Source organism: Zingiber officinale, chromosome 5B (genome assembly GCF_018446385.1).
Source record: "Zingiber officinale cultivar Zhangliang chromosome 5B, Zo_v1.1, whole genome shotgun sequence".
Taxonomy (NCBI): Eukaryota; Viridiplantae; Streptophyta; class Magnoliopsida; order Zingiberales; family Zingiberaceae; genus Zingiber; species Zingiber officinale.
Window position 1 is genome coordinate 109,743,810 of NC_055995.1, and position 144,179 is coordinate 109,887,988.

General features: G+C 37.8%; 3 protein-coding genes across 6 annotated transcripts in view; 1 reads left to right on the forward strand and 2 right to left on the reverse strand.

The window, feature by feature from the left end:
- Positions 1 to 16,052: 16,052 nt before the first annotated feature.
- LOC121985333 (phosphatidylinositol-glycan biosynthesis class F protein-like) lies at positions 16,053 to 19,151 on the forward strand. Its single transcript, XM_042538712.1, has 8 exons — positions 16,053 to 16,375; positions 16,463 to 16,525; positions 16,628 to 16,670; positions 17,662 to 17,716; positions 17,893 to 17,941; positions 18,475 to 18,542; positions 18,658 to 18,766; positions 18,917 to 19,151. Exons 1-8 carry the CDS (start codon positions 16,229 to 16,231, stop codon positions 19,028 to 19,030), a joined length of 648 nt encoding a protein of 215 aa, XP_042394646.1. The 5' UTR covers positions 16,053 to 16,228; the 3' UTR covers positions 19,031 to 19,151.
- An 18,787-nt stretch (positions 19,152 to 37,938) lies between these two features.
- Positions 37,939 to 102,264, reverse strand: LOC121985334. The gene is made up of 24 exons (XM_042538713.1): positions 101,868 to 102,264; positions 101,239 to 101,348; positions 97,524 to 97,689; positions 97,331 to 97,431; positions 97,144 to 97,216; positions 96,897 to 97,032; positions 80,132 to 80,292; positions 79,889 to 80,013; positions 79,694 to 79,793; positions 65,736 to 65,832; positions 64,746 to 64,797; positions 64,259 to 64,360; positions 64,030 to 64,176; positions 63,758 to 63,929; positions 63,440 to 63,688; positions 63,173 to 63,327; positions 52,850 to 52,978; positions 52,639 to 52,756; positions 44,373 to 44,568; positions 44,089 to 44,200; positions 43,859 to 44,013; positions 39,440 to 40,811; positions 39,163 to 39,357; positions 37,939 to 38,627 (listed from the first exon to the last, which is right to left on the reverse strand). The coding sequence occupies exons 1-24, from the start codon at positions 101,998 to 102,000 to the stop codon at positions 38,157 to 38,159; spliced, it is 4,827 nt and encodes a 1,608-aa protein (XP_042394647.1). The 5' UTR covers positions 102,001 to 102,264; the 3' UTR covers positions 37,939 to 38,156.
- A 41,661-nt stretch (positions 102,265 to 143,925) lies between these two features.
- LOC121985335 (WD repeat-containing protein 25-like) overlaps positions 143,926 to 144,179 on the reverse strand; it is an 11,785-nt gene continuing 11,531 nt past the window's right edge. For all 4 annotated transcript variants that reach the window (XM_042538716.1, XM_042538718.1, XM_042538714.1 and 1 more), the window contains one exon: positions 143,926 to 144,179. This exon is cut by the window's right edge and continues 331 nt beyond it. In XM_042538716.1, coding sequence (XP_042394650.1) covers positions 144,139 to 144,179 — 41 coding nt within the window. In that variant the 3' untranslated portion in view covers positions 143,926 to 144,138.

Here is a 144,179-nt window from a genome sequence, read left to right on the forward strand (position 1 = left end):
CAACGGCAAGAAAAAACTGCTAAGGGAAAAAACAGCGAGGGAAAAATTCAAAAAAATGCACGTAGATAAAAACATGTCGTAAACTTTAGAAAAGCGCAAATAGACAACGGTTTTAAAAACCATTGTCGTAGCCTTTAAAAAAAGTTGTCGTAGTCTAAAAAAAGTGCAAATAGACAACGGTTTTAAAAACCATTACTTAAAAAATGCTGTCGTAGCCTTGCAAATATTGCTTTTTTCTCTCTAATTACTTAATAAGGATACACACATGCATTACTTAAGATAAATAAACACAAAAAGAGATGAATGCAATTATTTGCTTGATTCACAACCCTCAGGTTGCTACGTCCAAGACCTATGCATAAAAGCACTTGTCCACTATCCTTCTCTTCGGTAAGGTGTTGGAGGTGGATAATCCTCTTACAACAGGTGAGTACAATAATTAAAGAGCAAAAGGAAAATGTAGGATCGAGATGTGCTAGAAGAGGAGTGAATAACGCTCGTGGCTTCTTCACGTTCGTTTAAAACTTTCGAGAGATAAGTAGCAGAATAAAGACAAAAAGAAAGAAAGAGACAACACTAACACACCAAGAGTTACTTGGTTTGGAGTCTGTGGCGACTCATACTCCAAGGCCCGCATGTGAGAGTGCTTTTGATGGGAAAATATTAATCAAACCGATGATTACAAGAATAATTACAATTTTAGTACAAGCAATTTGAATAACAACAATACCAATGACTTGGAGAATCAAATATAAGCACAGTCATCATCGGAGCAGCTTTTGGGTGTCAAGGAGATTTTTTTTTAGTAGCACGCAGAAGCGAAAGTTGTTCGGAATGTTGTGTTTAAGGTTCTAGTCGAATCCTCCTTTTATAGCCCATTTCGGGCACCTAGAACCTCCCCCAGGCACCCCCATAGAGCTAACATGGCGTGCTCTCATCGAAACTCGATCAACAAAAATTATCCATCTCTAGGCGCTCAGACCACCCCGAGGGACCTAGACCACCCTCGGGCGCTCAGACCGTGAAGTAGGTTCGCCAATCATTTTGTTCCAGCTCGCTATAAAGATTGACTTTCAACCGTCCGGGCACCTAGAGATATTCCAAGCGCTCAGATCGTGAGGGCTCCTAGCCAGGCATCTTGCTCCAAGCGAAGGCATCTTGGGCGCCCGGACCACCATTTTCTGCCAACTTCTTTTTCTACAAAACAAGGTTAGTTCAAGCAAATAATATTTAAAGAATGACAAGTTTTGACAGCTTTCAGATTGTTCGGTCCTGACTTTAAGTTTAGCTAAAACTCTATGTCAGACCGATGCCTATTGTTACCTCTTTAGGGAGCGTGTTCTCACCTACTTCTCTCAGGAGAAATTACCTTTTGTCAGACTGGTTCTCTAGACTGTCTGGACTTTTGCTCAGCGTTCAAAACTTCAAGTCTTCATGCTGAACGTTCGATCCACGACCCGTCCAGTCTTCCACCTGGTGTTCCCGACCCCCAAGATTTTCACCTAAAGTCCTCGACTCTAGGATTTCGCCTAAAGTCCTCGATCCGCCAAGACTTTACCTAGTATTGCGGACCAAGACTTCATTGTCTAACTGTAGCTAGGACTTTCCACCTGCCTAACCACATCTAGAACTTTCCTTTGTCTAAGATCACTTAGGACTTTCTTGCACACTTAGTCACACTTGTTAGATCACAAGATAACTTAACTTTGAACTTTTTTGTCATTATCAAAACACAAATTTGATCGTCTGGTGCTCCCTGCACCAACAGAAAATACATTAAATGTAATTAGAACTTTGATCGTGGTTGTGTGGTTATTCTATAGATGAGTTCTTCACCTTCTTTTATAGACTCTAGTCAAGTGTTGACATGACACGTTTGGTCAACTAGAAAGACCTTATCGGTTGATCGGAAATTGATGATGTGGTAGGTTGATCTCATCCATGAGACAATCTCCTCTCATCATGTTACTGATGTGACATCGTTCCAGTCGCTTGAATACCATATTGGTTGACTAGAACTCAGTCAACTTCGGATAACTATTATGGATCATTCGTCATATGTCATCCAGTCGCCTAATCTCACACTTTGGTTGCCTAATCCCTCTTACATTGGATCTATATTGTTGGTGTTGATACAATAAATACCAATGGTCAAACTTAGGTTTTAATGAATGACAAATAGATTAAAGTTAGATGTTGTGTTATATAACCTTGTTACCAAGTGTGTAAGAATTAATGGGTCTGGAGGACCTGACACCAAGTTGAAATCCAATTAGGTTTGAGGATCTGATAACTGACACAAAGTCTAAATAGAGCAAGGTGTGACCTGATATCTGGCAGGAAGTCTAGTTGGGTCTGCTGGACCTAACAATTGGCCGAAGTCCAGTTAGATTTATGGACCTGACAAATGGTAGGAAGACCTGCTAGGTCAAGAGATAAGTCAAGTGACTGCAAATGATAAGTAAAGGTAAGCAACTGTAGAAGAGATCCAGTGAGGACATATACGAAGTTGAGGGAATAATAGACGTTGATCTGACCTAGGATTTCAGTGAAACTCAAAGTCAGGATCGGACAGTCCAGAGACTGCCAAATATATTACTGCTCTAATTTCCATGTGTATTGCTTATTGTGCTAATATTATGTTGTGGAAATTAAAGTTCTAAGTTGGCTGGAAAAAGGGGCTCTTGGCGTCTGGGAAGGATCTGAACGCCTGGACCCCTAGACTAGGTCTAGGTCCTTGGATTTGCTTGAACCCAAGGAGGTGCCCAACTGAGGTGGCAAATGCTAATAAGCAGGTACACATTAGAATCCAAGCGTCCGGACAGGTCCAAGTGCACGAAGATAGATAAATCTTCAAAAATAGACTTTCGTTGAGGTGCAGCCACGTCAGTAATCCAGCTTCTCGAAGGTGGTCCGGGTACTCAGAGGTGGTTTAGGCGCCCGGAAGAGGATAAATCAAAGGAGTCCCGTTGGCTGCCTTTCCGTATCATCCTTCTCGTTCACTTGCGTCTTCTATCAAGGTTATGCTGCTTTGATGCTCCTCATCTCTCCGGTCTGCCCATACCTCTCTTCATAGTACTCTATTAATTTTGAGCCATCAAATATCTATGTGTTCTTCTAAGTCCCAGCACAATTAGATATGCATATTAGTAATAAAAGTAAGGCATAACTTAAGCGTTTGAAACACGATAGAGGGGGGAGGGGGGGTCAATATCACTTGTAAAATTATTATTTTAAAACCTTTTCTTTTTGAGAGAAAATGCATCGAAAATAAGAAATAAACATAGCAAGAACACAAGTCAATTTTTTTTTACTTAGTTTATAGTCCTCTAGACTGCTACTCCAAAGCCCACGATCTGATCGTGGATCGCTTAGGAGTGGACAAATACTAACTTTCTCCTTTCCAAACAATGTTTCAGAGGTGGAGAAACCTCTTACAAATGTAAGGTACAGTAACACTTTATTGTCCTTTAGAAATGAATGCACATAAAACAAAGCAACTAATGTACCAACTACAAAGAAAGATTGAAGTGGAGCATTGGTTGTCGGAGTCACAGTGGTGTAGAGACATTTCTTTTGCATGAGATGAGGGCTGGAGAGCGTATGAGTTGATGATGTGATGCCTCTGCTCAAAGTTCCTTTTTTAAGTATTGTTCGGTCGACCGATTCCATAGTTCAATCAACCTAATCCATATCTACTTTTTGGTCGATTAGTGCATAGGTTTGATCGATCGAACCCTGTCCACGTTGAATCCTCGCAACTTATCTTCTAACACGTCAACAACTTGACTCTTATCCTCAGCTATGTCATTTGATACGTCAAAACATAGATGCTTATCTCGTGCAATCGCCATGTTAGAATCCCTAAGATCATCTCCAACCACATCAACTTCTCCAAAGCTTAATCCTCAGGGGAATGAACCTCGTAGGAATCAACCCTTGTCCAATGAAGTAACTCTACTATCCGAGTGGGGGCATTAATATGTCAAAGAGTAGGAATAGGTCCAAACCATATTAAAATAATTTATTTGCATTAATATTATTATTTTAGTTTCTTCTAGCTACATATGTATCTCTCTTATTTAGGATTTGTATTTGAGTTGTTTTTATTTTTTTAGATTTATGATTATTCACCCTCCCCTTCTAATCATGTTGATCTTATATTATTTATCATGTTTTACCAACTATAATCCATAATATGCTAATAATTCTTGTGTCGTATAGGAGCCGTAGAGTCCTAGTTTAGGCCGGGCAAGTCTTGGACAAGAGGATAAGCCTCTTGAACAATAGATCTCGGAGATGTGTATTTCCTTAAAAATTTGGCTGGTATATTTAGAATCACCTACATGATAAGGACAGACACAACAAGATATCTATCCAAGCAGAGAGATCCAATAAAAAGGGACTAAGCTGATAATAAGAAGATCGAACTCGACAATTCTATATGATAAATAGAACTGTTTGATTCTTGCTTATTCTAAAGAAATGTAATTAGGTAATCCATAGAATAAGGTTTGATCCGGCGGTCAGATAGGGCCCTCGCTCGGCAGAGGGTTTAGGCCACGTGTGACGTCAAAGTCAACAGTCAAGATAAAAGTCAACAGTCATCACCTCAGCTCGGCTCGGGTCCGAGCTCCCGACACCCGGCGGGTGTCTAGCACGGCTTAATAGCAGGGGACGAGGGCTGAGCGATTTTCGTTTCGGCCGAGCGGGAACCATGGTCATCGAGGTTCTCTCGTTTGCCCGAGCAGCGCCAAGGCCGCCGTATGATTGGTTGAGCAGATGTCCCGCTCGACCAACCGCGACGTCAGCCGAACGGTTCTTCCGACCGGCTTAGGACAAGACAAAAGGGGCAGGTAACTCTCTTCCTCAAGACAAGCGTCGCTGACAGGCAGTATGGTCGGTGGCCGGATCAGACAGAGAATCATACGATGGAAGTTTTCACTATCACGTCAGTGATATGCTTGTACTATTGAGGTATGACGTCAGACGCACTTTTCTGACACACTCATTACAAGTATGTTTTGATAAGCGTGCATGTCTCGGTAAGTGTGTGCACTCCTTCAGGGAGCCCTATATAAGGACCCACAGACTCCAACAGAGGTATGCACAATTCATCACTAAAGCTATAGTTCTCGTCACTCTCTTTCGATTTCTTACCGCCGGGAGCTGACTTGAGCGTCGGAGGGCCGCCGCCGGGAACCCCTTCTCGGCTCGATTTTGTGCTTACAGGTCCTCGCCGGAGGTCTACGTCACTCAGAGGGCCACACGGAGTCAACGAGAGCACCACATCCCTAGCAACCATCAACTTAGCACTCAAACAACATCAAATTGACATCGTCTGTGGGAAAGCATCTGAATCCAAGTCTAGTAGAAGATGGAGGAAGCTAAAAGACCTCACACCGTGAAGCTCTCTCAAGAAGAGCTCGATGCGCTCATCAAGCCACGGGCGGCAAAAATCGTGGAGCAGCAGCACAAAAGGCATTAGCCGAACGAATGACGCAGCAAGCGACATCGGCGTTGGGAGGTCGAGCAGAGCATGAAGACCGACCAGAGCAACTCTCCATATGGTGACAAAACAAAGGCCCGGCCGGTACTCAAGCAAAAGCTCTGCCCGCCCCGATACCATTCCATAGGGCACTATTCCAGACGCCCTCAAAAATTGCACAAGCTCATCAAGACCAAGGATCTTCGTCAGATGAAGCTCCAGCTCGGGATGCAAGGAAGGGGAAAGCTCCCCAAGCCGATTTGTAGCCCGAGCGGATCAACCGCCAATTCTATGAAGTAATTTTGCAGGATCCGCTACCCAGGCATTATGCTCATTTGGCGATCGGAGAGTATAATGGATCAACGGACCCAGACGACCACTTGGGCAAGTTTGACAATGCAGCAACTCTTCATCAATGCACGGATGGAGTCAAATGCAGGGTCTTCCTCACAACGCTATCAGGCTCGGCACAATGCTGGTTCCGGAGGCTACCGGACGGATCGATCAAAAGCTTCAAGGACTTCCGAACGACCTTCCTCCACCACTTCGCTAGCAGCCGACGTTATCAGAAGACAAGTGTCAGCCTGTTTTCTATGAAGCAAGAGCCGAGAGAGACCCTTCGAGCCTATATTCAACGCTTCAACCAGGCTGCAATGGGCATCCCCACGGTCTCCTCCGAAACCATGATGCATGCCTTCACCCAAGGGCTTACCGACGGTGACTTCTTCCGCTCGCTCATCCGGAAACCACCTCGTGATTATGATCATATGCTGAAGAAGGCAAGCGAGTATATCAATGTGGAGGAGGCCCAGGCGCCCCGAAGGAAGGAGGCTCCGACCAAGCCTGTTGCGCCCACTAAGCGAAGGCCGCCTGTTAATCAACCACCCAGAGGACCCCGAGCCGAAGGGATAAGGCCCCATCAAGAAGCCAAGCCACACGTCGTTCAGCATATGGCTTCCGAGTGACTAAAGCCGAGGGGAAAGGTATGGACTTCCATGTTTTGTTCTTTCCACTAGTATGCCAGCCACAACACACGAGACTGTCGGGGGTTCGCCGCGGGCGTCCAGCCAGCCCCGAGGAACTATCGTCGCCGATCGCCCTTGCCCGAGCAGTGGCACCCAGATACCGGCCGGTGATCGGTTAGACGGTCGCCCGATCGGAAGCACCATCGTTCACCCAGGAGTGGTGATCGACCCCGGGCCTCTCACGAGCGAGCTAGGCCCTCCACTCGGGAAGAAGAAAACAGGAGCAACGCCGCTCGATGGGAGATCAACATCATAGCGGGAGGGGTGACCGGCGGGGACTCTAATCAAACCCGCAAGTCACACGCCCGGTGGCTGGAGATCCATGCCATCGGGTGCAGCAAGGAGAAGGCGAGCGAGCCCGAGATCAGTTTCGATCCCAAGGATCTCGAGGGAATTGAAGTGTCGCATGACGATGCCCTCATCATCCGAGCGGTAATAATGAATTATATTATTCATCGCATCTTCATTAACACAGGGAGTTCGGTCAACATCATCTTCCAGAAGACGTTCGACCAACTCCAGATCGACTGCGCTGGGCTGCTGCAAATGACAACCCCCCTGTACGGGTTCACGAGCAACGAGGTCCAACTGCTCGACCAGATCAAATTGGCCGTGTCACTCGGAGAGGAGCCCCTTCGGAGGATGAGAGTAACTAACTTCATTGTAGTGGAGACCCTCTCTGCATATAATGTCATTTTGAGCCGACCGACCCTCAATGAGTTCCGTGCAGTCGTCTCAACTTTTTGCCAGAAGATCAAATTCCCGGTCAAGGATCGAGTAGGAGAAGTGAAGGGGGACCAGCTGACGGCTCGGCAATGCTACGTTGAGATGGTCAGGACGGAAGCTAGGTCTGCCCGGAAGACCCCGTGAATTGAGGTAAACGTCATAACTGAGAAGCCCCCTGCTTTTGTTTATGAAGAAAAGGAGGAAGTGCAGATACATCCTTGCCGACCAGAGGCGACGACTTTCATAGCATCTGATCTCGGAGCTGATCAGAAAGTCGAGCTGATCAGCTGCCTCCAGCAGAACCATGATGTCTTCGTGTGGTCAACACACGAGCTGCCTGACATCTCCCCCAACATCGCGTAGCATGAGCTTCATGTCCACTCAGATGCCCGACCAGTAAAACAAAGAAAGAGAGATTTCAGTGCCGAGCAGAATCAGATTATCCGGGCGGAGGTCGAGAAGCTGCTGGAGGCCGCCCACATACGGGAGGTCTAATTCCTGAGCTGGTTAGCAAACGTAGTACTCGCCTCCAAGCCGAACAACAAGTGGAGGGTCTGCATCGACTTTCGGGACTTGAACAAAGCGTGCCCGAATGACTTCTATCCCCTGCCCAGAATCGATCAGATGGTGGGCTCAACCGCTGGGTGCGAGCTGATATGCATGCTGGATGCATACCAAGGATACTATCAGGTGTCGCTCGCCCCGGGAGGATCAGGAGAAGGTGAGCTTCATCACGGCGGACGACACCTATTGCTACAACGTAATGTCATTCGGACTGAAAAATGCAGGAGCTACCTACCAGCAGCTCATGAACAAGGTGTTCAGGAGGCAGATCGGTCGCAATATGGAGGTATATGTCGACGATATCCTAATTAAATACCTCTGAGCTACTGATCTTTGTGCAGATATCAAGGAGACCTGTCAAACCCTCCGAACGTATGGAATCAAGCTGAATCCCCAGAAGTATCTGTTCGGCGCGAAGAGCGGGCGTTTCTTGGGATATATAGTCACAGAGCGGGGGATTGAGACCAACCCCAGCAAAGTAAAGACACTCCAAGATATGTTGCCTCCGAGAAATCTGAAAGAAGCCCAACGTCTTACCGGACGGATAACAGCTTTATCGAGGTTCATCTCAAAATCGACCGACCGGAGCTTGCTCCTTTTCAAAATCCTACGCCAAGCCACAAAGTTTCAATGGGACGAAGAATGTGATCCGGCGTTCGAGGAACTCAAGTCTTATCTCAATTCTTTGCCTGTGCTCGCCAAGCCGGTTGCTGGTGAGCCCCTAAGGATTTACCTATCCTCTACCGAGCATGCGGTCGGCTCAGCTCTTGTGAGGTCGAACGGTAAGGAACAACCTGTATACTTCTTGAGTCATATATTAAAAGACGCTGAGTCTCGCTACACCAGTCTCGAAAAGCTCGCATTTGCGTTAATACTAGCCGCTCGGAGGCTTCGCCCATACTTCCTCACGCACACTATCATAGTAAGGACCAATAGTCCTTTGGGACGAGTTCTCCTCAACCCAGAAGCATCCGGACGGTTGATCAAGTAGACAACAGAGCTTAGCGAATTCGACATCCAGTATCAACCCTGAACGGCTATTAAGGCTCAATCTTTGGCAGATTTCATCACCGAAGTGCAAAACCCCGAGCCTGAGGCCACGTGGAGGATATATGTGGACAGGTCGTCCACTCGGTGAGGAGGTGGAATTGGTGTACTGCTAGTTTCTCCTCGGGCCGAACGAATGCATCTGGTCGTCCGGCTAGACTATCGGGCCACCAATAATGAGGCCGAGTATGAGGCCCTCATAGCTGACTTACAGGTCGCTCGGTATGTGGGAGCAGTCAAGGTTTTGATCCACTCATATTCTCAGCTAGCCGCTCAGCAACTTGCCGGAAACTTTGAGATAAGCAACCCAAGGCTCAGACTCTACGCCGAGGCATTTGAGAGGTTAAAGGGCAATTTCGAGGAAGTAATCATACAGAAGATTCCCCGATCAGAAAATCAAGTTGCTGATGATTTAGCCAAGCTCACCAGTTCCATATCACCAGTCATCATTCAGTAACCGGTCGAACATGTAGCCCTAGTAGCTCACGTAGAGAGAATGGAAGGGCTCACCTTTCCCCATGACTGGCGGATGACCATAACAGAGTTCTTGAAGTCCGGGGCCACACCTTCCGATCGGGAGGATGCGCATCTGCTTCGAAGAAGGGCTGGTTGTTTTGTCCTGATCGGAGAACAACTTTACAAGAAAGCATTCTCCAGGCCTTTACTTAAGTGCGTCGGTCCGGAAGATGTCGACTATTTACTACAAGAGGTGCATCAAGGGCCCTGTGGAGGACATTCGGGCGGCCACTCATTAGCAAGAAAGGTCCTTTTAGCCGGGTACTTTTGGTCGACACTCTAGGAAGACGTCGCTTGGATAGTCAGCATGTGCCTGTCTTGCCAAAAATACCATAGCTTCTCGCATCGACCGACGGCAGAGATGAAGGCCTCCACCGTGTCCTGCCCATTCGACCAATGGGGCATGAACATCATAGGGTCGTTTCCAATGGCACCCGGGCAGCGAAAATTCTTATGGTGGCGGTGGACTATTTCTCCAAGTGGGCTAAGGTTGAGCCGTTAGCGAAAATAACAGAACAGATGGTCAGAAAGTTCATCTACAGCATATTATCTGTCGGTTCGGCATTCCTCGTCGGCTCATTTCGGACAACGGGAGGCAATTCTCAGGTTAGCAACTAAAGGAATGGTGTGAGGGGTACGACATCCAACAGACCTTCACCTTTATAGCATACCCGCAGAGTAACGGGCAAGCCGAGGTAGCGAATCAGGAAATCTTATGGATTCTTCGAGCTCGGCTCGATCATGAAGGGGGAAACTGGGTGGACGAGCTGCCAGGTGTATTGTGGTTGATTCGCACAACGCCTAAGGAAGGGACGGGGGTCATCCCATTCCACTTGGTATATGGAGGAGAAGCCGTCGTCCCGGTCGAAGTCGGAATAGAGTCCGACCAGATCCGACGCTACAACGAGGACAATGCCGAACGGAGGCAATTGGAGCTAGACATGGTGGACGAGACGCGAACCAAGGCAGCTGTCCAGTTGATGGCGTATCGACAAAGAATGAAACAGAACTACAACAGACGAGTGGTACCCAAATCATTTCAGGTCGGCGACTTCGTTTGGAAGAAAGTCAAGCTGGTCGACGACGTCACCAAGCTGGACGCCCCATGGGCTGGACCATTCAAGGTTGTGGAAAAGCTCCGCTCGGGGGCATATTATCTGGAAGACGAGAACTGGCGGCGACTAGAGCACCCGTGGAGTGCTAACCACCTGCAGCCATACCGAGTTGGATGAAAAGTGCGATAATGTAACTAATATCCTGTACCTTTGCATTCTCTTGCACCTTTTCATTACAGGTTGAAAACCAAAAGCGCAATGTTCACTGAATTTATCGTCGAACGACCAGTCCTTAAGACCTCACCAAACCGTCGAGCGATGACATTAAACCCCAGGGTCGGAGCGACAACCATAAATACCCCACCTTGAAGACCGTCGAGCGACGACGCTAAACCCCAGAGTTGACATGACAACTATAAATACCCCGCCTTGAAGACCGTCGAGCGGCGACGTTAAACCCAAGGATCGGAGCGGCGACCATAAATACCCCGCTTGAAGACCGTCGAGCGACGACGTTAAAGCCCAGGGTTGAAGCGACGATCATAAATACCCCGCTTGAAGACCGTCGAGTGGCGACGTTAAATCCCAAGGTCGAAGCGGCGACCATAATACCCCGCCTTGAAGACCGTTGAGCGGCGACGTTAAACCCCAGAGTCGACGCGGCGACTATAAATACCCCGTCTTGAAGAACGTCGAGCGGCGACGTTAAACACCAGGGTCGGAGCGGCGACCATAAATACCCCGCCTTAAAGACCGTCAAGCGACGACGTTAAACCCCAAGGGCGGAGCGACGACCATAAATACCCCGCCTTGAAGACCGTCGAGCAGCGACGTTAATCCCCAGGGTTGGAGCGGCGACCATAAATACCCCGCCTTAAAGACCGTCGAGCGACGACGTTAAACCCCAAGGGCGGAGCGACGACCATAAATATCCCGCCTTGAAGACCGTCGAGCAGCGACGTTAAACCCCAGGGTCGGAGCGGCGACCATAAATACCCCACCTTGAAGACCGCCGAGCGGCGACGTTAAACCCCAGAGTCGACGCGACAATTATAAAACCCCGCCATGAATCGTTTAAATCAAACATAAACTCGGGCCCTCCAAACGGGAGGGGGTAATCCTAAAACTTGAAAGTCGAGCGGCTGATCAACGACCAAAAGATAAAAGCGCTCACGAATATAGTAGCGATCGGAGGATCAAGAAGCCTGTTCAGGCATACATAACAAAGGAACAAACACGGGGCCGAAAGAGGAAAGTTCATTAGTCAAAATACGCCGAATGGGAAGTACATATCATCGGCTTCATTCCAGATAATCAAAGACCTCATCGGGCACCGTGGCGAGGAGCCTGACACGGTCTTGGACAAGGATGTTGAAGTCTTCAAGGAGGTTGCCCTTGGTCTTCAAATGATCGACTGTGGCAGTGACGGCCAACTCGAACGTATGGACAAACCAATCACAGGCCTTCTTTACAAATTCTTCTGAGCGGATATACTTCTGCCTCATGGTAGCGAATCGACCCCGCTCGGCGCCCTGATATTCCTTTAAGGCAGCATGGGAGGCCTCGAGAGCAGTTTGAGAGGTTTTTAACTCCTCTCGCAGAGCGGTCACTTCAACCGAGCATCCATTCCGCTCGGCGTTGAGTAAATTGGTCAGCTCCTTGACTTTTAGCTCCAGGGCCCGAGCCTCGACTTTCTTCGCATCCAGGTCGGATATGGCCTTAAGCTTTCTGGTGGTGGCCAGATCGATCTTGCGATCATAAGATTTGACCTTATTTTCCAGCTGCTCCACCATGCTCTACCGATCGGATGAGGTCTTCCGCTCGTCCTCCAGGAGTCTCTGGGTCTGGGCTAGATCCTCCTGCAGCTCGGCGTATGAGGGTCCCTGAGCGGGAGCTCCTCTAGAGAGTTTGAGCTTCTTGAGCTCATCTTCCAAAAATGCCAGGCGGTGGCACACCGCCACGCTCTCCACCCAGTACTACAAGAAGTCAAGGACATATTAATGCTGAATGGAAGTAAGATATGGATAAGCAAAGGGGAGAACTTACTCCTGTAGTGTATGGCAGATGGCTGTTGCCGAGTAGCCCTAGGGGCACGGTCGCAACCTGAGTGCGAGCATCCTCCCAAACCTTGGTCAGTGACCTGCGAATAACTATTTGGTGTTCAGAAGTTGTGGGATAATCGGCAGGCGAAAGGAGCTCCTCAGTCGGGAGGTGCAAGAGGGCCCTTATGAATCGCCGACCGCTCGGGGTCGACTGAGCGGAGGCCGACGGACCAGAGGAGTGGCTGGTCGGCGTAGACTGGATTCCTGATCGTCGAATTCTCTTGCGGGTTGGGGGCAGGACTCTGATGGGCTGAACGACGATCAAGTCGGATGGTAGTTCGCATTTCGAGGGGGTTTGATCAGAGGAGATCACTTCCACCATGCTTGGAACAACTGCAGAAGAAGGGGCGCCCACTTGTTCGGGAGCGCCGACGGCCGGATCAGCTGACCGAGAGGGGGCGTCCGATCTGTGACGCTTGCGGGTGGCCAAGGTTTCTTCATCACCTTCCGACGATGAGCCCCCCTCTCGGACAGTGGGGTGCGTCTTTGAAGGGGCATCCGCCACCTCTTTACCTTTGGCCCGAGCGCCAGATCCCTCACCAATAGTTTGCACCTCTTCGCTTTCGCCCTCATGTGAGCCGACTGGCGCAATGCCGAGCCGCTCCATTTCCTTGGCCGCGGCTGCCTCGGCCTCAGCGGCCTTGAGCTTCATCAAGCCGATCGCTACCGACTTCATTAGGACGTTAGCTGCAAAAGAAAAAGGGTAAATCAGTTAGACCCAAAGAAAGTGGTAAAGTGAAATTTCTTACCTATGCCGCCCGGGAGGCTCGTTCGGATCGGGCTCAACCCGAACAAAACGCCCTTAGGCAGCAGCTTGTGGATATTGAATTTCAAACCGGCTAGTAGGTTGGCCACATGGAGGTACTCCGGCCGGGTCCTGTATGTCGTCAGCTCGGGTGGAAGCGGAACGACATTCTGCCATTGGGTTCGAAAGCGGGGTCGCTCGGGAAGACGCAGGTAGAAAAAATATTCCTTCCAATGTTTATTAGAGGATGACATCTTATCGAAGAAAACCAAGCCGATCCGAGATTGAAAAAGAAAAGTGACAACTTCGGACTGTTTAGGATAGTAGAAATAGTGGAAGATCTGGGGCCTAAGGGGAATGTTATGCACTCGGAACAGGACCACTACCCCACACAACAAACGGAAAGAGTTGGGGACCAGTTGGGTGAGCGGGATGCGGAAGTACTCGCAAACTGCAATAAAGAATGAATGGATAGGAAAGAGCAGGCCGACAACAAATTGGCCTCGGAAAAAACACACTGTGCCGACTGGCGGTGTATGAGGCCGGTCGGACGGTTCAGCTAGAATGATTTCGTGGTCGGATGGGATGTCGAAAGCATTGATCAAGCTCGCCGCGTCGTCTTCGTCGAACCTGGTCTCCATGGTGGTGTACCAGAGACCAGGGGCGGGATCGACCGATTGAGGAGAGCTTGCCATGATCGAGAAAGAAAAAAACGGTGTCTGAGGAAAAGGTCACCGGGGAAATTGAGGAACAGGGTCGACGCGGAACATCGGAAAACGCGAGAGAACAAAAAGGAAAGAAGGAAGCTTACGAGAAAAGGGAAGTTGAAGATCACCGGAGCACTTGACGCAGAATTGCCGGAGCACGCGAGGAAGCAGCAGCAGCAATAAGACAGAGGTCGGCGTACCTGGCTTATAAAGGGCGAGCTCGTCTAAGCGGAGTCGTCCAATCTAGGTCACAGAGACCAACGCGCGCATCCGACCATTGATTTTGAACGACCGCCTGTCATGTCACTGCAGACCCTTCGATCGCAGGGCAATGGCGGCGGTGATACGTGGCATCCGCTCATTGGGCGCATTTAATGAGCGTCATAACCCGCGTGCTCAGCCTTAATGGCAAGGATTTGCACCAATTTTGAGGCAATTTGGATGATGTCAGCTTTGACCATCTGCGGACTAGGATGCGAAACAGTAAAAGTAGCAAGTGCTAGCATGTGAAGTGTGTCGCTTGGCATAGGGGAGCGCGGTTTGGGATGTTCGCCACTTTTGAATGAGCCGATCGAAGCATCGTTCAGCGCCCTGGCTGATCGACTGACTGGGCACTAGGCTACTTGTCCAGTCAGTCGGACTTTCAGCCTCTTTCGACTAGACTTGAGGGGGAGGCAGGTGATCCGGCGGTAAGATAGGGCCCCCGCCCGACAGAGGGTCTTAGGCCACGTGTGATGTCAAAGTCAACAGTCAAGGTAAAAGTCAACGGTCATCACCTCAGCTCGGCTCGCGTTTGAGCTCCCGACGCCCAACGGGTGACTAGCACGGCTTAACAGTAGGGGACGAGGGCTGAGCGGTTTTCGTCTCGGCCGAGCGGGAACCATGGTCATCAAGGTTCTCCCGTTCGCCCAGGCAGCGCCGGGGCTGCCGTATGATTGGCTAAGCAGATGTCCCGCTCAACCGACCGTGACGTCAGCCGAACGGTTCTTCCGTCCGACTTGGGACAAGACAAAAGGGGCAGGCAACTCTCTTCCTCGAGACAAGCGTCGCTGACAGGCAGCATGGTCGGCGGTCGAATCAGACAGTGAATCGTACGACGGAAGTTTCCACTGTCACGTCAGGGATATGCTCGTACTATTGAGGTATGGCTTCAGACGCGCTTTTCTGACACACTTATTACAGGTATGCTTTGAGAAGTGTGCACGTCTCGATAAGCGTTCACGCACCTTCAGAGAGCCCTATATAAGAACTCCCAGACTCCAACGGAGGTATGCACGATTCATCACTGTAGCTACAGTTCTCGTCACTCTCTTTCGATTTCTTGCCACCGGGAGTTGACTTGAGCGTCGGAGGGCCGCCGTCGGGAACCCCTTCCCGACTCGGTTTTGTGCTTGCAGGTCCTCGCCGAAAGTCTACGTCACTCAGAGGGTCACACGGAGTCAACAAGAACGTCACATCCCTAGCGACCATCGACTCAGCACTCGGACAGTATCAAAGTTGATTGCTCCTCGTTTTATTAACTTTTGATGGAATGTCGACATGTTAAACTAATATTGGGATGTATACTTATAAATTACAAAATTTAGGATGTAATCTATTAAGATTATAATTAATATTCTTATTTAAATTGAACATGTGAGATTATGCTTGATCATATTAGATTGCCCTTGGACATTCAAACCTATTATGATAGCACTTAAGAGAACAACTAACAGAATCAAATTTCAATACAAATGAATATTCTAGAGGTTAGTGCGTGACTGCGCGATTACCTGTTTTGGATTGAAGGTAAGTTACAGGCAACTTGATATTGCAAATTTTGATGTTAAAGTTATTAACAAATATAATGCTTGTGAATAAGCTCTATGATAAAAAAAAACTTGATTATATTCGTTCTATAATATAAAATATAAATAGATGATCAAATTTAAACATGTATACTCTTAAACAATAAATATAAAGTTATTTGTTATAGTTTCTAAATTTTAATTCTGATTTTAGTTTTAAGTTTTTATGGTCTGCAAAAAATAAATATAAATCTAAAAAATTATGAGGATCAGAGTTCGGCGAAATTTTTAATAAATAAATTTTAACAATTCAGGAAGAGTTCGCCACTGCTCCTCGTTCGCTTGTCAATTGCCGAAACCCCTCCTTACCCTTCGCAACGGAGGGCCGCCGCCAAACGTGGTTGCTTGAAGATCCGTGGAATTGACAAGGAGAAGGAGAGAGAGATCTTGACAAAGGAGATTCGGAATGGACAATGGCGAGATCGCGGTCTCGAAGGCCTTGGCCCTGCATCTTCTCTGCACCCTCGGGTTGGCCGCTGGCTTTTTCGCTGCTGGAATCGCCTACAATCTCAGCCTTGTCACCGATCCGGCCCAAACCCTAAGTTTTCTTCTCGTTCGTCTCAGATTCCTTCTCTACTTCTACTCTGCTTCTGCTCGGCTATTCTATCCAGATTTATGATTGTTTTTCTTTGTTTAGCAGGTGTTTGAAACCCCTATTGTAGTAGCAAGTTATAGTTTTGTTCGACGAGATCACGACCGCCCGGTAATCTAGTTCCCTTCTGATATTCACTACTCATTTTTTTTTCTTGAATTCACCTCAAGGCTGTATTCTCTCTCTCTCTTTTTTTTCGTTGAGGAGTAACAGTATTGGGAGGCTGTTTCGATGGCATTGTTTGGACTACCTGTCGGTAAGCTAAGCACTTTAGCATTTCTATACTTCCAAAGGAATATTACTTTTCATGGTTGTGAATGTTGTTCGTTAGTTCTTCCCTAGTTCTGGTCACACCTGCTTAAGCACTTCTGGTGTTTTAATTTTGTAGCTCTGTGTATTCAATATTTTTTTGTGTCTTCTTGTTCGGTTTCATATTTGTCGTTGCTCTAATAGTTTGTAGAAATAATGCATACTACCTCCTTGGTCCTCTATAACTCCATGAGTCGATCAATTTGGAAGGTGTATGTGATGCAGGGTGCCATTACTGTTTACATAAATTTGCATCTTTTCATCCTCTTGTTTGATTTCCTTGGTATGATTTGACTACATAAGGGTGGCTGCTATAAACACTAATCCATTAATTCACTATCTTAGTTGGAAACCTTTTAAGTAAATATAAATAGCTATCAGTAAAGCTACCACAGACATTTATATTTTGCAAAGATGACATTGCAGTTCAGCTAGAAGTTAGACTGTAGATTTAGCTTCATGTAATTAGTAGAATTAGCATTTCAACAGACTCTGAGTTATTTTCTTGAAGCTATACAAGAGAACACTTAATTAGTAGAATGTTGCCTCAGAAATAAACTTTCATCACTGTTTCCGATTGCTCTGTTTCAAGCTCCCAATAATGATGCCATGACAATAGAGTGATCTAGCAGTAATCATTTTCTCTCATAGTACGAGTCTTGCTCTACCTCATTATGATTTTGTTGAAATCCCTCCTGAGTGTGTTGGTTTAGTAGCTAAAACATTCCTAATATTCGTTCATTTGTAACTTTCCATTGTTATGGGCAAAACAGTGCATTTGATTTGGTTCATATCCAAGGGATTTGGCTTATAAATTGGTTTATAACTTATTGATAACATCTTACAAATAATTTAGTGATCTTTTTTTCCCCATTTTATTTCTTTAAAGATTGTAGTCTCTTTCACCTTTTACATGTCATTTGGCTTATACTTGTCAGGAGCTTTATTAAATGCACTTGGAGCAATTGTTCTCGGCGCACCTGTTGGCCCTAAGTATGTCTATCATTGTACTTTACTTGCAATGAGAAAATGCTCTTTTCAGTACAAGCAAATGTAGAAGGTCTGAAACAGACAATAAAAAAAGTTCAACTTTCTTTAGCTTCTACCTTTCTGATACGAGGCAAGACAATTTGATTGTTTAAACAGTGAACAATTTGTATCTTACACAGGTATTGGATAAGCACCATCTACTGGTCATGTCTCATGTCATTGTTTACTGTAAGTAATAATGAGTAATATTTCTCATTTTCTTGTCAAAGTTGGAAGACCAAATGGGCTGAAGAAATTTGCATTCCCATTCTTCTTGCCTGAATTTTATATGTAAGCTTGTTTTGATTCATTGTAATAGATAGATTGATTTATGTATTTCCTTTTTCCCGTTTTATTTTTACTTGAATTCTATTCAAAATATGCCTCATGATGATTTTACAATGTTTTCATGATCCTCTTGTCATTCCTCTTTGTTGTTAAGTGTCTTAGTTCAGGTCAAATTTAATTAGTGTTTGTAGCTCAATTCTGCTTAATCTGCTAGAATTTTCTTAGTTGGTTCCAATGACTGCTAACTAAGCTTGAAAAAGAATAAACCAGGAGAAGCATGAAAAAGGATTGCTTTAGAATTTGTGCACATCCACTACTCATCTGGTTGAGAAATTATGGAAATTCTTTGACCAAAGATTAGTACCAAATTAGTCTATAAAACGAGAGCATAACAATGTGCCTAGCTGTTGTGTACTTACCATCACTCTTATCAGTTTGTACCTGCAGTCTGTGTTTTTGGATGGTCAAGGATGGACTGGCAGCGCATTATAGCTAATTCCAAGTAGGTTGTCTGTTTTGCTTCAATTTTATTCACAATTATTTCTCCATTGTTGTCATTGATTTGCTCTGAAGTACTCGATGGTTTCAACACTTGAATGTAATTTCATTTCTTACAGACCAAAGCAAGCAACTGATTGCCTGGTTTCTTTACCAGCTCAAGGAGCTATTGTTGGTGCATGGCTTGGAGCTTGGCCTATGCCACTTGACTGGGAAATGCCATGGCAGGTTATTGCTCCTTGACACTCTTTTACTTCTTTAAGTGATAAACAAACTTGTTATTCAAATCTTCTAGTTTGTCCAACTACTCGGAAGCAACAATGTACAACCTCCTGAACCTACTCTCAGAGGATGTAATTTTAAGTTTTATGTATGTAGGAATGGCCAATCTGCGTTACATATGGAGCAATTGCTGGCTACATAGTTGGTATGATACTGTCCACAGTGTTTGTCCATGTAATGAAAAATCATCCACATGTCAAGGATGACTAATGATGATCATATGTAAATTTTGTTGGGAGTTTGTGTTAGTTTCCCAGTTCTCGGATCTTGACTATGCAACTATAGCATCATTAATATTCTACACAAATCATTCCAGTTTTTATTTTGTTAAGTCTTCTAATGTAGATGAGTAGTTGTTTTGTTTGCCTCTCTCCGTTGTTATGGGTCAGATTTAAGTCTTACTCGAAGGGTAGTTAGTTCAGGGATAGGTGAAGTATTATACTATGCTGAATAAGTTGTACTTTGGAAATAAATCTAAATTTAGCTAGCTTTAATAATTCACTAAGCATGTTGGATGTACAATGATGACCTGGTCACATGGAACTCTATCCTTAGCAGAGGCAACTTGATACATATGAAAAAAAAAACAAGAGAGGCAGTGGCAACAACGAAGGTCGTGGATTCATAACCAAACATGCTACACTGTTGCCAACATTGTATTCTAGGCTATAATTTGTGGATCGTTCTTAGCTTTGACTCATTCCTAATAATCTTTACGTCTCTCTAGACGCCCGCTCGTCATCCAGCATGCTCATCCCCTCTAAGCCTATTAAGAAGACAATTCCATTCAACTTCCAGCCAATGAAATTCCTTTCACGACGGTCTATTCTACTCGACTTTCCCAATTGATGTTCGAGTCAGTTCAAGTGATTAGTATATTGTTTGATCGGCTGTGATTTTCTGAAACTATGCCTTGATTTATCTGTGAAACACGCACTGCTACTGTCATATTGTTTGCTCACATTTCGGTTGATGTGCTTGGCTGGTATAAATTAAAACTTTTTTTTTCACATGGAATAATAATACGCTGATTTGGCTGCTATACTCAAAATTCACTGGAAATTCAGACTCATAATCTTGGAGTGTTGCATGGAGTCATGAGGCATGTATATATCACTGTCTACTCGAACTTCATTTGAGCAGCAAGGTGTTGTCCACAGCCTAACTTGGTCCAACATGACTTGGTAATGTTTGGCACAAAGTCTATTCTAAACTATATATGAGTATGAGCTGTGCGACGCTCTTGCATCCTATGGCTATGTCAAACACGAACGAATTCAAGTCAAGGGAGGAGAATAGGCTTGCTGACTAACTGACTCGATTAGCTAGCTCTCTAGGAGACTAGACGACACAAGAGGTCCGTCCCAGGTTGAGTTACACAAATTGAGATGATTCATGTGGTAAAAGATACTTCGCTCGTCCCTAGCGCTCTTGTCAATTCGTCCTTGGATCAACACGGAAGAGATAAATCACGGATGATTATTAGCCATCAGTACAAGTGATCAATGCATGAGGAAAAGCTTACTTAAATATAAGTTTTGATCTCAATACCTCATGTCCAAAATCATTTGATTAAGATAACTCAGGATATAGAGAAAGTTGATTGAAGGACGAAAATCTTGACATATTTCCAAAAGGACCGACACCCACATTTAGGATAAGCAGTTGCGTCATAGAGCCGCTCATTTTAACATAAAGGATCAAGCGTTCCTTTGCCGGACTGCTACTACAATGCTTAGGGCCAAGAGAAGTTGACTACGTACTGAAGAAGATACATGAAGGGTCTTGTAGCAGTCATCTTAGTGGAAAGGCCTTTACTCAGAAGGCTCTCCTATCTGGGTATTTTTTTTTATTGATCATGGAGTAAGGTGCACGATAGATGGTGAAAGTGTAGAGTTGCCAGCGACATCATCCTCGGAAGAATAGACCAACAAAGTCCATGAAGGTGATGGTTGACTATCCTAGCTTAAAAGTTCTGGATGGTTTCTATTGATTATTTTTCTAAATAGATAAAAGTTGAGCTGCTCGTGCGTATAATGAAGGAAGTGGTCATGAAATTTCTATAGTAGAACATTATTTGTAGATTGAGGATCCTATGGCGCAACTAGCCATTGATACAGTTTTGGGGCCGGAACCGGAAGATAAAAGTTTGACGTCAAGAGTTAAAGATCCAATAGATCTTCACCACTGTAGCCTACTCACAAAAAAATTAGCAAGATGAAGTTACTAATAGACATAGATTGAAGACAAAGCTGAACACATTGGAGGAATGGAGGGACTTAGATAGACAAGTTGCCTAGTGTGCTCTGGTCCTTCTGAACAACGCATCATACAACTATAAGTACCCGGATAAGTTTTGATATGATCAACTAGGTTAAATTAGATCATGTTGTATTAGATCCTTATGTCTAAATATGCAGAAACTTAGAAACACAAGAAGTTGAGTGGAAGACGCAGCTAGGGAGAAGGATGACATGGGAAGCGAGCCGACGGACTTGGTGCATTCGAAGGACAAGGTGTTGCAGAAGAGTACATTGGCAGACGAGAAGGACGCGTGCGACACTTTTGAGGTACAAGCAACCGGAGCAGAAGACTGCTCGAGGAGACAAGGCCGAAGTTGGGTTTAGGTGAGCTCAACTTTAAATGGCCAGAGAATTACCCAATTGATCGGAGTCGAAGCCGAACAAAGTCAACTCTGAGTTGACCTTGTCCAAGTGCCTAAACCAAGTCCACGGAGAGAGAGTCCGGGCACTCAGACCACCTTGGTGTCGAACAAGCGCCTTGTCGTAGCGTCGTTGCTACATATCACTTTCAGTTCCACGTTAGTAGCACTTCGGGCATTCGGACTGGTCCAGTCATCCAGAGAAGGATGAATATTTATCATCGTATCGTTGAGTAACTGTTGCAAGCAGATAAGGTGCATAGTTGGGGGCGCTCGAATCGAGTTCCGATGTCCGGAGATATCACGTCAGCAAAACGGCTAGTTCGACTAGTAGACTATAAATAGAGTTCTGGTCCTCTTCATTTAGAATAACACTTTCTGTACTTCAAATCTATTATTCTACTTTTCGTAGTTGTGCTTTTAACGCTTGTACGAGGCATCTTCACCTCCGAGGGTTCATGCATAGAAAGAGATCTTAGTGAGCTGACATTGTCTTAGACTAACTATCTTCTGATTGCTAACGAAGTAAATTTGATTGTCTCGTATTTCTTTTTTATGCATTTCAGCTTTCATTTATTAAGTGTTTATCTAACTTAATTCCAAAAATCGAGAAAGTGTATACTTATAATTTTAGATAATTCACCCTCTCTTGTCAATTGCACCAGGAACTTACAACAACTACAGGAGAAATATCATTTAGCATGTTCTATGGATCCAAAGCAGTCCTACTTGTAGAGATAGGAGTTAAGACAACCTTGGTGTTGGCTTACATCTTGACGTTTAATGAAACCCTTAAAGCCGAGGAGCTGGACTTGGTGGAAGAAAAACGAGCGACAACCTTCTCCTGGTTGGATAAGTATCAAAGTCAAATTTATCAAGTGTACAATCGAAAGGTAGTCCCCTAACCATTCCAAGTAGGGGACTTGATCTTGAAGAAAGTTCAGCTTGAAGGTAGCATGGGCAAACTAGATCCTAATTGGGAAGAACCATTCATGTGATTAGGAGACTTAGCACAAGTGCTTATTACTTGAGGGATGCCCTTATGTTTGTTCGGCAGCAGAAGGAGAAGGGGAAAGAATCAGAAGAAGAAAGAAAGGATTTAGGGGTTTTAAACCAAATTTGTTTTTATTTATTAATTAGTTCTCAGAAATTTATTATTTTTCAATTTAACGCTTAAAATTTTTAATTTTTTGCAATTGAGCCCAAAAGTATCTGAAAACGTGTTTCATCCGTGTCCTAGTTGTGTCCTTGCCGTATCCGATTGTTCAATCTTTTAAAAGGAATGGCATGGTTTTTTCCGTATCTGACATACGTATTTGTGTGTCATGTCCATGTCCGTGTCGAGTATGTGTCCGACACTTTTAAAAATTTTTTTGGAGTATCAGTGCTACATAGGTTCAGCACTTCAACTAAGACATGCATTTTCTATGCCAAGGGAGGAGGCTGTTAGGATCTTCGGATGGCTAGAGAGGGGGGGGGGGGGGGGGGGGGGGGAAAAGCCCCCCCTAAAAGTTTAAGGAATTTCTTCCTACAAATCGTTAGCGCAGCGGAAATATGCAAACGAAAATATAATACAAGAAAAAGAAAGACAAGCACCACTAACACCAGTATGTACGAGGTTCGGGGATAACTTGCCCCTACTCCTCGGCGTGTCCGTAAGGTGGACGATTCCTTGATCTTTCGGTAGATCACACCCCGGATAGATTCCGGCTAAAGATTTCCTCCTTCTCGGTGGAGTAACCTCTCCACAAAGTCTCTGGAGATATGTAAATGAAGCACAAGACTTACAATGATCAGTGGATAGAAAGAATGAAGAATATGCTCACAGCCACACGAAGACGACAGTAAAAGCAGAGCGCAAGAAGGAAAACAGCTTCTCAGCCAAGAGCTCAAAAAACATTAGCACTTGCTTGATCGACCGACCGTTTTATCTCTTCATCCTTCTTCTTATGCCTCTGCTTTTCCACTGTGTTCAGCCTGTATCGAATCGCTGTCAACCTGCACCGAATCGCTGCTGCAAGCTAAGGCGTCGCCAATCACTCTTCCTTCTCATCTGGTTCTCTGAACTCACACCAATAGAACCCATGTTCTTCGCAGGTGTCTCTAAGCTCGAACCAATAAGCAGGAGTCAAGCTGACTGCCAACTGATCGCAGCCAGATCGCAGCCAGTAAACGTTGATGCTCCAATTGCACCATTTGCAACGAAACACAATAGAAAGAACACTTTGTCTTATTTTCCTGATGGAGTTTAATTTGAATTTAAGCATTGGTATGATACCTGCAACCTGCAAATTAAAAAGCTCATAGCAGATGGTTAAATCAGACGAATCAGAAGTTACAGAGAAATAGCAGAAACCACAGACATTATCGTGGATCGGTCAACAGACCGATCCACATCCTTTTTGACCGATCAGGCCATAGCCTGATCGGTCCAGGAAGGGTCTGATCGGTCTGTGGACCGATCAGGCTATTGGTGGATCGGTCCACAGACCGATCCCCCTATCCTTTCTCCCGAACTCCGTTGCCTCCTGATCGGTCTACAGACCGATTAGTAATTCTCGGTGAGTTCACAGAGAGTTACTGATCGGTCTGGTGACCGATCAGATAATCATAGTATCACTGGATCGGTCAACAGACCGATCCAATGCCTATGTAGGTTTAGAGCTTCCCAACCCTAAACCCTAAAGCCTTCCTGGTCTAGAGAACGAGCTACCGAGCCCTCTCTGACCTAGTCCGGAGAACGAGCTACCGAGCCCTCTCCGACTTCCACGTCCGGTCCAGAGAACGAGCTACCGAGCCCTCTCTGACCTAGTCCGGAGAACGAGCTACCGAGCCCTCTCCGACTTCGTCCGGTCCAGAGAACGAGCTACCGAGCCCTCTCTGACCTAGTCCTGAGAACGAGCTACCGAGCCCTCTCCGACTTCGTGTGGTCCAAAGAACGAGCTACCGAGCCCTCTCTGACCTAGTCCGGAGAACGAGCTACCGAGCCCTCTCCGACTTCATGTGGTCCAGAGAACGAGCTACCGAGCCCTCTCTGACCTAGTCCGGAGAACGAGCTTCCGAGCCCTCTCCGACTTCGTGTGCCAAGTTTCCATACTTGGACTTTTCCCTCCCACCTGATCAACCTTGATCAGAAATCAATCTGAGTTTAATTAATATCTGATACAAACTTAAATCAGTGTCAACATCAAAACAATAGCCAGGTCAGACTGTATCAACAGAGGCATCCTCCCCAGCCAACGAACACCCAACAGACTTGAATTGGGAGGTGCAAGTGTCGAAGCCCAACTTAAAGAAACGGTACATATGGGCCTCGACTTTTTCGTTGCCTTCCTTCATTGCTCTTCTACCACGACACGCCTAGCCACTTCACCCTGGAGCTCATCTACGGTTTGCTCCAACTTGCCCGAACGACACGGTGAATCTTTAAACTCGCAGGCCTGTAGCACTTGCTGAATGGTGGCCTTCACTACTGTTGCCTTTGCCGCCTTGGTCTCTACTGGTTTGGCAGGTGTTAACATTGCCTCAACCTCTCTGAGGGCGGCCCTTTCTCTGGCTCAAGTGGCCTCTAGCTCCCACATGGCCAAGTCCAATTGTTCCTGCTGGACACCCACCTTCCTGATTAGGTCATGGACTTAATCAATTGACACTTGTGACTCCAGTTGCATGACCTTTGAATGGTTGGCTGTTTGGATATTATAGCCCTCTTGCATTCTCTCCAATTGCTCCCACAGGTCGACCAAGCTCTAAGAGTAGTTGGATTAGTTTTAGAACCAAGGGAAAAGAGGAAGTTACCTAAGTAGTGCCTTGGCTAATGTAGTCAGACAGCCAAGGCCATCTCATGCAGTGAAGTCATTATTGTTCTTCTTGTTGATCTAAATGCATGAAATATAGAAATATAAAATCTGTAAAACTCACAGTACATCTTCTATACTTCGTTATTAATGCATAAAAATTGATAAATTTTTGATATATTAATATCTAATACAAATTGTTATATTATAATCATATTCTTATATCACTTGAAGAAAAACGTCAAAAATAAGGCACATATTGAAGCCCCTATTGTTAATGCATACATTGTGGATGAAGTAATAACTTTTACATCATATTATTTTGAGTCTCACGTTCAGACCAAAAGACGGAGATCGAGATGAAATGATGAAGGTCCTATTAATCCCAATTTGAACTCATTCTCAATTATTAACTATCTTGGTTGACCAAGTGGACCATGTAAGCAGAGATACGTAACTGATCAAGAATAACAGGTAGTCAAGTCATATGTTTTACCTAATTATCCACATGTATCGTCATATTTCAAGTTAGTATATATTTTCTATTTTTTTCTTATGTCATAAATTATTTGTGTTATAATTTAATTTTTTATGATAGAATTTCTCAAAACATATATTCTAAAATGCTGACACTAGAGTTTGATCGCTTCTGCGATCAAGAATTTGCACCATGATTTAAATCATATGTAATTAGTTTTACATAAATTTAGTTTACACATATCTTAACTTTTAAATGAATAACATATTCATTTAAGTTTAGGTTTAAGCTAATCAAGCTCACCTTAAACAAAAAATGTTATTCCATCTGTCATGGGGTCCAAAAGCAATGGTATGCACTTGACCAACATATTTCATAAATGGATATAATTATCATACTCAGGAATATGGAAAAAGGAAGACTATAATGAATAGTGGGGTATGTGCTTAATCATCCAATGATGGAGGTACAAATAATGATTTTTATGATTTGCCGGATAAAATTATAGAGCTAGAATACCTTAGCCCAAAAATGTGAGTTATCTTATTTATGTGTCGTTGGTTTGACCTTATTAGAGGGATAAAGGTGCATCAACGGTATAATTTGGTTGAAATAAATCATAAAAGATTGTATAAGATATATGAACCATTTGTTTTAGCACAACAAATGATTCAAATTTTCTATGCTTCATATCCTAGTTTAAACATGATAAAATTGATTGGTGGGTTGTTTGTAAAATGAAAGCACTGAAAAAAAAAATTGAGCAACGTTGGGAGAACATTGCATATCAATAAGAGGAAGTTGCAAATATATTTCAGACTGAGGAATATATTATTCCAACGTTATGAGATGAGTAGTCATAAACTTATGCCAATGAATTTCATGATAATGATGATGATGAGGAGGAGAAGGAGGAGGATAACGATGACGACGACGACGAGGATAAGGATGATTTTTGACATGTAGGATAAGTTTTTTTATGATTAAATTTAATTTTAATCTATAAATTTATAAAATTTATAGCTCAATTAGTTGTTTATATATTATCTCATTATTAAATTTATATATTCTATCTATTTAGATTGTGTATTTTTTCCTATAGATAAGTAGAGATGACATTATGGTTGCAGATTCTTGCACTCTCAAATATTCATTATGCATATTGTATGTTTTTTTATGTTCTTCATTAAGCGTCAAGTTTTTATTTGCTTTATTTTAATTTTGATTTTTGGTTGGAAGTTTTGACAAGGTGGTCATAGATGATAGTGGTCTAGCATTGGCCAAACTAATTCATCATCTACTAGCATGGTACCTATGCCCCCCTCGGTAGGACCTTCACATGGCTAGTCATCGGCAGGACCTTCACATGGCCAGTCACCGGCAGGACCTTCACATGACCATTTGTCAATAGGGCCTTCACATGGCCAGCCATCAATAGGACCTTCCCATTCACCTTTCCCACTCCATTTGCCGGCAAGACCTTCCCATTCACCTTTGCCACATCAGTTGTCAATACCTAATAGACACTCATCTGCTGAGATTATTGACACTCGATAGCATATAGTCCCTTTAGAAGACTTGTAAGTATTAAAAATATTATTATTTTTCAACTAACTTAATTATTTAATGTTGTGTATTTGTAACTTTATGATAAGTTCAAAAATTTTGTAAATGTCATTCATGAGATTAATCAAATAGTGAATAACTATTGGAGAGGAGATTCAATGTCACACTCAAGCACTCCAGGACCCACAAAAGAATTCTAGTGGTCCGAGTTTAAGGTATGATCAATAAATTTTATATATGAAACAATTAAATAAATATATAATCGATTTTTTTTTTTCATTTTTAGCTGTCATTCACTTGAGACCCTTATCAAGAGATGGAAATTATAAGAATTTTTGTTTAAAAAATGTGGCAGCCACATTCGGTATATATTGAATCATGCAAAGAATAGTGGAAAAAGCCAGCCTTGATCATGTCGAATAATTGGAGTAAGATCTCCAATTATTGGCAAACCGATGAGAGTAAAAAAGGAGTCGAGAACAAAATAAATCAAACATATAATTTTAGAGAGTCATCTGCAACATATCTGGGAGAATCTGCAAATATCGAGCAATATTCATGCATATTGGAAAATTTTTAACTTTAAAACTATTTTTAATCTATTTTAGACTATTACATTATTTCTAACCATATTATTTTTAGTCCAAGGAATTGGGAAAGAAGTCAGATTTTATAGACACTTTCGTTCGAACTTTTCAAAAAAGATAAAACTTGGAGTGGAGACAGATCTAGAACTATTAAAGTTTGAGTTAATATTTAATCTTAATTTGTAACTTAATTTTTATTAGTTTTGTACTTGATCTAATTAAAATTTTAATTTTTCATATGAGAGATATGATCAACTATCGCTATTACAGAGAAGTCTAGGTGATGGCGATGATAATGCCCTATCTGAGCCGTCTATTAATAATAATTTGGAGTTATGACTAGAGGTCTCTGGGGGAGTCAAAGGGGAAAGGATATTCAGTATGACTTCTATGAGCAAAACCCATAATGTTCCTTGTAGATCTTTTTCTTCTTTTACTCCACCAATAGTAACGACACATATCCACGACTTAACTGAAAAAGTTAGTAATTTAAAAGACATAATACATGAAAGGGATTGATAAATTCAAGAAATACAACAACAAAACTCACAAAGGGATTAGGAAATAATAGCAATGCGTCAACAACCGGAATTTATTATGAAACACTTTCAGTAGTTTAGCTCTGGTCCATGTTATATTCCTCCCGATACTAGTGATGATGCTGACGATGACAACGATAATACATGAATGTTTATAATTAGTATTTTGTTTTTTTATTTTATTGAATTTGTAAAATTTTTATTTTTTATAGTTTTGATTAGTATTGTTATTTTTGTTTCAAACGAGTTGGTGAGACTAAAATTGGAAATCCATATAAAAATAAGTCTTTACATATTTATTTTTGTGTTAGTTTATATAATTTTCTTTTTATTAAAATTTATACTTTTTATTTATTTATTTTCTAATGCAGGTAAAAGAAGAAGGTTGGAATGAGAAGGATCTCTTGAGTACTAGATTATCTTTTATCCTATCTTTCCCCTGGTTTTGTAATATTGTGATATGAGATTGTTGGACATTATATGTATGTTGTAACTTGATTGTATTTATTTTTATTGTTGTATTGTTAACTATCGTAACTTGGTTAGTTGTTAGTTGTAAGTTGTATTGAACTTGGTCGATGAAACATATTATTAGTTAGTTGTATTTGGATATATGGAACATGTTTGGATATATTGTTGACGATGAATATGTTTGGTTTATGTTATTGTTGTGTTTGTATTCATTTTTATTGTATTTGTGTGACAATTCAGTTTTAAGTTTTGTTGTATTAAGTGTAATTTATATATGGTAAATACCAAAATAGAAAAATTGCTAGTAATTTTTTTCACTTTTGCGATGAATTTTGTGAAGAAAAAGAGTCCGTTGCAAATCTATCATAATATATTGTTTCATCAAACCTTTGCAACGAAAATCAAAATTCATCACAATTTGCAAAGAATTCTGAATTCGTTACAAATCTACAATGAATTCTGAATTCGTTGCAAATTTGCGACGAATTCTTATTTCGTTGCAGATTTACAACGAATTCTAAATTCGTTGCAAATCTGCAATGAATTCAGAATTTTTTTGTAGATTTGCAACGAAATTCTGAAATTGTTGTAAATTTGCAACGAAAGTCAAAATTCGTCGCAATTTGCAACTAATTCATATTTTGTCATAGATTTGTGATGAATTCAAAATTCATTGCAAATTGCGATGAATTTTGATTTTTGTTGTAAATTTGCAACGAATTTTAAATTTTGTCACAAAAACCTAATTTTCAACAGTAGGGAAGTTTGCGACAAATATATATATTTTTAGCAAAATCAGTGACGAATTTTCAATTTTTTGTCGCTGATTTACAATGAATTATTTTTTTTGTCGTAAATGCATTTTGCAGTGATTTTTTTTTTAATTTGTAGCAAAATTCATCCCTAAATGATGGATTATTTTTGTACTGCATCTCAATTTTAGTTTAACATGTCAATATTCCATCAAAAGTTGTTGAAATGATGAGCAAAACTATATAGGAATTTATTATCATGCACAACATGTTTGGACGCCCCGATGATCAGAGGCACCTCCCCACCCCACATGAGAGGCGCCCATGCGCATTGTGCAAGGTGAGCGATGTGCGTTGACGCCTCTCACATGGGGAGCCACCTCCGATATATATATATATCAAAATTCCGTAGTTCTACATTTTATATTATCATGTAGGATTAGTCCCATTCTGATGGACCTCTTTGATCCTAAATAGTCAACTTTTTTTTCAAGCAAATACACATCTCAGAGGACTATTGTTTAAGCAAATTATCCTCTAATCCGACTTGCATTAAAATAGGACACCAATGCTGCTATGGACATAGTATCTGGTAGTATATTATAGGTTATGGTTGCTAAGACAGGCTAAATGATGTAGGATTAATATTTTTTTTTAAAGTTGATACGGAGTATCCAGTTTACACCCATAAATTTTGGGGATGATCGATTCGACTTCACAGAAGTTTTTCACAGGTCATCAGGATAAATCAGGAAGTACTCATAGTAGACGGTTATTAGTTCGGCTCTTAGGTCAACAATGATAAACTCAGTTAGTCTCATTAACTAGTCCTGGGGGTGACCAGTCTAACTCTACAGAAGTTTTTCACCGGCTATCAAGGTAAATCGAGAAGCACGTACGACGAGTAGCCCAGGAGTCCAACATCCTTTGGTTGTGCACCTCATTTGGAGAAATTTTTTTTTACAAATATAATATAGTTAGGAATCAAATCGTGAGTATCTGGATGATAAACTAGATGTCCTCCTGTGATACCATAGTTCTGGGGACAACTCTTAAGTTAAAAAATGAGACTAGAAATGCAGGATGAATAACCATATGAAAACAAAAACAACTTGAATACAAACCTTAAATAAGAGAGTTGGATAAGTAGAGGAAAATAAAATAATAACATTAATGCAATCAAATTGTTTTAATTTGGCTTGGACCTAGACCTACTACAGCATATTGTCTTCTCATGTGAGTCAATTCTCGAAAATCCACTAATTTGTTCTCTTTTAAGAGGTAGAGATATCTCGTATTCTTTTACAACGATAAATATAATTATATGTGAAAGAAAAAATTGTAGAAAAACGAAAACTTGCAAGAGCTTAAAGATAGAAATCTTAAGCACTTGTGGTAAAAAATGGTTCGCTCATCCCAGTGTCTCCATCAACTCGTCTCTAGGTCAACATATAAATCTTAAGCACTTGAAGTTTTAACAAGAGTATAAAGACTACAAAATTAATAAGAGAGAGGATTTTGAGCAATATAATTGTTGCTAAATTTGCCGTGAAAGAGCTCCCCTTGCTCCTCTATTAGTATGATACATAGTCTAATTTTTAGTTAGTATTTTTTTTTAAATTAGTTGCAATTTTATTAATGTTACATCTTTGTTCTATTAGAATTTAAGACTAGCTTCACAATCATGTTGAAGCATACGAATTGTTCGTATTTAAGTTATGGTTTGCTTATCTTTGTTTCTTTGAAGGTTGATTATGAATAGCTTGACATTAGAAACTTGGATACTTGAGATGTGACATAGTTTGAGTTGATCTTGTTAGTACCCTAAGGTAGTTTTGATATATTCAAACAAGTTAGGTTAGTTCCTATTATGTTTAACTCTCTGTCTAAGTGTGCAAGAACTTAGGAGCACAGGAAATCGAGCGAAAAACCCAGCTAGCGAGAAGGACGGTACGGGAAAGAGCCGACGGGCTCGGTGCGTCTGAGGGGCGATGTGCTGCGGAATAGTATACTGGCGGACGACAAGGGAGCGTGCGGTGTTTCCAAGGGACAAAAAGCCAGGAGCGGAAGATTGCTCGAGGAGCAAAAGACATAGCTAGCGAGAAGGTCAGCACGGGAGAGAGCCGACGGGCTCGGTACATCCGAGGGACGAAGCTGTGGAAGAGTACGCTGGCGGACGAGAAGGAAGCATGCAACAATTCCGAGGGACGAGAAGCCAGAGCGAAAGATTGCTCGATAAGAAGGTCGAAAGTTAGGTTCGGTTGAGCCTTATTCCGGATGGCCGAAATCACCCAAGCGAGTAGAGCTGGAGCGGAAGACCCGGACCGAGGCGAGCCAAACCGAAGAAGGAGGCCCTAACCAAAAGTCAGCAAAAGGCTGACTTCTGATGCCCGGGGTGCCCGGAGCAGGTCGGGGCGCCCGGACCAGTTCGGGGAGCCCGGAACCATTATAGGCGCCCGAAACCCGATTTTCATTCAAATCTACGTGGCTTTTGACCGTTGCATTGTGGATAGATTTCTTTCCCATTCCAGGCACCTGGAACACTTCCAGGCGCCCCGAGCAAGGCTATATAAACAACCCTGCTCCCAAAAGCTAAGAACAGAACAAGAAACTGTGAAACAACACTTGTACGCTTTTAGTTTTCTGTTTAGCTCTCTGATTCTGTGTTGTCATTGCTGTAAAGAGGTTTCTCCGTCTGAAGGAGAAATTAGTGCGCTTTACTTCCTTGGATTAACAACCTCCCTGGTTGTAACCAAGTAAATTCTCAGTGCCTTGTCTTTTAGTTTCTTTATTATACTTATGCAAGTGTTAGATTTATAAAGATGTAAATCCGAGAAAGGACTTTTTGTTTGTTTTTGTGCAAAGGCTATTCACCCCCCCCCCCCTCTAGTCGGCCGCCAAGGGTCCTAACAAGTGGTATCAGAGTCAGGACGCTTCAGGAGGATTAACCGCCAAACGAATCTCACGAGATGGACGGACCGAGCATCTACCCACCAGTATTCAAGGCGGAGTTCACTTTTTGGAGATGTCGAATGGAGGTTTATTATAAAACTGATTTTAATATGTATCTAACAATTGAGTATGGTTTTGATATGCCCAAAAGCGAAGAAGGAAAAGAACTTGAGAAGTATTGATGGACTGAAGAGCAGCGCAACGACTTCATGGATAACAGTAAGGCTAAGTTTCACCTTCTGAGCATTCTGCCTGCCCAAGATGTTGACAGAATCGGAAATTACAAGAATGCAAAAGAACTTTGGGAAAAGTTCTTAAAGCTTTACAAAGAACCAAAAGTAGCTGAATCCAACTTCTCGATGAACTCTGTGTCGTTATCAAAAGCAGAAAACGAGGAAATTGCCAAAACTGCTCTCATAGCCGAGTACCTACTCGATGATAAAGAAAGTTCTTCAGAAATGAGTATTGAGAGCATCAATAAAGGGGAAGCAACGTCGGAGGAAAGCAGCTCAACGGGGGGAGAATCTAAAGTCGACAAGGTAAGTCAGGTACGGTCTCTACCTCCTGACCAAATGTTTATGTTGGTGCAATATCCTTCAGGTCAAGGGTGACCTGGTTAACCAAGCTGAGTCTTGGTTAGGGTTTAGATGTTTGACAATAAGATATTGATTGAAGAAGAGTCAAGTAGGTCAAGGTTGACTGGATACTTGACTGGGAAGTCCTAACTGGCAAGTTAGGCAGATGGAAGTCCTAGTGAGTGAAGCTAGGCAGAAGGAAATCCTGGTGAGTGAAGCCAGGTGAAAGTCCTAGTGAGTGAAGCTAGGCAGAAGGAAATCCTGGTGAGTGAAGCCAGGTGAAAGTCCTAGTAAGTGAAGCTAGGCAGAAGGAAATCCTGGTGAGTGAAGCCAGGTGAAAGTCCTAGTGAGTGAAGCTAGGCAGAAGGAAATCCTGGTGAGTAAAGCCAGGTGAAAGCCCTAGTGAGTGAAGCTAGGCAGATGGAAAAACCTAGTGAGTGAAGCTATGTGAAAGTCCTGGTGAGTGAAGCCAGGCAAGGAAGGAAATCCAGATGGATCAAGGATGATCAGACATCTGGTGTTGGGAAGTCCAAGTAGGTCAAAGGATTGACTGGATACTTGGCAAGGAAGGAAGTCCAGATGGGTCAAGGTTGACCAGACATCTGGTGGAAGTCCAAGTAGGTCAATGGAGTGACCGGATACTTGGCACGTCGAGTAAAAGTCCAAGTGGGTCAAAGGGATTGACCGGACACTTGGTGGGGAGTCCTGGCAGGTCAAGGGAGTGACCAGATGCTAGGCATGATGTACCAACAGGTCAAGGTTGACCGGATGTTGGTTAGGGAGGTTTGGGACTTGGTTTTGGGCAAAAACCAAGTGCTGGATCGATCCGTGGATCGATCCAGGCTGTGGATCGATCAGTGGATCGATCCAGATTCTTCCCAGCGAACAGAAAGCTTCTGGATCGATCCGTGGATCGATCCAGAGGTCCCGATCGATCAACCGATCGATCGGGACGATGCTGCTTCGCGCGATAAGCGCTGGATCGATCCGTGGATCGATCCAGGCGCGTTTCCTGAGCACAGAGGCGCTCTGGATCGATCCGTGGATCGATCCAGGCGCGTTTCCTGAGCACAGAGGCGCTCTGGATCGATCCGTGGATCGATCCAAAGCCTCCCCGATCGATTCGGAACATTTGAATCGATCGGGATCCGACCGTTGCGTCGGGTTTAAAGCCGCAGGCGAGCGTGGTCTTCGGCATCTCTTCACGAGCTCTTCTCAGATTCATTCCAGCTCCTCCACAGCTCTCAACAAGCACGTGATCGCCAGTTCTTGAAGGTTCTTGGAGGCTTTCCAAGTCAAGAGGCGGATCTATTGCAAGAGGAAGAAGTTAGGGTTAGGGTTTTTACTGCACATCTTGTAAGGTTTTGCTTAACTTGTATTTCCCTTTCTTCTTCTTGTACTGAGAGTGTTGTAGGGCTTCTCCGCCTTTGGTAGTTACCATAAAGGAGTGTTATTCATAGTGGAGGGTGTGTGCGTTGGTGTGGATCCTTGGATTAGTCACCTCTTGTGAGGTGGATACCAAGTAAAATCCTAGTGTTAGCGTTTTGTGTTTGTTTCTGTATTTTCCGCTGCATATCCAAGAAGAAACAAGCAACGCCAAGCAACGAAGCGCACCGAGCGAACGCGACAAGCTATTCACCCCCCCCTCTAGCTACTTTTGGTCCTAACAGTTTAAACTTATAAAAATATTGTCGAAAGATTCTTGTAAATTAGAAATTGAAAATAAAAAATTATTAACAGAGAATAATGAGTTAAAAGGAACTCTAGCAACAGTTTGTCGATTAGAGGATTTTAACAAACTAAAAACAGAAAATGAAATGTTAAAGGAACAAATGCAAACTTTAAAAGTTTCTGCATGGTCAAAATTCTCTGCATCAAATTTTAGAAATGGACTAAATTGGAAATTTAAATATCACAATGGACAGATTAGAAAATTGTCAAGAAAACATGTATCTAAAAAATTTCTTATTAATCCGATAGGAAGAAATCTATTTTAGATTCCAAAATCATGCTTGCATTAATTTTTTTTATTTTTGCAATTGATTTTTTTCCACAAAATTCATTTTGAGTTTAATTATTGTTCAAAATAAATTCAATACTATTTTTTTTTTTTGAGAAATAAGAATTCAGTATTCATCTATAGAAAAATCTCATTTTTTTAACATTTGAATTTTGTTATTCAAAATTTTTAATTATTTCGCAAGAGTTTCCTTGCTAACTAAGAAAAATCTTCTGAAAAGTTTTTTTTAGTTATTCATCTAAATACATTTTTTTAAAAATAATTTTTAAAATTATAAATCTTGGAAATGTATTTTCTTCTGTTAAAATGTATACTCTATTTTTCAGAAAATATTTCAAGATTTCCAAAATTATTTTAAGGCTTTCAATTTTGATTTTTTTTCTTAGACTTGTGGTTAAGATTCACCAAAGTTTTTTTTTAAAGTCATTTTAGCCTTATAAATTATGAATTTTGTTTGTTAAACGACTTAAAATTATTGACAAGTTACCCTTAGACTTTTGAAGTACCCACTTTTTTATGTGATCAAAGGAGGAGAAGGGAAGATTAAGTCTAGGGGGAGGTAGTTTAAACTTTTTCAAATTTTTACACTTTAATTGTAAATTTATTATTTTTTACTTTATGTTGGTTTACCATAACTTAACTTGGGTTGTTCACATAAAAAAGGGGGAGATTGTTAATACCCCAAAGTAATTTTGATGTGATCAAACAAGTTAGGCTAGGTCCTGTTGTGTTTAACCCTGTGTCTAAGTGTGCAGGAACTTAGGAGCACAGGAAGTCGAGTGAAAGTCCAACTAGCGAGAAGGACAGTACGGGAGAGAGCCGACGGGCTCGGTGCGTCTGAGGGACGAGATGCTGCGAAAGAGTACACCAACGGACAAGAAGAGAGTGTGCGGTGTTTCCGAGGGACGAGAAGCCAGGAGCGGAAGATTGCTCGAGAAGCAAAAGATGCAGCTAACGAGAAGGTCAGCACGAGAGAGAGCCGATGGGATCGGTACGTCCGAGGGACGAAAAGATGTGGAAGAGTATGCTGGCGGACAAGAAGGAAGCACGCGACGATTCCGAGGGACGAGAAGCAGGAGCGGAAGATTGTTCGACGAGAAGGTCGGAAGTTAGGTTCAGGTGAGCCCTATTCCGGATGGCCGAAATCACCCAAGCGAGCGGAACTGGAGCGGAAGACCTGAACCGAGGCAAGCGGAACCGAAGAAGGAGGCCCGGACTAAAAATCAACAAAAGGCTGACTTCTGATGCTCGGGGCACCCGAAGTAGGTCAGGGCGCCCAGACCAGGTCGGGGTGCTTGGAGCAGTCCAGGGCGCCCGGAACCCGATTTTTATCCAGGCCGGCGTGGTTTTTGATTGTTGCGTCGGGGATAGATTTCTATCCCATTCTAGGGGCCTGGAACGTTTCCAGGCGCCCCAAGCAGGGCTATATAAACAGCTCTACTCCCAGAAGCTAAGAACAGATCAAGAAACTGTGAAACAACACTTATACACTTTTAGTTTTCTGTTTAGCTCTCTGATTCTGTGTTGTCATTGTTGTAAAGAGGCTTCTCCGCCCGAAAGAGAAATTAGTATGTTTTACTTCCTTGGATTAACAACCTCTCCGGTTGTAACCAAGTAAATTCTCGATGTCTCCGTCTTTTAGTTTCTTTATTATACTTATGCAAGTGTTAGATTTATAAAACTGTAAATCCGAGAAAGGTCTTTTTGTTTTATTTTTGTGTAGGGACTATTCACCCTCTCCCCCTTTCTAGCCAGCCGCCAAGGGTCCTAAGAGATCTTGTTATGTCTCATTGGTGTTACATCTTTTTGCGATGATAAAAGGTGATAATGTTTACCCTGTGCATCCCTCACAGCCCGCCCCTAAGTTATGTGAAAGGAAATAAATCACGAGTAACTACTAACCCAAGTAGTGACCAGTGCATGGGAAGGACAAGAACCTGACTACTAGCCATGAATTTTGACCTTTAGACTTCATGGTAACAATACCTCATACACTAGTCAACTGTCCATCCCGGAGGGACTGCTATATCTTTTTGTGAATATCACAAGTGTTGACTATTAACAAAATTTGTTGATTTTATCTTATAAATATTCAATTTTAATAGTCATGTGTGATAAAAGGTTTGGCCCAAATTAGTGTGTTATTCTAAACATGTGACACTCATTGTTTTAGCAAGTTATGTTATAAGTTGAGGCCCAAAGCTTATAAATTTGATTAGGGCATTTTGGTACAACCACGAGCAACCTAAGTTTCTATGGCATACTGAGGCATTTGACCACTAACTCAATAGGTAAGGTAGTTTCTATGGCATACTGAGGCATTTGACCACTAACTCAATAGGTAAGTAGGACGTCTAAGAGAAGTGAACTCTAAATAGGTGTGAAGTCCAAGCAAATCAAAGGAGATCAAATGCTTAGCAAGAGTGAAGGTCCTAATATATTGTAGAAAATCATATGTTAGGCCAGTGTGAGAACCCTAAACTCTAGGTAAGTGTAAAGTCAAAATAAGTGTGGAAGTCCTAAAAGTGTAAACTTTAAACAAATGTAGAAGTTCCAGAGTGAACCCAAATGAAAATCCTAATAGTGAAGTTGGGCAGGTGGAGGTCCTAGCAATAAGCTTGGGAAATAGGATCTTGTCTTTAGGCAAGGAGAAGGGATGACCTCAAAATAAACGACGTGGAACGAGAAGGGAATTAAATTGGAATGTTGTACAAATCACGACTTAAACATAAAGAAATACATATTCTTATCCAATAATAAATGGATAAATCAAAACCATGTGATGAATCAAATTTTTAGTACACACAGAAAGACATCTACAGAAAATCGAAAGTGTATCAAATGGATGCCTCTCCAAGTAATACCTTGTTAAACCAACAAAAACACTTCATGTACAACAACTATTTATTTTCTCAAATTATTTTCAAGGTAAATCAGCATTCAAGTAAATGGCGAGGCAACTGGGCCAGAAAGAGAGTCTGATCTCTTTATGCTTCCCATGCCACAGATAATACAACCTGGAGTAGAAAGAGCAGAGAACTTTGAGCTACAAAGGTCGCAAATGTCGTGTCCAATGGTTGAGAGGCGGCTGAGTGTGGCAGCACAAAACTGAGAGGGGTCTTCAAAAGGATCAATGGATTTGTTGGACAAGCCTCTTTGTATGCACATTTCAATCAGACCCCTCAGTTCTTCTTGCTTGCTTGGTGGTGCCTTGGAGAGGAGGAGATCAAGCATTTGTTTAGCGTAGGCATAGTTCTGAACTTCCATATTTCTTTTAATTGCTGTTCTTATGCAGTTTATGCGATGTTTTGCCTGGAGGGGCAGGGAGGCAAGATGTCGAGAGAGTCTAGCCATTTCATCTTTTGCACTAAGTGCTCCAGGTCCTTGGACTTTTTGGAGCCTAGCAATTTCCTGAATTAAAAAAATCAAGTGAATCTGGATTCCCACGGTAACTTGTATATATAATTAATGAATTGTTGTTTCCGATTTGACAGATTGTTTTTTTTCTCAATGTCTACATCCAAAAATGATTTATTGATATATGATAACCTAGCTTCATGAAATCCTCAGATATTTGGTATATAGGGAATTTTTTAACAGCCTGAGTTTAATTTTCATGCTACAAAATTGTTCTAGGGTCACATTGTCATAGAAATTTTAAATTCCCAAAATCAATATTATGTTGGAAAGTTGTCCTAAAGCAACCTAACTTCACCATATTCTGAGAATTTACAACATTTCAAAGTTGTTTTGCATATGAAAACAGTTTGTGAAGTACCACAAAATAAAAGTGCAGTTTCATTCTTCATTTATCATGGATTTTAGTAATTTGAGCAATAAACTAAAAGAATGATATCCACAAAATTATACGCCAACAATATTCTGTGTATCACGTGCCATCTTAGATGAAAGCTAACAATATAAAAATTAGCAAACTGCATAGTACCTGTAATATCGCCACTGCAATTTTATACTGAGCACAAATAGTTGCTTGTGCTTTAATATCCGATCCACGTGACTGATCCTTGGCGAGAGCCAAGAAAGCTTCATCCAAGCAAGATAAGGCATCTGAAAGTTGATTCTGCTCAAGGTGAGCAAGGCCTGTCTTGAAACATACTGAAGCGGCAGCACCACGAGGGACCTGTAATTCTGAATTAGTACATATGGATCAAAAGGAAAAGCAAACCTATTTTTCCAAAGTCTAGTATCATTTAGATTCTTACTTGGCCAGGGCGCACAGCAGTAGGTTGGGAAGGTGGAGTTTTAGTTGCATCGAGTCCAGAATTGGACCCTTCGAGATAACTAAGATCGACTGGTGCAGAGGTTGGTACCCGAGGAGGAAAATTCTGGGCCTGTGGAGGAACTCCCCCACCAGGAAGTTCAATTGATTCGATTGGTGTGGCAGATTGCTGAGAAACTTGGGTTTGTTGTGATACTTGTGGTGGTACCCCACCATCTGGAAGCCCAATATCAGCCGTTACATTCTGACCTAAAGCTACTCTGTTCCTATCCATGACTTGAGGATTTTGATCAACTCTTGGCAAGTATGATCCTGGTGGAGCCAGCGAAGCTGCAACTTGTAGTGATGAAATTGTATTTTTGAAGAAGTCTTCTGGAATAGGTCCAGCTGTCACTCCCATACCCATAACTGTCGAGTTAGGCTGTGTTGTTTGTGTTGGTAATGCATCAGTGCCAAACATCTCAACAGCAGTTTTTGGTACATTTGAATTATTATCAGAGCCTGGCTCAGGTGAAGTAGACGAAAAATCTTGCGATGGCCCAGATAATGGTTTGGCCCTCATAGAAGGGACCAAACCTAACTGTTTCGTAGCTTCCTTGAGCTTGTTGACGTCAACTGTAGGTGCAGCAGGCTTATCACGGATTCTTATATGAATCTTTTTAGTTTTTGCTGTTGCCTCATCTTCATCGCTACTACCACCATCAACAATACCATACAAGGATTTCTTGAACTCTTCCTCTGCCTTTGACTGCTCGTCAGCAGCAGTAGCACCAGTCAATTGCTTGGTCAGATTATCAACCATAGGATCATTCTTAGATTCACTAACCAGATTTGTGTTCTGTTTCATTTGGGACTCAAATGAGATTGTAGAGTTGTTTACACCACTTACTGCAGATAGAACTTTCACAAGACTCTTATCATTGGCTTCAACCACATTACCTCTTCCCCTGATCACGCCCAAATAAACACCAATATGATCTGCAATTATGGCAGGGATGCCAGCTTCACTGGTTCTCATGTACGGCATAACCTCACCTGCCAGTTCCCACTGTGGTATATCCTTCATATTGACTGGTGTTTTGATATCCCAGTTTCCTCCACCCCACTCAGGTCCTTTGGGTATCATACTTTCAGCAGCAAAATTAGCAAAGATACCCTGTGTCCACCCAGTTGAACGGACTCTTAAAATTCTTTCACAAGCTCGCCTTAGCTCTGAATCAATAGCAGCTTCTTCTAGTTTTTGCGCAAGGTGACGCATGGCACTTGGATTCAGGTGGCATACAAAAAGATCTAGCATGCTTTCATAATCTCCAATAACCTCAAAGGTCTCTTTTGCACTGTCAAACTGACCATACCTGGTTGCATGATGTGCTAAAGTGTCATACAGAATAAAAACAAACAACAGCTGGTGCAGCTAACTCCAGGGAATTAATTGACAAGGCAATACAAAACAAGGGATTCACAACTAAGCAACAATGTCATGAAAATCTTCAGTTAGCAAATCTTCAACATAGCTAATGCATTTTTAGCTTGGTTACTAATTCATTTATTTGCACCTCACCCAAAGCAACAGCACTGGAATGTGAAGTTTATTGATGTTGGTTTGGGTCCTTATGGCATTTATGCATGTGGAACTGAGGTAAATATTCCAGTTGATTCTCCATCAAAAATAATATTGAAGTAGGCACTTATTTGAGTCCCTTTTATCATGTGCATAGAATGAGTTTAGTTTTATATCGTATAACTAATTAGGTTGCTTTTCATAGTGTTAAAGAATTCAAGAAACTTGTGTTTTCTATGCAACTCTCTCACTCCTGATGCACCGACATTTAACTCTCTTAATTCACTAGTTTCACCTTCTCCCTTCATCGTTGTTTGCTGTTTTCAAGTATAAATATTCATAGATACTCTGTCAAATGGCATCAACAGCGGATGCCATTAAGAGGATAGGAATAGCCCTATCCAGTTGGTGCTACAAAGCAGAGTGCAAGAAACAACCATGTCTCAGATGCCATATCAAGTGTAAAAAAACATCAAGAAGCCAGGTATTCAAAATATCTGGGGTGGTGATCTTATTCTACCATTTAGCTCAACAAAAACCTAAGTAATGCTCATAAGGCAAATAACATGACACGCAAAGAATATATCCAGTGGAAAACAGCAAGAAGCCTTCTCCATCCACATTACCAATTCAGTGAGCAAATCACTTCCTAGCATAATCACACCACAGCTGCACTACCTAATTTATAATAACTAAAAAATATAACACTAACAAGCCCCTTTCATCCTCTTCCAATTCATCAAACCAATAGCAAGTTCACCCAAGAGGTCAAGTAGACCTTGTCAGCCAACTCCTCACTCAATAAAGTTGACTGAAGACTGATAAAACTTAAAAAACGTACACAAAAGACCTCCATGGAAAAAGTTAATCAAGTGGAGCAATTTGTGGACTGTGGAACCTATTAATTAGCACTGAGATAATTTAGCAAAGTAAAAAAAATATACAAATGCCAAGTTGTTTGAGTCCTCCATAATAATGTTTTTAATTTACATTTTATAGTAAAGCGTCTCCCCCTTACTTTATGTTTAGAGTAGAAAATGGTCATTATGTTGGTTTTTCTTTTGCATTAAACTATCGTAGATAGTTTTAAATAGCCTTACAGTTGGTATTCTAGAAAGCATAGGGTGCCATTTAAGGAGATACAATGAAAAAATAGCATCTGCATGACAGGAAAGGGAGATGAAACTGATGTAGCTATGCAGATCCATCAGTTTCTGAAATTAAGGTTTCCCCTCTGGGAAGTGAGTTTCAGATAATTCTGGGTGAAGATGCATTGTTTTTTTCTTTTACTTTTACAGAAAACAGAAGCATAATCATATTGGTTATGCTTTTTCAACTTACTATAATGGATGATAGAAAGGACAAATTTTAAAGATGAAAGTTTCTAGAGACTGTAAGTTGCAGAATTTGAAAAATGGAAAGATATTAATTTTCCTAGATAAAGTAGAGAAGATATGCACTACTTCAATCTTCAATTTGTATTTTACAATTTACGCAGATACATGTGCTAATGTTTAATTGGCGTAAAAACAAGTATTTCATCATACATGTACATCTGCATGCAACTACAGATATGCACACATATAGATGCAGCACTAAATATTTAGATGTAGTATCAACTCTAAATATCAGTTATTGAATAAGCATAAGAGCCCAAAGCTGAAACGTGCAAAGAAATTATATATTAACCACACAGAAAAACTCACCAGAATCTCAACCCTTAAGTCAGAGCTTAAATGGGAGCAAAGACAAAAGCATAGTAGTCAAAATTGAAATCCAAACCATAGGATTTTGCAAATCCAATTGACTTAAACAACCTAGATCCCAAATAGGATTGGCTTGGGCTATAATTTGATCTACAATCCAATCCTAGGTCTACTTATCGTCTTTATGTAAGAACATGGTCCCAAAAACATTAATTAGAATATATTTACATTCAATTAGACATTTTAGCAATTATTATTTATTATAGCTAATCACTTTTTCATGTCATATTACTTGAGATAGTTTTTAATAATGTAATTAGATGAATCTTTTTCAATTAATTTTATATCATCCATCTAATACTTACCATTCATCGTACAGAAATTGTTGGATGAAACACTTGTATTTTTTTTTTCATATATATGCAATTTGAATAATTTTATTTATACCTCGTGATGAAGTATGAGCTTGAAATATTCATATCAATACTATATATTGAAAGTCAAGATGTAATAAATTATAAATATCAAATATAGTTTTAAAGTGATCTTATGACCCTACACTTCAATCCTACAATCTAAAACTATGGATATCTTCTCATTCCAAGATAGGATCTTAATTCTGACAACCCTGGATGGAAGCTAAACCACGGGCATTGTGTGGAGGTTTAGCAATCCTTTTTCCTTGGATGGATGCCATTGCTACGAAATAAGAACATAGGAGATGAATGAATTAAGGACAGCTATTTCACACGTTACAGAGGACACTAAGCAATTGAAAAACGAAGAACTTATTACGTATGCCTTTTTAACCTGAGAAAATCAACTCCTAGATGGGGAAGAAATCAGGCTTGGTTAACTTAGGGTAAGAAATCTAGTTAGGTTGACTATGTTTCATCCTGGCTTATTCCAATTAAAAAGTTTAAATTAAGTTCTCGACTCGGTTAGGACATTTTTAAGATAGATATATAAAAAATGTAAGAACGTAAACAGATTAAATTATCAAATACCTATCAAATATTAAAAGTATCCTGCATCAATTAAAGTTGTAAAAGTAAAATCTAGAATTAGCACAAAAATTTATCTGCAGTAAAATAATTGAAGAAAAAACTGGTGAGCTTTGATGTGATCGACATACTTAATACAAGCATATCCCAACTGCCGAAACCGATGGAATAGATAAGAAGTGGGAGGGCACTGAGGATAATCTCTCGATCTAAGAAATTCATCCTTCAGAACTGACAGCGCAGTAGAAAAGCGGAGAGCTTTGGTTGCATAGCTACTACGCAGCTCCTATTGTATAATGAAAGTATTAGATGCAATAGCTTATACAGAGAAGTTGAATCACAAACAATAAAAAGAGGATACCTGTGTAAACTGGGGACCTGCTTGGGATAAAGAAACGGCAAGATCACCACAGACAGGAGAGCCTTTAGCCAAAATATCCAGGGACCTTGGAGTAATACGCAAACTGTCAAACCTGCAAAATCATGCAACCAACAAAATAAGCAAGTATAATCCGCATTAAGAATGGTTAGAGCATTGTAGACCAAGCACATATCCAATTTTCAAACAAACAAATCTGAATAAATTTGACAACACAGATAATTTTGTTTACTTGAATAACAATTTATAAAGCATAGAAGAGACACCTTGTGGATATTTGATATAAGACCTCAGCAAGATCAAGCTTCTGCTCAAAGTGTTGTTGCATGGTAGCAAATCCAATTAGAAGGGGCTCAAGTAGCCCTACAAGACAACTACGTATTTCAACACCCTTTTTCTGCCTAGGATTTATCTCTGTAGGATTTACGAGCAGTATGCGATCATTCAGAGCACCAATTAAGACTGCATCAACATGAAAAAAGTAAGTAACAGAGAAAAAAGCGGGAACAATTAGAAATGCAAAAATTCCATTGTAAGGATTGCAATAGTATTAGGACATTTTAGCAAAACACTAAAATATGAAATCAAAGATTCATGAGAGTTGCAGCTGGCATCTTTCTGTAGTATTTATAAGAAACTTTTGACACTATCTTTGCCAAACCCAAGCCTCAATGAGAAAGGTGGAGTTACAGTAGGAGGCAACAACCAACATAAAATTATGCTTAAAAAAATCTCATGGACATGGATCACAATCATAATTGTTGTAAGATAAGATTGTTACTGTTAAGAATGTCAATATAAATTGGTTAGTTTTCTAACTGTTCGAGTTTTGGGGTTTTGGGGGATAAGCAGTTAGCCAATCAATTTAAACAGTTCAAAAAATAGTGCCAAATGTGAAAGTTAATGGGGGAAGATGTGGCCCCAAACAGTTCAACACACAACTGTTTTTTCTTCAATAACCTAATGAACTGCATATAGTCTTTGCAGTTTTAACAAATGTTAGTCAATTAAAAAAGACAACCTAGTCAAATTTTCCACTTAAATTAACATCAGTTATCCATAGAAGAATATAGATCATTGTCAAAAGTAGTTCTGAAATCAATTTAAACACACAAAACAAGGAAAGGAACCATGTCAAAAACATTAAACAATTTTAGCACAAAGTCCAGAAAACAAATTTTTGGAGTTAATCCATACAACAACAACAACAACAACCAAGCCTTTTCCCACTAGGTGGGGTCGGCTGTATAAATCCTTTTACGCCATTGAGCTCTATCTCCTATTATATCATCATCTATATTTAAATAAATTTTATCTTGTTTTATTGTTGCTAACCAAGTTTTTTTTTGTCTTCCTCTTCCTCGTTTGATATGCATGTTTATCATAGTTTCACATCGCCTAACTGGAGCATTTATTGGTCGTCTAAGTACATGTCCGTACCATCTTAAACGTGTCTCTCGGAGTTTTTCCTCAATAGATGCAACTCCGACTTTCTCTTTAATGCTCTCATTTCTTATTTTGTCCATCTTCGTATGCCCACACATCCACCTTAACATCCTTATCTCTGCAACTCTCATCTTCTGCTCGTGTGCTCGAGTCATAGCCCAACATTCAGCTCCATATAACATAGCAGGTCTAACTGCGGTTTTATAGAACTTACCTTTAAGTTTAAGAGGTACTTTACGGTCACATAAAACACTCGACGCCCCCCTCCATTTCACCCATCCTGTTTGTATTCTATGTAAGACATCTCTCTCAATCCCTCCATCATTTTGTAAAAATGATCCTAAATATTTAAATCGCTCGGTTCCAGGCAACTCGTCCTCTCCTATCTTAACAATTGTTTCATTACTTCTAATATTGCTAAACTTAAATTCCATATATTCTGTCTTTAATCTACTAACCTTAAAACCTTTCCCTTCTAGTGTTTCCCTCCAAGATTCTAGCTTAGCATTTACTCCTTCACGTGTCTCATCTACCAAAATAATATCATCTACAAACAACATGCACCACGGTACTATGTCTTGAATGTGCGCAGTGAGTTCGTCCATAATTAGTGTAAAAAGATAGGGACTTAGAGCTGATCCTTGATGTAACCCTATCTTTATTGGAAATGCTTCAGTTACTCCGCCTGAAGTCTTTACTCTGGTCGTTACATCCTCATACATATCCTTAATTAGTTCAATATATGTTACGCTAACACCTCTCTTTTCTAAAATTCGCCATATAATTTCTCTTGGGACTCTATCATATGCTTTTTCTAAGTTAATGAATACCATGTGTAGATCTTGTTTTTGCTCCCGATATTTTTCAATTAATTGTCTAAGAAGATGTATAGCTTCTATTGTCGACCTTCCAGGCATGAACCCAAATTGATTTTCTGTCACTGTTGTCTCCTTCCTTAATCTTTTTTCTATTACTTTTTCCCAAAGTTTCATAGTATGACTCATTAGTTTAATACCCCTATAGTTTGCACAATTTTGTACGTCTCCCTTATTCTTATATAAGGGAACTAGAGTACTTATCCTCCATTGATCAGGCATTTTTTTCGTTTTCAATATCATGTTAAATAATTTTGTAAGTCATTCAATACCTTGTTTCCCTAAGCACTTCCATACCTCTATTGGAATATCATCTGGTCCAACGGCTTTTCCATTGTGCATCTCATTTAAAGTTTGTTTTACTTCTGAAGTTAATCCATAAAATGATAATTTAGCAAATCCATGTTGGTTTCAGTTTCTATGTTATATTCCTAATTTCCTCCAAAAAAAAAAAAACTAATTATTTATAATTTATGCAATTCCATTAATGAATTTATTGCTTTCCAAAATCTTACGTTGTTAAAAAGCTGGTTTAGTTGGTTTTTGGGGAATTAATTTTGAACCCTATGTTCAGGTATCAAGTTAACTTTCATTTGACTCAAGTTTGGCTAAATTTGGAGTCCAACTTGTTAAGTTTGGGTTGAACCAAATTTGAAAGTCTAGATGAATTTTATTTTCAAGTCAGGAGTTTATTTTTGTTAGCCAATCACTTTCTCATCTCATGTGTACACCAATCTTAGCTGAACTCTTCCCCTAGGTTCTCACCATCGCCTTCTCCCGATGGGCAAATAAAAGCTGTCCATTCTACCGAGGGGCAAATAAAAGCTGACCATGAAAACTCACCTATATCGCAGTATAAACTTCCCTGGAGGAAGAGGAAGCAATTCCCAAGCGTCATTCAAGTCAAAAGCATCCAACCCGTCTCTTATAGTTTACTTCCACTCCAAAAGAACCTATTGGACATTCCTAGAAATTGACTTCAGGGATAAAGAAAATAAAAAGGCATAGTAGTTATGTGATTTGAAGTGTAGAATATAATCTAAGTGGATATGAAGTACAGCACTTTCAAATATCTTTATCAAATCAGAGAAGGATCCATGACAAAAACTAGTAATTAAAGATCTAAAGAGCCTTGAGGACACGTTAGTGAATTTCATCTCACAGTCATCAATTGTACACTTATAAGAGAGGCTAGTAAAACAATGAATCCTCAATAGCAAAAAATGTGGAAAGTTCCATTGGAGAGTTTGGAAAGGACAATGGAACAAGAACAAGGAGAACTTCCTGCACTAACTTTGATAGAGATAATGTAAAGGGAAAGAAGCAAGTTGGCTCAAAAAATGTCATACTAAAAGAGATAAAATCTTAATGCAACTCAAAAGAGTAACAACAGCAATCTTATTTGACGCCAGAATAACAAATAAAACTACACTTGATGAACCATGCTAATAACTCATCACAACCAAGAATTCCAAGATATAGAAACCAAGTACATCTAAAGGGCCTTGAAGGAAAATATATATAACATCTTATAAAAAGAAGATAATGAAGGGAATTTAACCACAAAGAGTAGATGATAGCTTACAATTGATAAGATAACATGTAGTGAAAAGGGCAAAGCCACTAAAAGAAGGGGGAACATACATATGCAAAAGTAAAGTCGGACCAGTCCTAATGAGATGTTGATTATATTGGTGCAATCGATCTCTGGTCTATGTTGGCCAGGTTGACTAGTTTGATTTGACTCGAGTTCAGTTTGGATGTTTGATCAATATGTTTGTTGACTTGTTGATGAGAGTGAGACGTCAAGTAAAAAGAGAGTTTGTTGAAGAGGAAAATTGTTGGTGCAATCGACCTCGGGTTAGGTTGACCAAGATTGATTTGAATGTATATGGCCAAGAGAAAAGTTAAATAGGTCAAGGTTGACCGGATACTTATTAATGAAGAAGTCCAAGTGGGTCACGATTGACTGAACACTTGGCATTCGGAAGTTCAACAGAGAGTCGGCAAGAAAAAAGTCCAAATGAGTGACGATTGACCAGACACTTGGCGGTTGAAAGTCGAACAAGGAGTTAACATGAAAGACGAAGTCCAAGTAGGTCATGGGCAGCCAGACACTTGGCAATTGAAAGTCCGACATGGCGTTAACATGAAAGACGAAGCCCAAGTGGTCATGGAGGCCTGGATATTTAGAATAAGATGTGAAATTCAAGTAGATCAAGATCGCTCGAACACTTGGCAATGAGGGAAGTCCTAACAAGTCATGAAGGATCGAATGTTAGGTACAGAAATGAAATCCTAACCGATCATGGAGGGCCAGTTGTTAAACATGAGAACGGAAGTCTAAACAAGTCAAAGAGGACATAATGTTTGGTAGTGGTGAAGTCCTAACAAGTCAAAGTTGATCGGATGCTAGACGGTGGTTAAGTCTTGGCAGATCAAGGTTAATCGGACAAGTTCCAACAAGTCAAGATTGACCCAATGCTAAAGAAAGTCCTACTGAGTTGAGGTCAAACTAAATACTAGGGAAGGCGAGAATTCAACTTTGGTAAGATTGACATAAAGATATTAGTCAATTGTTAGTCAGTAGCAATCGACTGATGAACCCCTTATGGGAGTTTGTTGTAGATCAGTCAACTACTAAATTTGAACAATCGATTGATGGTGCTATTGCAGCAAATAGAATATTTAGAACTCAATTGATGTCAATCAATGGATTGCTGGAGTGGAATAGTTGACTATTGTCACTATTGCAGCAAACAGAATGTCTTTATCAGTCGACTATTCATGGGCATCAATCAATTGTTGCTACTGTTGAAGTAAACAAAATGTTTACTTACACTCGACTGATTGGAACCAATCGATTGATGAATAGTAATCGACTATTGTGGTTAAAGTTGAGTTGGAAAGAGTTATTCTATAGGAGCAAAGCAATCAACTGATGGCGATATCGATCAATTATTAGGCAGAAATCAGCCTTGACAGCCTCGACTTGAAGGCTATAAAAGGAGGATTTTCTGGGAATATTTCGACACCAATTCTTGAAGACATCAAAGGGTACTACTGCATTTCACACCTTCAAAAAGCAATCCAATGCAACCAAACAACGAACAAAGCAGAGATCACTTGTGTAAATTGTTATTTACATTGTATTTCATTTTTCATCTTTATCTTATATTTTGTTTGTGTTCCGTATAAGAGGTTTCTCCGCCTTTGAAAAATGTTCGAGAAGAAGAAAATTAGTGAAGTATCACTAAGACTAGGCCGTGGAGTAGGAGTCGGGGATTCTGAACCATGTAAATTGGTTTGTCATGCATGTGTTTTACATTGTGTTTTATTTCTATATTTTCTGCTATGTGTTAACACATTGTAGACAAGCACGATGATCAAGAACCAAGAAAGAATCGCAAATCACTATTTACGCCCCCTAGCAACACTATCTGTCTCATCCCAACAGATTCTTCTATCTTATTACATCATTCTGCTAAGGTGTGTAAAAACATGAAGATTGATGAGAATACCTTACCCAATAAGAACACTTAAAAAGGAGTAGGGGAGAGAAGTCTTCCTTAGCATTATCACTACATAAAACCTTGATACAAATGTCAAGCTTATTTTTAATTTCAATATAAAATTAAACATAAAAAAACACCAAAAATATTCTTTTATTAGAAAACAACTAAGTCATCCATGAATAATCATTGATAAAGGTCACAAATTATTTCAATCCAAAAGTATAACAGACACAACATAGGCCCCGGATATTTGAATGAATAAGAACATCCTGTACAAAACCACATTTACGATCACTTCTAAAGGAAAAGGACTTGGTATCTTTACCGAACTTGCAAGACTCACAATCAAGGGATTGAAGACGTACTTGCAAGACTCACAATCAAGGGATTGAAGACTAGATGAACTAGGAAACATTTGTTTCAAATGGTAAAAAGCAAGATAACTAAGCTGGTTGTTAATCTGGAGGATAAATGTAGCTAAAAGGGCTGAAGATAATGAGTAAAGTCCAGAAGACAACTCTAGTATATTCAAGAATCTCGACCATTAGAGTAATGAGGTGCTCACACGGACTTTAGACTATGAAACATACTCGAATAGCAATGGCTGAGGAAGCATAATTCTTTTTCGTTCAAGTTTTTTGCGGAAATGATTAAGAACCCAAAAATGGTAGGACAAGTCACACAATTAGAGGCATTGAAGAAGTGTCAAAGAAATCCAAAATTCAAAATGGTGCAATGTTCATTGAATCAAGCATGGCTGAAAGAAAATAATGGGATGTCTAGATTTTGGTTGAAATGTTCACTGAATCGAGCATGGACCAAGAAAAGAATGGAATGTCTAGATTTAGCTAATAGTTTCTTAGGGATGAATTTACTAGGTGCTTGGGATGGCTAAATTTGTTATGCTTGAGATTGGTCTTAAATGCTATCCAACCCAAGGAATGATGCAAAGGACAGGCAATGCAATGGCTAAGAGCTCAGGGCAACATAGAGGATCAACACTGAGGGTAACAGCAAAGGGAGATAATTCCTCTTAGCGAATGAAGGTGATTAGCACAGAAGTGATGCAAGAAATAGCTAACAAAATCAAGGAGACCTGATAAAGAAAGGAGAAGTTGTCAAAGGAATCAAGGGACCCCCCGAGAGCAGTGGAAAAAACTTCACTAACAGAATAAAGGAGAAGACTAGGTTGATTAGCTTCAACATATAGAGGGCTGCATGTTTGGAAGTATGAAGGTGGATTTGGTCCTACCAGCTCTAGAGTTTTGAGGAGATCTTGTGCAAAGGACATCAACAACATCGCACAACACAATGAGAAAGAAACTACGGCAGCAGCTTACTATCAACTTTGATACCATGAAGGGAGAATTGTTCCAACATATACCCCTAAGTAGCTCTCTCTTTACATATATATATGTTGTTAACAAACAAGAATTTTTATTACACGTACACACTCACAGCTTTTACATATTTTTACATTAGTCAATAGCATATGTTGTTAAGCTTAATACTAGCTTTACTATATTTGTTATGTCAATAGAGCATAATTTTTGAAGTTTGATATTGTTAATTAATACGGAGTTATAATTAGTGAATGAAATAGGCAATTTAATGTTAATGGTTAATATATAAATATAGCTATTCTCCTTTGTCTATTGAGCTCTTCACAAGCTATTCATTCATATATTTTTTTTTTTTTTTTGTTAATGCACACCTATTGGGCATAATTATGCTCATACCCAAGATTTGCAACCTGAAACAAGTCCTTAGCTCCCTCATAGTTGTCGATGTTGTATTGTGACTCAAAGATAACCTAGATGGTTCCAGTTTTTTCATTTCTTATTGATTGAATTTATCTCTTGCGATACGTGGATGTTGTAATCTTTCTAATAAGTGAACCTTCTTTTTATTTTCCTTGAGTTGATTTTTGGCTTAATTTAAAGTGGTGAAAATAATTTACACTTCTAAAAATGTCAGAATCTATTTAATATTGCCTTTGTGAAGCTTAATTGTTAAAACTTTGTTTATATGGTACAGCAAGCTTGAATTCGTATTCAATCATGTGTATAATTATTTTTACTTGCAAATCATTGGTGTGAAAACAGGTTGCCTCCACAACATATAGGGGAAACTATCAATTTTTTTTTTAAAAAAAAAAGTCATCAAATTTTGTTAATTATAGAAATTACTCTGCAACTCCAAGGGTGGCATTTATCCTTCATAGGAAAGTTCCTCTTGGAGCATTACATTCTAATAATAACCAGACTTACGGCTTTGTCAAATCAGTTCACTCTAAATTTGAGGGCATAAACTAGATCAATAAAGCAGATATGAACTTTTATGGAAAGGTATTAGCATCACTTGTCATATAAGTTACCAACCAGTACTCTTCTGCCATTCAAACTATCTTACCCTAAGGTTAAGTAATTCTAAAGCTGTTTTCACCAAAATAACAGAAAGTAAAACATCAACCAATGGAACTAAATAAGAACAAATCTCTTGCAATCAATCCATTTTAAAGTAGGGAAAACTTTGTGTTCAAAAATGAATTTTGTATGCTCTACACGCTTATCTTCTGTACACACTATAGTTTTGACTGTTTTAATGTGCAATCTAAGAGAAGATGGATAAAATTGCCTCATAACTAAACAAGACTGAAAAAAATTGTTATGTACCTACAAATTCAAACAACTCACCAGAATAAGGCATACTAATCGAAATAATAGTTCGGACTTTGCTATCCCATCCGAGAACGCTAACTGCAGTAGTGCTTGAAAAGAGAAGTGCTGGACCAACCCATAAAAGGGACCGGAAGTAGAATGATGTTAAGGTACTAACAAAACCTAAAGAATGTAGATAATAAATACCAAGTTCAAAGATAATGAAGGCTTCGGATTAAAAGGATATTGATGGAAATCCTCTATCAAATTTGGCTGAACTGCTGGATAGAATATCCAGATCAGCCGAACAGATTAGAACTCTATGACTAGTTAGTATTCCAGCAACTTGACCTCTAAGAGTTTCTTGCCAGTGAACCTGCACAAGCAAAATAGAGAGGTAAGAAAGAAACTTGAAATATCAGTGTCAAAGAAAAAATGGTGGAATTATTTATAATTGTGTTTCATAGAAGAACTGAGAACCAAATTTTAAGAAATAACAAGATTTAGCGACTCCTAACCAAGGTTTACAGTCATGAACCATGCCGGCCATATCAAAGTTTCAATCTTTAACTAGAATGATACTTTGACTAGAATGATACAATTTTGATACTCTTTCATATCATCTCTATACGGTTGCAGTCGTATTTACTTTTAAGTACACCAATCAAAAAACTCATTCCATTAATATTTGAGAGTAATAGGTAATAAATTATTACAACAATCTTGATCATTTTGTTTATAGAGTTATCAACATCAATATCTTATATAATCTTCTCTTTCAATAAACAAATTATATATATTTTTAGTTTACTTTTTACTCATTTTTCTTTTTTGGATTGAAAGCAGAACACTATTTCTAGTTGTTTCCTTTGTAGGAAGGAGGAATGCATTAGCTAACGGAAGAAAAAGCTTCATGTGTATAAGATGTGCATTATACATTGAGAAAGTAGACCTATATCAAATTTATATTCATGTAAATTAATAAATCAACAACAATAACCCAGTCTTATCCCACTAGGTGGAGTCGATTATATAGATCCTTCTATGCCGTTGAACTTTATCTGCTTGTATATCATCATTTATATTTAAATAAATTTTATCTTATTTTATTAATGCAAACTAAATATGTTTTTATCTTCCTATTTCTCATTTGATGTGCACATTTATCATAGTTTCATATCACCTGAGTATCTATTAATCATCTACATATATGTCTGTACCATCTTAAATGTGTCTTCCAAAGTTGGTCCTCATTAAATGCAACCCTGACTTTCTTTTTAATATTTTCATTTCTCATCTTGTTCATCCTTATATGTCCACATATCCACCTTAACGTCCTAATCTCTACAACTCTCATCTTCTGCTCATATGCTCAAGTCATAGCCCAACATTCAGTTTCATATAATATTACAGGTCTAATCGCCATTTTATAAAATTTTATTCTTAGAGGTATTTTATAATCACAAATATAGTTCGTCAGAACAAATGTGGAACAGCCAGAACGAGCGTTCCGACACGGGGACAACTCACGTCGTTCCAAAGTTCCAATGAATAATGTGGATTGCTTTGGGACACCGTTCTTAGATGTTATAACAACAAAAGAATGGAACCAACATCTTGATTAATTTGGATTCCAAGTTTTTTACCGTTTTGTTTAATCTAACTTTGCTTTTGATTCAATCTTTCAATGTTTTGTCTATATTGGAAAAAAAAATAGCATCACATCACGTCTTTTTTTAAAGTTTGCTAATAATGCATGACTGCATGAGTACCCATCAGATCAATTAATTGAGCATCTACAATAAATTTGAGTATATGAATTTGTTAGCTCACTGCCATCAATTCCTTCATTTGATTAATTCATTGATTCTATCATTTCCATCATATTCGCAAACAAGATTAGTTTTTTTAATTTTTCAATAGTTTTATTAATTGAACATCTACCATAAATTTAAGCATATGCATCTTCTAGCTCACGTTCATTAGCTCCTTAGTTTGATTAATTGATTTCTTTTATCATTTCCATCATATTCGCAAACAAGTTAATTTTTCATCTAGTTCTATTAATTGAGCATCTACCATAAATTTGAGCATATACATCTTTTGGCTCATATTCATCAACTCCTTATAGCTTGATTAATTGATTTCTCTATCATATTCGCAAACAAGGTAATTTTTCATCTAGTTCTATTAATTGAGCATCCACCAAAAATTTGAGCATATGCATCTTTTGGCTCAAGTTCATCAGCTCACTTTGATTAGTTGATTTCTTCTATCATTTCCATCATATTCGCAAATAAGGTAATTTTTCATCCAGTTCTATTGATTGAGCATCTAACATAAATTTGAGCATGCACATTTTTTGGCTCATGGTCATCGGCTCCTTCGTTTAATTAATTGATTTCCTCCATCATTTCCATCATATTCGCAAATAGATACATTTTCTATTTTTTTGGTTTAATATACTAATTTATTAAGAATGCTTCATTTTTATGTGATTCAACCTATGTTCTCATTATCATGATTTTTATCATTATCATTAAGTCAAAATTATATATTATTATTTATTTAGAATGAAACCAAACTCTAATATTGGTAATTATAAAACAATACGAAGTTAATTTTGTGAAAAAGTTATAACTAAAAGAATTACAAGATAAAAACAGTATACTGTAAATATCGAGACATGTCACAAAGCTCCTATCGAAATATCATCGATGTTACAAAAACATCTTCAAGACTCCAAGGCAAGTAGAAGTTTTAATGCAAAGAAAAAAACAAATAGTCTTAGATTCAATTACATAAAACATGTGCATATGAAAAAAAAAGACAACCCGATGCACGAAGCTCCCGCCATGCGGGGTCCCGAGAAAGGATCCATTGTACGTAGCCTTACCTTGCTTTTTGCAAGAGGTTATTTCTAGGATTTGAACCCGTGGCCTTTTGGTCACATAGCAACAACTTTACCGTTGCACCAAGGCTCCCCTTCAACATGTGCATATGAAGATATAGAAAATTGAGAATTACAAAAAAAAACATCAAACAAAGTCATAAAACAAGTCATTGAAGAGAAGATGTATAATCATTATGGTCAATAATATTTTAAATTCGTGTTTATATACCTTATCAATTTAATGTACTTAACTACTCTAAATTTTATAATCGTAGGAATTTCTATTCTTCGTCTTTGAAAAAAGAAAGGATGTCTCGAAGCTTTAAATGTAAGAGAGGATTCTCGATTACCATAAAAAGGAATCGACCCTTTTATGTTTCCCACGAAACATAAGAGTATCAAAAACTGGTTTGGTGCTAAAAAAGTAAAAGATATTGACAAGGCAATATCAAAATGGTTCATATGTAATGTTATTCCATTTAATGCAGCAGATAGTGGTTCATACTATCAATACATGATAAACACCATTGCTAAGGCTAAAACAGGAATAAAAGGTCCTACATGATGCCAAATTGATAGTGTTTATTTACAAGAGGAGGTGGATGAGATAAATGGATATTTAAGCACTTTAAAATCAAAATGGCCAAAGTATAAATGCACAATAATGTGTGATAGTTGAAGCACAAGCAACAAGCATCCAATCATAAATTTTATGATATATTGTGATTGCAACATGGTGTTTCATAATTCTATTAATTACACCAACAAAGCAAAGAATTTTATTTTATCTTTGTTAGATAAAATTATAGATGAAATCGGAGAGGAAAATATTGTGCATGTAGCCATAGACAGCGAAGGTGCAAATAAGGTCGTTGTACCAAATTGATGATAGAAAGGCAACATTTGTTTTTGTCTCCTTATGCAGCACATTGTATCGATCTCATGCGAGAAGATATTGGCAAGATGACGAAAGTAAAAAAGTGTGTTGAGAAAGCCAAGCAAATAACGAACTTCATATATAATAGTGATAAAGTTGTGAATTTGATGAAAACATTTACAAATGAAGGTGAATTATTAAGACCAAGAATAACCAGATTTGCGAGCGAATTTATTTCAATTAAAAGTTTTGTTCGACATTCTTCAAATTTAAAAAGAATGTGCACTGATTGGGAAGCATACAATAACACAAGCAAAAGAAGGAAAGAAGCATAAAAAATTACAAACATCATAATGGATGGAAGATTTTGGAAGAGGGCTCCTAATATTTATGTTACAACTGAACCATTAGTAAAAGTTTGGAAATTAGTTGACCATGATAAAAACCAACAATATCAATTATCTACGAAGCAATGGATAGAGTGAAAAAAAAGGTAGATCCGCTACTTAATGACCCCCCTAGTGTCGGCCCCACGAATATCGAGGGAGGTAAATACGATACACAAGCGTTAAGCGCATAGTAGGGTAAACCCTAGGTCATTAGTTCCTGAGAATAGACCCCTGGCCATTACGTCAGTAATGTTACGTGCCCACCGTCGGCGCTACGCCCCGTGGGCCAAAAAAATAATAATAATAAAAGATAATACCAGAGATTGACAATCATATTAGGATATTATTGATGGTACAATCAATTACACCAGCATTTATATGTCGCAGGTAACAAATTTGTTTGTCATCAAAATCATTTACAAATTCCTTATTTCTAATTTCTTATTATGTTATTGATATTTCAGCATATTTCCTAAATCCGTTACTTCAATATTCTTGAACTTGTGTTTATAATATGATGAAGTTAAACAAGGATTAAAGATTGTAATCAAGAGATTGCAGCAAAACTTAAATGCACAAGCTTCAGCGATCTATGAAGTAATTTTTTTATGTTCCTATATTTTTTTCCAAACATAAACAATAATTATTTATTTTTTCTTATATTTTTCAGATTAATTTTTCGCATACCAGATAGGTAAATTGGGTCTCCACTAGCAAAAATGGCAATTAAAAAAATTCTTCCACATTTTTAATTTAAATTTTATAAATATTTAGAATTAAAAAAATATATATGATATTGATTTTTTTGTATTAGCTGAATGGTGGAGCGATTATGGTCACCTTCGAAAAATTGCAATAAAAGTTCTAAATCAAACATGCTCATCTTCAAGATGTGAAAGAAATTGGAGTACATAATCTCTTATACACACAAAGCTTCAAAATCTCTTGGCTATTAAAAAGTTGCACAAATTAGTTTATGTTCACTACAATTTGCGACTTAGGGTACGAAACATGATGCATAAAAAAGATGATTTTTACGGCCCGATAGACCTCAATCACATTTTTCATGATGATGACATGTTAAATGAATGGACAAGAGATAATGAACCGCCAATTTTAGAAGATGATGATTTGGCATGGTTAGATCAAGCACTTCAAGCATCAAATGTTGAAGAATACAACACAACTATAAGGGTTCAAAGTCATTCAAGAAAGAAGAATAATGTAGAAAAGTTAACACCATTGAAAGGAAAAGAAGTTTTATCAAATAGTGAAGATAGTGATGGATCATGGTTAACAAAGTGAACATCATGGTCATCAAAGTCATCAAGATGATCAACATGACACGCACAAGGTCATGAAAATTATTATGCAGCACAAGATACTAATCATGGGTATCGGCCTGGGATGGAGGGAAAACATCACTTCTATATTTCGATGATAAAAACATTCAATTGGATCTTCCCGATAATATATGAATGTTGAAGAACATATGAAATATCAGCTTTTGAGAGGGAGCCAATGAATTATAGTAAGAGATGATTACGGATAAAGAAATTATCTCAAGATATTAGGCATGGTCCAATTGGATATCAATAAGGTAAATATAGATAGTATGGTAGCAATCAACCCAGACAAGATTCATTTGATAGATCATCTAATTATTCACCATCTTATACAAGTGGAATTAGACATCATGGATTTGAGGGTAATTTGACATCTCTTGGGAGCAATATTGGACATCATGATCGTGATCGTGAATCGTCAAATGCTATTGGCAGTTCTATTGGGTATCAAGGTTTTAGATATTATAATCGTTGTGATGAAACATTATTACAAAGTCAATCATCTAATTCTGAGCATCTTTCATAAACTCAATCAAATGAATATCCATATGAACGATTTAATGTTAATTTATATCAATGCTCATATATTGGAGATCAATTTAATCAACATGATACTCAAGAAGAATATAATGAAAATTTGATTCCTCCACGTCATTCTTCATGGTATTAGCTCTAATAAGTCCCCTCGGGGCGGTGCGATGGTTAAGGCATGGGGTGAGGTCTTGGGGTCGAAACTCGGCGTGACCGACCATAACCTCCCCCATGTCTTGGCCATTTGCACTAATGGCTAGTAGCCACCCGTGATTTACCTCCTCCGTGTTGGCCTAGGGACGGGTTGGCGGGGGCGCTGGGGGCGAGCGAATCGCCTTTTGCCACATGGTATTAGCTCTAATAAGGTATAATTTTCATTGTATTTTTCTTATTATGTTATATTATTGTATGATAATTATGAACTGATATATTGTTTTTATGTCTTCATGTATTTTATTGGCTTATTAGTAATGTAATTTATACATTTATTTATTTTTTTACTAAATCTCTATTTTTATTTTTTTTATAAATTTGTGCCACAACCGTTTCATTAAATGATATCGGAACCAGAATGGTAGTGTCTGCGACAACCGCCACGACCGTTCTGGCGAATCATGATCACAAAACACACCGCTCTCCTTCATTTCAACTATCCTGCTTGTATAATATATAAGGCATTACTTAGAGATATCAGTTAGACAACTCGTCATCTCTTATTTTAACAATTGTCTAATTACGTCTAATATTACTAAATTTAAATTCCATATATTCTATTTTTACTCAACTAAACTTGAATTCAAATTTAGCATTTACTCTTTCATGTGTCTTATCTATTAAAATAATATTATCTGCAAACAACAAGTACCGCGGTACCTGAATGTGTTCAGTGAGTTCGTCGATAATAAATGTAAAAGAATAGGAACTTAGAGTTGACTTTTGAAGTAACCCTATTCTTATGGGAAACACTTCGGTTAATGCGTCCGAAATTTTCTCTTGTCATTATATCCTCGTACATATCCTTAATTAGTTCAATATACGCTATATGCTAATACCTCTTTTATTCTAGAATTCTCCATATAATTTTCTTTGAACTCTATCATAAATTTTTTCTAGATCAATGAACACGATGTATAAGTCTGATACTTTTCAATTAGTTGTATGAGAAAATATATAGCTTTTATTCTCGACCTTCCAAGCATAAATTCAAATTAATTTTCGGTCATTAAGGTCTCTTCCTCACTCTTAATGTTTCATGGTATGACTCATTAGTTTCATACTCTTACAGTTTACACAATTTAGTACGTCTCCGTTATTTTTATATAAGGGAGCTAGAGTACTTACCTTACACTAATCAGGCATAATTTTTGTTTTCAATATCAAGTGGAATAACTTTGTAAGTCATTCAATACCTTATTTTTCAAGATACTTTCATACCTCTATCAAAATATCATCGAGTCCAACTAATTTTCCATTTTGCATCGTATTTAAAGCTTGTTCTACTTCTGAAGTTTGAATTCTACGATAAAAATTTAAATTTGACCTACTTAAGTTGTTTACCTAAACCTTTATTAAAAAGTTAATAAAAATATCAATTTGATCGCTCTTTTATTTTCTCATCATTTAATAGTATTGTATTCTATTCATCTTTAATATATCTTATTTAGATAAGATCTCTTATCTTCCTCTCTCGCTTTAGCTATTTTATAAATATCTCTTTCTCCTTCTTTTGTATCCAATTTTCAATATAAGCATTAATGAGTTTTATTTTTTGCTTTATTTATTGTTTTCTTAACATCTTTCTTGACTATTGTATACTTTTTAAAGTTTTCCTCATTCTTACAAGTGTATAATGTCTTATAGGCTGTTTATTTTTTCTTCACTTTCTCAAATACTTTCTCATTCCACCACTAAGATTCTTTACTCGGTGATGCACGTCTCGTTGACTCACCGAGTACACTCTTGCTACTATTGATCACACTAATAAAAATATTTTTTTTGCAAAATATCTTATTGTAATCTTTCACATATAAAATTAAAAAGAAACAATTTTTTTTTCAAAATTCAACTACTCTACCAAACATTGTTGTCTATTTGTCTAATTATTGTTGTCATTTAACAAGATACAAGTATCAATATTTATTTATTTATTTTGCATCATCTTTATATCAAAATAAAGCTAAATTAGTATAATTATATCATCTTTGCTAAGCAATAATGCAATCTTAAAAATAAATTAACCATATAAAAGAATTATTTCCTTAAAGAAGACAATATTTAAATCTTTGGTCCAAACTTCAACATAAATAGCTTTAAAATGTTAAGGATATCCCATAGAACAATTTATACAATTTTTCATTGGTTATTTGTAAAACATAATCTTTTTGTGTTGGAAACATCATTTGATTCATTGCATTCAGTGTCCTATGATTGGGAACATTAACAAAGATAGAGGAAAAGCTTTGGTTCCGGTGTGAGCCAGCTAAAAATATCAAAAGTGAGCATCTATCAAAAAATGTACTAAACTTTCTTCACTATAAGAATTATTACTATATTCTATTTTTCTTTCAATTAAAATTCTCATTGCTATTTAATTTCAATGTTTGTCATTATTTAAGCTGAATCATACTGATTATGAGGCTTTAGGGATCTCTAATTGGGATCTAGTTGAGTCATTTTAGTAGATTTTATTGTCAAGGTCAAGTCAGTTCAAATTGAGTATAATTCAGACTTGACTTGATTAACTTAGGATCAAACACGATAACTCTCTTCTCATGATGGCTCTTTCTCGTTGTTTCTCTTATCACACTGATTCTTGCATGGAATGCCCATGCTCTCTCTCTCTTCATCTCTCTTGTGACACCAGAGCGAATCGAGCAGCAGCGATCATCTCTCTCATTCCCAATCTCACTGTCTCTCCTTCCCACACTTCTCCTTCAGTGCCTTGTGTTGGTATTGATCCATTACACATCTCGCTAGGAGAGCCGAATGAAAAATCTCACCTGTGTCAACCAGCACAGCATAAGATTTTAATCTGTGCTTTGACTCACATAACTTAAGTATTTGGTAGTTTTCCTGATGAAACAATTGGAGATCTCTTTGCCTAAGCATAAGGAAGAAAAGCACGAGAGAGCACAAAATACAGGGGAATTAAATTCAATAACAAAAAAGATCTCAAATAATAGCTTTGCGCAATTACATACACTTCTACAATCTGATTGAAATAAAATAGGTTGAATTATGAAAAGGACATAGTAAATTTGTTCTAATTAAAAAATAATAATAGAATAATAAGCAAATAAGGACATGGTCAATATCTGGAAACCATCTAACTCTTTGAATCAGTTTATTATGAATGATATTCCACCATGACCAGGAACTCAAGTCCCACAAGTTTAGTAATCCAATGTGAATGCAAAAATTGAATTATGGAGAAATGTCATTTCCAAATTCATAGTCATCTTCATCTTTGGTCATCCCTTCTAAAGAACAATATGATTTAGAAAAATGCTTTGAGACAAATGAATCGTTTGTGCATTCTGTGATGAAGTTATTTTAGAAAACTATATTTGCATATCAGAAATTGCTTCAATTTTTGCCTTTGGACAATCAACCACAAAAGCACATGTTGAAATCTCAAGCATAGACAGTTGTGAACACTGTTGATGGAATTATCAAATAGTCATGGATTGGTGATGCCTTGTAGGAAAATCAAACAAACATAGATGATGCTCCAAAATCTCCTATTAAGATTTCACAAGTCATCATAAATAATTTGTTGAACAAGAGGTGGTTCAGATGCAGGTAATATTCCTAATCCATTACGGTTAATTATTTGCCTTCTTTCATTGCAATAAGTTTATCCACTAGGACTTATGGAAAAAGTTGTCTCAATCACAACTTGAAACAATTCACTCAAAAACACTTAGGTAATGACAATAAGAAAAAGAAACTAGATAATAGTACAACACAATGAGAAAAAAAAGATAGACGACCCCAATTACTTGAGATTCAGTTTGTTTGTTATTTTTATAGATAGGTGGATAGCTCAGCATGACTGAGTTGGGTTGACTGTGTCTTTTTAAACCAAAGAAGCTGGTGGACTGGTGACCCATTCCCTTATTTGGTTGAAAATGCCAAAATCAAGTTCAAACAGATTTTTTATTGACTTGGCCCAGAGAAATTTTGTTTCCAGCTCCTAATTAAAATAACTCAATCTGGTCTGGTTTTCAAAACATTGGTGACCCATACCATGTGTTGATACAGGTTCACATTGGAATAGTACCACCTTGATTAGGGATCAAAATGAGTACAATAAGTAACATTTAAAACCTTGGTACAAAAATGATAAAAACAATACATGACATCAAGCCTGCAATTACCAAGTGCAATTCCAGAGTGTGAACTTGTAGGAATTAACCAAACAGAAATACAAGAAGCATAAATGAAAGACTAAATATCACATAGAACGAAATAACAATAGTTGTCAGAGTCATTTTTGTCAGCATAGAAAAAAAAAGGAAACAAAAGATAGCACCTGAAGAACAGTTTCATTTGGTTTCAGCTTAATGAACTTCTTTCCATCAGTTTTTGTTGAAATATACTGTCCATCATCATTTGATAGGTGATATCCCTGAAGCAGTTTGGCTAGTCCAATGTGCTTACCAGATATAACATACAACAGAGTTGTCTCTGAAAGAAAGGAAATTGGCATTATCAAACACTAGTTGTTATTTTGTGCTAAAGAAAAATTCTTGAGTAGACAATATTTTTCTGTATTTGAAAGGATAGGTTAGATATCCACCTAATGGAGATGAGAATATGCGATCAACCTCTGTTTCAAAAGAAAATTGAAGAGGCCCTTGATTTGAGGCAACATTAGACTCTGTAAATGAGTTTTCATCCAGTGATCCATTTTTCTCATTGGCTCCTTTTTTTTCATTGGCTTCTTGAGAAGTTGCTCCTTGCAAAATATATAGAGAAAGGCTAGTTCTATCTTCATCTAGAATAGCATAGTGGTTTTCACCAGGGCCCAAAAAAGCTGCATCTTGACCTGCAAATCAGAGGAAAAATTAGCAATAAGAAAAAACAAGTAATTCAAATGCACTCAGGAAAGAGCTACCTTTTACAGAAGTTCCTTTAGTATTAATTGACTGAATATCTGTCTGTTCCCAGTAAAGAACAACTTCATGAACAACACCATTAGCAGCACTCAATTCAAAGACAACAAGAAATAGATGCTGCTTCGCACTGTAAATCATTGTCTTGGGAGAACACTCAACATTTCCAGGAATCTGAATAAATTTGATAAATAAAAGTCAAATGTACAATATATTCTAGTGTGCTGGTTCTCAATTACAGAAGAAAAGATGAAAACAAGCCACTCAGTTGTACCATGGAGTATAGTTTCTTGTATAGGTTATCACCTCCAGAAGCAATATTATAAGCCATGAGGTTGAATCCATCAAGATAAAATGCTTTAGCAGGATATTGAACGACACGATTCTCTTTATTGAAGAAATTTAATTCCAAATGGAAAGGCTGGTACAATGAAGCATTTATTAAAAGAACACAATATGGTTCAACATCAAAGAAGAAAAAGGAAATAGTGACAAATAGACACCTGACAAACAGGAACATCTCTCAGTTGATTTTTGGCATCTGAGATGGTAATGACAGGCAAACGAGATATAGGGCCACTTTTAGCATGTCCTTCCATAAAATGCTGCCAAATGTTTTAAAATATAATTCAAAGAGTTGGAGAATTGAATGTAAATAGATGCAGAAGAAATGAACCCACGGACAAAAGGCAGGTTAAAAGACAAGATTGCAGGGACTCACATATGTTCTTACAAGGACACATGATAAACCACAACATGACGATCATGCCCACATCTAAGGTAGTTTGCAACTTTGCATTACCACGAAGACATAGTATGATATTTATGTTTTCAAAGATTGATGGCAATAGAAAAACGATATGGAACTGATAGTGATATATGATTTAATGCTCAGACTTTAATTCATAATGTCATAAGAAAACCAAAACCATAATATATAATATTGGCTATTTATATTGTACATATACATAGGTTCCAAATAGTGCTTACACTATGAAGAAATGCCTTCCTTGCAATATCTGAAATTGTTAGCTGACCTTGTCTGGAACATAACGAGAGAGAGAAAAAAAATAGTACACATTACTAAAGTTCATAACATGGATTACTAAAGAAAAATAAACACTAAGAACCCCAATTTTTCATGACAAAGATCAATCTTCAAATTAAATGATTCACCATAATAAGATTTACGAGAAGATAACAAACATATCCATTTTATGTTAAGCAGCCAAACAGGTACATATCTTGGTACTTAAAAGATGATTATTATTTGATAAAACAAAACTGAATCATACCCTTATCTACTCAATTATAGAGAGCAATCATGCAGGATGAGTTGGATTTAAGTTGGCATGTTTCCATATCATATTTGTCTTTACCAAAGGCAATTTTTTAGTACTCTTAAATAGTGAAATGAAGTAGTAATTTTGTTTGTAAATCATTTGTACTAGAAATTAAAGATTTGAAATTTTTCTACTTGTTCATAAACACCTATAACCTACTTTGAACAAAAATTAAGAAAAAAATTAAAAATTTTGAAAAAACTTATATATATAAAATAATAAACTCAGAATCAACTGAAACTGGACATAGACCAAATAGTGGACTGACGATTCATAATGGCTACAAAGCTTAGTTTTACTTGGCTTTGATTACATTGACTGGAATCCTATAGTCATGTTATGATTTATTATATGCATTGGAAACACCATAACTTGCTTAAACCTCATTTGATTCTCAACCCTTTCGTTGAGTAATCATCCACTGAGAACAACCCAAGAAAAACTTGAAGATTTAGAGGGCCACTTTTGTGATAGCACTATGGATAGCAAGAGAAAAATTTTCTACATTGACCAAGCATCCCTATCTTCATTTAGTTTTGTATTTTAATTTTGATGTATCATAACTAGTTAGACAATAGTAGGTGATTTTATTTGATAATTGATATATGAAGTGTCAGAAAATCAGGATGAAGTAAACCCCTTGAAGTGATGCTCTTGAAGCTGAGCTTGAAGCTGGTGATCTGCTAGCATACCCGAGGAACCTAAAGCGGAAAGCTTTTCCTTCAGGACAGCAGCTGTAATATGAGATGTCAAATGATTAGCATCTGAAAGGAATGCAGCAGAGGAATACAATTAAATCAAACTTGTCACAATGCAATATAGGCTACAAACAATCCCTTTCATAACTCAAGAAAAAACAAATGATCTTTCAGCGATCATGGTTCTGAATGTCGGCCTGTTGAAGTTGATTACCAATCCAACCAAGCCCTATTTCTCATTATCAACTAGCCTCATATGAGTGTAAGCCACGATACCTTTTGTCCAATAACAAATACCATTCCCATGACTAAACTACAATTTTTTCTTTCCTTTTCCAATAATTTAAATTTTGACCACCACTCAGAGACAATCCACCAACAAAATGTACTTCAGTTTAATATTCTTCCATATCCAAACCTCTCTGAAAAACACACAAAAAAAAGAAACCTACCGTTCCAACACAAATTTCTCAATCCTTTCTTATTAAATTTAAGGTTTGATGAATATATACTCATTCAAGATTTCATTCAAAAGCAGATCAAGTGGATCCACCATGGATTAAAATCTCGTTCCATGCCGGTCGGCATAGGTGGAACTTCTTGTTCTAGAAGTTGACTAGCACATGGAAAACCCCAACACAGCTTGAATGCAGTTGAAGTCATCCTTTGAGGTCTATGAAACTTCTGCAAGGTCGGCAAAACTTCCATGAAAGTCATGAATGTTTTGGAAGTCATAACCTTGCATGCTGTTTTGGATCAACAAGTTCACAAGATGGTTCAACATTGGAGCATCACACTAATGCAACCAGAGTCTTCCTCGCAAATCGGTAAAGCTTCTGCAAAGGTTGGGAGGTGTTTTGAGAGGTTGCGAGGTGATTCAAATCCACAAGGTCTCCAGGTGTTTTAGGATTGGAATGTCACAACAAAATAGTTCAGGTCTTCCTTGGAGGTCAGTAAAGTTCCCGCGAGATCAGTGAAGCTTCTTTGGAGATCACATGGTTGTCTTTGTCATCTATGAATCAAAGCTTCAACAATTGACACCTCCGGTGAAACTTCTCTTTCCTCTTCTCTTCTTATAAGGTTTGTCAAACCTATCAACACCTACACCCAACATGTTGGCACCCAACATGTCTAGTACATCTTCCAGCTGCTAGGAATTGAAACCCCAATTCAAAATGATATTTCAAACCCTAATCCATACTAACATATCTTTGGAAGATATGTGTGGGTGCATGCCCTCGGAAAAAAAAAAACCCCTCACACCCCCTAGCCAACTTAGCGGTCGGCCCTGTGATTTACCTCCCTTCACATAACCTGGGGACAGGTTATGAGGGGCGTCTGGGGTGAGCGTAATCACCTATATATATATATATATATATATATATATATACCCATGACATGATCTAATAATTAATACGGTAGTTTAACATGTTATAATAGATCAAATTGGTCAAATCTAGCAACAAAGATCTGCAAAACACTTGGCAAAATAATTCATTTCTCAATAGATAGAACTCATAAGAACAATGAACCAGAACCTGCTGAGTTTAAATCTCTCTTTAATAATTTGGCATTGGTATTTTTTACAAATCATGAGCAAGCAGTTGAAGTAATAAATGTGGCTCAATTGATTATCTTTAGAATTTATAATTTCTAGTTAATAAGATAATCTATACATTTATTTTGCAATTAATACCTTTATGACATTAAGGTATTTGGCTTAAGCTAATATCTTCTTTTGGCAAATTTACTATGCTTTGTGGAACAGCATCAGTAGAGTGACACGAGTGCTGAATGTGCCACAAACAGCTCTTGTGAATCTTGTTAACCCAATGGTATTATCCACATCCCATGAACTAAATGAGTTGCAAGCCCATTTTTCAAACCTGCAGATGACCCAACTTGATCGAATAGCATATGTTAGACTTAAGCTAATATCTACTTTTGGTAGATTCACTATACTATATTTTATGGGACTGCACCAACAGTAGGATTAACACAGGAGTGTTGAATGTGATACAATCAGCTCTTGTGAATCTTGCTAACACTATGGTATTATCTACAACCCATCAACTAAATGAGTTGCAACTTGCAAGCCCATTTTTAAAACCTACAGATGGCCCAACTTGATTGAGTAGACAAATTGAATGCTAAAGAGTTAAAGTGTGTGCCTTTATGTGAAGAAAGATCAACCACTTGACTTTGATTTTGAAACAAGTAAGCATTTTCCAAAGAAAAGTTATGGTTGTTTCTATATTAGGTGGTCTAGTGTGCAGATTCAAAGGGAGAATTAATTGAGCTTGTCTTATTGATCAAGGAAAGCATTAAAGAGCTTAGTAAATCAATAAATTTCATACTAGCCTATGCATGGAGGGTTGTTTCATGTACTAGTATTTATTTTGGTGTTTTGTAGTGAGAAAACAAATACAAACACATTAATGTGTGTATTTGTCATGGCTCACATCGCCTAACTAAGACATTTAGACGACCAATAAATGCTTCAATTAGACGATGTGAGATATGATAAATAAACATATTAATCAAGAAAAAAAACTAAAGAAGACTTGGTTAGCAATGATAAAAAAGGATAAAATTTATTCAAATATAGATGAGAATATAGTAAGGGAGCGGGCCAATAGTTCAGAAGGATCCATATAACCGACTTCAGTTAGTGAGATCGAGACTTTATTGTTATTGTTTTGTAGCAAGAAAACAACTTAGAATTTAATGATGAATTTAGAAAAGTATCTCTTCTATAGTCTCTATATCTCTTGGATTTATGCTTGTCTGTTTAAGTCTATTTTGGATCTATATCCAAATTTATACATCATAAGGGTGGTGAATCTTTGTATCCCCTTAGTAAAGTTAAACTTAATGGTGACCATTTATCATATTTGCTATTTAAAAGAAATTATGTCAATCTACTACAAAACTTTCGATTTCCATTTTCTCATTATTCAGTATCAGTTTGGTATTGGAGCTGAAGGATAGAGATAATAGCAAGTGAAAAGGAAACAATGTAATCAGAGAAGTTAGTGGTCATGAAGAAAATGCTGAGTCCTTGAGGTTGCAGCTATAAAGATTGCTACATAATTTGCAAGAAAAGGATGAACTCATTGAAGCACTTCATAGAAGAAATAACCTACAAGCCAATGATGTCCAAAAATCTGGTTGTTCTGATGTTGATACACTTGGGAAGATACTGAAAGCTGTATATTACGAAGTTTGAAGGTAAGATGAATGTTGATGACTTTATCGATTGACTGAATACAATGGAAAGAATGTTTTGAGTTTCATGAACCACCAAACCAGAAGAAAGTGAAGCTTGTAGCACTTAAGCTCAGAAGGAATGTATCTTTTTGGTGTGAAAACTTGAAGCAAAGAGATCATGAGGGGAGGAGTAAGATTGTGACATGGAAGAAATGAAAAAGGAGTTGAACAGAAAATCCTTGCCTAACAACTATAGGCAAGAGACCTTTCTCATCAACATCCATGATTTCAAGTAAAAATATCTCAGTGTGGAGTAGTATAGAGCGAAGTTCACTAATCTCATGTTAAAAGGAAAGCTAGTGGAACTAGAGCTAGAGGAGGAACAAACTATTGCAAGATACCTTAGTGGTCAGAAATATGAGATTGCCAAAGTGGCATATTGGACATTGAATGATGTGAGCAAGATGACTTTGAAGGTTGAGAAGCAACAAAAGTTTGAAAAGGGTTCACGTCGAAAGATGATTATACGAGAGGAGAAAATGCCAAGCCTACTCTCCAAAGTAAAGTGGTGTCGAAGGAGCAAGACAAGGGTGAAGGATCTACTAGCAGTGAATAAAACCTAATTCTTTAACACCAAGTGGCCAAAAATACTTAAAATGTTATGGTTTCGGGCATATTACTTCAGATTGTCCAAATAGGAGGATTGTTACACTGGTAGAAAATTATGCTGATGGCAAAGAAGATGAATCCAAATATGAATATGATGATGTTGAAGAAAAAGAGATGACTTATGTTGATCATGGTATGTTGATTGTGGTACAACACGACTTACACGTAACTAGTTGAGGATGAGAGTTGGGTGAGAAAGAATATATTTCACATCAAATGCACTTTCATGGCAAGGTGTGCTTGGTTATCATTGATAGTGGCAGCTTCGGGAACATGTTATCCTTGGAGCAGTGCAAAAGCTTAAGTTGAACACTATCCCTCATCTAAATCTCTACAAATTGTGTTGACTGCAAAATAGGAATGATATCAAGGTAACCAAAAAGTATTTGGTTCCTTTTTCTATTGGCAAGAATTAAAAAGATGAAGTTTGATGTGATGTTACTCATATGGATGTGTCATTTATTGTTGGGAAGCCTTTGACACCATGATAGAGGGTGTTGTATGATGGCTACAAACACACGTAATCTTTTAAAGTGAATGAAAAGAAGATTGTTTAACTCTATTACAACTTCTAAAACCAATCCACTAAAGAAGGAAGTTTGTGTTCTTATATCCTATGGTCAATGCAAGGGTAAATTAGAAAGGGGTCATGATGTTTTGGCTCTCGTAGTTGTAGAGAAGAATGAACAACACAAGGAGGAATGATATGAAGGTAACTAAAAGATGCTTGGTTCCTTTTTCTATTGGCAAGAATTAAAAAGAGGAAGTTTGATGTGATGTTGCTCATATGGATGTGTCATTTATTGTTGGGAAGCCCCTGACATTATGATAGGAGGGTGTTGTATGATGGCTACAAACACACGTACTCTTTTAAGGTGACTGAAAAGAAGATTGTTCTATTACAACTTCTAAAACCAATCTGCTAAAGAAGGAAGTTTGTGTTCTTATATCCTATGGTGAATGCAAGGGTGAATTAGAAAGGGGTCATGATGTTTTGGTTCTCGTAGTTGTAGAGAAGAATGAACAACACAAGGAGCCATTAGCTAATATGAAACCAATTCTTAAGGAGTTTCACAATGTTATACAGGAGGAGCATCCACCCTCGAGAGACATCCAACATCATATTGATCTTTTTCCGGGAACTATTCTACCAAACAAGGCAACCTACAAAATGAGTCGAAAGAGCATGAAGAACTCCAATGGCAAGTGGATGAATTCATGGAAAAGGGATTGATTCAGGAAAGCATGATTCTATATGTGTTTCCAGCCTTATTGGTCTCAAAGGACAATTCTTACAGAATGTGTGTGGACAGTTGTGGCATCAACAAGATCACAAATTACTTATCAAGGCATCAACAAGATCACAAATTACTTATCAATTGTGCAATGCTTCTATTTTCTCAAAAAATGATTTGTGGGGTAGTTACCACTAAATCAAAATAAGGCCTATACATGAGTGGAAGTCGTCATTCAAAACTAGAGATGGCCTTATATGAATAGTTGGTTATGTCATTTGGATTATCTAATGCTTCTAGACCTTTCATGAGATTTATGAATCACATAATTCGTGCATTGGGTTTTTTGTTGTGGTTTATTTTGATGACATGATGGTATACAACAAAAGTGAAGAGGAGCATATATACCCTCTTAATGAAGTCTTTCTTTATTTGAGGCAGCAAAAGCTTTATGCCATGATTTGAAATCTCAAACAATGAAATGATTGAAACGTATCGTTCTAATAAATCACTGAAACTCGATACCACTCAACAACAAGGTTTAAAATCTTGAGCTATGTTGTAGTTTCAATCTTTCACCGGATACTATTCTCGTATTGTGCTAATGTTCCAATGCATGGTGTCGGTGACGAATTAGAGGTTAAAGGAGATGAAGCAAAGAAATGAGACATTAATTGTGCCGAGTAATATCAAGTTTTAGTAATTTAGCGGAATGATATGTTTCGACATTTAGTCCAACACGGTACAAGATTTAAAACCATACTCGACATAGACAATGTCTTCTTCCTATTGTTCATCTCCTTCATTCTTAACTTCAATCTATTAGCGACACCATCATGAAACATTTAATTTTATTAATCACCAACATAAACAAGAGACATGCAACTTGGGTTCTTACAATCTTATAACTTTACTATCAAGTACAAATTTGACGCAAAACGTGGTTGCTAATGCATTGAGTAGAAAGCATGCCTTATTATAATGCCATGGAGATAAAAGTTGTTGGATTCAAGGCCTTCGAGGATATTTATGAGAACAATGTGGATTTTCGCTCAATATCGCAAAATTGCAAATCATCCTTTTTATGTCTTCTTTTTTCAGGTTAATGTCTTGTGTGTTCCAGCTTATTCTTTGAGACAAATGATTCAGATTGAAGCTCATGGTGGTGTGCTAGAAGAACATTTTGGTAGGGACTAAACTCTCTCTTGGTCAATCTAATTTCCATTTGCAAAAGAAGTTCAGGGATGTCGAACAGATTTGTGAAGCAATGTCAAGTGAATCATTTGGCCAAAACAAATCGAAATTTTGATTTGTACACTCCACTAATGGTTCCTAGTCCTCCATGGGAGGATGTGAATCTTCACTTCGTTATGGGACTGCCACAAACTGAAAGGAACAAGGATTCTATCATGGTTGTTGTTGATAGATTCTCAAAGATGTTTCACTTTGTCCCCTACAACAAAACAAATGATGTATCTCATATTGTTAATTTGTACTTAAGGAGATTGTTTGACATTTCAAGAACTATGGTGTATAACACACAACAATAACAACCAAGCCTTTTCCCACTAGGTGAGGTCAGCTGTATGAATCATTTTACGCCATTAAGCTCTATCTCTTACTATATCATCATCTATATTTAAATAAATTTTATCTTGTTGTATTGTTGCTACCAAATCTTTTTTTATCTTCCTCTTCCTCGTTTAATATGCATATTTATCATAGTTTTGCATCACCTAACTAGAGCATTTATTGGTCGTCTAAGTACATGTTCGTACCATCTTAAACGTGTTTCTCGTAGTTTTTCCTCAATAGATGCAACTCCGATTTTCTCTCTAATGTTCTCATTTCTTATTTTGTCCATCCTCGTATGTCCACACATCCACCTTAACATCCTCATCTCTGCAACTCTCATCTTCTGCTCATATGCTCGAGTCATAGCCCAATATTCAGCTCCATATAACATAGCAAGTCTAACTGCGATTTTATAGAACTTACCTTTAAATTTAAGAGGTTCTTTACGGTCACATAAAACACTCGACGCTCCCCTCCATTTCAAACATCCTGCTTGTATTCTATGTAAGACATCTCTCTTAATCCCTCCATCTCGTCCTCTCCTATCTTAACAATCGTCTCATTACTTTTAATATTGCTAAACTTAAATTTCATATATTCTGTATTAAGCTTAAAACCTTTCCCTTCTAGTGTTTCCTGCCAAGATTCTAGTTTAGCATTTACTCTTTCACGTGTTTCATCTATTAAAATAATATCATCTGCAAACAACATGCATCACAGTACTGTGTCTTGAATGTGCGCAATGAGTTCGTCCATAATTAGTGTAACAAGATAGGGACTTAGAGCTGATCTTGATGTAACACTATCTTTATTGAAAATGTTTCAGTTACTCCACCTGAAGTCTCTACTCTGGTCATTACATCCTCATACATATCTTTAATTAGTTCAATATATGTTACGCTAACACCTCTTTTTCTAGAATTCCCATATAATTTCTCTTGAGATTCTATCATAAGCTTTTTCTAAGTCAATGAATACCATGTGTAGATTTTGTTTTTACTCCCAATATTTTTCAACTAATTGTCTAAGAAGATGTATAACTTCTATTGTCGACCTTCCAAGCATGAACCCAAATTGATTTTCAGTCAATGTGGTCTTCTTCCTTAATCTTTTTTCTATTACTTTTTCCCAAAGTTTCATAGTATGACTCATTAGTTTAATACTCCTATAGTTTGCACAATTGTGTACGTCTCCCTTGTTCTTATATAAAGGAACTAGAGTACTTATCCTCCATTAATCAGACATTTTTTTTGTTTTCAATATCATGTTAAATAATTTTGTAAATCATTCAATATCTTGTTTCCCTAGGCACTTCCATACCTCTATCGAAATGTCATTTGGTCCAACAGCTTTTCCATTGTGCATCTCATTTAAAGTTTGTTTTACTTTTGAAATTTGAATTCTACGAAAAAAATTAAAATTTTTATTCTCATTTGACCTACTTAAATTACCTAAGTTAAGTTGGTCACCTAAACCTTTATTAAAAAGTTGATGAAAATACTTCTTCCACTGTTTTTTTATTTCTCCATCGTTTACTAATACCCTATTACATTCATCTTTAATACATTTTATTTTGCTAAGATCTCTTGTTTTCCTTTCTCTCCACATTAACTATTCTATAAATGTCTCTTTTCCCTTATTTTGTATCCAATTTTTGATATAATAGTTCAAAAGTTTCATTTTTTGCTTCACATACAATTTTTTGCTTCTTTCTTGGATATTGTATATTTTTTTAAGTTTTCCTCGTTCTTACAAATATATAATTATTTATAAGCTATTCGTTTTTCCTTCACTTTCTCTTGTACTTTCTCATTCCACCACCAAGATTCCTTACTTAGTGGTGCATGTCTCTTTGACGTACACTCTTAGCTACTATTTTCAACTTTGATACCATCTTATCTCATGTTGTATTAGAGTCATCGTATATTTCACCTAATGCTTCTACTTCTACTTTCTCCTTAAATATATTTTGCTTCCCATCCTTTAACTTCCACCACTTAATTCTAGGAATCGTATATATTTTCTTTCTATTAATACTATGTTTGAAGTGTATATCCAACACTACTAACATTAAGGTTGTAAACAAACCGAGCCGAGCTTTGGAGTGTTCAAGCTTGTTTGATAGGTAACCAAGCCGAGCCGAGCTGAGCTTAAAATGAACCAAGCTTTTGAAATGAGTGTTCAAGTTTGGTTTTGTTTATTTTTTATGAGCTTGAGCTTGTTTGAAGTTTGACTTGAGCTTGGTTCGTTTAGATGTTATCAAGCTCTAAATTCAAGCTTAGCTTGAGCTTGATTCGAGCTTGGCTTGAACTTGGTTCGAGCTTAGTTCGTTTAGATGTTATCAAACTCTCAACTCAAGCTTGTTTGATTGTTTGAAACTTTTAGTTGTTTGATTGGTTATTGAACTTGATAATTTAAATTTATTTATTTATTTTATTTTATTTTATTTTATTATATATTTAGCATATTGAAAAGAGTTTTATTAATGAATATGGTTCGTGAACGTTGATCATAAATGTTGTTCATGAACATTGTTCACGAACGTTGTTCACGAACGCTAACGAGCTGCACACATGTGTTCAAGTTTGTTTATTAAGCTTAACGAGCTGTTCAAACTTATTTGTTTAATTAATCTTATGTATATTGAACGAACATAAACAAACTCTTACCAAGCCGAACACCAAGCTTGTTCACGAACGCTTGGTTCATTTACAGCCCTAACTAACATATGTTGGGCAGTTAAGCTTTCTCCCTGGGATGACTTTGCAATCTTTACAAATCTTTCTATCCTTCTTCCTAACCATAAGAAAGTCAATTTGCGATTTATTATTCCCACTAATGTGGCTAAGTGTTCTTCTCTTTTCTTAAAAAACGTATTAGATAATATAAAGTCATATGCTATCGCAAAATCTAATATAGTTTTCCCTTCCTCATTTCCCGTTCCAAACTCATAACTCCCATGTACCCTCTCATATTCCTCATTTTTCACTCCGACATGCCCATTTAGATCACCTCCTATTAAAATCATTTCATTTGGTGGAATATTTTGTAATATTTCATCTAAGTCCTCCCAAAATCTTGATTTGGTAGCTTCATCTAATCCTACTTGTGGTGCATATACGTTAATTATGTTCATAGTTTCTTTCGCCACTATTATCTTAAGGGTTATAATTCTATCTCCTTTTTTAACTACTCCTACAACTTCGTCCTTTAACAAACTATCCACAATAATACCCACTCCATTTCTTGCTTTACTCTACCCTAACTTAGAACCCGAGTTCTCTATCATCTTTGCCTTCTCGCCTACCCATTTTGTCTCTTATACACACAAAATACTAATTCTTTTCTAATCATCATATCTACTACCTCCATTGATTTACCATGTTCCAAATCTTAAATTATTAGTTTTCCTATTATATTTGTTCTTATCCAACCTATGGTGTGAAAACTCTTGTCTATTTAACACTACACCCAAGTTCTCATGGAGATGTAGCAGTCCTGAGACGTTACAGTCGGACCTTGTAACACGAACTCTTGCATATTTAGCACTACACCCAAGTTCTGCAGATGTAGCGGTCCTTGCCGAGACGTTACAATAGGACCCTGCAACGCGTTCCTTCCGGGGAACAACCTAGCATTAGCACAATAATTTAATGAATCCATTCATTAAATATAATGTTGGATGGCAACCTAACGCAACCCTCCTCCTTTATCCGGGCTTGAGACCGGTCATGACTGGCCGTCATGGGTGGAGTATATAACACACATGATGCAGCATCTCATATTGTTAATTTGTACTTGACATTTCAAGAACTATGGTGTATGATGAAGGAAATTGGGTACCTCACTAATTTCACTAGTTCCCATCATCCACAAACTGATGGACAAACTGAGATAAAATAGAAGCTTGGGAACCTACTTAAAAGCTATGTTGGTTAAAACATCAAGTAGTGGGATCTCTTTCTTTCACATATTGAGTTTGCCCACAATTGTTCCATGCATCATAACATTGCTAAAAGTCCCTTTGAGGTTAACTTAAAGAGTCCATTGAGGTTGACTGAATTCCACATTCTATAACTAAGCAATTCAGTGGGCATGCTAATACTAAACAAATAAAGAAGTTGCATGAGAGTGTTAATTGAGAAGCAATACAAGAGGTACATGCAAGCTGCCAACGAGCACAGAAAGTATCTGGAGTTTAATATAGGTGATTTGGTCTGGATTCATCTAAGGGAGGAGAGGTTTTCACAAGGCAAATTTGGTAAATTGAAACCTAAAGTTGATGGTCCATTTAAGGTACTTGAGAGAATTGACAAGAATGCGTATGAGATCAAGGTAGCTGAAGATTATGGAATTTCTCTAATGTTCAATGTGGTTGACTTAAGTCCTTATCATGGAACAAATGAGGACTTGAGGACAAGTCATTTTCTACCTGGGGAGATTGACACGGGAGTGTACCGCATGAGATCTTGTGAATCTTGTTGACCTAGGGTATTATGTACAACCCATAAACCAAATGAGTTGCAAGCCCAATTACCAAACCTACAAATGATTCAAGTTGATTGAGTAGTCCAAATTGAATGCTAAAGAGTCAAGGGGTGTGCCTTTATTTGAAGAAAGCTCAACCACTTAACTTTTCAGCAGATTTTGAAACAAGTCAAAAGCATTTTCCAAGAAAAAGTTATGACTGTTTCTTTAATAGGCGGTCTAGTGGGAAAATTCAAAGGAAGAGTTAATTCCCTTTTCGTCTTGACCAAGGAAGCACTAAAGAGCTTAACTATCAGTAGTAAATTGATAAATTTCTTACTACCCTATGCATAGAGGGTTCTTTCAAACACTAGTATTTATTTTGGAATTTTGTAGTGAGAAAATAGCTTAAACTTTGAAGGTGAACTCAGAAAATCTTTGATTTTTCTCTTCTAGTCTTCATATCTCTTGGATTTATCCTTAACTGGTGGTGAGTCTATATTGGTTTTGTATCCAAGTTTATGCATCCTAAGAGTGGTGGATTTTTATATCCCATAGTGAAGTTAAATTTGACGGTGACCTTTTATCGGTTTTGTATCCAAGTTTGCATCCTAAGACTGGTGAATTTCTATATCCCTTACCCTTTATCATATTTGTTGCTTAAAAAAATTCACTCAATCCACTACAACACTTTTGATTTCTATTTTCTCATTCAGTATCAAGGAGCAATTCCAATCGGAAAGATATGTACCAATAGCAAACCAATATTTCTACAAACTGTCATTCTTATCAGTAAAATGGATCAAGAAATATACAGCTACTTGAAATGTGACTCCAGAAGAGCTTCTGTATTCCTATTGGCAAAATTGAACCTTCAAGCCAAATGGTGAACTTCAGTTTGTTTTTATCTCCATAAGATGTAAGTAGAATGAGAACTTGATTTCATAGTTTGTATTCTGTAATGACTAGCAATAAAACTTAGAAACGCATTAATACATGCAATGCATGTTGGTTCAACAAAACTGGATTTGAGAACCAAAACATTATCAAAGGGAGGGCAATTTAAAGAAAGCTATCTTAGTGTTCCCGTTGATGCAAGCATACCCCAACCTCAAGTGACTAAGACATCAGGGAGATTTTGGTACAATTGCCCCCAACCAGTCGAGTTCAACCAAGTATTTTTATATTTGGGCAAGCATTTAAGTTAGATTCATATTATGATTAATGATATGGTTTGTCAAGTGTGTAGATACGTGCAAGTACAAATTACTTCATAAAAATATTGCAGGTGTAATAAATGAAAATAAATGGGTCAAAGTTCTAAATAGTTTGAGGACTAGATACTAGGAGAATAACAGTCAAGCAAATCAAGAAGGAGATCGAGATTAAGAGTGATGCAGATGCTTGGCAAACGGAAGTCTTATAAGCATGTCAAGAGTGATAGTGATCGGATGCTTGGAGAATGTAAGTCATGTAGGTCAACGTTAACCGAATACCTAGCAAACAAAGAAGAAAGACAAGACCTCTTGACAAGGAAACCACGGAAGTGAGCCTTCTTGACAAACAAAGAAGTCCGAAAGGTGAGGCCTCTTAGGAGGTAACTCCTAGTGAGTTGTGAGAGTCGGGTGAACCTGAATTTGAGTTTTAGGTAGAGTTGACCTTATAATAGATGGTAGTCAAAGATCTAATTAACTGATGGTTAGATTCAATGTTGAGTCGATGGGTAGTCTATTGGGATGAAGTTAGTCAACTAGACCATTGATTGGGATAAAGTTAGTCGACTAGGCAGTCCACTAGTTTTTTGATAGGAAGCATTGATTAAAAAAGAAAGATTGCAACCATCAAATGACTTGCATGATACTAGTTAAGTTGAAGTGGATTGAGTTGACTAAAATATCCATTGTTGTTGTACATAAGGCTAACACAAGACTAGAATCAGTCGACTAAATAAATTTGGAGACGATCATTTTTGTGCAGAGCTAGGCTAAAGTGAAACTAAGTTGAATGTTATAAATATGGGACCAAAAGGATCTCGAGAGATTACTGAAAGCACTCACACTTAACATCCCCCTTTCTTTAGCTTCTATAATCTTAATTTTCACTGTTATATTTCATACTTTTCTTTCTTTATGCTTAGCATATTTATCATTGTAAAAGCAATATTTATAAGAGGTTTCTCTACCTCCGAAAGGATCCAAAAAGGAAAACTACAGTGGTGGTATTCATGGGGTGACTCACAAACGAGTCATAGGTTGTAGAGTGCCTCTAGAAAAACTCTGATGAGTCAATAGTCATGGAGTGCCTCTAGAAACAAATGTGACAAGTCATAGGTCGTGGAGTTCCTCTAGAAAAAAATGTGACGAGTTATAGGTCATGGAGTGCCTCTAGAAAAAAAACTCTGAAAAAATGCAAAAACACAAAGAGGTGAGAACAAAATAGTTCCTGGATGTGCAAAGCTTCCTCAATTATCCAAAAAGAACATAAGCAAAAGAAGAATCAGTAAGCATCCTTTTAAGACATCTAATATAACTATAGAGAAAGCCCATGAATAACCAATATCAATTGATCCATATTATAACTTCATTTGCCAAAAATTCTAAAACAAACTCACAAGGGAAAGAATGATTCTAGGTCATGAAGATGGCATGAGAATTTCATAGAAAATGACAGCATACAAATGTAAAGCAGTTGTGAATTACACCTTTTCTGTTTTAATTAATGCAGGACTTTGCATGACTCACCATTAGAACCTCTTGCACTTTGAAGGACAGCAAATAGTTGTTTTCTTCCCTCTCTTGTATAGGCAGCTCTATTTTTTGCACTCATCTCACTCATCATATCCTGCTTCAAATTCAAAGTTGACATGATAGCTTATTAGTGTTTTTTATGTTCCAATATAAACATTTCATGTGATTAGCAATTTTTCCATGCTTAACTGCAAACAATAAGGCCACCAAATTTAACTTTGGGTGAACAGCCAGACTTCTAATTCGTGGTACAGGATAGACGGCTTCTCCTTCTTGAAGAGATAAAATCTTAGTAATATCAATGTTCTCAATTGCTGCAAAACAAGATCATAAGAATAGCTGTGTATGGTTAACTACTAATAGCAAGTTAGATTGACCTAATAACAGTCACATTCTAAGATTAGGCATACTAGTAGTTAGAAGGATGACAACCTGCATGTTCAAAAAAAGTTGCCTGCATAGGCTGTCTATTTGGATTAACAATCACGCGAGTCTTCCAAACTTGCAGTGTGCCATCCTTCATTACAGTAACAAGAAGCCGCACCATAGGAAGCCATGAAATGGATGTTATAGGATGAGATCCAGCCTGTGTACTGCATGAAAAATTTGAAAGGCAAGAATCAGAACCAAATCAAATGAAGCATCCAAAAATTGTATGCACCTAAAAGCAAAGTTCCTTTAATTTCCAAACAGCATCAAGCAATTAGTAGCAAACTCAAAGCATTACCATGCAACAAGAGCATAGCAGATTGAATCATATTTTAGATGCATCAATCATTAAATGTCATGATAAAAACCAAAAACCCATAGGTAAACTGCATGATCGGTTCCGGCGTATTCGGACAATATTACTGGTCAAACTAAGAAAAATGTCAGGACTAGAACACTCAAAGGTTGCTCCTTAAATCTCTTCAGACAGGTTTAAAATTTGGAGTTATGTCAGAGTTTCCTTCGGAGGGAACAATATAATTTTGATACTGTATTGTGTCATGCCAATACAATTTCGATAACTTTTTACTTTTAAATGTGTAGACTAACTAAAAAACAATGTCTGTTAATATTTAATTATTTTTTATATATGCTCAATATTGAATTTATGTTTTGGGTGTTACCTTATGAGTTAATGCTTCAGCACAACTTTGTGAGTTGTTTGATGCTTGTTGAATTTGATGCAACAACAATTAATAAGCTATATACTAGAAACATATACTTTTATGATTATTTGCAAATATGAAAAGTAAGAAAGTTCAAGTGTTAATTACTTAAAGATTTATCACATAGGTGATTGCTCAACTATTTGGACTATTCTATAGCTCCTATTTCGAGTCTGAGAACCTGCATCTAAATTGGTCATAATAATGGTCTTTGACTCTAACATATTCAGATATATATAGTGAATCCAGATTATCACAAGTTTATAGTTTTTATCATGAGCATTACTTTTGTTATATGTGACTTCATATTATTATGGAATTTAATGTAATTTTTATAATTTTGAGAATATTTAAAAGTGCCAGCTAAATTTGGTTTAAGAATATAGATAAATTTCTTATTGTACAGAAAGGGGATGATAACTTTGGCTAATTGATATAACTGTCTAATAATTCTTAAATGAATGAGCGTTCACTTTATATCTTTATCTTTGCATGTAGCGTTTGATTGTTTTGGGGATTAAGATGTTTGAGAACATCTTAATTAGAAATTATCAATCAAAAGATTCATTATCTTCCCCACCGGCATCTCCTTTATGTTTGTACTTTTTCAATCTGCTGAATAAGGATTTACCTTTTCGATCTATTGGCTAAGGAATTAAGATGATTATGGTAGAGCTCCTCCTAGATCAAGTAATGGATTCTCAACCTCAATAGCATTTCACCTGTTCAGCATGAAATATTCTCAGTCTAGAAAAATCCAATATGAGTCTGCATTAGTAGACTCTAAGTTCTTCCTTTTCTTCAATTATGGCCCTTAATTAAAGACACATTATAGTGCACATGAAACATCTTCTCTAAACAATGATAAGAGAGATGATTTCGTATTTCGTAAGAACAAAGAAGAAAGTTGCCCAATTTCGTTTGCAACAGCTTAAAGACATCATCTGCGAAAGAGTCTGTACTGCAATTTCTTTTTCAGATTTAGAGCTGATCCTCTATATTATAACTACAACTCAATTGCATGATAAATACAACAACTAAACATTATCCCACTAGGTGGTTCGCTATATGGATCCTTTTATGCCACTTTATCCTTTACTATATCATCATCTATAATTAAATAACTTTTATATTGTTTTATTGTTGTTAACCAAGTCATTTTTGATCAACCTCTTTCTCGTTTGATGTACTTATTTGTCATAGTTTCACATCATCTAACTAGAGCATTTATTAGCTGCATATCCGTACCATTTTAAATATGTCTCTCGAAATTTTTCGTCAATAGATGCAACTCCAACTTTCTCTCTAATACTCTCATTTCTTATTCTGTTTATTCTCGTATGTCCACACATTCACCTTAACATCCTCATCTATATAACTCTCATCTTCTGCTCATGTGCTCGAGTCATGACCCAACATTCAGCGTCATGTAACATTTGACTATCTACAAGATAATTACTTAACCACATCTAATCATGTAACAATGTAATCATTATCAATGAAATGAATTCTCTAGTCGATAAGTATGTCTTCAATCTTGATAATAAGATTGATGTTTTGGTTTGATGTTATTTGTCTACCTATGCATCAATAAAAAATTGAAATAACAAACGAAAATCATTCCTAACAAATAAATACATTAATATAAATATAGCATATCTACAACAATGCAATTTTTATTAACTACAAAATTATTCAATTAAAAACCAAAGTTAAACAATTAACAATTAATTAATTAATTAATACAAATAATATATAAATATCAATTGTATTAGTTATTTTATAACTTTATATTACTATTATATTTGTACATATATGTGTCATTAACTTTTATATATATATATATATATATATATATATATATATATATATATATATATATAAAATTAAAATTTTTGACCCGAACCAAAGTTTCAATTCCAGACTGAAACGATACACTTTCGATACTGTATCGTGTCATACTAATATAGTTTTGATACTTTTTAAAATTTTAAATATTAATATTTGATTATTAAATATGCTCACTAAGTTATATTTGGAGTAGTTGAGTCCGTATTTCAATATTTTCCCATAAGATAATGCCTCTTAAATTTTTAGAAATAATATTTTAAAAAATAAGTAATTCTTAAAATTCAAAACTAAATATAAAATTATAAAATAATTTGAAAGGCTAGAGAAAATTATAAAATTATTTGAATAACTTAAATCATTTTTTGAAATGTAAATTTTTTATTTTTAAAAATTTATTTGAAATGTTTAAGAATTATATTTTGAAAAAAGTAGATTATTTTAAATTTATATTCAATTTTTTATATATATTAAAAATAAAATATTTTATAAAATATTTATTAAATTTTTATATTATTTAAGAATTTAAAATAATTTTTAATATTTTATAATAATTATTAGTATTAAATACAATTATTATATATAATTAATCAATTATTTATAATAAAAAAATACATATTTAAAAAAAATAAAACCACGGTTGTTGCAGCCCCATTGAGGCCACCAAGGGGTCGTCGCACCCTCCACGACCCCGCAAATGGTCGGGTCACGACACCATCTGCGACCTCGCAAAGTCGTCGCGGCCTCGTGAAGCCGTCACAGCCTCGCAAAGCTTCCACAGCCTCGTGGTCACGGTGTCGGTCCCACGTCGAAAAGGTAAACATGTTTTAGATGGCACGGCTCAGTATTTCAAACCTTATATGTATATATAACAATTAATTAATTTATGATTAAATCATACAACTACCTTATATACATCGTTATGTCTTTGTCGTAGTCCTCCACACATCGATCGATGCTCACTGGCACTACCTAGGCCTTAAAACCTTAATTTATAACTTGATTGCTTCTTCCCCGATGATTGATAGAATGAAACAAATTCAATTCCTTTTGTCTCATCCCATGTCCTCCGTGAGCATACCAAGAGACCACAAGAATGTGTTGGTACGAACACCATTTGTAATTTTACCTCATGCTAGTAGATTTTGGTGTCAATGTGAGGTCGAAATGAGAAGTTTTTTCAAACTACTAACTAATACTAGCTTAATTGTAACGCCCGAAAATTCTCAAAATTATTTTAGAAATATTCTATGATTTTTCTAAAATTTTAGGATATTTTTACAGAATTTTTAGGGTAGCAGAAGTAGCAAAAATAAATAGAATTGTAAAACAGCCTACACGGGAATTGAACCCGAGACCTATTGGGTCCTACGACTTATGGTGGACTCTAGTAACCAAGTGAACCCAGCAGGACCGTGCTGAAAGGAAAGGGGACCAATAATATTTATGTGTAAGTTGGGCCGAAATTTCCACTTAATATAAATAGGAGACTTAAGTGGAGATTGATTAACTTTTGTCGTTAAATCCTTTCCTTCAAACCCTCACCGCCGAACCCTCTTCTCTCCCTCATCCTCTCGACGCCCAAGCCAAGGAAGACTAGGGTTCCGTTCCAAGGGTTCCAAGGACACTTTCCGGCGACGACTCCGGCACGAGAACGCTCCTCTCCGCGAGAAGAGCACGTTAGAGCGAGAGAACCGTCGAGAAGACCGTCTCCACCGGAAAACTAGCGACTAGATTCGTAAGAAAACTAGCGCAGGAGGTAAGAAACCCCTCACCTGCAGTATAAGTAGCTTTCGTGTGATTGCATGTTTTAGTTTAGTAGTTTATGGATTTTTGGTGCATAGGGTGTGCAACAGCGCACGCCAAGTGCTCAATAGTATGTTCAGCACCATTAAAATGCGACTTAGGCATTTTAATAGTTAGCTAAATGCGATAGAAGCATTTAATTAGCGTATGCAGTTTCTCTACAGCTTATATGGGACTACGGTCCAATGGGTGGGCTCCCACAGTCGCCTCTAGGTTCAGACAACCTAGCTCTAGGTTCAGATAACCTAGAAATAGCCAAATAAGAAGAATTTAGCTATAACCAGTATTTTATTTTAGCAGTGGCACTGTACTGGATTAAATATCCATTGGGTTGGGCTCCCACAGTCGTCCCTAGCAAACCCGGGTCTAGTTAGGGATGCGCATAGCAAGTACAATTGCCGGGCCCAAACAGCAGCATGATTATGTATTTTAATCTATCTATGATAAATAGTTTTCAAAACTCACAAATCAGTTGTGTATACAGTTTAAACTCAATTCCAGCTTAGTTTTAATTTTAGCTCAGTTCACGCTTCAGCTTAGTTTTCATCATTGATACATGTGATAGTTCCATGATCAGTTTTTGGTTTCCATGTTGTATGATACCATGCCATGCTCTCACCTGTTCAGCGTATCTTTCAAATAGCATGTTTTCAAATCATAAATTGCATCGTATGCATGTTTTGTGAGGTAGATGGTTTCTTACTAAGCGAAAGCTTACAGATACTCTTTCCTTATACTGCAGATAAAGGTAAAGGAAAGATGGACTAGCGGAGGCTGGAGGGCAATGCGATGAAGATGTGTGTGGATGGAACCTGGAATAAAGACCTTGGAAGAACTAGAATATTCAAGAACTTAGTGTTTCTTATTATGTTACTCTTTGCCTATTTAGTTATCGAAATGCATGAAATTATAGAAAATCTGCTTAGCTTGTTAGCAACCATGTTTAGAATGTTAGTTGTTGCTATTAGAGTGTTTTCCAGTTATTTTAGAACTTGTGTATGTGAGTTTGGCACGAAACAGTGCTGAAATCAGAGGTTGTTGCGAAATCAGAAACCCCAATCGATCAGTGGATTGATTGGGGGCCCTCAATCGATCAGTGGATCGATTGGGAGCCTGGTTCCGCGAACAGTAAGCTTCTGGATCGATCAGCCGATCGATCCAGTCGCATTCTGTCGCGAACAGAGAGTTTGGGGATCGATCGGGGAAATCGCTCCCGCGAACAGAGAGCTCTGGAATCGATCCGATTGGCCAGTCTGGATCGATCAGCCGATCGATCCAGAATATTAACCCGAGCACAGTAGCCATCTGAATCGATCCATGGATCGATTCAACAGCTTGCAATCGATTGAGTTCAATCTGGATCGATTGGGAAGCTGGGTTTCGACCAAGAGACCTTGTAGTTCAGCTCCTTGACCATATGGGATGCAGGATATGCCATGTATACCTTAGATTGCATCCCTTAGCACATGTAGAATAAAGAAATAGTATTAGTTTAGCAAAGTTTTAAATTAATCCAGTTTTCCGCACCTAGACTTAGTGATGGTCATGGAGATAGCTTAGCACAGCATAATGTGACGGTCCGGCCTTATAGCCTAGCCAGTAGAAAGCGGGTCGTTACAGAGTGGTATCAGAGCAAAGTTCCATACTTCCTACACACACATCAGAATTGAACCTGCAGCTTCCAAATAAGAATACCTCTCACTTTGCTATGTCTATTGCTTTCATATTTGTAGATAACTAAAGTATGCTTAGTAGTAATAGTAACTAACATGATAGTGATAGTAGTTATATACACATGATGCTTTAGTTATGTATGTCCTTTGTTCCTTTAGAAATGGCACGAGGACGCTCGGCTAGAAGGGCACCAACTACTGAGCCCCAGCATGAGGCAGGCAGTTCAGTGCCTCCCCCAGACCTTACAGCAGTAGTGGCTCAGTTACAGAAGCAGCTAGAAGAACAGCGACAGGAGATAGCCACCTTAAAGGCTAATCAGCAGAACACTCCCACTGTCACCCCGGAACCCAACATAGCAACCCCAATCCAGCCTACAGCACCAGTAGCCCCAGCAGCAGAGGCAAGGAGAGAAGCCTATCTGATCCAGTGGCAGAGAGTCAAGCCCGAGAACTTCTCAGGCACCAGTGAACCATGGGATGCTCAAGCCTGGTTCAAAACACTGGAGAGTACGATGGAGCTTCTGGACTGGCCAGAGCATGAAAAGGTGAAGTGCGCCTCCTTCTGCAGACGCGCGTATGTGGTGGGAGAGAATTAGGGCGGCGCCCACCAGATGACATGGGCTAACTTCGAGAAAGAATTCTTGAGGAGTTCTTTCACATGCGGGTCACAAACCGTCACTCTGACGAGTTCACCGAGTTTCGCCGAGGCAACCTATCGATCGAGGAAGAAATTCATAGATTGGCTCGTCATGCCTGAACTAGTCGACGAAAAAGAACGAGTCCGTTTGATGCTCAAGACGCCGAGGCCGGAAATAGCGATGAACGCGGATGGCGGCGCTCATAGGCCGCAAACCACCGAAGAACTAGTCGGCAGTGCTCGACCACCGCATCATCAATCAGCAGAAGCAAGTCCTCTCGAGTCCAAAGGGCAAGGAGGCTCGGTACTCGAAACAACAGGGCGCGGCTCTGGCGGAAAGGGAACTCCAGCAATGCGCAAACTGTGGAGTTACCCAAAGGGAGGACCACCAAACCTAGTTATCCCAAATGTGCTACTTGAGGAAATTTCACCTGTGGGTTTGTCGTAAGGGCACACGAGGATGCTTTGAATGTGGACGAGAAGGGCATGGCTAGCAATGCCCGAACAAGACAAGTCTTCCTCAACCACACCGATACAGTATGGAGGACAGCCAGCTACATCAGATGCAGGCCGTGTTAGATGGTCCACACATCGCCAGGGCAGACTAGAAGCCCCTCCAGCTATGACGAATGCAAGGATCTACTCCTTAACCGGAGAAGACGTAGCGAATGCCTCGACAGTTGTTACAGGTCGATTAGTATTTTACAAAAAGTACAACTTCTTATTCGATATCGGGCAACCCATTCTTATATATCCAGGCATTCGCTGAAAAGTTAGTGATACCCAACGGTCAGTTTTCGACGACCCTACCTTCGGAGAAATTATGGCATCCACGCGCTGGCTCCGGTCATTATAGTAGACAGAGAACTCTTTTGTGATCTGATAGTGCTAGATATGACTGATTACAATGTCATATTTGGAATGGACTTCCTAATCAGATACGGTGCCTCTATCGAGTGCTGTAAACAGAAAGTCATATTCCAACCTGAAGCAGGAGTACAATTTGAGTATAGTAGAGAACCAAAGAGAAAAGCAAACAAATTTCTCTCAGCTCTGAAGGCACAGAAATTGTTAGATTCAGGATGTACGGGATTTTTAGCGCATGTCAGGACAAGGGCCAACAGCTAGCAGAGGTCCGAGTCGTATGTGACTACCCAGCAGTCTTCCCTGAAGAGTTACCAGGCCTAGCACCAGACAGGGAGATTGAATTTGAGATAGAACTCATTCTCGGTACGAATCCTATCTCCAAAGCACCTTATCGCATGGCTCCAGCAGAACTGAAGGAACTTCAGGAGCAATTACAGGAGCTGCTTGACAAAGGTTTCATACGCCCTAGTCACTCACCATGGGGAGCGCCTGTATTGTTCGTGAAGAAGAAGGACGGGAGCATGCGCCTGTGCATAGACTACCGGGCACTGAACCAAGTCACCATCAAGAACAGGTATCCTCTTCCCAGAATAGATGACCTGTTCGATCAGCTAAAGGGAGCAGCAGTGTTCTCTAAGATAGACCTCAGATCAGGTTATCATCAGGTGAAAGTTAAAGAAGGGGATATACCCAAGACAGCATTCAGGACTAGATACGGACACTACGAGTTCGTAGTCATGCCCTTTGGCGTGACAAATGCTCCAGCTACTTTCATGGACCTCATGAACAGAGTATTCAGGGACTACCTAGATAGATTTGTTATTGTGTTTATCGATGACATTCTTATCTATTCAGGAACTCAGGAAGAACACGCAGAGCACCTGAGAATAGTATTGCAGACCCTTCAGCAGAACCAGCTGTACGTCAAGTTCACGAAATGTGAATTTTGGTTAGATCAGGTGTCCTTCCTGGGTCACATCATCTCAAAGGATGGTATCATGGTAGACCCCAGTAAAATAGAAGCTGTGAGTAACTGGAAAAGACCTAAGAATGCCAGTGAAATCAGAAGCTTTTTGGGATTAGCAGGTTATTACAGAAAGTTTGTAGAGGATTTCTCCAGAATAGCCTCCCCACTGACAGCTCTTACCAGAAAGAACAGAAAATTTAAGTGGACAGAGGACTGTGAGAACAGCTTCAGCGAGTTAAAGAGGAGATTGATCAGTGCTCTCATTTTGACTCTACCAGCCAACACAAATAGCTTTGACATTTACAGTGACGCCTCTAAGTTGGGACTAGGAGCAGTACTGATGCAAGAAGGTAAGGTGATCGCCTATGCCTCCAGACAACTCAAGGAATATGAGAAGAATTACCCTACTCATGACCTTGAGCTTGCAGCAGTAGTGTTCGCTCTCAAAATTTAGAGACATTACTTGTATGGAGCTCAGTGCAGAGTGTATACAGATCATCAGAGTCTGAAGTACTTCTTCACTCAGAAGGATCTGAATATGCGACAACGTAGATGGCTAGAGCTGGTCAAAGACTATGACATAGACATCCTCTACCACCCAGGAAAAGCTAATAAGATAGCAGACGCACTTAGCAGAAAGTCCGATACTACCTTACTATCCCTAGCAGCCATGTCACCACCCCTACAGAAAGAAATTACAGATTTTGGTCTCGAATTTATAGTGGGACAGCTCTCTACTATGACATTAGCATCTAACCTGCTTGGTGACATCCAGACAGCTCAGGAACAGGATCCTGAAATTCAGAAAATCAAGCAAGGACTAGCAGAATCAGAAAGTGGAGAGTTTAGAGTGTCCGCTAGCGGGGTGTTGTTATACTTCGGTGACAGACTCTGTGTTCCAGATCAAGAGGAACTAAAGAGGAAGATTTTTGACGAGGCTCACAGGACTCCTTATGCGATGCATCCAGGTTCCACCAAGATGTACCAGGACTTGAAGAAACGTTTTTGGTGGCCTGGGATGAAAACAGACATCGCTAGATATGTTAGCACCTGTCTGACCAGAGGGTCAAGGCGGAACATCAGAGACCAGGAGGAGTTCTGCAGCCTATTCAGATTCCAGAATGGAAGTGGGAAGATATTTTATGGATTTCATAGTGGGCTTACCCAGAACCACGAATGGTTTCGATGCCATCTGGGTAATAGTTGGCAGGTTAACTAAATCAGCCCACTTCTTAGCTATCAGGATATCCTACTCCATGGAACAGCTAGCTCAGTTATATCTCAAGGAGATCGTCAGACTACATGGAGTCCCACGGACCATTATATCAGATAGAGATAGTAGGTTCACCTCTCACTTCTGGGAGTGTGTACAGACAACATTGGGCACTAAGTTAAAGTTCAGCACAGCTTTCCATCCTCAGACAGATGGTCAGACGGAGCGAGTAAATCAGGTACTCGAAGACATGCTCCGAGCATGTGCCCTAGACTTCAAAGGAAGTTGGTGCAAATATCTGAGTTTAGCAGAATTTGCATACAACAACAGCTATCAGGCCACTATCGATATGGCACCTTACGAGGCTCTCTACGGGCGGAGGTGTAGATCTCCAATCTGCTGGTATGAGAGTGGTGAACAGAAAGAACTAGAACTTCAGACAGATCTAGCAGCTATACAGCAGATCCGCCAGAGGATAGAGACAGCTCAGAGCCGCCAGAAAAGCTATGTTGATACACGGCGCAGACCCTTAGAGTTTTCAGTTGGGGATTCAGTATTCCTCAGAGTGGCTCCCATGAAGGGAGTAATGCGTTTTGAGAAGAAAGGCAAACTAAGTCCCAGATGTGTGGGACCATACCTTATCACTAGAAGAGTTGGCAAGGTAGCATATGAGTTAGAGCTACCACAGGAGATGTCAGCCATCCATAATGTATTTCATGTCTACGTCTGAAGAAGATATCCAGACGCCACCGGTGATTGAGCCCCACGGTCATGAAGACCTCAGCTATGACAGTCGGCCTATTCAGATAATAGACCGAGCAGTTAAGAAATTGCGGAACAAGGAGGTACCATTAGTAAAAGTTATTTGGCAAAATCACACCACAGAAGAGGCAACGTGGGAGACAGAAGCTAGTATGAGACAGAAGTACCCAGAGTTATTCTAAATTCGAGGACGAACTTTTTATAAGGTATGGGGGATTGTAACGCCCGAAAATTCTCAAAATTATTTTAGAAATATTCTATGATTTTTCTAAAATTTTAGGATATTTTTACAGAATTTTTAGGGTAGCAAAAGTAGAAAAAATAAATAGAATTGTAAAACAGCCTACACGGGAATTGAACCCGAGACCTATTGGGTCCTACGACTTATGGTGGACTCTAGTAACCAAGTGAACCCAGCAGGACCGTGCTGAAAGGAAAGGGGACCAATAATATTTGTGTAAGTTGGGCCGAAATTTCCACTTAATATAAATAGGAGACTTAAGTGGGGATTGATTAACTTTTGTAGTTAAATCCTTTCCCTCAAACCCTCACCGCCGAACCCTCTTCTCTCCCTCATCCTCTCGGCGCCCAAGCCCGAACCCTCTTCTCTCCCTCATCCTCTCGGCGCCCAAGCCGAGGAAGACTAGGGTTCCGTTCCAAGGGTTCCAAGAACACTTTCCGGCGACGACTCCGGCACGAGAACGCTCCTCTCCGCGAGAAGAGCACGTTAGAGCGAGAGAACCGTCGAGAAGACCGTCTCCACCGGAAAACTAGCGACTAGATTCGTAAGAAAACTAGCGCAGGAGGTAAGAAACCCCTCACCTGCAGTATAAGTAGCTTTCGTGTGATTGCATGTTTTAGTTTAGTAGTTTATGAATTTTTGGCGCATAGGGTGTGCAACAGCGCACGCCAAGTGCTCAATAGTATGTTCAGCACCATTAAAATACGACTTAGGCATTTTAATAGTTAGCTAAATGCGATAGAAGCATTTAATTAGCGTATGCAGTTTCTCTACAGCTTATATGGGACTACGGTCCAATGGGTGGGCTCCCACAGTCGCCTCTAGGTTCAGACAACCTAGCTCTAGGTTCAGATAACCTAGAAATAGCCAAATAAGAAGAATTTAGCTATAACCAGTATTTTATTTTAGCAGTGGCACTGTACTGGATTAGATATCCATTGGGTTGGGCTCCCACAGTCGTCCCTAGGTTTAGATAACCTAGTAAACCCTATTAAATTCGGAATAGCAAGTACAGTTGTCGGGCCCAAACAGCAGCATGATTATGTATTTTAATCTATCTATGATAAATAGTTTTCAAAACTCACAAATCAGTTGTGTATACAGTTTAAACTCAGTTCCAGCTTAGTTTTAGTTTTAGCTCAGTTCACGCTTCAGCTTAGTTTTCATCATTGATACATGTGATAGTTCCATGATCAGTTTTTGGTTTCCATGTTGTATGATACCATGCCATGCTCTCACCTGTTCAGCGAATCTTTCAAATAGCATGTTTTCAAATCATAAATTGCATCGTATGCATGTTTTGTGAGGTAGATGGTTTCTTACTAAGCGAAAGCTTACAGATACTCTTTCCTTATACTGCAGATAAAGGTAAAGGAAAGATGGACTAGCGGAGGCTGGAGGGCAATGCGATGAAGATGTGTGTGGGTGGAACCTAGAATAAAGACCTTGGAAGAACTAGAATATTCAAGAACTTAGTGTTTCTTATTATGTTACTCTTTGCCTATTTAGTTATCGAAATGCATGAAATTATAGAAAATCTGCTTAGCTTGTTAGCAACCATGTTTAGAATGTTAGTTGTTGTTATTAGAGTGTTTTCCAGTTATTTTAGAACTTGTGTATGTGAGTTTGGCACGAAACAGTGCTGAAATCAGAGGTTGTTGCGAAATCAGAAACCCCAATCGATCAGTGGATCGATTGGGGGCCCTCAATCGATCAGTGGATCGATTGAGAGCCTGGTTCCGCGAACAGTAAGCTTCTGGATCGATCAGCCGATCGATCCAGCCGCATTCTGTCGCGAACAGTAAGCTCCTGGATCGATCAGTCGATCGATCCAGTCGCATTCTGTCGCGAACAGAGAGTTTGGGGATCGATCGTTCGATCGATCGGGGAAATCGCTCCCGCGAACAGAGAGCTATGGAATCGATCCATTCGAGCTATGGAATCGATCAATGGATCGATTGGCCAGTCTGGATCGATCAGCCGATCGATCCAGAATATTAACCCGAGCACAGTAGCCATCTGAATCGATCCATGGATCGATTCAACAGCTTGCAATCGATTGAGTTCAATCTGGATCGATTGGGAAGCTGGGTTTCGACCAAGAGACCTTATAGTTCAGCTCCTTGACCATAGGGGATGCAGGATATGTCATGTATACCTTAGATTGCATCCCTTAGCACATGTAGAATAAAGAAATGGTATTAGTTTAGCAAAATTTTAAATTAATCCAGTTTTCCGCACCTAGACTTAGTGATGGTCATGGAGATAGCTTAGCACAGCATAATGTGACGGTTCGGCCTTACAGCCTAGCCAGTAGAAGGCGGGTCGTTACATTAATAGTGCAAAAGTATATCCACATGGTAAAGGTCAATTTTTGTACATAATGAACCTTAAACAATTTTTAACATTTTAATACTTGATAAATACTAGACCCTAGGATCAAATATGAAAACAACACATGACTTTCCAATGTCAAGTTGTCTCATGCTTTTAGTTAGCTCTTATATTAGAATTATGGTGTCATTTTCTTGGTAAAACATGATTTTACTTTCATTATCCTGGTAAAACATGAATTTACTTATTTATCAAAGTCTATCATGTTTGAACCTTTAAATTGCTCCTAAAATAACTTGCCTCATGAAAAGAAGATATGCATATATGGTCAAGATATTGTCCTCTGTAGATTTATTCCAGTGTAAGATATTAAATAATAAAAGTTTGTTCCTATTGATAGTTTACAAGGAATTAATCCCCCACACACACACTACCTCTATATATATAGATGTTGTATTAATGATATTACACAAAGACCCCAATAATACATAATTATGTCTTTGTCAAAACCCTAATAGTTTGAATACTAACAATTTAGTCAGCAAATGTACTAACTAATCGTTAAAACTGACAAAGGAGGTGACATTCTTATTAGAATGTATTTTTTCTATGATGAAATTACATGAAATTGTAATGAGAATCTGTAAATAATTTATCCTATCATGAAATTCAGATGAGTTTGCACATTGCTAAGGTCATATATTCTCCCTCTGCATTTGACATTGCTGCTACAATTTATTTTTTAACTTTTTTAAGAAATAAGATTATGTTCTAAGAGAATGCAATTATATGATGTAAGTTGTCTATCTATAGGGAGTATGTCTAGTCTACATCAGCAAAATCAATAATAGAACAAAATCCCTTTCCCTAAAACATTCTTGAGGTATCATAAAATTCTTAAGGATGCTAACTAATGACCATAGGATGGGCTCTCCAAAAACCATAATTATGAAACTCAAACCAGATTGATCATAAAAAATCAAACCTGGGTCTCAGTTTGATTCGATTTTGTGACTTGATCAGAAGTGTGTCAGTGAAAAGTTGGTTTGACTGACTAGTTTTATCAAACCAATAAAACCGGTCGATTTAAAACAATCGGCCAAGATTTTTCAACACTTGAAAAATTAAAATCAGATTAACCACTTACCCTAACCCTTAAGCAATTCTTCTCTCACCGTGCGCACCGAGCTTAGTCTTGATTCTCAAACTTTTTTTCTCCTTCTCGTCTTACTTTCTCCCATCTTTAGTTTTTGCTAACACTATCATGTCACACAGGAGAACATCATCAAACTGTCCTACTCAACTTGAGAGGTGAGGCGTCGAGCTTTTACACGAAGTCAAACTCAGGGATAATGCAGCCTATTGTTGGCATAAGGAAGATCTTCAATTGTCAGCTAACATGTTTTCAAAGCCCTGACTCAGAGGCAAGGTTTCACCACTCATATTGATCTCTGATGAGCTTCTGCTATCAGAAAGAGCTAACCCTGATGAAACTATTCTTCTTCCATTTTTACGCTTTGTTCTTTGTTTCTCAGGAAAGAATATACCAAGTCACAACTTAAATTAAGTAAGCAAATTTTATATGTTGCACGGCTTTAACCCTAGATTAAATTTTGACCTCCTAGCAAGCTTGGTGATAGCAAGAACTGAATTTATCTTAGGTGATGATAAAATGTAACAAAATTTGTTTGTGTTGCTGCCCATTGTTTAGTTGTTCATATAACTAAATTAAGGTCTTTCGGTCCTTTATTTTTTTTCTCATTCATAGGATTATAGGTATTACAAAAATTAGCATCTAGCTAATTGTGAGATTAGTGTTTACTATCACATTAATAAGCTATGCTAGAAGTTGCAATGTTTTGATATTTAAGATGTTATGATAGGTATAATTTTAAATTTATTCATTCTTATTTCTTGTTAATATAAATTTTTTACTGATAAAAATTAGATGTATATGTATATTAGTTAATTTTTATATACCTGATATTTAATTATTAGCTAGTTTGACCATGCCAATTCCCGATTCAATATGCAATCGACTAATTAGCCCATTGATTCATCCACTGAAGCAGTGATCAGAAGTGTTTCAGGGTTCCTCTTTGAAAACTATGCCAAGAGTTAGCTGATCACACTCATTATAAATGTACTGTGAAATACTTTAATTCCACACTAACATTTTGTATTATCAAGGTCGAATAGAGGTTCTCGTCTGGTACTAGCTTAGCACTAGGGTCCATCAAAGTATCCACCAGTCTAGCCCTCAAGATACCAACCTCCTCGAGTATATCCAAAACATACTTCCACTGAGAGAGATAGATACCTTCTCCAAACGAGACGGCTTTATACCAAGTAAATACCTAAAATCACCCAAGTTCATAGTCTAGGAATGTTGTAAAGATAACCATTCAACTGTGATTTCAATGGAGCCATCACCCATAACGATGATATCATTATTATAAGGATTTGTTTTCCTAATGGAGACAAGCAAATACCAAGTAATTTGACACACTCTTGATTATGCTATACTGAAGAAGGTGGAGAAAGGTTGAGCTAAGCTTCTCAAAATAAGCATTCGAAGGTTCTTTTAAGCTATACAATGATTTTCAGCTTGTATAACAGTCTAGTCTCCTCTTGAGCAACAAACCACAGCTTTCTCTGTCTAACTTCCTCTAATTGATCGTCGTAAAGAAATGCATTTTTGATGTAAAATTGAAGTGACCCATGGTAAGTAGCCGACAAAGAAAGGAATAACCAGACCAAAGTAATTTTTGCAACTGAAGAAAAGGTATTGAGGTACATAAATTTGAATAATCTGAGTCTACCCTTTTGCCACCAATGAAGCTTTGAGGCGGTTAACGGTACCAGTAAGAGAACACTTAATTCTAAAGAACCATTGCCCACAGTAAATTTCCAATGAGGAGAAACAAGCGCCTAAATGCCATTGGAGTGAAGGGCATCTATCTCATCCCGCATAGCGTGTCTCCGTCTAGAATCTAAAAGACCCTCTAAGTCATTTCTAGGAACAAGTTCCAAAATAAGACAAAAAAAAAAGCATAATATTTGGGTGATAATGAAGCATAGGATACAAAACGATCCTATATGCATAGATCCTCATAACCCTAGTTAGCCCTCCACCCCACCACCACCATCTCTACATATAGATGTATTAATGATATATTGCACAAACACCCCCATATAATACATAATTACATGTGATGGCCATGACACCTATATAGCATGTTGACTGCACCTACACGTACCTAACGTCATTATTCAATTTAGTACAGTTTCACCATTTTCAGAATGGCATTAAGACAATCATAGAGATGAGTTTACATGCAGGAAATTAACTAAGGCAAATCTGTTATAATCAACCAACCATAAAAGAAAAAGATGATCAAATCAACCTGCCAATGGAATGCAATGGATGCATCATCAAAAAAAAAAAAAAGGAGATAACACAGTGATATATTCAGGTATCCATGATTTAGATTAACTGTGGAATCATATTTGAAATGCCTTCAGATAACTAAATACTGAAACAATACATATTCAACCAATTCTGCATAGTTCCTATCTTATATTTAAACTCGCATTCTGTTGACATATGTCCTCATGAGGTACATAATCTTATCAGCTTCCACATTTTGTACCTCAAGTGAAAGGAAATAAGTAATTGTATTGAGAGGACTTACATTCCAATCATATTAGGCCTATCAGTTGAGACATCCCAAGCCAAAAGTGTGCCCTTTCTATCACCAACGAATATCCATTCCAAGGTTGGATGAAAAGCAAAAGCACTTGCACCCAAGAGCTTAATTGTATTATCCACTGAGCCAAAAACAGTAAATGTCAGCACATGTTAGGAAGGCGAGTAAAGGATAGTTCAAATACAATTTAATAAGAATGATGAAAAGGATATAAGCAATGATATAATGATACGTTGCAGGGTATAGTGGACAGCATATGTCTGAATGTTATAGGCCCGAATCAAGCCATCAGCATAAGCCACATACTACAGAGGGATAAGAGAGAAAAAAATTAGACACCAGACAAAAGCACAAAAGGCACACTGAATGAAATAGTGTATAAATTCAAAAGAATGCTTAATTGTACTTAAGCATATTACCAAAGCAGGAAGTCGTGGATGACAAGCAAGGTTGACAATAGGCTTTTTAAGATCTGTTTTTATTTTTGTTGGAGGTCTACCTCCCTCAACTGTGCCAACCACTTCATATTGCCAAGAACATTACATGTCATTTAGTATACATAATAAAAGATAAAAGGCCGCAACAAAATGATAATGGAAAAATAAATAAAACCTGTCACACTCATCCGTTTGTGAAAACCAAAAAATACAACAGGCTGTAGAGGTGTCAATGCAAAGTTGACTTCTGCATCCACTGAAATACGCTCTGATCTCTTCTCAGGTGAGTGTAACACAAGAGTCTGCTCAGTGTCAAAATCACATGACCGGATTGTACAATCCTGCATTCACAAAAGGTAAAAGATATATAACAGAATGATCAGATTATTTATAGCATCTAGCTAAAAAAAATATAAACTAAGAACATGTTCAACCAGTTATGAAGTTGAAGAATATACATACATCAGGAGCGTTAGTTAAATGTTGAAAGCATATTCAAGAGTGTACAAATACATGTATATAGGTCTTTAGATATCTATTCAGATCTGATACTACATCAGACATGAATAGACCATAAAACCTCACATGAATAAGAAACTAACAAAGGTAAGTTTATCAAAGAGCAACAAGTACTTGGATTAGGCAAACAAATTGAGCTAAAACACAACTTCATTTTCAACAACAGTCAACATATATACATGAAGTAGTAGTGAGAGCAAGGTTCAAAATCTCGAGTCGTGTTGAAGTTTCGATTTTTAACTAGAACGATACTATTTTAGTATCGTGCCAATATTTCAATACATGGTGGTAATAATAGATTGGAGTTCAATAAAAAAGGAAATGAAGCATAAGGAGGCATTGTCAACGTCAAGCATGGTTTTAATTAAATCTGGTAACATGTTGGACGAAATGGTCGAAACATATCTCTCTAGTAAATTATTGAAATTCAATACCACTCAACACAAACAATGTCTCCTTCCATTACTTCATCTCCTTCTTCCTTCAACCCCGTGCATTGGAGCATTGACATGATATTAGACCAATATCTTTCTAATCAAAAACTAAAACTACAGCACAACTCGAGATTTTGAACCTACGTGCCAAGTGGTATCGAGTTTCGGTGATTTACTAGAACAATTTGGCTTGGCACGGTACAAGATTTCAAATCATGAGTGAGAGAAGTGTCAACTAAAAAACTCTGAGAAAAGTTTATTGAAAACTAAAATACATATAATTGAATTTCCACACAAATCACACAAGAAAAAAACAAAAATTGAGCATCATCAATAATAAACTAATGAAAAATAATTTAATAAAAAATCAAATATCATATTGCATTGGTGTCCTTTTCATGATTGGATAAACTATATACCTAGAGTTAAACAAGATTCCCTCATAGTAACAATGATAATTTAATTCTAATTTTTGGAAATTAAATGATGAAAAATTGGCAATCAGCAACAGCAACTAGTACAAATAGAAGAGTTTGTGCAATCCAAAGAAAAGTAAACTTTTAGAGAGAAAAAAGGTACTAACAAATTTCATAATACACCTGATACAAGCAAAGTTATTTTCTACCGCTTCAGGCCATTTTGAAATACATGTGCAAAGACTCAAAAGGAAATGTTAACGTGCATCACTCATGACTCCCAAAGTACAGCAAAGTGGAATAAAACAAGTTATTTTGTGTAAAAAAAGAATAAAACAAATCGCATGTGCATTAATTTATTGAGAGTGTATTATTAGTTGGATACTTTTTTCTCTCTGTTTTGTCATCAAAATCAAACCCTTAATATGCATCCACAAATATGGGGAAAAGATAAGTCATTTGATTCTGATAAATGCCTTTTTGGATATAAATATTTTAACAACCAAAATTTACTGCCCATGCATTGGACAAGTTGAGCAACAACTAAAACCTTGATTTAGGTCATGTTTCCTATGAGGGAGGGAAATGGCTAACTATAGAACTGTTGTAGGAAACAAAAATTATAAAGACTAGAGAAATGTTTCCCTAGTGTTTGTTCCCTGGAGGGAAGGAAAATAAAAGCACTTAAATTCTCATAATTTCCTAGGAAGGAAGGAAAGAGAAAAGGAAACTTTTAATATTGATTTGTTAAAAACATTAAAAAAAAAAAAAAAGGCAGCCCGGTGCACGAAGCTCCCGCCATGCGGGGTCCCGGGGAAGGATTCATTGTACGCAGTCTTACCCTGCTTTTTGCTTCCAGGATTCGAACTCGTGACCTTTTTATGTTTTTTTTAAAACATTAAAAAAACACAAATAATAAATATACTTGAAAAAAAATATGGTTTTTACTAACTAGTTTTAATGGGCATCTGTGCCTTTAAAAGTAGAGTTTTGCCCGATTTGAATGGAAACCAAATTGACTTGTGCTGGAGAAATAATTCCCTAGTTATTTCCTTCACTCCATTTCTGCCCAAGGAAACAAAGTGAAAAAGCAGTTGGAGAATTATCTTCCCACCAGTGTTTCCTTCCTTAGGTGATTCCAACCAAGGAAACAGACTTAAGCAATAGAAATTATTCCATACCCCACCAATCAAGCCTTATCCCACTACAGAAGACTGTATAAAAAAACAAACATTTGACTACATAAATATTAAAGCATGTTATTTATAACAGAATATGCATCTTAACCATCACCAATTAGCACAGAATTAGCTTTTGAAAATTTGGCAAATGATGCTATTAGAGTTTAGTTTTGTTCTTTGCAAGATCTAGGTAAGTTGGATCTAATTGCCAGTATATTTTTAAATTGTCAATGTCTTGTTTTATCAACCATTTGAGAAAATAAACTATGATGTTCACAATTTTATATTGCATGTACTTATTAAGGGCATGTTTACTTGGGCAGAAGAGGAAAAGGTGGAGGGGAAGGAGGGAAGGGAAGTGAAAAGGCACCTTTCCTTTGTTAACTACTTAACTTTAAAGGAAGAGCTGAGAGAAGAGTTAGATGGGAAGAGTTAGATGGGAAGAGGACCCACTTCCCTCTCTTTCCTCCAAAAATTGATCCTCCCAGATCCCAAATCTGTTTGTTAAAGAAAATCATCGCCTCAATCTACTTTTTCTCTTTTCCTTCTATCATTCCTTTTTTGACAGGTAAACAACATGATGGCACACTTTCTTCTCTCCCTTCCCAGCAGGGTTCCTGTCTCTTTCCTCTTCATCCTCCAAAGTAAACATTGCCTTAAAATCCTGGTGAACTTTGTGGGCTTTCGTGTTTACTGAAATGTTAGGACTGTCTAGCAAAAGAAAGCATCTTTTTGTGTGGTCCAAGATATCACTAGTAGCCTGCAAGCAATTTCACAAAAATTGGCTGAGGATGTTAATGGTGACTAAATCTAGGATATCTTGCTCCTTCTGTCATTATTTCATTTAAAAAAAAAAATAGTATTTCTTCATTTTTATTACATGCATCAACAGTATATCCCCATCCCAATCATCTGCCCTTATGTCATGCCTCTCTTAATAGATGCCCCCCAATTTATCCGGGAAGCATTTGACCAATTCTTGAAATACTTTGGTTTCATGTCTTAACTAAGAGCCATCAAATAATATTGACAGCCTGTGCAAAAAATGACCCTTTTGTGGGTTTACATCATGGTATGAATAATTTTGGTAAAAAAGATCTGACCCTTATCCAATCATCATAAAATTACAAGATAGTATTAGAGAGAACTAGGAGGAGATCAACACTGACTAGAACAAGCAAATCCAGCTCAACCACGTGAAAGTCAATTGAAGTCTCAATCAAAAATGCAACAGTTCCTCATGACTATGTTTATATTTGTAGAAAAAAAAAAGAAATTCCATACTCGCCAACACATAGAAAGTTCAGGAAGACATTGACTGTGACACTAAATAGACTAACCTCAAGGATGGAAATTAGAGCATGTCCACTGGTAGGACTATATGACATGCGAACAACAGGAGAACCAATATCAATTGAAGAAATCTTGCTTCCTGTAAGAGCATCAAATTCTAAAGAAAAGAAAAGTGAATCAGTACATGAGGATCAAAGCAGAAGAAATAGCTATAGCACACTTGTCTAGAGAGATATACATAGAACAAAGTACATAAAAATCAATGATTCTTCAACTATTTGAAGTAGAACCAGCTCAGAAACAGCGCATCTACTCAAAGTTACATCTTTGAGATTTAAAGTGTACGCTCTCTATCTTGAAAACGAAGTTTTTGAATCAAATTTATTAGAAGTTTTAGACATTGATCAGAAATCACAAATTAACCATTTGACAATTTGGCCGTCCTTGCCTTGTCCGTACACAAGCTTAGCTAATTCTAAATTGAGAGGCAGATCCGCATACTCTATTGTACGTGTTACCATCCAAATTGCAATGATAATGAACATTAAGTTTGCCACGTATATGCACTCCATAAATCCTAACGCCTTGCATCGAACACACCTAAAGCGAACTCACCAAAAAAGAAAAAAAAATGGCAAGTTTTCCACATCAAAAGCAAGAAACGATCAGTTAGTACCAATGATGTAGGTACCAACGGCGACGGCGATGAGGGCTTGGGACGGATGGAAGACTGCGGCGTGGGGCTGAAGGGGCTTGAGGCCGTGACCAACGTGGCGCAGGTCCAGATGATGCACCGTCTCCCACTCCATTCCTGTATTCAGACACTAAGTATCTCTCTCCAGCCTTCTTCTCCGCACCTTCGCCTCCTCTTCCTCCTCCAGCAGATCTACAAGACCCCTCACGGTGTTTATTTGAGAATCGAGGCAGCGAGGAGGGTCAGATCTACCATGAGACCACAAGGATCGAAGAAATTGATGTGAGATCTCGCAGTCGCCGGTAGAGGAAGAGCTCCTGTGACATCAGAAATGGAGACGGAGGAAAAAGGGTGGAAAGTGCAATTTTCATATAGACGCTCGCTTATTCATTAATCTCAACAACCTCTGTTGAAGATAAGTGGCCAACTTCTCAAAGTGTCGTCTCAAGTCAGACACGGGCACGATCAGTCACGGTCGGACCGGAGCGAGACGAAATAAAAATTTAAAATAAAAAATTTTAAAAAAAAATAGATTGATAGACATTTTTTAGAAAAAATATTCAATATTAAACAAATCTTAAATATTATTAAATATTGACTCATCTATAATAAATTAAATTAAATTTAAAAAATTAAATGTATAATGAATTAGATATTTAATTTTTATTAATTAATATTTTATATTTTAATAATAAATAAAGAATAATTATAGTCACCATTAACATTAATATATTTTGTTTATTTAAAACATTTATATTTATATTTACTATTGAGTAGATTTAGCCTACCGTCATATATTTTAATCATCTCTAAATTAACATAATTTTTATATATGAGAATTTTTCCCTCTAGGTGAGATGTTTTTTTCTTTGCTTCATCGATTTTATTTCGATTTCTTATGTGGTTCGATAAATTTTGATGTTGGGTCAATTGATATCAGTATTGCAGTCGGGTGATTTAATTTTGATAGTAGTTAATTCTATTATTCATTATCCTCAAACTTTAATTACTTCTTTATCCACCACTCATTTTTATAAACAATGTGCATTGGTATAAAGAAAAACCAACACAATTTCTAAATAGATTTAATTGAACTTTTGCATTTTTATTTATAAGAAAATTATTATCTTTTTTAATCAAACAAAGAGCAAATTGGCTATCTTCCTTATTAGTTCAGCTCAAAACTCAAGCAATTTCAATATCAACTAATCTCACATCTTTGAGTTTATTTTTTATTCATTTAGTTTATAATTTTAAATTACACATATTCAATTATTTTTTTATAAATTTATACACATTAGGATCATATTCATAAAATAATTTATTACCAATTTAGTCACTCGTCATCCATTAAAAAAATTATTTAGTTTAGTTATCATTTATTAAATAAATTTTTTTTATTTTATTTAATCATCAACCATCAAATAAAATATTTTATATTTAATTTTTCCTTCATTCATCAAAAATAATACCATCATCAATTTAGTTCCTCTAATTACATATTAGTCCTTTATCATATTTTCTCTCTCAAATAATTTATCATATTATTTTATTTTATAATTATCATTACTTGTCCATATTTAAATTAATTTGACTAGAAAAAATATTGTACCTACCACTAAATATAGGTGAGATTTATATTTTATGAATGTGAGATATTAACAAACTATATTTGTGTGAATAATAAACTTAATAATTATAAGGGTGGTGCATTTCGTGTAAATTATTTTGTATAATCTTAGTTATGTGATTACCAAATAATCACGTAACTAAGATTATAGGGAATAAAATATAATCTAATATTATTTGATTTAATCTTAGATAATACAATCAAAACTTATTTATTTAAATATTTTAATGTATAATCTAATATAAATTTAATGTATTATCCTTGGTTCAATACTCCCCTTAATTATTTCTCAAAATATTTTGATTAATCCTCATTTAGAATGTGGGCCATTATTTTCATTGCAATAAAATGTTATAATAAACAAAAGATAGTAGACCATGTGATATACTAAAATATTATATTTAAATGAAATCAACACATAAGCTTTAAACAACGATTCCACTATACAAAATCTTTCAATATTAAAAAAAATGTTTATATTTTATAAAAGCATCAAAGGAAATCAAAACACTGATTCGACTGTACAAAATCTTTCAATATTAAAAAAAAATTATAATTTATAAAAGCAACCAAGGAAATCAAGACATTTATTAGAGAAGTTGCATACTTAATAGATTCTCATTACAATGTTATTTCCTTTCAAAACTAGTTGGGATCATAACACAAAATCTAATTCAAATGATAGAAAAATGAAAAACTTACAACAAAAAAAAAAGATATTGTAGTGCTAAAGTTGTAATACAATTCAAATTAAAGGTGAGCAAAAATTTGATTAAACCGAATCAATCGATCAAATCTGTGAGGTATCACGAGAGTTTAAATTGTTAATATGGAATTTCTGCACTTCGAATGTTTAAATTAGGAATTTAATATTTAAAATAAATAAATAATTGTCAACTTCATGTTCCGGTGAGAGTGTAATTAGGTGACTAATGGAAAACCGGGATTAGTCCATAAACATCATTAAATAATATATGTTTCATGTAAATGTTGGAAGGTAGGGCATAGGTTTTAAAGAACTTGGGAACTCTAAAAGCTTAGAAGAATTCTAATTTGGATACATGATGACAAAAAGACGAATATGCTTACCCTTAATGTTCTCGTCAATCCGTCCTAGGATTAACACGGAGGAACCCTAATTTGGATAATGCCCTTAGTCTTATGAGCCAATTGATGAGTTTTGGGGTTACTATAATAACTAGAGCCCAAATATAATATTAAAAAAACAAGGAGAATTTGCCCTAGGGCAAGGGGATCAAGGACACGGCAAGAGGGATCGATAGTGTGATTTCGTGGAGGAAGGGCTCTCGACGATATACGTAAGCCCCTTGGATGAGAGCTAACGCTAGTGGATTGAAGGCTCGATCCATTTCGAAATCAGGATTGCTCTGATAAGATCCTTTAAATGGATCTTTTCAAATAAATCCATTAACTTTATTTCCTTTTTAAAATAAGTTTTAGACTTTTTCTTTTTTATTTTAGATAAGTTTTAATCTGACATTTTCTCATGAAAATGTATTTTTATTTTATTTTTCTTTTACACCTTTTCTTTTGAAAAGGTAGTTTTATTTTATTTTTCTTATAGACCTTTTCTTTTTGAAAAGGTAGTTTAGGTCTCTATTTAAAGAGACGTTATGTAACTTTGGAAGATAAGTAATTTCCCTTTTAATTAATCAATTTCGTTTGATTATTGGAGGCCGATCCCCTCGAAGCGATCACCCTATCCCCTTTTCCCTTTCTCTTTCGATTTTTTCACGTGATATGCCCCCGGGTTCCTATCAACTTGGTATCAGAGCGAGTTCATTTCATTTTCGTCCTATAGTATCTCGCAGTAACTTCAACAAGCGCATGGTCTTAACCCGACTTCAAGAAAAGAAAATTCACTCTGTCATGACGACCGGAGGATCTCATCCTGACGCCAAATGGGCTCTGGAATTTGAAGCTAAGCACGAGACAAGGATGGATAAACTCGAAAAAACTATGGCATCATTGGTCACAATAGTGCAAGAATTGAAGGATCGTTTAGAAGCAGATTCCAGCTCAAGCATACTAATCAAAAAGGGAATAAATCAACAATCTCGACAACAACATTATGACCAAGGAGCAAACTCAAATGAAGATCGAGAGCATAACCATCTACGTATGAAGGTGGAATTTCCTCGCTGGGAGAACAACGATCCGATTGGATGGATTTCAAGGGCTGAAAAATATTTTCGCTTCCACGGCACGTCGGACAATGCAAAGGTAGAACTAACATCTATAAATCTTGAAGGTGATGCCATCTAATGGTATGACTGGCTTGAAGCATGTCATGGGCCTCCAAAATGGGAGGAATTCAAGGAAGAACTCATTAATCGATTTGGTCCCTCCGATTATGAGAATGTTGATGGAGAATTGGTCAAAATTCGACAGACTTCAACCGTACTAGAGTACCAAGGGCGATTCGAGTGACTCTCTAATCGAACTCGTGATTGGTCAGAAAAGCAACTACTGGGCACTTTTATTGAAGGACTTTGCCTTGATATACGACGAGAAGTAAAAATGAATCAACCCCGCACCATGAAGGCTGCCTTATCCTTTGCACGACTACAAGAAGAGAAGATCAATGAGGAAGGAAGAAGAAATAACAAGGTAATTCGTGAAAACCCATCACATTATTCAACACCTCGTAGATTGACAAAAGAAGAGATCAAGGAAAGGATGGCAAAGGGATTATGTTGGCATTGCGATGAAAAGTGGCACCGTGGTCATCAATGCAAGCAAAAGAGGATATTGATGATTGAACCAATAGAGAACTCTGAGGAAGAAGATGATTTCTATGAAGGTGAAACACAAGATAATATCAACGAAGTACAAGATGACTCTATGGCAATATCAGTACATGCCTTAGAAGGACTGCAAACTCCGCAAACAATGAAGGTAAAAGGATTCATTAAAAAGCAACCAGTAATGATACTTATAGATTCAGGAAGCACCAACAATTTTCTAGACTCAACCTTAGCAAGAAGGCTTAAACAAAAAATAGAGCGAGCATCTACATTTGATGTTAAGGTGGCGGATGGAAGATCACTTACAAGTCCAGGAAAATGCGAAGGTATTAAAATTATCTTACCAAATTATGAATTAATCACAGATCTTTTTCTTCTACCCCTGGATGGATGTGATGTTGTACTTGGAGCACAATGGTTGAGAACATTAGGAGACATAATATGGAATTTCTCTCAACTAACAATGCGCTTCCAAAATCAAGGAAAAGAAGTTTGCATCAGAGGCAAGAGACAAGATACTATCACATCAATCAGTAGTTATCAGGCAGAGCGGCTATTAAAGAAAGATTGCTCGATTTTTCTCATGCAACTCTCCATAAAAAAGGATCCTAAAGGTACCTCATATACCCCTCCAGAATTAGAGACACTTCTTTCTAAATTTTCTATGATATTTGCTAAGCCAAAGAGACTTCCTCCATCACGTTCACATGATCATCGTATACCTCTAATACCAGGGAGTGCATCAGCAAATGTTAGACCTTATCGCTATCCTTACATACAGAAGGAGGTAATTGAGAAGATTGTACAAGAGATGCTTCAAGCTGGTATTGTTCGCCCAAGTGTAAGCCCATATTCATCTCCAGTACTGCTTGTGCGAAAGAAAGACGGAAGTTGGCGAATGCGTGTAGATTATCGGGCACTCAATAAAATTACGGTGAAAGATAAGTATCCCATCTCCATCATTGATGAATTACTTGATGAATTAGGAGGTTCCTCATTCTTCTCAAAATTGGATCTTCGCTCAGGCTTCCATCAGATAAGGATCTATCAGCCGGACATCCCAAAAATAGCCTTTCGGACTCATGATGGTCATTATGAATTTTTAGTCATGCCTTTCGGTTTAACTAATGCACCTTCTACATTCCAAAGTTTGATGAACGATGCCTTATCTCCGCAAGTTTGTTTTGATTTTCTTTGATGATATCCTTGTTTATAGTTCATCATTCGAAGATTATTTGCATCACCTTTATAAAGTACTCACTCTTTTACGTGAACATTCTCTTTTGTGAAAAGATCTAAGTGCAGCTTTGGGACAACTAAGGTGGAATACCTTGGTCATATTGTAAGTAAAAAAGGAGTAGCTACTGATCCCTCAAAGGTGCTAGTTATGAAGGAGTGGCACACCCCAAAGAATATCAAGGCATTACGTGGTTTTCTGGGTCTCACAGGTTATTATCGTAAATTTGTAAAAAAATTATGGAAAGATTAGCGCTCCACTAACGGCTTTGTTAAAGAAAGATGCATTTAGATGGTGTCCTGAAGCAGAAAACGCATTTCAAAATTTAAAGGAGGCTATGACGACAACACCCGTTCTTGCACTACCTAATTTCAATAAGCAATTTGTCATTGAAGCCGATGCATCTGGAGTTGGAATCGGAGCAGTACTTATGCAAGAAGGACAACCATTAGCTTTTACTAGCAAGGCACTATCTCCTCTACATCAACAAATGTCAATTTATGACAAGGAAATGTTGGCTATCATACATGCCGTTACAAAATGGAGACCCTATCTTCTTGGCCGACGCTTTCAAATACGAACTGATCATAAGAGTCTTAAGTTCATCTTGGATCAACGTATCTCAAATATGGATCAACAAAAATGGATCAAGAGACTTTTAGGATATGATTATGAAATCGTTTACAAGAAAGGAACGGAAAATACAGTAGCTGATGCTTTATCTCGCCTTCCTAACCAAATAGAGTTCACTGCTATATCTTTAGTAACTTGCAAAAACTTGGAGAACATAAAAAAGGAGCAAAAGGAAAATTCAGCGGCACAGGCTCTCATCCAAAACATATTACAAAATTCATCGCCAGAACCCCACTATTCTTGGGATGGAGAAATTTTACGATATAAAAATAGAATCTTCCTTCCAGCAAACTCAGCTGAAAAGGAAGTAATACTGGAGGAATTTCATTGTTCACCAATTGCAGGGCATTCTGGCTTCCTACGCACATATAAACGGATTTCAAGAGCTTTCTATTGGAAGGGAATGAAGAAGGATACCAAAAACTTTGTTGCTGAATGTGATATATGTCAAAGAAACAAAGGAGAAAATGTAGCAAGACCAGGTCTTCTTCAACCCCTTCCTATACCTGGACAAATTTGGATAGACATTTCCATGGATTTCATAGATGGGTTACCCACTTCACAAGGACAAAGTACTATCATGGTGGTCGTTGATCGTCTGACAAAGTATGCCCATTTTTGTACATTATCGCATCCTTATACTGCTGCTCGTGTTGCTCAAGCATTTGTTGACCATATAATCAAACTACATGGTCTACCAAGATCTATTGTCACTTATAGAGATCCGGTTTTCACAAGTAAATTTTGGAGAGAATTATTCCAGTTGCAAGGTACTAAACTTAATTTTAGCACATCCTACCACCCACAGACCACCCACAGTCTGATGAACAAACAGAGGTTGTTAATCGATGTTTAGAGAATTATTTACGTTGCTTAACTGGTGATAGACCCAAGGAGTGGGTTCGTTGGTTTCCATGGGCAGAATGGTGGTACAATACGACCTACCACTCAGCTACTAAGATTACCTCATTTGAGGCCGTTTATGGATGTATACCACCCTCAGTTAGCTCATACACACGTGGATCAACAAATGTGCATCAAGTCGACCAAAATCTATGCACAAGGGACTAAATATTGCAACTTTTGAAAAACAACTTATGCGATGCACAAGCAAGAATGAAGCAATTGGCCGACATGCATCGTTCCGAAAGAGAATTTGCAATAGGAGATTGGGTTTTTCTAAAACTACAACCATACAAACAAGTTTCAATTCGTCGTTCAAACTCTATGAAGTTGTCACCGAAATTTTATGGCCCTTATAAAGTGATGGAACGTATTGGACCTGTTGCTTATCGCTTGGAGCTTCCACAAGATTCTAAAATACACCCTGTATTTCACGTGTCTTGTTTAAAGAAGAAACTAGGCGATAAATTTACTCCTCAACAACATCTTCCTGAAGTGAATTCAGATGGTGAAGTTAAATTTCAACCTTATGCTATTTTAGAAAGGAGACTTGTGAAGAAGAACAATCAAGCAACGGTTGAGCTATTAATTCAATGGGACAATTTATCTATCGATGATGCAACATGGGAATTATATGATACCATTCAAAAAAAATTTCCAGAGTTTATTGATAAACAACCTTGAGGACAAGGTTGTTTTGAAGGGCGGTGGAATGATAAGATCCTTTAAATGGATCTTTTCAAATAAATCCATTAACTTTATTTCCTTTTTAAAATAAGTTTTAGACTTTTTCTTTTTTATTTTAGATAAGTTTTAATCTGACATTTTCTTATGAAAATGTATTTTTATTTTATTTTTCTTTTACACCTTTTCTTTTGAAAAGGTAGTTTTATTTTATTTTTCTTTTAGACCTTTTCTTTTTGAAAAGGTAGTTTAGGTCTCTATTTAAAGAGACGTTATGTAACTTTGGAAGATAAGTAATTTCCCTTTTAATTAATCAATTTCGTTTGATTATTGGAGGTCGATCCCCTCGAAGTGATCACCCTATCCCCTTTTCCCTTTCTCTTTCGATTTTTTCACGTGATAGGCCCCCAGGTTCCTATCATGCTCCTCTAATATGAACAAAAGGCAAGCATTATTCATTTAGTTTTTTTTATGGAGTGAGTGATTCTCCGTGAGGATGGGTGGATTCGGATGCTTCATTCGATGATTTGATTGGGGACCTTGGGTTAGATGAAGGAGGACATCTTAGGGAGGAAAAGTCTTTTAGATCCTACCTAGCTTGCTTTCCGCTGGATTTTGGGATTTCTTGCCGTGATTTCCTGCTATGATTTTCTGCAATGATTCCAATGTGTGCATGCTTAACTCATGTTGGTTAGGTATTTCAGATTTGATTCGGTGATTTTCAGATGATGAACTCAGTGTGTGCCTGCTTAAATCATGTTGGTATGGTATTACATATTTGATTATGTGAATTTTTGTTATAAAATTTAGTGTGAACTTGTTTAAATCTGGTTGGCTTAGTATTTCAGATTTGATTTAGGGAGTTTCTGTCGTGAGTTCATTGATGAGTTGTTTAATCATGCTAGTTTCGCATTTCTACGATAAAATTCTAGTAGAACATGTTTTGGTTTTAATGTTAATGCCCATGCTTGGTTGTTGAGTTAGCAGTGGATTTTCTAGGATAGGAATCAGTAGGTTTTAATACAATTCCAAAGTAGTTCATGTTTCTCTATGGTGTTGTTAAATTTCTGGACAAATTTGGTTGGTTGGGAGTTGATCCGATATTGTTCTTGATTTCTCTAATTAGCTGTGGTTTCTGGACTAATGCAGTAAATTGTAATGTTATTCTAATATGGTTCTTGCTCCTCGTCATGACTTCAGATTTTTTGGACAGATCTAAAGATGGTGAATTATTTTGATGTGTTCTTGCATCCTGTGATGACATCAGATTTCTTGTACAGATTTGGAGATGGTGAATTGTTTCCGATGTGTTCTTGCTTCTTGTAATAACTTTGGATTTATTTACTGGAGGGTTTCGGTAGGTGGTAAATTCTTGTTTGATATTGATCTTGCTTCTTCAAGATAGCTCAGATTTATTTTTGGACCGATTTGAAGGATGTGGATTGATTTTGATGTTGTGCTCGCTTCTTCATGCTAGCTTAAATCTCTGAGATAGATTTGGTAGAATATGAATTGGTGCAGTTTTTTTTTTAGCTATTCTTCCCTTTTTTTTTTTCTTCAGGATATTTAGATTGTATATGCACTGCTTGAAGTTTTAAGTGGTTTTATTATTATTTTTTTATGGAAGATAGTATAAGAACTATGCATGTTTACTTGCGAGTTGAGTTATGTTTTTCCTACATGGATAACTAGATGAATATGTGCATGGATAACTATGTATGTTTTTCAACTAAGATTGAAAAAGGCTGCAAATCTAAATTAAATATTTTACAGAACAATAAACTTACTAATGTAAAAGGTAGTCCAAGGACAGTGCCACCAGCTTTCTGACAAAATCAAAAGGGTAGAAGATAGGTTCACTATGGGGGAATTCAAAAAGAAATCAGTAGGTCATGTGTTAAACTAGCAAAAGAACAGTAGCATTCTCAATCTGCATATTAAACTTGTAGCACGGGAGAACAGATTGCTTGCAACTGCAGCTGCCTAATTAGAACTACTTATTAGATGTATATACATGACAGATTTATTCATTCCAGCAATTCATGAAGATAGCAATTCATCAATGAAATTGATGCAACATGGGTTCCTCTATATAATCATGTTCTTACACTCATTCATGCATCAGTGCTATTTGCAATAATAAGATGGCAGAGAATATTTGTGTTAGAAAACCTCTTATGAAGCATTGGATGTGCCTCATACCTGATACACCCAAATTACATGAAAATTACTTGAATTTTTTATTCTGTGTCACCATCTCATTGCATAACCTTGGAATAGCTCCTATTTGATATGCAATTCTAAACTTACTCATTCCACAGCTCATGAAGAGAGCATGAAATAGGTAAATGTAATCTAGGATTAGCCTAAACATGGGTAAACAATAACCAAAAGTATCTTCATAAACCTGATCACATTAAACAATTGAAGAAGTGAAAAATAACCACAGTGAACTCCTTCAAAATCCAAGTAAGTTGTATGTATGGCGTTGTTGGTGCTGTCAAGGATGCGAGATTGTTCTACAACAACCACAGTGAACTCATTCAAAGTCTGTAAACACAAACTTCTTTGTTGATGCTAGAAAATCCAGTGTCAATCTACTGCAGCTTGTATTTAGAAAGTAGGAGGATGTACCTTGCAAAAAGTTTCTAATACTGGCCATCATGTTTGGAAGCTATTAGTCTCATTTCAACCTTTTCTAACTCTTTTAACGATCTGTTGTTGTTCTTTAGCCACTGATTTCAATGGTATCTGTAAACACAAGTAGCCCATCAGCATCATGGGAACTACTAGCTTCGAGAGTACAAAATACTTGTATTCATTATTTCAAAACCTTTGACGCAGCTTCCAAACTAACAAGATCCTCATGGAAATCCAGGAGTTGTGCAGACTTCTCAACAAGGACTTGAACTCAATAATGATGCATAGAATGTAACTTTAAAATTCCAATGTGAAATATAGTAATTACAAATTTTGGACAGTATATTGATTCCTCATCCTTATTAACAAAACAAAAGATCACACCTTACATAGGTAATGTATAGAGGTAATCCTATTATTGGTTGCACGGGTATCTATAAGCTTTAGAAGGCTATCCAAACGAAAACCAACTGCCCATCCTACACAATATTAGTAACAACAAGAAGTCGTGAGAAAAATTAACAATAAAATTTATATAAAAATATAAGAAATTGCCTCTAGCAGTTCCCTGGTTTAGAGTGTTTTCGAGAGATAAAATTTTCTTCATGATTTCCCTTAGCTCATCCAAGTTGCAAACATGAAAAGCCGTTAGGAAGTTTTCCATCAGGTACACTAGAAAATGTAAGGATTTTTATAATAGTTACCTTGTCACAAGTAGAATTTACAGTGTGTAAAGATCTCATATTTGTTTGAAGTTGCACATTCATGACTGCATGTATTAAAATATCTCATACCTGGATTTTGTTTGCTATCCTTTGCCTTATGCAACAATGCACTATGTGCACACTTAGTAGCCATTCTATATTCTAAAAAATCACAAGGAAATTATATAGATAGTACAACTAAAATCCTGTCATTCAATTAATCAATTTGTATTCAATGATACAAGTAATGAGATGTTCAATTAAAGTAATCAAAAAACTTTCCAGCTTATTGAAGTCCTAACATTTTATGAAACCAGACATCTAATTTAAGTACATTACATATAAGATGAGAACACAGAATTAATTATATAATAATAAATGCACTTATACCTCTATGCTTGCAAATATAATAACTATGAACTATATCCCCACAAGACAGTGCCCCAGGGGGGCACCTTGGAGAAGTTGTCAAGATAAAGGTTTTACCTTTTACATGTCCACATAATTTATTCAAGTTCTGGTGATTGGGAGATGCCTCAGTAACTAGGCTACTTTCAATATCAGGAGAATAATATTTACAAAATTGGATATCTTCATCACAAACTCATTCTTCGTCTCCAAGTCATCTTAGAAGTCAACAGTTTCAAATGTAGAACCCAAAGAGTTATCTTCTTCAAAAGATCTCAAAGTGGCAAATTACCTTTCTTACAGAGTTGTAGTATTTTTCAAACGTCAAAATAAAAGAGAAATATGAGATGACTCTCCCAATATTTAACTCATTTTGATTTCTAGAAAACTTACCGAATATGAAGTAGAAATCATCAACAACCATATCTTTGGCCAAGTTTTTAATGTACAGGACACTTGTAGGGTCTCCAGGAGAATAATTCTGCAAGGTTGAAGCTTTTTTTCCATCAAACCAAGTATGCATGAATAGGAATCTGAACATAATGATAAGATACACTGATCCAAACTACCATTAAATGATGTGCAAAAGTGAACTTTAGTTTTAAAGATATGGAATAAAGAAAAAGCAAAAGAACTAGTGATCTAAAAAAGTGCATTCATATATTAAGCATAAAGATTCAAAATACTATTTTTAAGAGACATAGTAAGCATAAAGAAAAAAAGATGAGAAATCATATAAAGATAATAAATACAAAATAAGTTCTTTGTATCCAAAGGTAATATGCAATAAACTATGGACAAGGATGAAGTAAACAGATAAATACAATATCATAAAGATTCCAAATAGACTTACATGCATTCATTTTTCTTTTTCTTTCAAAAATTAGTAAATTTGATAAAGAAGCTTGGTATAAAAAACAAAGAAGAATGATAACTTGAACATGAGAAGAGAGTATTTCCTCTCGAGGCAACTTTCCACTTTCAATTTCTTGTGGTGTCACGATAAGTGATAAGTGAATGCTCAAATTGTTCATTATCTAAAGCAAAAAAAGAAACACGAAATTATCACTACTTCATTTTTTAACTCAATGATGCCTTGTATGGATGCCTTTTCATTGCTATCTCTTGTCTATCAACCAACTTCCCCTAAGACTTGGTCATACCTTTTATATATATATCACCATATTTCATATTGTTTTTTTAGTGTTCTAAGTTTTCGTTCTTAAAGACTTGGTCATACCTTATACATTGGACCAAATCCATCTTGACCAAGCTTGTTCTCTGTAAAATTACTTGTTGAAGCCAAAATTGTGTCTAATTCAAATAAAGGCAAGTCCAAATCCTTTTCTTCTATTTCTTTAACAACAATGCGTCTTCATGCAAATAACAAGATGTTACGATATGAAAGTAGAAATGAGAAGGTAGAGTATGAATAATATTTCTCTTCCCGCGTCTGAAAAAATAGCATGCAATGCAAAATAGGAGAAAATGGCGAGGGCAGGAACTACAATCATCACAGTTAAGTAACTCTGCCTAGATGATTGATTTGGCGTCTGATTCGATTGATCTGCGATACACAAATTTTATGAGCAACAAAATTGCTTGTTTGGTGAAATATATTTTTTATGAGCACCCTTAAACAATTGACATCCCACAAAGGAAAAAAGATTTAAACATACATATAATCCAATCAAAAGCCGCCAACGTGATTAACAAATCTTGTCCTCCTCCAGTATTATTGTACAATTTGATATCAGTGGTGTCGCCTATCCACATTATGCATCTACTCTCACTTTCACCGATGTGGGAGCTTGCACAATCTATACAAGAGCAAGTCCTCATGCATAATTCACTACACTTTGTTGCTTAAGATAATGAGTGATTCTACCACTGTTGTATGACTCTCAACAACATCGATAATTGTTTCACAATAAACAACTTTTTAACAACAATAAAATCTACTACTCCTTTGTTAGGCAATCTCAGTTAGCTCTGGTGAGCTCAATCGCAATACTGAGAACAAGGAGAGGAGAAAGGGTTGCTTGCGCTTGTTGTTGGGAGGGAGCAGCAACTAGGTTGCATTTCCCTTCTCCATTGGAGGTTTCAGCGAGCTTTGACCAGCTTCGATGGGCTCCGATGGCTATTGCCAGAAGCAAGAAAACAAGGGAGAAGAGAAAGAGAGGGAAGGGAGGGGCTATTGTGTTGGGATGTATACTATAAGCCTAGCTGTTGTATGAACATATGTTTTTGAGATATTTTGAAATGAGAATCACTTTGGTCAAATGTCTATATTTTATATTTATATATATGTCGATGTAGTTGTCCATTTAATTTATATTGTAGATAACATGGTGTGTGGTGCTACATAGAAGATCATGTTATCGGTTCCTTATAAATTATAAATAGTAGCTCACAACCAAGATGGATAGGGACAAACCATTGGAACAGTTGTAGTATAATTTGATATTAGTTTGTCTTGACTATATAATTACACTAGTACACTATGTGTGTATTGAGCAAGACCATTTGAGGTTGTTCAATTTATACTGACTATATAAAAGAACATAACCTCTATTATTATGGATGTGCGTACTCTTAATCCCGATAAAATAACAAACACATATACTTAGTATGTATTTCTTTAACTTATCAATGAGTGAGATTTATTCATTAAATCAATAGGCCCGATAAGTTGGGAGATAACACTATTTATACGGTGTGTTGTTGATTATAAAGGAAAACTGTGTCTTATTTATTTATGTTGATGATGCCCCCTTGAGGAGCTCATAAGAATTATCATGTAAAGCCTGCAGGTGGACTTAGTCCGACATGATAATAAAGTTGAGTGGTACTACTCTTGAAGTCAAATGTTAATTAAATGAATTATCAGTAACTTATTTAATTAATGGACATACGATATCTTAAACACAGGGATATTAATGCACTCATGATAAGTAGGAGCCCGTATTGTAATATGGGATTGGTGCGGTATTTCAATAATGACCCTTTAGTGGTATGGATTATTATTGATGGACTCGAGTTGGGTGTTCGGGGCGAACACGAGAAACTCAAGCCCATTGAGAGACCTAAACCAATTTCTTCTCTAAGTCCCTGTTGTAGCCTCTATGTAAAGCCTCGCATCCACCCATCCATAACCGGGTTTGGTTTAACTTAACTTGGTTTGGTTTAACTTAACTTGGTTTGGTCTAACTTAACTTGGTTTGGTTTAACTTAACTTGGTTTAGTTTAACTTAACTTGGTTTGGTTTAACATAGTTTGTTTAGATTTTTTCTAAACAAAATTTTGTTAATTTTTCTTTCCTTGTAACCGACGGCAAGTCTATAAAAAGGAGTAGGGCGTGGCCCCTAAAACATAACTTTCTATTATTCCATAACTCCCTTCTCTCCTTGTGGTTGCCGCCCCCTCTCCTCCTCCTAGGGCCAGCGGCATAACCCCCTCTCCTCCTCCTTGTGGTCGACACCCTTTCCCTCTCCTAGCCTAGGGTCGACACCCCTTTCCCCCTCCTCCTCCTTGCTTAGGGCCGACACCCTTATTCCCTCCTCCTTGGTGGCCGACGCCACTTCTTCATCTTGGTGGCCGATGGCTTGAAGAAAGGGAAGAAGAGGAAGAAAAGCAAGAAGAGGAAGAAGAGGAAGAAGAAGAGAAGGAAGAAGATTAGAAGATGCTCCATTCTAGCGACTCCTTTTTGTAGCCGACGGTTTGGAAGAGAAGAAAAGAAAGGTGGTGTTGCTTGGTAGATCGTCGCTCACACGACGTCCAAGAATAAGAGAGGAATACGATAGAAGATTAAGAGGTCTTAGCATACAAAGGAAGGTACAACTAGTTCTTATTCCGCAGCGCAATTAGTTTGTTTTTCTTTGTATGGATCCTGAACACCAACACAAGAGGCTAGCGATCTTGTGCTTCGATCAAGGTGCGTTTTGATCAATCAAGAACTTGCTTGATTGATCAAACACATGTCTGATCGAGCATGTGGGTTGCTAGGAAAAGTTCTGTGTCTGTATAAATTTTTATACAGGGGACTTACTCAGAACGGAATTCTCAGCGCCAACAATTGGTATCAGAGCAAGTTTTTTGGTTCTGTGTAATTGGTTTTCGGTTAAATTATGCACTGTTCATACATAAGTTTAGGCCGAATAATAGTAGGATGTGCTAGATAGATTAACTCTGTGATTGCAGACATCCTAGATCTAACTATTATGGTTTTGTGTGTTTGTGTATGATTTGAACCTTCGGGCATGTCGAGGTTATTTTGTGTGTGCATGATTGTAATTATTAAATACAGCCGGAGCTGTATTAGTTTATTTTACATTTTGTTCGATCTAGATTATATGTACATTATTTCGTGGAATATAGGATCGATAAATATAATTTTTTATTTCTTATTGTTGCGGCTTGCTATGCGTGGTGCTACCTTGAGGACTGGAGGCGCGGTGAAGAAGGAAGCAAGATAGACGCGACAACATAAACTCTAGGGTCGGCGGCTAGGTTTTCTCCTCCACACCTGGCTAGGGTTGGCGGTGGCTAGTGTTGGTGGCATACGGAGGACAGCGATGGATGATGCCATAATAGTTGGAAATTTATTTTCATATTTATTGCCTTTATATGCTGTGTTAGTGTGCTTGTGTGCATGTGTGATGTGTGTGCATGTTAAAATTCCTCGATTTTGAATAACTAAGTTGAGAGGAATTATTTAAATAAATTTCATGGTCTCCATTATTGATTTGTAAGTGATGCATACAAACTTGCGCGTTGGCTTTAAGTGTCTTCCTCCATATCGGATGAGTTTGTTTGCGGATCACTAGATCAAACTTCTTCTATGGATGATTATAGGAAATTATTTAGGTTTGTGTGATCTTCTCCATCTTAAGGGGCACAATTCTAATTAATGGACTAAGTATTAAGTAATGGTATACACTTAGGCGTATTTAATAGTATCCTCCCCATCAGAGTCACTGCTATTATTTGTGTGACCAAAGACAAATCAACTATTAATTTTATTTGTCATAAAGTTAGGTTGACAAGATAATAAAATTAATGGGTAAAACTTCCTCTTACAAATATTTGAATTAGTATATGTCCCCACTATCGTGACATACAAAATTCACGGTGTTTTGAGGTGTTGATGAGTTTAAATTATATTGTTCGAGGAATCAATATTATTTTAAATTCTAAAGTTTTGACCAAGTATTTTATTTTGTGATTCTCAGGATTTCAAAATGACTTTCAATCCTCTTGTTGTTATTTTAAAAGAAAACAAACTTACTAGTCCAAATTATATGGATTGGAAATGAAACTTGGACATTGTCTTAACTACTGAGAATACAAATTCGTACTTCTCGAGGTCTGTCCTAGCATGCCTGATAAGAATTCTAGTGACTAGGAGATAGAGAGACATAGGAAATAGGTCAAGGTAGATGAGATGACGCGATGTTACATTTTGACTTCTATGTCAAATGTGCTGCAACATCAGCATCAAACCCTACCCATTGCCTATGACATAATGCTCAATCTCAAGGAACTCTTCGGACACCAGAATCGGGCTGCCAGGCAAGAGAACAATAAAGGTGTATCTTATTCATTAGTTGTTGAAACATGTTTAGCGGTGTTATCTACCGGTACCTGGTGTGTAGATACGGGAGCCACTGATCATGTCTGCAATTCATTGTAGGGGTTCCAGGAAACCCGACGACTACATAAAGGAGAAATCACTGTCTACATGGGCAATGCTACGAGAGTGACAACAGTTGTAGTGGGAGATGTTTATTTATCTTTTGATAGGAATAAAACTTTGATTTTGAGAAATTGTCTTTACGTACCATGTTTTAGAAAGAACTTGATTTCAGTTTCTAAATTATTTATGGATGGATATTCCGTTTCTTTTGATGACAAAGTAGTTGTCAAGAAAAAATAAGATGGTTATCTGTTCTAGTACGTTGGTTGGCAATTTGTATACTCTTAATCCAATAACTCTCACAATGCAACAAATGAAAATTAATAACACATCTTCTAATTCTAATAAGAGAAAGCAACCTTCAGAAATGAACCAAACATATTTTTGGCATCTAAGGATAGGTCATATTAATTTGAGTAGAATTCAAAGACTAATAGCCGATGGACCTTTGGATTCATTGGTAGTGGAAAACTTTCCGACCTGCAAGTCTTGCTTGAAAGGAAAAGGCATTTTAAGGCAAAGGGGTATAGAACCAAAGAAGTGTTGGAATTGGTTTATTCTGATTTGTGTGGGCCTATGACTATCCAGGCAAGAGGTGGTTTCGAATATTTTGTCTCTTTTATAAACGACTATTCGAGATATAGGTACATTACTTGATGCGTCACAAGTCTGAGTGCTTTGATAAGTTCAAAGAGTACAAGGCTGATATGGAGAAACGTCATGGTAAAAGTATCAAGACACTACAGTCTGATCGTGGTGGAGAATACCTCTTAGGAGAGCTTAGGAGTTACTTATCAGAGGCCGGGATCCAATCCCAATTGTCTGCACCAGGTACACCCCAACAGAATGGTGTGGCGGAACGAAGGAATAGGACTCTTATGGAAATTGTTAGATCAATGATGAGTTATTCAGAATTACCAAATTCATTTTGGGGATATGCTCTGGAAACGACGGCGTACATTCTGAATTTGGTACCTAAGTCAGTACCCTCTACTCCCACAGAATTATGGAATGAGCGTAAGTCTAGTCTAAGATACATTCGAATTTGAGGTAATCTAGCACATGTGCTGAAGGGAGATGCTGATAAGTTGGAATCACGTACAGAAGTTCGCTTGTTTGTGGGTTATCCTAAAGGAACGAAAGGTGGTTTGTTTTATAGTCTTAAAGATCATAATGTCATTGTCAGCACCAATGCCCGTTTTTTAGAAGAGGATTATGTAATGAACCACAAGCCCATGAGTAAAATTGTTCTTGAGGAAATAAGAGAGGGCACGTCTAATTTAGTACCAATGGTACAAGATGAGATACCACAAGAAACTGCAACACGTGTCACAAATGATGCACAATTACAGGTAGTGCCCCGTCGTAGTGGGAGGGTTGTTCGGCAACCTGATATATTTATGTTTTTGGGAGAGTCTTTGGACTTGATCCCTGGTGAACATGAACCTGATCCTTGGACATATGATGAAACATTCTAAGATAAAGATATAGCATCTTGACAAAGTGCAATGAACTCTGAAATATAATCTATGTATTCTAATCAAGTCTGGGAGCTTGTAGAACTACCAAATGGTGTAAAAATCATTGGATGTAAATGAGTCTACAAAAGGAAAAGAGGGACAGACGGGAAGGTAGAAACCTTTAAAGCGAGGCTTGTTGCGAAGGGGCATACTCAGAAAGAGGGAATCAACTATGAGGAAACCTTTTCGCCAGTAGCCATGCTCAAGTCTATCTAGATTCTTTTATCTATTACTGCACATATGGATTATGAGGTTTGGCAAATGGATGTCAAGACAACTTTCCTTAACGGAAGTCTTGAAGAAAACATCTATATGAAGTAACCAAAGGGATTCATTGTGAAGGGCAAAGAGCATCTTGTATGCAAGCTCAATCGGTCCATTTATGGACTGAAGCAAGCTTCGAGATCTTGGAACATCCGGTTTGATGAAGTGATCTAGTCTTATGGATTCATTCAGTGTCTGAATAAGTCTTGTGTATACAAGAAAAGTAACGAAAACGTGGTGGTATTTCTTGTACTATACGTAGATAACATTTTGCTCATTGGCAACAATCACTACAAGAAATTTGAGATTTAACAACACCCATTTAATAACGATTTTATTGAAAACTGTTGCTGTTGACGATTTTTTTTATAAAAGACAACAATTTTTTAAAAACTGTTGTCTTATGTATGTCAAAGACAACGGTGTTTTATAACTGTTGTCTTTGAGTTTATTTTTTGGACCTATGACAACGGTTTTAATTAACCGTTGTTTATTAATGTTTCTTATATGGTAATAGACAATGATTTTATTAAATTATTGTCCATTGAATATTATTGAATCCCCCAAAAATAATAATAATAAACAATAATTTTGGGTTATACTAAACTTTTGTCTTTAACTATTTTTTTTACACACACAAAACCTAGATAGCCTCCACGAACAAACCCCACGACGCCAAATCCCTCCTCCGTGCCTCCTCTGCCAAAACCCTCTGCGCCTCTTCCGTCTCTTCTCCGCGACATTGGCCGCGCCTCCTCCACCTCTTCCTCGTGCTCGTGCTCTCTTGGTCGAAGAGTTGTCAGGTGTTTCTCTTTCTCGATCTTCATTACTTGCTCTGATCTCCCTTTTTGTTCACTTTGTCTTTTTGTTTCCATGGAGAGAAATTAAAGGGTGCTTTCTGAGGTCTAAATTCATGGATAATTGTCTCCTAAGTCATGCATGGTGGCTCTTGTGCTGGTGTGGATCCATTCAATCGATATGGTGTGTGGCTTTTAATGAGATGAATATATTTCTTTTGGGGGAAAGGATTTTTGTTTAACGAAAATCACTGTTTGACTGATTTGATTCTCTTTCTTCTCTCTTTTCTAGCTATCATCTTCTTCCTTTCCTCTTTTATCTCTTCTTCATACAGATTCAAAGGTAGATCTTTGAGTTCTTCAAACATCAAGATGTGAGATTCACGTTCCATCTCTAACTAGAAAAACCTCAGCTTCTCTCTGGTATGATCTTGTCTTTCTTAAGGTTCTATTTTCTTATCAATTTGGTGCTTGATGTTAAGCTTATTTGAGGGTTCATTAGCATTGAGCAAGGATTTCTCATGAATAGCTTTGATTTCTCAAATCACAAGTGCTTTAGTTACATGTAAATAATTAAAGGGAGTTAAAAAGGTTTTTATCTTTTTTTTTGTTATTATTACATTTACTCTCATTGCAGGAAATATTGAATTTCATAAATGTACGGAGATGGAAATTATTTAAGATACCAAAACCCTTATGAATATGTTTTAAAGGCATACATAGAAGTAGAAGGATCTACATCTCCTTATGAAGATACAAGGGTACGAATAACTTGTATTGAATAAGTAAATCAAGTTAAATATTATGTTTTATAAATTTGATGTTTGTAAAAGCATGTTTTCACTGTATTAAAACTTGTATGCAAACTATCCAAGTATTATCAAATTGTGGATGGTGTCAAAATGTTTATGATAAATAGATTTATGAAATTTTATAAAATTACTACTGAATTCCTCATCCTCATCCTCGTTCATATATGACTTTTTTTGCAATTTTAAATTTTCTGAGAAAAAAAGTAATTGCTTATGTTTGATGAATGAATAATCTTAAGAGAATTTCAATTGGAAATATGTTATGGAAATGTGAGTTCATATATTCTTTTTATTATGCATTTAATTTAGTCATAAAACACTCCTATATCAACTATGTGAATGTATATATAAAGGGCATTAAGATTATTTAATTCAAACAAAGGAAGGAAAGGAAGAAAGCATATACACATGGGAAGTAATCAAGGTATGTGTACTTCTATTTCAATCAAATATTTTAATGTGTGTATTGTTCATTAACAATTTGACAAATAAATAAAGAAAATCAGTTAGATACTAGTTAAGTAGGGTGATCTGATCCAACCAAAGATTATGTTTAGTCGATTTCAATGATCAATCAAGAAAATGGCTTGGTGACTTTTCTATCTATTGGAGACTTAACATGCAAGTTGAAGACAATTCATAGAATGTCGTAAATGCTACAACAAGTAAGCGTGAAAGCATCTGATTATAGCACTGTCTTGGATTTAGCTATTCATCTTAGTTTACCAAGCTTGTTCATTATTCTTGTTTAGCTATTCTCCATCATGCACTTTCCCTTTTTAGGCCAACAAATACATTAGCTCACCTAAGACTATGCTAATTGTTCTCAACATGGCTAACTTGATTCAGTTAATACTTAGATGCACCTCTTCATTGGTCCAAATGAAGCTTTGATGGATATGTTTAAACTAATGGTATGTAGATAATGCTTTGAATATTTCTTCCCCTTGTCACCATATTGATACTTGAAAATTATGTATCTTGTTCGTATCAAGTTTAGAATATGCAATTATACTGAACAATCGGGTTCGACTCCATATTTTGAAATTGCATGTAAAGGCATAATAAGTTATTTTCCTAATCCATTAGCCTCGGCACAGTGTTCAACAAAGTGGGAACATTGCATATGTTGTTGAGCACTATTGTATTTATATGTATAGTGTTGTTGAGCACCGTTGGAAAATAGAATGGTATCCATTCTATTTTGGTTTGCATAGAATGGTCTCCATTCCTGGTAATCTACTTTTGTGAGAATAAAAGTTGTTTCTTTTTCATTTGCTGCGTAAATTTGGCTGATCATGTTCTTCCTTGTAATCTACTTTTAATGCTAATTTCTTTCTATAAAATACCTCTGATTATTTTAATGACTTTTGACTATTTCCATTTTGGTATTGTAGGTAGAAATGTGGTTCTTTGAGTCTTATTCATTATATTGATAGAAGTCTGTTTATTTGAATAACTTGCTCCCTCTTTCCATGTTCTTTTATCTTCTCATAAATCCGACGAATTGGAGTGGGCGCGCCTTAGTTTTTCATGGAGGATGCATTGTACAAATAAGCAGCAGTCGAGTCTTGGTGTCTATATACAAGATAACAGAGTTTGGCGAAGCATGTTGCATTGTTTTCAAAAAGCACGTCATATTATGAACATGAAAGGCATCGGTTTGGCGAAGCATGTCACAAATACTGCATGTTTTATGTTTTCATTGGAGAAACTATTGTTAAGTCTACTTGTAACTAAATCCTTATATGACTCATTTTTTGTTACAATATCTTGTAGTTTAAGATGGGTAATTAATATTATTGTCACTTTTTATTAATGTGAAGTATGTTTATAATGTTATTGTTGTTATTGAATTGGATTGATCCCTATATTCTTTAATTATTTAAATAATTTATCTTTTAAATATAAGATAATGATTTTTTTTAAAACTGTTGTCAAACTATTGAAAAATAATAGTTTTTTTGTTGTCGTCAAAATAAAAGACAACAGTTTTTATTTCTTATCAAACTGTTGTCTATTTTACCCAAAGACAATGGTTTAAATCTGTTGCTAAACTATTGTTGATCGCGCTAAACGACAACGGTGAAAAACTGTTGTCTTTGAGTACCCCTTTTAACAACACAGCTTTTAACAACAGTTCTTTAGGGCTTACAACAACGGTAAAAAACTGTTGTTGAATCCAAAATTTCTTGTAGTGAATGTCAAAGTGTTGTCAGACGTAAGGGTATGGTTGTCCAAGAAGTTTGATATGAAGGACTTGGGAGAATGTGGATATATTCTTGGGATCAAAGTAATAAGAGATCACAAGAAAAGGATGTCGTGCTTATCCCAAGCTTCATACATCGATACTATCCTAGCTCGTTTTAGCATGCAAAACTCCAAGAAAGGTTTTCTACCTTTTCGGCATGGAGTACCTTTATCTAAAGAGATGTGTCTTAAAACATCAAAGGAGATAGAGGAGATGAAGACAGTTCCTTATGCTTCGACTGCAGGAAGCCTAATATATGCGATGCTATGTACGAGACCTGATATCTATTTTGTCGTGGGTATGGTTAGCAGATATCAAAGTAACCCAGGACAGGGACATTGGACTGCCGTAAAACATATATTAAAGTACCTAAAAAGGACTAAAAATTATATGCTGGTTTACCAGATAGATGATTTGCTCCCTGTGGGTTACACAGATTCTGACTTCCAATCAGATAAGGGCAATAGTAAATCAACCTTAGGGTATGTGTTTACTTTGGGATGTGGAGCCATAACATAGAAGAGTGTTAAGTAGAAATGTGTTTCGGACTCCACCATAAAAGCTGAGTATGTGACAACCTCTGAGGCAGCCAAAAAAGTTGTATGACTCAGAAACTTCTTGATGGACTTAGATGTATTTCCTGGCTTACCCAAAATTATCATAATTTATTGTGATAATAGTGGTGCAGTAGCAAACTCGAAGAAACCACGAGCTCATAGGGCAAGTAAATGCATTGAGTGCAAGTACCACCTGATACGAGAAGGAAGAGAAAGAAGAAGAGAAGGAAGAAGATTAGAAGGTGCCCCATTCTAGCGACTCCTTTTTGTAGCCAACGGTTTGGAAGAGAAGAAAAGAAGGGTGGTGTTGCTTGGTAGATCGTCACTCACACGACGTCCAAGAAGAAGAGAAGAATACGGTAGAAGATCAAGAGGTTTTAGCATACAAGGAAAGGTACAACTAGTTCTTATTCCGCAGCGCAATTAGTTTGTTTTTCTTTGTATGGATCCTAAACACCAACACAAGAGGCCAGCGATCTTGTGCTTCGATCAAGGTGTGTTTTGATCAATCAAGAACTTGCTTGATTGATCAAACACATGTCTGATCGAGCATATGGGTTGCTAGGAAAAGTTCTATGTCTGTATAAATTTTTATACAAGGGATTTACACAGAACGGAATTCCCAACGCTAACATATTGCTCGTGTTCCTCTTGCTTGTTTGTGAAGAGGAAGGAGAAGAAGGACTCGTGCTGGAGAAGGAGAGGTGGTTGCTGCGATCTCTCCCTCTCTCTCTTTTTTTTTGTGTGTTGAAGAGAAGCAGAAAAGAGAAGGAATAGGGGAAGAAGAAGAAATAAAAAGAAAAGAGAGAAGTGATGTGGAGGAATGGGCGTGAGTATGGTGTTGGCATGGACTTGTCCCTTTTTATTCTTTTTTCAAATACTTAACAGATAGACACCCTAATTGACACCTTTGTGAACTTAGCAGAATAAAAGATACTTGAATATTTTCTTCATTAATTGTCCGAGTAACAATATGCAATAGAACCCTACGGCAAGAATTGAGATCTAAATAGGTCTTTCCGAGGGATTATGATGGTGACAAGTTGCCGAGCATGTAACTTTGGTTCAGTCAACCTTATGATACTTGCCATGCAACCTTGAAGTAGTAAGTGTTGGGGTTGCAAGGTTGCAAACATAGTCCCATATTGAAAACACATGGAAAAGATCATGAGTTTATAAGAGAAAGATATCTCCATTGACATGAGGCCTTTTGGGTAGAGCCCAAGAGTAAAACCATGAGGGCTTAGGCCCAAAGTGGACAATATCATGTCATTGTGGAGATATCTAAATTCTTTTCGATCCTACAATTGGTATCAGAGCCCGGACTGCCAGAAGGTTTAACCACCGACTGTGCACAAGAGCTATGGTCTAATTGAACCATGTGAGTACAATATTGACCTCGAACAAAGAAAGTGGGGGCTCCTATGTTCGGATCAAGAGGACCAGACACCAGGCAGGAAGTCCTAGTAGGTCGGGTGGACCGAGGGGCAGGAAGTCCTAGTTGCGGCTAGGCAAGGAAGTCCTAGTAGGTCGGGTAGACCGAGGGGCAGGAAGTCCTAGTAGGTCGGGTAGACCGAGGGGCAGGAAGACCTGGTGGGTCAAGGATCGGACGTGGGAAGCCCATGGTCCTTTGTTTGAGGGGGGGATTGTTGGGGTTGCAAGGTTGCAAACATAGTCCCATATTGAAAACACATGGAAAAGATCATGAGTTTATAAGAGAAAGATATCTCCATTGACATGAGGCCTTTTGGGTAGAGCCCAAGAGTAAAACCATGAGTGCTTAGGCCCAAAGTGGACAATATCATGTCATTGTGGAGATATCTAAATTCTTTTCGATCCTACAGTAAGTTGATGTCCCAAGGGTGTAGCACAGCTAGGGTGCATAGTCTTGTGGTCGAGAGGTCCAGGGTTCGATCCTCGGGGTGTCATAGCTTGGAGTTAACGTCTTGCACTTTTTAACTGTGTATCTGTATTTATTTCCCTCCATATCTGTGGGACTGACTCTAGGGGCCGATGATGTGACGGTTCTATATTTTTTGAAATAGTAAGTTGATACTTATATGGCCATGATGTTCTTATCCTTCAATCATGGAGCGGTCACATAGACAAAGGGAAGTATTGTCAAGGGAAGGATTGAGAACCAATTTATCGAAAGCAAATGAAAGTCAACCCTCACCCATTCTAAATAACATTGAGGATTTGAACAAGCATAGAGACATCAGAATGACAACATTGGATAAACGATCATCAAGAAAATGAATTTTTAGCCTTGTAGCCCTATAAAATATTTCAATTGGTCTGGTAATATGTGACCTTAATGCCTTAAAAACCACCCCTTAACTTAGCAAGAAAGTTTAAAGTTTATCGGACTAAGCCTTACAAGGTTGTCCACCCCAAGCGGGGGGACTTGACTGTTTTGAGTAATTTATTCTAAGATAAAACACAATTATATTAGTTAGTAGGAGGTTTTAAAACAAATAAATTGTCAGGCATGCGTTCTATAGCTTGGTCTAGATTCAGGAAAGTGATGTGCGTAGATTATATATACTTTTATGCATTCTTTAACGCACATCTACTTATATTTCATGAGCATAATCTATGTTTATTGCACTCTATTTCATTAAAATATTATATTTTCACTCATTTTATTCGGAGATCTATTCTTTGCTTGTTTTGATTGATAGGATGCAATTTAGAGCAAAAATGGAGCTTAAATGCACATTGGAGTGAACATAGAGAAAAGCAAGCCTAAGTCGTGTGAAACCACACGACTGTGTGGTTTTGCCCATGGCAAAGCAAGCCTCCCACACTTTAGAAGAGAAGAAGATCGCGACTGTGTGGATTTTCCAGAGAGCAAGAAGAGCACAACCATGTACTTCCACATGGTCATGTGAGATTTCTAGCGGACAAGAAGACTATGGTCGTGTGAATCCACATGGCCATGTCATTGGACCAGACTATGGTCGTGTGGATCCACATGGCCATGGTGTTAGAGTGTATACTAAAAGCCTAGCTTTTGGTATAAACATTTATCTAGTTATAAGAATCACATTGGTCAAATGTCTACATTTATATATACCAAATGTAGATGTTCAATTAATTTATATTGTAGATAACATAGTGTGTGATGTCACACACAGAAGATCGTGTTATCGGTTCTTTATAAATTATAAACAGTAGCTCAAAACTAAGATGGAAAGGAACAAACCATTGGAATAGTCGTAGTGTAATTAGGTATTAGTTTATCTTGACTAATAGATTACACTAGTACACTCTAAGTGTATTGAGTAGGAGCATTTAAGGTAAGCTCTTTTTATACTGATTTAATAAAAGAACTAGACCTTAGTTATTATGGAAGTGTGTGCTCTTAATCCTAATATAATAACAAGCACGTATATTTAATATTTATTTCTTTGACTTATCAAAGGGTGAGATTTAGTTCGATAAATCAAAATATCCGATAAGTTGGGAAATGATGTTACTTATAGTGTGACTTGTTGATTATAGAAGGAAACTGTGTCCTAGTAATCTAGGTTGATAATGTCCCCAAGAGGAGCTCATAAAGATTGTCATGTTAAACCCTGTAGGTGGATTTAGTCTGACATGACGATAAGGTTGAGTGGTACTACTCTTGGACTAAGATATTAATTAAATGAGTTGTCAGTAACTCACTTAATTAGTGGACATTCGACATCTTAAACACAGGGAGACTAACACACTCATAATAAGAAGGAGCCCAAAAATATAATTTGGGATTGGTGCGGTAGTTCAATAATAATTCTTTAGTGGTATGAATTATTATTGATGAAGTTAAATTGTGTGTTCGGGGCGAACACGGGAAGCTTAATTTCATCGGGAGACGAAAACCAATTCCTCCTCTCGGTCCCTATCGTAGCCTCTTGTATATAGAGATTTATCTCACCACATACCCACCTTCTTACCCAACCAATAGGGGTCGGCCAAGCCAAGCTTGAAGCTCAAGCTTAGGGCTGGCCAAGCCTAAAGGTTGAGCCTTAAGGTGGACGGCCAATAGCTTGGAGCCCAAGCTTAGGTGGCCGGCCACATCATATTAAAAAGGATTTTATTTATAAATTTTTCTTATGTGGATTCCATGGTTTTAAAAGAGAGTTTAAACTTTAAATCTTTCCTTTTATAGCTTTCTACAAAAGATTAAGAAAAGATTTGAAATCTTTCCTTATTTGTAGATTGAAAGGTAGATTTTAATTTTGAGAAAACTTTCCTTTTTTAACCATGTTCATGATTTAAAAGAGAGTTTAAAAATTAAATATTCTCTTTTATAAGTTTCTACAAAAGATTAAGAAAATATTTGATATCTTTGCTTATTTGTAGATTGAAAAGAGTTTTTAATTTTTAGAGATAACTTTCCTTTTTAGAAATTATCCACATGTTTAAAAGAAAGATTTTAATTTATAAAAGTTCCTTTTTACTAACCAATCATGAAGGGATTAAAATTATTGGAGAAATTTTTATAAATTTCTGGAGACAAATTAGGAAGTTTTAATTAATTAAAACTCTCCTTGTTTTGGGGAAATAAGTGGCCGACCATTGATATTAAGAAAAGAAAATTATTTTTAATTAAATAATTTTTTCTTTTTCATGATAAAGGAATGAAGGAAGTTTTTATTAAAATTTCTTTATTTGCCAAGACCAAGGAATATAAAAGAGGGGGTAGAGGTGCCTTCATGGAGAACAACTCTATTCTTTTCTTCCTCTCTTTTTCTCCTTGGTGTGGTCGGCCCTTAGAGGTTCTCCCTCTCCTCTTCTCTTCTTCTCTAGTGGCCGGTTTTATCCCCTCTTGGAGCTCTTGATGGTGGCCGGTTCAAGCTAGGAGAAGAAGGAGAGAAAGGAGGTTTTGTTTCTTTCATCCCTTGGAGCTTGGTGGTAGTGGTCGGACCTCTACTTCTCATGGAGAATTCTTGGTGGCCGAATCTAGCTTGGAGAAGAAGGAGCTTGGTGGTTCTCGTCTCGGAAAATCGTTGCCCACACAACGTCCGAGATAAGAAGAGGAATACGGTAGAAGATCAAGAGGTTATTTTGCTTACAAAGAAAGGTATAACTAGTAATTGTTTTCCGCATCATACTAGTTTTCTTTGTATAATTATTTATGAAAATACCAAACACAAGAGGCATATGATTCTAGAGTTTTCGAAATAGTTTTTTCGAGTTTGTGTTTTCTTCTTTTTCGAATTTGTGATTCGATTGTTCTTTTTGGTTAACCTAGAGTTATTTAAGGAAATAAATATTAGCTTTCCTTAAAAGGCTTTGCCTAGGCGGTGGTGGTTGCTCCCATATCCAAGAAGGTCATGTGCCTCGCCATGCAGTCCTGGAAGCCAATTTTGGAAATTAATATTTATGAAATTAATAACTTAGGTAGATTTGAATCAATAGTGTTAAGTTCCGCTTGCGATTCAAATCTAAACCATTAAGAACAGATAAGTTAAATTTGGAATCAATGATGTAAGTTCCGTCTGCAATTCCTAATTTAACTTCTAAAGAACACAATATGTTATTTAAGGAAAGGTTCGACACTTGTACAAAATTTTTTATACAGTGGAACCGGTACGATTTTCTTAGGACTAACCAACACATGGTACGAGTCGTGCCAGGCCCGTGCCCATCCCTATTTAAGGGGGTTTTCTCCCTTTTTGGGGGGATCTTTGGCTTGGGGTTTGCCCCTATTTCTTAGAGAAGGGTTCTCCTCCTTGGGGGAATCCTAGATCTTTCATCTTCGCCAATCCGTCTATCTCCGGAGTAAGGAAGCACTTCTAAGGATGCTACGCTTTAAAGATAAGCATCTCTTCTCTCTATCTCCATGTATTGAGTTGTAGTTTACTTCTTTCTTCGTCTCTTGATTGTATCTCCGTTGCGATGGAGTACATATCTGAATCTAGGATGTAGGAAGTAGTTATGATATGATTGTGGATATTTTAACTATATATTTAGACATTTTCTTATTCTATGAAGTGTTTATGTCATGTTCTATGTGTATTGTCCTTTGTATATATTTAACGACATATATGTGTGGTCAACTCATGTAGATGTAGGGTTTTGATCACCATGTAGAGGAAGAACCTTGGATTGTAAGATCATGGGACCTTTTGACAGAAGGTATCCCTTACTTTCTACAATGTTTTCTTGAAATGGGAATCGATTGTTTACTAGGGAGATTAATTAGAGATTCGAGGGTTTTCTCAAATTAATGTTAGGAAGTAATTTGTGTAATTTAGGAACGTATGACCGGGGGGGGGTCCTAATGACAGGGATTCTGTAACGCCCGAAAATTCTCAAAATAATTATTAGAAATATCCTAGTATTTTTTCTGGAATTTTAGGATATTTTTATAGAATTTTTAGAGTAGCCGAAGTAGCAAAAATAAATAGAAACGTAAAATAGCTTAAGAGGGAATTGAACCCGAGACCTACTGGGTCCTACGACTTATAGTGGACTCTAGTAACCAAGTGAACCCAGCAGGGCTGTGCTGAAAGGAAAGGGGAACAATTATATTTATATTTGAGTTGGGCTGAATTACCCACTTAATATAAATAGGGAAGAATTAAGCGAAGAGTTATTTTTAACGTAACTCTCCTCTCCCTCAAAACCCTTACCCACGCCGCCCCTCTCCCTACTCTTCTCCTCTCGGCGCCAACCACAAGCACGCCTAGGGCTCCATCCCTAGGGTCCCAAGGGCTTCTTCCGGTGACATCTTGGATACGGGGACGCTCCCCTCCGCGAGAGGAACGCATAGACGCGAGAAGATCGTCGAAAGGATCGTCTTCTCCGGAAATTTAGCGATCAGATCGTAAGGAAATCTAGCGCAGGAAGTAAGAAACCCCTCACCTGCAGTATAAGTAGCTTTCGTATGATTTCATGTTTTAGTTTCGTAGTATATGGATTTTTGGGCACATAGGGTGAGCAATAGCGCACACCAAGTGCTCGATAGTAGGTGCAGCTTATTTAAAATGCAACTAGGCATTGTAATAGCTCAGAAAATGCACTAGAAGCATTTTTATAGCATGTCCAGTTTTATTACAGTTTTTATGGGACTACGGTCCAATTGGTGGGCTCCCACAGTCGCCTCTAGGTTCAGATAACCTAGTTCTATGTTCAGATAACCTGGAGATAGCAATATAAGAAGAACTCAGCTATAATCAGTATTTTATTTTAGCAGTGGCACTGTACTGGATTAGATATCCATTGGGTTGGGCTCCCACAGTCGTCCCTAGGTTTAGATAACCTAGTAACCCTACTAAATTCGGGACTTACAAACCCGGGTCTAGTTAGGGATGCGCGCATAGCACGTACAGTTGTCGGGCCCATCAGCAGCATGATTATGTATTTTCACCTATTTATGAAAATAATTTTCAAAACTTCACAAATAGTTATGTGAATTCAGTACAACTCTAGCATTAGTTAGAATTAGCTCAGCTCAGTTTGGTATCAGTTTAGTTTCCTATTGATACAATATGATAGCTTATGTTAGCACTTGTTGCCATGACTAGTTTGTTTGTATGCCATGCTATGCTTTTACCTGTTCAGCATATATTTCAAATAACATGTTTTAAAAACATAAATTGCATCGTATGCATGTTTTAGTGAGGTAGATGGTTTCTTACTAAGCGTAAAGCTTACAGATACTTCTTTCCTTATACTGCAGATAAAGGTAAAGGAAAGATGGATTAGCGGAGGCTAGAGGTTAATGCGATGAAGATGTGTGTGGAAGGAACCTGGAATGAAGATCTTGGATAAATTAGCAAACTAAGACTTTAGCTTTTATATAGTGTTATTTTCCGCATTTCTAGTTATTTTAATGCTTTGATTCATGAAAGACTTGCTTAGATTGTCAGTACTTATGCTCATAATCCTAGTTATGTGTTATTGGTATGTTCCCAGCTAATGTAGAACTCTTATAGGTGAGTTTGGCACGAAACAGTGCTGAAATCAGAGTTTTGCTGCGAAATCAGAAACCCCGATCGATCAGTGGATCGATTGGGGGCCCTCAATCGATCAGCGGATCGATTGGGAGCCTGGTTCTGCGAATAGTAAGCTTCTGGATCGATCAGCCGATCGATCCAGTCACATTCTGTCACGAACAGTAAGCTTCTGGATCGATCAGTCGATCGATCCAGTCACATTCTGTCGCGAACAGAGAGTTTGGGGATCGATCGTTCGATCGATCGGGGAAATCGCTCCCGCGAACAGAGAGCTCTGGAATCGATTAATGGATCGATTGGCCAGTCTGGATCGATCAGCCGATCGATCCAGAATATTAACCCGAGCCCAGTAGCCATCTGAATCGATCCACGGATCGATTCAACAGCTTGCAATCGATTGAGTTCAGTCTGGATAGATTGGGAAGCTGGGTTTCGACCAAGAGACCTTGTAGTTCAGCTCCTTGACCGTAGGGGATGCAGGATATGCCGTGTATACCTTAGATTGCATCCCTTAGCACATGTAGAATAAAGAAATGGTATTAGTTTAGCAAAGTTTTAAATTAATCCAGTTTTCCGCAACTAGACTTAGTGATGGTCATGGAGATAGCTTAGCACAGCATAATGTGACGGTCCGACCTTACAGCCTAGCGAGTAGAAGGCGGGTCGTTACAGATTCCCTTTTAACCGGACTTCCTAAGTTACCTCTTCTATTTAATTGAATTAATTTACCATTAGGAAGTAAATCAAATAACTCTAGGAGTGTATGACTTGGGGGGGGGGGGGGGGGGGGGTCCTAGTGACAAGTATTCCCTTTTAATTGGACTTCCTAGCTTACCTCTTCTACTTAATGTCGTTAGAACTTGGGTAGACTCTAGTGTGACTTTCGTAAAATTGTGTTGGACCTTGGTTAGAATCTCTACAAGAGTGTAAACATGGAGTTAAGGATATGAATAATGCACATGAACATTAACTAACATCATAATGAAATCAAAATCCTAAAATATATCATCCTTCCTTCACTACACTCATTCTCTCCCTATCTACTCTCTCTCTCTCTTCTCTCTTCTCTCTTCTCTCTTCTCTCTTCTCTTTCTTTTCCTAGCATTCATAAACCAACCTTCGATTGTCTAGATAGCTCACTATGTGAAGTTAACTAGTGCTTAATCAACAGTCCCTATGGGATCGATATTTTTATTATTGACGACGTAGCAGTGCACTTGTGGTTTGTAACAGAAAGAGGAGGCTTTGCCGAATGAGGGATATCCGAGTTGTTTGAACTGAGCTATATACTCATCAAACCCACTTTTAGGCAAGAAAACATGCGGTCCACTTGTAGGTTATTAACCTTTAGGTCGAACCAGAACTTTGTCTCCCACTCTGTTTTTCGGATGACCATTCTTTATGCTTCACCCCATCTCAGCCTTCAACCTTTAGATGGTATGCTTCAAGTTCTCCTTGCGGGCTTTAGTCATGAATAATTTATTAAGGGCCGCTACCCTAGCCTCTTCAGCTTCCTTGGTATGATGGTCGGCAAACTCTATCCACTCTCGCATCTCACAACGCGGATATTTCCCATAAAAAGACATCCTTCTTCTCTTGGGTGGTAGATAGTGTAAGTATCCTACAGTGGTTTTGATGTAATTAACCAAGTCAAGTTAGATCATGTTATCTTTTGATACCTTGTGTTTAAATGTGCAAGAACATAGGAGCACAAGAAGTCAAGCGAAAGATGCAGCTAGCGAGAAGGATGACACAGGTGAGAGTAGACGAGCTCGGTGTGTCTAAGAGATGAGGTGCTGTGGAAGAGTACACTGGCAGATGAGAAGGAACGCGCAGTGTTTCCGAGGGATGAGAAGCCGGTGTGGAAGATTGATCAAGGAAAAGGCTAGAAGATAGGTTAGGGTGAGCCAAATTCCTGATGACAAAAATCACCCAAGCGAGCAGAGCCGAAGTACAAGCCCGGACACAAAAGTCAACTAGAAGTTGATTGGAATCTGGGCGCCAGGAAACCCAAGGCAACTTGGGGGCGCCTCGACTCGACGACGCTGCGGATAAGTCAACAAGGGTTAAGGCACCTGGAGTTATTCCAAGCGCCCGGACCAGAGAAGTTTTATCCGAATTAAGCTATTATGATCCGTTGTGATGTGGATGAAGTTTTATCCACGTTCAAGCACCTGGAACTCTTCTAAGCACCCAAAACAAGGCTATAAATATAGCACTGATTTCAGTAGTTCAGAACAACACTTGTAAATGAATTCTCTTCTGTTCTACTACTCTTGTGAGCTGTCAATGTTGTAAGAGACTACTTCGCCTAAAGGAGATTTTAATGAGCTTTATTTGCCTTAGATTAGCAATCCTCTGATTACAAACCAAGTAAATATTTGTTGCCTCTGTCTTTTTTTCATGCATTTACTTTTTGTTTATAAATAAGTATTTTTCTAACTTAGTCCAAAGTTCGAGAAAGATTTGATTTTTAATTTCAGTTAATTCACCCCCTTTTGTCGGCCACCAGGGGACCAACAAGTGGTATCAGAGAAATGACATTTCAGAAGGACTAACCGTCAATCAAAGCAAAGAAATGGATGGTCAGACCAAGCCTCATCCCGTAAAAATTTGAGGAGGAATTCACACACTTGAAACGTCGATTGGAGGTATTCCTAAAAATCGACGTTGAAATACTTTTAATAATCAAGTCTAGTTTTGTAGTTCCTAAGGATCAACAAGGAGAGGAGAAAGAAGAATGTCTTTCGACGAAGAAGGAGCAAAGTGATTTCATCGCCAATAGCAGAGTGGAATATCGTCTACTAAGTGTATTACCACCTTAAGAAGTCAATCGCATCGGAAACTACACATCGACCAAAGATTTTTGGGAGAAATTCTTGGAACTCCATGAAGGCACATCCAAAGCGAAGCTCGCATAACGAGACATTCTTATGAACAAGCTAATGAACATCTGTCTAGAAAAGGTGAGAAAGTATCCCAACTACATGCGAAGATCAAGGAGTTGATCATCGAACTGGCCAACTTCGGTGAAACGGTAACCAATCGGGACTTGGTACGCTATGCACTCAACGCTTTTCCCAGGACTCCAGAATGGACTTCAATAATAGACGCCTACTACATCTTAAAGGACATGGACATAAGTACCCAAGAGGAACTTTTTTCAACTTTAGAATTTCATGAAACTAGATATGCAGATACAACAAAATAGTCAAGCCAGAACCTGGCACTAAGAGCCACCAAGAAGGACGAACCGGAGTCAGACTCACATCTCGAAGAAGACCAAGAAGCTTATATAGTAAGGAAGTTTAAAAAGTTTTTTAAATCTAATAAATTTAAAGAAGTATAGAATAGAAAAAATTCAAGAAATAGAAGAAATGTTTGATGCTACTAGTGTTAAAAAGAAGGACACATAAAGGAGGACTATCCAGTGCTCAAAAAGGAAAAAGACAAAGGGCCCAATCAAAACAAACACAAGAATCTTAAGGTCACTTGAGATGAAAGCTCATCATCCGAGTCAAAAATAGAAGTATACGCCAGACTAGCACTAATGGCTAGTCATGAAAAACAAAGCACCTTAGAACTCAACATCGATGAAGGGGGAGTAACTATTGGTATAATTTGCACTAACAGTCTAACTTAGATTTTGATGAATGACAAGTAAGTTAAGTTAGGTATTTTTGTAATCTAAGTACTTTACCAAGTATACAGGAATTGTTGTGCCTGAAGGACTTGACACCAGGCTGAAATTCAGCTAGGTCCGTGGGACCGGATAACTGGTGCGAAGTCTAAATAGGTCAACGGGCTGACCTGATATCTGGCGGGAAGTCCAGTTGGGTCTGTAGGACTTGACAATTGGCATAAGTTCAGTTGGGTCTGCGGACTTGGCAATTGGATTTGGCATGAAGACTTGGTGGGTCATGAGGCTAGTCAATCGACTGCGAGTTGGTAAGTAAAGGTAAGTCACTAGAGGGCAGTGATTTGGTGAGAACGTGTCCCGGTTGAGGGATAGTAGACGTCGGTCCAGTTTAGGTCCATTTCGGAAGACCTTGACTAGATCCTGGTCTCAGTAAGACAGAATCTAATGACTACTCAGTAATGTTATGCTAGCACTTAACTTATAGGTTATTATTTAGTTTATTAAGCTAACATGTTCTGTAGGGCAATAAAAGCACAAAATGTCTTGGGTGAACAGTACTTGAGGCGCCTTCCAGAGGATGGAAGGCGCCTTCAAGCATTGGAAGCCGTCTTGGCACTGTTCATGGAAGGCGCCTTTGGTGAATGGAAGATGCCTTCTGTAAGATAAAATTCTGACCTCTTCGACAATAAGGATTAGCTTTTTTCGGGATCAAGTTTTGCACATTAGAGGTGCCTTCAACCTTATGGAAGGTGCCTTCCACATCCTTTTTAAGAGGATCTCGACCAAGCTTCATACAACAAGTCAGATATAAGCTTCTACGCGTCCAATTAAGGTTTCGACTACTCCGACTTCTTGCTACGAATCTGTTATGACGCTGCTATGCTCTTCTACCACTAGCCGCCCAAACACTAAGCTCAAGCCGACCATCTTCGAAAGAGTGTTTGGTAAACTTTCATCTGTATATTTAATTATTGAAAAAGGACAAGTGCAGTGTGTTGCACTTGTTCTGACCTTCTTTGTACTCGATTCTCTCTTTCAGAGGTACTAGAAGAGGTATTTTAGTAGATTACCCATCGATCAGTCTGCGAGATCTAGGTCTTGGAGTAGGAGTCACCGAAGGTTCTAAACCAAGTAAAAATCCTTGTGTTCGTATTTCTTTCATTCGAAAAAGATAAGTTTTTGAAAAAGATAAGGCTATTATTGGACCGCATTGGCCGGCTAGAAGGGGGGGGGTTGAATAACCTGCATAAAATCAAAAGCAAACCCTTCTTGGACTTCTTAAAGAAGCACTTGAATATATAAAATAATAAAAAAAATAACAAAAATAAGAGGCACCGGATTTAACTTGGTTACACCCGGGGAGGTTGTTAATCCAAGGAGAATGAAGCGGAATAGATATCTCCTTTCTAGACGAGAAGCCTCTTACAACATTCAAGCACAGAGAAAATAAGAAGCTAAACTAACAATGAAAGCATACAAGTGTTGTAATCAAAATTGCTTTTCTTGTTGAGCTTCTTGGACCAAGGCTATATTTATAGCCTTGGTCGAGGCGTCTGGAAAGGTTCCAGGCGCTTGGGAGGGAATAAAACTTTATCCCTTCTCACATAGATCGCGTTTGATCGTGATCTGGATAGCATTCAAGTCCGGGCGCCCGGAATGGTTCCGGGTGCTCGGACCAAGAAAGTCAACAGAGTTGACTTTTTTCGGTCCGACCCCTCTACTCCAGTTCAACTCGCCTCGGTCCGGGTCTTCTGCTCTGGCTCCACTTGCTTGGGTGATCTTGGTCATCCGGAATATGACTCACCCGAACCCAACTTCCGACCTTCTTGAGCAGGCTTCCGCTCCGCCTTCTCGTCCCTCGGAATCCTCGCGTGCTTCTTTCTCATCCGCCAGCGTACTCATCCGCAGCTCTTCGTCCTTCGGACGCACCGAGCCCATCGGCTCTCTCCCGTGCTGACCTTCTCGCTAGCTGCGTCTCTTGCTCCCGAGCAATCTTCCGCTCCGGCTTCTCGTCTCTCAGAAACTCCGCACACTTCCTTCTCATCCGCCAGTGTACTCTTCCGCAGCGCTTCATCCCTCAGACACACCGAGCCCGTCGGCTCTCTCCCGTGTTGTCCTTCTCGCTAGCTGTGTCTTCCGCTCGACTTCCTGTGCTCCTAAGTTCCTGCACACTTAGACATAAGGTTAAAACACCATAAGACCTAACTTAACTTGTTTGATCACATCAAAACAATCTTGAGGTTCCAACAGCTATAACTCTTCATCTTCCTAATTAATGAAGATTATAAATGATGAATTTATTGAGAACTTAACTCTTCGTATTCCTTGGAGGCTATAAGTAGCTATCGTTGGAAAGATTCAAGTGTAGATTTTGTTCTCTCCATTTCTCCCTTGTCAACTTCTTTGTTTTTTTCCATCGGAAGAGAACGGTAGTGCTTCCAAGGCTTTGTCAATCCAAGAGGCTTGCACCTAACAGATCGTGTCAAGTTCATGATCTAGTACGCGTGGATACCGCTAGAGGAGTCACACGTGGGACTCTTATCTGTCGAGTGATATCATTCAAGCCTATCAAAGACTTGAGGTATGTTTTATGTTACTTTTGTGTAATACTACATGTACCACGAGAAGATTCATGATTCAATATATATCTTCCGCTATGCTCCGAACCCAACAGTCAACCTATATACCTAGTAGATTCTGCACAACTTAACACCCAAGTCAGATAAACACATAGCTAACTTAAATTCTTTGACAATCTCATCAAAACCCTTTATTGCTTTAGTTTTGGAAACTCTAGTTCAATTTGTTTACCCAAATCTTGATCTATTGTGATTTACATGGATAAGTTTTAGTATTTTTTTTAATCAAAAATAATAACAAATCCTTCAATTTTTAATGTTCTATTATTCTAGACACGATAAGCTCTACTAAACATTATCCAATAAAGATTTCTTCATCATATTTAGTAGATTTTTTTTTTTCAATTTGTCTTTTGTATTTAGAGTCATACTTTATAGCCGAATACTCTTAAGTGCTAAATAGTTGGTGACTTGTTATAATATTGAGGGATCGATTTTTTACTTTATACAACCTCATATTGTTACGGAGTTCTAGGATAGGAAAATTTATTTTTTTACCCATTTTATAGACAAAATTTTAGTAAACTTATGGTTTCTGAATTTACACCCATGGTTACTTTGGATTTTCTTGATTTTTGTATTTTTCACATTTTCAACTAGTTTGCAAAATTGGATGAATCTTTCTAGTGTGTCATCCTTATGATTTAGAAAGTTTACCCAGATGATTCATGAGAAGTCATCAATTATAGCTATACAATATATTAACTGCCATTTAAAGACTTAAGTCCATGATTGTCAAACAAGTCTTAAGTATAATAGTTCTAGAATACAAGTAGTTCTGGTTTGGTTGGTGGTTTTATGTGTAGATCTGGTCTACTTGACTTCCTGGCATGCATCAAAAAATCATTATAGGGTTGTCTTTTTATTTTCCTTTCAGTAATTGTTCTTGTCTAAAATCATTAGCACATCAGAAAATATAAAATAGAAAACACAACAAAAGGTACAAGTACACAACACATAGCTTTATGTGTTTTATAGCCCCTAAAACTACTACTCCATGACCTATGTGGCTCACCATTGACCCATTATCTTTTTCCTTATAAGACACCTTCCGGAGGCAAATAAACCTCTTACAAAACTTTTTCTTATATTAAATACAAGAAGCACAACAAATGATAGCATAAATAAACCTATACAATAAAAAGATTACAAATGAACAAAGTCCGGTTGCTTTAGATTTGCTATCCTAAGGTCTTGGAATGCACCAACACTCACCCTGGAACCCTTGTTGATTCTAAGATGATTAGCCCGCAACCTTTTATCTTCATCACTATCAATTGAATGCTTGCACACCATCACTCAATTGTTGTGCTTAATATAGTCGAGCTTGTGTCTTAATTAATTATTTTCTGAAAACCATCGATTGATTGTTTGTAGTCCTTAATCGACTATGTGTTGAGATGTCGACTTTTGAACCTTTTGTTCATTGAAAGAAAACATAAGTTGACTCTATCAGTTGACTGAAGACCTTTTTATTCGATCTAAAATGCTTAGGTTGACTTCCCAAGTCGATTTCTAAACCTTTTGTTCAATTAATGTGGAAAACTATCAGTCGATTGATTAAGTCGATTGAATAACTATTTTCATGTTGAACATATTGTTCATAATCTAAAATGTTTAGGTTGACTTCTCTCGTATCTTTGTCATTTGTACTAATGACTAGTAGTCATCCGTTATTTACTTTCTCCGTGTTGGTCTAGGGGCGGGTTGACGAGGACACTGGGACGAATGAATCACCTTTTTATCACATAATATAAAATATTGTCAATTGACTATCCGTGCCAATTGAATAACTTTTTATTTTATTTTCAGGCTGAAAATAATATTGATGCCAAACGTATTGTTTATTTAGTTGACTCGTAAAGTAGATTAAAGGTACCTTTCGTTGAATATATTATTCATAATGCTGAAATTACTATTTATATAGAATTATCTTATGTTAAGAGATCTTATGTCTCCGGGACTTCTTTATATGCCTAAGATAAGTGGACTTCACCTTACTATAACTTTACATGTCCAAAACTTTGTCTCTGGGACTTCACCCATTGCCCTATCTCAAGTCACCCTTAAGTCAAGCAAAAGCAAAAATCAAAATCAAGTTGACTGATATTTGCTTGAGTCGATTAGGTTGCTAAATCGATTGTCTGAATTGATTCATATGACCGTTGGACAAGATAAGCTTGTCATATTGTCTAGTTGAGTCAATTGTATGGGTTTCAATGGACTGATCATAATTGAGTCAATTAAATACTTATGGAGTTGTTTGGAGTTAAAGGGCGTTAGCAGATAAACTTGTTATCTTATCTAATCCAGTTGATTGGATGTATAATTAGTTGACTATGTGGAAAACTTGATCAACTAATTTTTAGTTGCTGAGTGATAATATCATAAGAGTCAATTGTTGAAAGGTTCAATCAACTGATTCAATCTAGAAGTTATCCGAATGAGCTATCTTATCATTTATTTGAATGCCCCTTAGAAATTTCAAGCTTAATTTAGTTGACAGATCATGGTACCTAAGGTTCAAACAACATAAATAATTGTTATTAGTATTTCGAATTACTCTTATTAATTTTATTATTCATGCACTTGATCGTTTTATTTGATTTTGTTAGTGATACAGGTTATGATGAATGAACTCAGAAAATAATGTGGTAGTTAGAGTTAAAGTGACGGGATGGTCAAAATCAAGATGATGTGATAGTCACATTCGAGAAGGGACAACATCCCCTCATCTGATTTTGATTAATAATTCAGTGCTAAGGTTTTTGGATTCAACTAGATTGAGTTATAATCCAGACGGGGAGAGACGATCAACCCTTAAGCCGAGCGAATCGGGGAAGTTTAATGTCTTAAAGGCAGCCAGATCTTAAGGCGATCGAGATTGAAGTCGACCGGCTTTACGTGTCGACCGAAATGATTGACTCACTCCACAATAGACCAACCATAGGTATGGTCAAGTGGAAAGTTAAACTCCCCTATGTACATATCCGAGTGACCCTTGATGGTCGCTCACCCTAATTGATTTCCAGGTGACAGTGTGCATGTGTGTCCATCCGGTCACAAAGTCGGACGGGTTTATATGCCCTGGTCGTACAGAAAGTCGGTCGGACAATGACATGATGTAGCTTAACTTAATATACTGACCAAATCTCTTAGAACGTAACTGTGTCTCTCTTGGTAGCTCATTATATGTCCGGTCGGATAAAAGGACAATTAGGCCTTCAACACTTATCCTTGTATTACCACCCGGATGGGATTCCAGCAAAGCATAGGTTATCAGAAGGATTTCCAAGAAGCATGGGGCACTATATTATTTCTTGAGAAGATTTTCAATATGACTAAGGCACTATATCATTCTCCAAACTAACGTCTCAAGGCTACGTAAAATATAACCGAGCGGTTTAATAACCAAGGCAGATATAAAGGCAGCCGATCTTAATAACCGACCAAGATACATGCAGTATAATACACGACAGAGCACATTATACAGAATGCAACCGAACAACTCAATAGAAGCGACTGACTTAAAGACCGACCGAAATATATTCAGTAGATAACATCCCAACCAAACGACCGGCTTAAGGACCAGCCAAGATATATCCAGCAGACATCACCCTAACAACTTATCATAATAACAACTATGTGTCAGAGAATATTCTTCTGGAACCTTCTTAGAGGACCATCTTGCCCCTCGTAAGCTGACCACTTATAACATCATATTTCTTCATTAACTTCAGTGATGACAGAAACTATAAACGATAAAAAAGATATATATCTGGGTAAATGGAAGATTCCTTGCATGACTACGACGTATTGCCTAGGTTGTACACTCTCCTTTACTTAACAACCTCTGGCACACTTTGTCACCTTATGATTGCGGAAGTTATGTGAAGTAATATATATAAAAGGGGAGTCCTCTCCGTGACGAAGGTACGCTCTCTAGAGATCTAAAACTTGTCCTTGTGCACACATTTGCTACTGTTCTTCATCCATCCACTCAGGCTTGTATTAACTTGAGTGTCGGAGTACCTTCGCCAGGGACTCCCCTTAATTTCTAGGCACTAACGTTTTGTTGGATCGTTTTCGTATGTGCAGAGGGAATCTTCTTTTCAGAGGAAAAGGTCTTTTGACAGTCAATCACCAATTCACCGTGTCCAACACATTATTTCTACAATTTTCAAATAGAATTAGTCAAATATATATATATATATATATATATTATTTTTCAGGTCAAACTCTATTGATGCACAAATGATCTAACAATTAGCAGGTAAGACTCACCAACGCAGCGCACAAGGGCTCATAATCTATAACGTGCTCATGTACTCTAGAAAATGGATTTACACCAGTTACAAATCACGTCTATAGAAAAGAGTAAAAACAGGTTTTTTTAACGGGTTGGTTGCATGATGGGCACTAGGAAGTAAAATTCTTTAACGGTTTTTTTTAAACGCTAAAGATAATATTGCATACAATATACATTATATTTAGCTTCCAAAACTTTACTATAAATCGTTTATCCAAACACGGAGATTTCCCCCCTCCAGCTACATGAAG

Bases quoted from the DNA above. Each gene is read 5' to 3' on its own strand.
- LOC121985333 (XM_042538712.1), top strand. From the start codon at position 16,229: ATGGACAATGGCGAGATCGCGGTCTCGAAGGCCTTGGCCCTGCATCTT. The intron at 17,942-18,474 runs GTAAGTAATAAT...CACTCTTATCAG, and splicing joins GTCTCATGTCATTGTTTACT to TTTGTACCTGCAGTCTGTGT. The intron at 18,767-18,916 runs GTTATTGCTCCT...TTATGTATGTAG, and splicing joins ACTGGGAAATGCCATGGCAG to GAATGGCCAATCTGCGTTAC.
- LOC121985334 (XM_042538713.1), bottom strand. From the start codon at position 102,000: ATGGAGTGGGAGACGGTGCATCATCTGGACCTGCGCCACGTTGGTCAC. The intron at 97,217-97,330 runs GTAATATGCTTA...ATCCCTCTGTAG, and splicing joins ATCCACGACTTCCTGCTTTG to TATGTGGCTTATGCTGATGG. The intron at 44,014-44,088 runs GTATCCTCTTTT...ATTATACAATAG, and splicing joins CAGGTCCCCAGTTTACACAG to GAGCTGCGTAGTAGCTATGC.